The sequence below is a fragment of the Lipophrys pholis genome (genome assembly GCF_963383615.2).
Source record: "Lipophrys pholis genome assembly, chromosome: 6".
Classification (NCBI taxonomy): Eukaryota; Metazoa; Chordata; class Actinopteri; order Blenniiformes; family Blenniidae; genus Lipophrys; species Lipophrys pholis.
In genome coordinates, this window is record NC_137629.1 from 20,755,256 (window position 1) to 20,858,391 (window position 103,136).

Genomic DNA, 103,136 nt, shown 5'->3' on the forward strand with positions numbered 1-103,136 from the left:
AAATCTAGATGCTCAGGTAAGATTTGCTGCCGAAAATCCGACTTTTCTGACCATGCAGTTACCCATATTTTATCACGTGACCCATTTCCGATCAGAAACATTGCAGATGCGGACTTGGAGTGTTTACAAACCTCCGGTTAGTTCTGAGCCAAGCGCTAACTGTGAATCCATGGATGATGACATGTGACTGATGCTGACGTTGCAGTGGCTGAGAAGTTCACCAACCATTGTAAGGATTTTTAGCCAGAGAAGGATGAAATTGGCCACAACTGAATTCCTACTTATCCATATGCTGAACTCATTTCCTCCTCTCTCCAAAGACTGAGGAGTCATGTGACCTCCTCAGCTGACCACTGTGCCAGATTTTCCTCCTGTTGGATAGCCTCCATGCTTCCCATGTATGTAACATTAGAAGCTGGATGGTTGCAGATTTCATGGCATTAGAGATGCAAGGATAAGAAAATCCGATCAGCCTTGTTACGTGGCGGTCACATTGGCACATATCTGATTCATTTCCGGATATGAATGACGCGTGTATCCGATCTCACAATATCGGAATGCATGATCATTTTCCTGCTTGACCCTGAGTGTGTACGTAACAGCCAGAGAGTTCAAAACTGCGACTAATAGTTCAATTTCCACATTGCATGAAGCAGTATTTCATTGAGTCTACAGATTTTGCAGATATTTGGATGTGTAATTATTATTGTACTTGCTCAATGGAATTCAGATCTGAGGCTTACATTTCAAAGTCATTGTACCAAGGTGTGTCATTTCATAACCTCGGTACATGGCTGCACCATTAGATATTAATCTCAAAACTAGGTCAGGCAGCAACCGGTTGACCAGGAGTATAATGCCATCACTCAGTCTCCCTCTGCCTGCTTCCGAACCAGCCAGCTACATTTATAAACGCATCATGTACTCAACTGGTGTGAATCACCACACAGCCGTTTCCATCACTGCTTTAATACTTGTGGCCAGCGCCACACTCTTGGAGCATGTGAGCAGAGAGGAGAGCAGTGGGGAAGAAACTGCAGATGTTTTTCTTCTTCTGCTGGATGAGCTTCCATCCGATTGGGTTGCAAAGGCGTGTTGAACTGAAACGAGGTGCTGTTGGGTAAAGTCTGATGAAGTGTGTTGAGTAGCAAACGAGGTGGTAAAGAGAGATACCCTAACATGTTCGAATGAGTAAATTCACTGATGCACTTGAGTCGCACATGAGTGGGAAATTAATGGGAAAGGAGATTGGGAAAAGAGCAAAACTAAATAATGGTGTAGAAATCAGCTGAAACAGCAGAGTTACATAAGAGAAGAAAGTTTACCTGGAGTGGAAGGACGCATGGCCATGGGAACATCGTATATTTTCTTTACTGCCTTAATTGTAGAGAATGTTAGACAGTTCTGTGGCTCCTAAAATACTTTCATTTTTTTTCTTTCTGCACAACATTCCCATATTTAGCCTATATTCTTTCCTGCTTGCTTAGACTCTGCCGAAATAGTGATTACCTGATGCGTAGAGAGAAAGTCCTGAGAGGTGCTGAACGTCTAATCTACTGTGATTAAGAGTAACTTTTTAAAGTAATGCAAAGAAAAACTAACAAGAGTTCATTAGAATTCAATTACAGATGTTTCATTTATTTTATCATTAGGATTGATACTTGACCATGTCTGTCAGAAATACATTCATGGACTAACAACATGAACATTTTGCCACTCGTCTGTGTGATATGTATGACAGGGTCCTTGCAGATTGATGCTTGCATAAAGCCTAAAGCCTGGCATTGCATGAGTTGTCCTTACAAGCAGAAAACTAAACAAATGGGTCATTGCACGCAGTACATGTTTGTACTATAAATATATATGGTCCACATTCTTTGGCTTGTTCATGTTTTTCCATCAAATACAACAAAAAAGGACCTTCTTTTCTTGCTGGCAGAGGGTCATCATTGTGCATATTTGTGTTATGGTCTCATGTCCCCTCCCATGCCAGAGCCCCGGTGCTTAGTCTTGCCATTCTTCCAGCTCGTACCACTGTGCATATTAACACGAAGTGCTTTTTGTGCTGTGAGTTGTCACTTACCCGACAAAGTGGTGCATGTAAAAATGTTTGATGGAGTTAATCAACAGAGGGACTTTGAGGTGTTTAATCTTAACCCTGGAATTCAGCCTGACAGTTGAACGTGATCCTCAAGCCCCTCCATTTCCTGTTTGTCTTTCTCACACACTTGCCTGAGCTATCCGTCAAGAGAAGAAGGAGAAAACAATGCCATGGCACGACCTTGCCTTTGAAGGCGCTGCCTCATTAGACTTTTGACATTCCACTGGCACGCCATCACAGATCTCTTTCTCCACATATCAGCCTGCACAGCTCAGATAATACAATGTGACCAAACAGAAATAGTCTGTTGGATTGATTGCCGCTGCCCACGGTACCACTAATTAGACATCAGCCTCTTTGATCCCAAATGACACCAGAATGCGTCTCCAAAACGAAGTACAAGCTTCCATCAAACACACAGACAATCTAATACCACCCCCAGACACTCTTTCACGCTTTCTCCATCCGTCTGTCATGCTCTACATACGGTCTCTCCAGCAGGCTGTTCAGCATCACTCAACAGGTCTGACTGACATAAATAACAGAGCAATTCATTGTGGGTCGTCCCAGTGGCTGCCTGCTTATGTAATCAGCCTGTAATCATGAGATATGATAACAGTAAAAGGAGTTCCTGAAAGTAGCCAGATCGTCTCCCTCTTTCTCTCGCCGCACAAACCGTGTACTGTGAGTTTCTGAGAGTTTCACAAGGCTGTGATATGTAATACATTACATTCACAGTCACCTGACATAGTGTAAGGCAAAGCAGTAAGGTCAGAGGTGTCAAACATACTGCCAGGAGGGTTCAAACACACCAAACAACAAAGCAGAGGTTAAATGCAATTATTTAATAAAAATCACAATGTTTTCAGTAAGAGGTCATAACACCACACTAAGACTCAAAGCTTAACAGAAAATGGCAAAAATGCTCCAGGCTGAGAGATCCGTGATGGTGTGCGTGCGTGCGTGCGTGCGTGCGTGCGTGCGTGCGTGCGTGTTCCTTTATTTTATTCCATTTAATTGGTCCTTTCCAATTGAGATCAAATCATGTGCGTGTGAAATTTGTTTGGCACCTCTAAGTTACTTTTCACAAAGTGCTACTGTATTCCATTAATCCATAGTTTCAAGTTTACAGTACCGTACATACTGACTTTTCAAGCCTGTTTTTTTTTTTTTAAAACCATTTTAAATGCAATCATGACATTGTTTTTCCTGTCACCTGGTTCGAAGAATATTTGAAAAAAAATGTTCCCTGAGGAAGGGTTTGTCTATGCAACTGTGACTGAGTGACCTTGTGCACAACAAATTAAAGTTAAAATATCACCAGCATGTATAAGGCTTTTATTCTCTGTAACTGACTTTGGGTCTGAGAGGACATAGATGTGTCTTTGTCAGCTTTTCATTATCAAACTCATTATGCAACAAAATGTTAAGTTGCTGTGGTGAGGTTGCAGAGAGCTGCTCTGTACAAGGCAGTAGGGATCCGCTCATTTTGTCTCAGATTTCCATGGCTCTATTTGAAGAAACTGGAATTAAAAGAATATAAATCTAGGCTGAATGCCAGGATCTCCAAAGAGAGTTCAAACATTTGTCCTATGATGCTATAAGGAAACTAGCACAGGAAGAAATGCATTAAATACAGCAAAAAAGGAAAACACTGTACTCTTGTAGAGCTTGGCACCGTGCCTAACAATTAGAGATAACAGCAAGGCCCAAGGTCGAGTCATTCAAAGCCGGTCCGGCAAGTCCATTTGGACATCTGAAGTTAGATGCTGGAAGTGACGCCCGCAGCGAAGTGATTAGGGAGTTACTTGGCTGTTTGTCCTTGTTGATTTTAAATGTGAGCTTTTTATGCGTACACACTAACGCAGACAGCGGTCACCGACCTCATGAGACGCGCTGATAAAGTTGTCAGACAATAATGACGACGTTTTGTGCATGAACCAGCTCCTAGTGTACCACCCACAGACTGAGGCGAAAAAAAAAAAAAAAGGACGAGTGCTCAATCCCACACACCATGGCTACGTACGGGGGAAAAAAAAGTGCTCTCTTGGGGAAAACAAGGACTTTTAGAGGTTATTTAAATGAGTTTTGATACACAAAAGCTCAGTGTTGGAAATGACGCATAGTCCAATAGTACCGTAACACTGCTACTTTTGGCAGTAAAGTGCAAGTAAATAATTACGGAGATAAACTCATATGCGATCCAAAATCATTTCTAATATAATATTATAATAATAATAAGTTGCACTTACTTGTTTCTGTGAGTTTTTGCTCGTTTGTTGTCGATAAAAACTGTTGTGGTGCTGCCGTCGTTCCACAAAGCCCGAGATGTATTTACAGACTGTAAAAATCAACATTAGCCTACTTTTATAGGAGCTTGTCTGCATGTTGGTAGTTTATCTCAGTTGCTGTTTTTTCTCATCCTTCGCTCGTGATTCGGACCCGAATAATGTGAGCCGCCGCTTGACTGACAACTGATCGATATGACTTGTCCTCAGACTGACTCAAGCCAATCATGTGCTTATCAGTCAAGACCTCCTAAATAGCAGAGCAGTTAAAAGTAACGCAAAAGTAACTTTTTGGAGTAGTAAAGTATTTTTTCAAGTGACAAGAGAGTCGCTCTACTCGTCGTGCCCATTCGAAATATCGCTCATGAACGATAGAATCACAACCAATGAAACCAGCTGTTATGGTTTGGGGCATAAAGAACATTTCATAATCAACTCTCTCTCCCGCCTTCATGACAAAGACGTCAATGTGCATTTTTCCATGATAATATCTTTCTTTGAAAAAACACAATAGGAGAAAAAAAAAAAATCAATCCTCTGAACACTTTGTGGAATTACTGAGTTCTTCAATTGATTGCGCCATTCCAAAAAAAAAATCGTTCTTCAGAATCATAGTGTAAAAGAAAAGCAGCCGCAGTTTCACAGGAAAGGCCTCTCTGTGAAGCCAAACCTTGACGTTTGATTGATACCTCCTTCCTTCACGGGTTTTTTTTTTTTTGGGCGGCGGGGGGGGCCTGAAAGCCACACCGGAACATAAGCAAAGTGCCTCACCTCCAGTGTTTTAGAGAGAAACTTTGCAGGCAGTCTGGTATGAGGTGATATATTGCCAGAGGAAATCCCTCCACCTTCTCCTTCTCCTCAGCAGGCTACCCCTCACTGACCCCGTTCTTCTGAGAGACGGCGATAACCGATGCGGCACCGGCCCACGTCGTCCCTGAGCGACAGCGATAGAGGCTGTGACACAGCGAGGCACCGCTTTCATTAGTAACTCTTCATCTGCAGCAAAAGTGTTGCCTTGAAAGTTATTGAACTCTGTGAACCCTCGTGTTCACTGTGAGAGGAACTTTGGTATTTGTTTTATTGGAACCCAGGCACGATTTTGTTTCGGAATAAAGTTTGAGATATTCTTGACAGTGAAAGGTATTGAATGATTTGCCAGCTGGCAGCATGGTGGCGTGGTGGTTGGGGGACTCGGTACATGGAGTATGCATGTTTTCTCGTTTGACAGTCCAGAAACATTCATTTGAGATTAATTTGTGACTCTAAATACGAAAGATTAATGGATGTTATTTGTGAGACCCTTCATGTACAAAGTTGTGCATCTCTGTTGGAAAATATCTATTTATAGCTTTCAAGTGAGGTACTTAAATAAAGAGGTGAAGGAGGATTTATAGTTCATGAGTACAGGAACTTCACAAATTTCTGTTAATAAAGTGTAATTGAAAACAAATAAACTTTGAATTTATCTTAGGTTTAGGTGCTTTGCTTGTTCGACTTTCCAAATATATATCAAGAAACTACTTATTGTATTACTCTGACTTTTTAACATCAATAAGAAGTACACACTTTGAGCACCAATGCAATTTAAGAAAAATGTCAGTTTGCCTAAAGGCTTGTTTCTGCATTCTGTCATCCTATCATTCAAACTGTTTTTATTCCTCTGTACAGCTCAGAGTCACAGAGTGATGGAGCTGATCCCAGCTTGCTGTGGGTGAAGGCAGGGTTCATCCTGGACATGTCACATGTATGAACAGCTATGAACAGCTTCACCAATTAACTGCAGATGCATGTTTCCACTCCTGCAGGCACAGGGAGAACACGTAAATTCCACAAAAAAAGGACGCCAAGCCCAACCAGGACTCCAACCGAAGACATTTGTGATCATTATTCATTATCATAATGTTGTTTATCTATTTCTATAGGCTATTTCAGGCTGATTAATACTCCAGTAGCCTGTGCAGACTAACATATATAAGCACAGTTCATAAGGTTGAACGCTAAGCTGCTTATCATGCTCAACACTTATCAGATTATGAATTTAATCCGCAGAGCCACCTGTCAGGGGTGCTCGGGCTTTGTAACTAAATGCTACTGATTCATTATTAGATTTAATTCAGTTTAAGTGGCTGGAGAAACAGATTAATCCAGTTATGTCAAAGCAGTGAAAAGCATCATTCAGCACCACAGACTCAATAACGTGGCTGTGAAATGAAGCTTGTTTCATTGGGGGCAGAGATATGATCCGGGATAAAAAAAAGGTGGGCGGGGTAACAGGGTGAGCATGGTTTGTCCATGGCCTTTCCGTCTGAAGTTTCTATGTCTCTCAGTCCCTGTGTGGGTTTTTTTTCTTTTTCTTTTTCTTTGCAGGGACATTAAAATGTTCCCTCCCAAATATTAACCCTTTATAGGGTTAATATTTCTGCTTTTTTTTTTTCTTTCATTACAACAACAATTATGACTTAATGTCAATTGCAAAACACATCACTTTTATGAAAGACATAATTTGGAGAATGTCGTGGTTCGGTTGAGACAATTGATCAAAAGCTTGAATCTAAAATGTGAAACAGTGAGTTTAAGTATAGATATTTAAAGGTATTTGAATAATTGCCTACTAAAGGGTTGAAAACATGGTGGATAAGTTAAATACTTGCTCTAAAATATCTGCGCGTGTGAATGTGCGCTTCAGTTATTGCGTGGTCATCTGTATTGGCCGTCTTTACAGATTGTACTCCACCTTTTGTGTTGATTCCAGCCAACTGTGCCTCCTGCGAAAGAAGCAGGTGTTTAAAAAAAATAGGAACAGAGACTGCAGGGGGAATGCTTTATAATAAAATAAAACCAGCTGATGGTCTTCAATATTCCTCTGCCGCAGTGATATAATGACTTGCTGAAGAATGCTTGACACATTAACTCAAATCTAAAATATGGATGCACTCTCTGTGGTATTGAAAGAACAGTGGGTGGGAGTCAAATAGTCACGTACAGTTAACCTCAGAAATATTTATGTACTTTTAAAGTGATTATACTTCACTTCTCCTCAGTTAAATCTCCTTTGGCTTTTGGGACCAGTTCACAATGTTAAAAAAAAATAAAATAAAATGTCTTCACTTGACAGTTTGACTCCAAAACACAGTAAATCTGTTCTGTAAAAAAATGAGTCATTCTTTGCAAAAGAGGAATGTCAAGTGCAGGAACTACAGTGCAGTGTGTGATGTTTCCAGTCACACAAAGTTCTGAGAACATTTACACGGATTCAATCCTGCTACAAGTAGTATAGAGATCCCAGCGAAAGCTTGCTTTAACACTTCCACCGAACTTCAAAGAGGCTTATCAAAAACAAAGAGATAAACCACTGAGTTCTGCCTGTGCGGAACAACAAGCTGCTCGTAGACACAAAACACTCTGCCAGTCAGCGAAACACAACTCTTTGTCAGACGTGACCTTTCTGTGTCTAGATGTGCGCCATCTCTTATCTGTCCCCTCTGCACACACATGTGCACACACATGTGCACACACATGTGCACACACATGTGCACACACATGTGCACACACATGTGCACACACACACACACATTACATCATGACTGTCTTCTTTCCCCCTCTTTTGTTTCACTACCTTCTATCCATTGCGGATGAGATCACTGCACCGATTCCATTCCAGCTGTTATGGTTCGAGGGCATCTGGGAGACATTCCAGTGCACAGCCACAGATCAAGAGCCCAAGCAGAACATCCTGCCCAGCCGTGTAATTCTCAACAGCTGCAGAACATACAGTTATGACACTCGAGCAGGAACTCCAGCCGTGCACCATTAAGTCTGAATCCGCGTTGAGAAGAGGCTATGAAACGGTATTGGTGATGTAATAACGTTGTTTAAATTGTGGGAGTGTATAAGTGATAGAACCACAAAAATGTAAGAGGCATTTGTGGATAATGTTTCAATTTGTTTGGCAAGAGTTCAACGGGAGACTATGAAGTTATCCTGAACACTGCATCTGTTACCTTGTGGCGACATCTAGTGGCCACGTCGGGCTGGTGCATATATATAGTGTCAATGTTTTTCAACGTTATCCAAATAGAACAATCAACGGCTCGGATAAATGGAGCTGAGGAGGGCACCCTGAAACAGAGGCATTAAGTTTGTAGCATGATCCGTCTGCAAGGCAATCTGTAAGGTTCACTGCTACTGATGATTTTTCAAAATGATTTCTTTTTTAAAAAGATAATGCACAAGAAAGTATACAGAGAGCCACTGGAAAGCTATCAAATCATTCTCATTTTTTTTAGATTAAGAGCAATATTAAGAAGAAGAAAGAAAAAAAAAAAACTCCAGTTAAGCTAAAAAGGCTGTTTGAGGCATCAGTTGGTGTTAATAGTGTTTATCATTCATCAGTCATTCTAGGCTTCTCAGTGGTTTGTTTTATTTTTTTCCATTTTGAGGAATAGCTCTTCGGTGTTATTGTCACCAACTGTCCTGGTTTCAAAAATTTAAAAATTTAAAAAGCATTTATCCAATGATTGAATGAATGATCCAATTGATCCAATATCTCACTATCCAAACAAAACTTGTGTAACACTGTTTTAAAAAAATGTTCTGCCTGTTTACCCAGCAAAGTGAAATCCTCCAGTTTTCTGACCTGCTCACTTTGATTTGGCTTCTCTTATTACGTTATCATTGTTCTGTTGCCCCTTTCATTATCTCACCACTGGCATACCTGTCTCATCTTGCTTCTGTGGTTTCCTGTGACGTTCACTTCTTTCATTTGGTTTTGTAACCGTAACTCGCACGTCATCTATTGACCAAAGTGTGAATAATGTTTTTCTATGTAAAGACCAGCAATTGAACTGGATTGTCAAACCTGTTTGCTGGCTTGATTTCACTAACCTCATAGCTACACACACACACACACACACACACACACACACACACACACACACACACACACACACACCTTACTGAAATATAGCTGACTGCATTATAAATATAGCTTTTTAATTTTATTTATAAAGTAAAACAAATTCAATGAACACAATTTCTTGGAGACGTGTTCAAACACTGAATATTGTGCAGCACTGTGCCTTATCAGGAAATGCTTTACTTTGGTTGTCTTTCGCTTCTTTTTCTGCAAAACAAATCCCACAACAACACGGCATTTCCTAGTCACAATAGGGAAAGTACAACATCATTAGAATGGTATGTAAAAAAAGGTATTTACGTAATCGCATCAGAGCAGTATACTGGAGCCAATCCAGTCACTCGGATCTATCATGTCAAAAAGCATTCGAGTCTCTTTCAGTATGTCATCGCGCCAGCCAGAAGAAGTTTAAAGCTGCTGACAACTCAGAGCGTATAAGGTAATAATTTAGAGCGCAGCAACCTGCCAATGTTGCTCCGGCCCTCTAGTCTATATGGAATTTCCCTCTACTCTGTGAAGACCTTGGGAAATAATTCACCAGTAAAGGTCCTTGTATTTTTGTCACAAGGCAGACTTTTTATCATTTCTGTCACATGGTGGCAGCTTTTAGGATGCAACTCTATCACAGATCAGAAATCCAGTTCCTATAAATTAAAATGACTGTTGACTATTTGAGTTTGATGGAAGGATTAAAGCTTTGGTGTTTGAGTCTTCTTGATTTTAACAGAGGGGGGAGATCACATTTCTCTTTCCTCACAATCATTTTCTATTCATTTATCTCAAGGAATTAGCAAATATAAGAACTCAATATCATAAACCTGATGATTATTCCTCTAAATGCATTAGTTCCAAGATGTACTTTATTACCTTTCCCGGCAATTTTGGATCACAAATGCTGCTGCCTGGATGTTCCAGTTGTGTTTTGTCATCTTGAGGCCTTATTTCTTAATTGGGCATATCTGAAGGTGGTTTGGAGTGCAGCAGCATCCCTGCTTCTGTTGATGAAAAAAAAAAAAAAAAAAATCAACAAACTTCAAATGCCCTTGAAGTCTCTGGAGAGGAGTTTAAGGTGGCTTGAAGAGAAGTGATGGTGTATATGAAGTTGAGTGAGAAAAAGCAGCAAAGCCTGTGAAGCAGAGTAAACACAGTTACTCCAGGGTGTCCTGGTGGGAGCAGTGAACCAAAGAAGAGCTAACCTTAAGATGATCCCGACATCTACAACATGACAAGACCGAGGGGATGAAAAGACAAGAGAAATGAGGAAGGCAGCGCCGGATGAAAAGATCAGAAGAAGCGTGGCTGTGAGCCAGCGGGGCGCCTTGATAATAGTGGGAACAGGCCAGATTTGGAAGCTCTCATGTGGGATGCTCTCTGACAGACAGAATGACAGACCGTCAAGTTCTTTATGGAAGCAGAGGACGTTTAATGTCCTGCCCAGACCCTCGTCCATTCCACTTGGGGTGAGGTAGACCCCTGCCTGGTCTACAGACTGGAGGATCAGCTAACTTCCCACACGCTGCTACAGCTTTACAATGGCCTGAAGTACTAACGATCTCAAACGTCAGCGAGTGGAGCTGACAGTGGCGTGGGAAGATAACATTGTGGAAGTAGGAGAAAGAGAAGGTCAACCATTAAGGAGTGGTCATCGGCTGCCAGGGGCAGGAAGTCATCTAAAACATCCCACACAGCAGAGAGGCCCTTTAAAGATGATTTAGACAAGACAAGCTGATGGGTCACCCAGTGACCGAGGGGCCTGATGTTGAAAGACCCACGCTACCCGACACAAGGTTACATCACTGGCTTAGTGTCTTGGCGCATTTAGGAGCAGCCACTACAGGACACAGTGTTGCCAGGTAACACATAATGTAAAGACTGGAGCCTGAAGCAATCTGTTCCGTGTAAAGGCAGCAACAATCATATCTTAATGGTGACATTCACAGAGGCCAGAAGATGTAACTGTAACATCATCAGATCCATCTGCGTTGGTTAGTAAACATCAGAGTGATGGCCCATGATCAATATCCGAAACAATGATAGTGATCGCGAAGTGTGAAAACACTGCAGTGTGTTTATATTGTTTGTTTAGATATGTGAAGATAAAAGCCTTCTTTTCATGAATGAGATGAAATCATTCTGACACAACTAATGTGGAAGTTTGACTTCCAGTGAATGAGTCTGAAGGAGAAGCTGTTGATTTAATGTCCAATTTAGGACTTACTTATAGAACAAAGCTTCACCTTGAGACTACTTTATTTAAAGTATATATACATATTTCCTTTAATGATATATAGGAAGTAAGGTTATTGGAAGATAAAAGGAAGCACACAATATGTCTGTTTTATAGTTTATGTTATTCTTGTTAGAAATAAACTTATTATTTCAGTGAGGAAGAAGAAAAGAAAAAAGAAAAAAACAACGACCCTATTGTTACCGGGACAGGTCCGACACATTAGAAAGTGCGATGACGATATAAAGGTCTAAAATGAAAATGAAATAGGAAATATCCTGCCAAACTGAAGGTAAGCGTGTAAGGATCCGACAACAACAAGACTTCCGAAACGCTTTTTAAAATCACTTGGTGCGTCGATTAAAACAACATAATTAAGTGAGTGCTTCGTCTGTCAATGAGGCTCATACGAAAACATGTGGCTGAAGTTGAGTATACTTGCAAATGTACGGAAAGCGAAGTTCCTCTGGACTTTTTCTTTGTTGGAGGCGGCCTGGGGAAATCTGTCCCTGAACTGTCAGGAGGGTATTTAAACGCGCAAAGGGCGCGCACAAACCAGACGCAAAAGGTGCGCAATAACCCTGGACACTGACTGCAAGGTAAGAGAACTTCAAACAGTTTTCACTGTTCCCGGTTTAAATGGATGAAACACCTGAGCACCAACGTGCCTCAGGTGTTTCCTCAGGTTAAATTATTATTATTATTATTATTATTATTATTATTATTAGTAGTGGTAGTAGTAGTAGTAGTAGTAGTAGTAGTAGTACTACATGTGAAATAATTATAAAATATTTGATTTAAGTCTGACAGTTTGACTGAAACCATGGGAAAAATTTACTTTCCTGTTATATTCTATTATTTATTTTTTTATGTGCATGTAATCTACAGCTATGTCTAATTACTCAATATTATAAGATATTATCAATATCATGGCTTATTTTGCTTTATTATTGCTTCACATGTTTTTATTGTGGAGATCTTTTTCTTTTTTCTTTTTTTTGCCTTAAGGTGGTTATATGCTGAGGTAATGTCGCAAACAAATTAAATTCCAGCTGTTTTGTAATTCCAAACAGCGTCTCGTGTTTTTTCTAAATACATATTTGCTTTATCACGATAGTCAATGACTTTCTACTTTATGTTGTTTCTTCTCATATATTGTGTCTACATTTGTTCTTTTTGTGCCACTGCCCCATCTCACTCTTTATCTTCTCTTTTAAATTCAGATGAGCTCATTTATTTTCGGCATCATTCTGGCACTCCCGCTAATCAGTTGTGAAAATCCGAGAAGACACTGGACCCTGCTGCCCAACAGTGAGTTTAAATCTTTGTCTTTTTTCAGAGATTACTGTTGTCATGAAACCCCTAATTAACTTCTTATAATCCGCATGTGTGGATTATACTTGTCCACTGCTAGTTCTGGTTATGGATGTGGACGGCACACTGGGCCAGCAGGCTCTGAGCTGCTTGGAGCCAGAAGATGTCATGAAGAGAGACAACCAGAGCCAAGATATCTTCTGGAAGAGGAATGGAGAGGAGCAAGCACAGAGAGGGAATTCATTTCTGGTGACGCTCGAGGAGAGCATGGGAGGGGGCAACTACACCTGCCACAGCAAGAATGGATCACTTCTTAATCACACTGTGGTTCTGATCAATAAGGACGGAACTAAGAGGATCCTTGTAAAAGACGATCAAGGTATCTAATAATTCAAATAATGATGACATTCTCTCAGAGGCAGTGTTGATGTTTCTAAGTAATCCTACCATTTGTGACTTCTCTCTTTAGAGGATTACCTTAAGTGCTCCACTCAGAATTACAGCGGAGAGTTTCGCTGCTCTTGGACTTGGCACAGCAGTCGTGTTGGCAAAGTAGCCTTTATCACAGCTCAACGGTAAGCCCCCGAACTGCTGAAATGTTTTCTGCTTCCAACAAAAACAGTTTTCAGACTCATGACAGAGCCGAGGCAGCTCAGTGCCACACATAAACACCTCCCCAGGAAAGGAAACACAACCATGGACATTTGATGTAATCCAAACATCATGTTCACGACTTGGAATCAGATTTGATGTGAAAATATTGCAGATGGACGTGAATTATATCCTCAACTATTTGTCCATGAGAAACCATCATATCTTCTGTGTGTTGATTTATTTATTTGTTTGTCCCTGTCTTATGCAGCGTTTCAGACTACAGTGACCCCCTCTGTTCTGTGGACACACGTAAGCGCTGGATGTGCTCCACAGGGCAAAGCAATTTCAGCTGTTCGGTCCTTGACAGCGGGAACGGGATCTCCTGCGTGGAGAGGAACCACTGCCCCTACACCGAGGAGAGCCAGCAGATCCACATCACAGTCCACGTGAAGACTGAGCACTTTCTGCTGGAGAACTACTCCAAACACTTCTACTTATCAGAGATCGGTGAGACAACCGCAGGGGAACGGGTTTTTCTTTGTTTGCTTCGCCTCCCTGCCTTTGTTTTCATTTGCACTCTGTTTTACTTTTATATTTCACAGTCAAGCCTGACAAAGTGAGGATTGGTAAAGTCAACACTACGGCGATAGAGTGGTGCTACCCGAGCTCCTGGAGCAGCCCCTACTCTTACTTCCCCCTCACTTTTCAAATTACCCAGCTCAGAGGTCGATGCGGAAGGTGTGACGATCCCTGCGCTCAATCCAAAGCCTTAAAGGTAAGAGAAACGCACACATTGCAGCGCATGTTTACAAAGAAAATAATTAGAATACCAAAGCAGGAAAGTCCAAAGATTTGAAAAGAAAGGCAGAAGAACAGAACTCTTGTTCAACTGGAGTGATGCCATTTGTTTTTCAGACTTCGACCGTCCACTCTGCAGACATCTGTCAGTTTGCAGTGAAGCGCAGAGCCAAGGCCGTGTGTGTCAGAGCGAGGGACGCGTTCTGTAACTCACAGTGGAGCGAATGGAGCCACATGAGGTGAGCGATTCTCCGTGATGAGACGGGTGACATTTGCGCGTGCATCTCAAAAACGTCAATGTGATATGATGTATGATGAAGTTCTCATTATTTTATCTGCAATTTCTGGACTGAAAACTTATGGAAAGGAAAGTATTTGAAGTATGGCATAATCCTTATGGCCTCTGGTATTTAAAAAAACAACAACTCCTATTTATATGAATGTACATTTCCCAGTTTGAATCAGAGAAACTGTGATATGAGGCTGCGCGGTGGAGTAGTGGTTGGCGCTCTCACAAGAATGTCCCTGGTTCAAATCCAGTTTGGAGTTTTTCCGTGCGGAGTTCTTCATAGTACCTTAGTTTACTCTCTTAACTGGTGGCTCTAAGTTCCAGCGTGAACATAGTGAGCTTCGTGTGCGTTTGGCTGTATTTGTACTGTCAACCTGGGTGTACCCTGTCTCTGTACACAGTCAGGTGGAATCAGCCCTACGACTGCTAAAGCAGTTAGGACCTTGGCTGAATCTCTATATGTGCACATGTTGACTGTTACATGACATAAAAAAAAGGTTACACCTCATCCTCCACTCACTTCAGATGAAGCAGGTAAAGGCAGAGACGATGGATGGAAATTAGAAGACGCGCCCATCGAGTGTGTTACAGTCGGCTCCGTAAGTTAGGATCTCAAGTTTATTTTAGAATTAAGGAGAAGAACGATCCTTCTGACTTTTTGGGTTTTAAGCAGGAGGTGTCAGAAAAGTTACCACAGGGATAACTGGTTTGTGGCGGCCAAGCGTTCATAGCGACGTCGCTTTTTGATCCTTCGATGTCGGCTCTTCCTATCATTATGAAGCAGAATTCACCAAGCGTTGGATTGTTCACCCACTAATAGGGAACGTGAGCTGGAATTGGACCGTCGTGAGATATGTTAGTTTTACCCTACTGATGATGTGTTGTTGCAATAGCTCAGTTGGTAGAGCATGTGACTCACAATCTCAGGGTTAGTGGGTTCGTGTCCCACGCCGGGCGTCACCTTCCCGTGGGCTCACCACCTGCAGGAAGGTTCTTAATCGGTGCATTGTGATCTGGGTAGCAGTGCTCAGACTTTCACCCCCGCGACCCGGGAACGGATAAGCGGAAGAAAATGAATGAATGAACTTATAATTGACTCACTTGCTTTAACTACGAAATACAACGATTCAAGTTGAACAGGTTTGAGGATCTTTGAAGGTGGTGGAGTTTGTTGTCTTAAAATCGGTTGGCTTGATCCCCCATTGGTTCCCCCTATTCATGTGTCAAAGTGCAAAGCAAGACTCTGAACCCCAAGTTACTCCAAAGGAGTATTTTGCGTATCGGTACTATTAATGCGTGAACAAATGGGTGAATATGATCATGCAACGTATAAGTAAAGAGCGTGGGCCTGTGGGCCTGATGTTACTGCACTCTGGTAAATAATCATATGATCTTCCAACTTGCAATGTTACGATTAATTGGAAGATGTTTTTTTTTTTTTTTTTTTTTTATCTTGTGGCCCTTAAACCTTTAACATATCGCTGCTTTGACAACCAGGCAGGTCGTCTCTTCGCCTTTCAGGTTTACCTGTCAAAACTAAACAATAGCTTTTCACTTTTGGCTGTGTTTCAAAATGTCACTTCAAGTTATAAATATATAAATATTGTCTTTGTTTTCTCTATCCCTTAACAGACTGAGGGGAAACGGGAGGAAGAACAAAAAGAGCAAACTGCAAAACAAACAACAAGCATAACAGAAGAACGGGAGAAACAACACTGGGTTTTATAGGCTTTTTTTTTTTTTTTTAATATTCCTGCTTGTCTCATCTAATAACATTATGTTTGTACTGTGTGACTTTTCTTACTAATAAGCGAATAAATCAATTTTGCAAACTTTTGTTTACAGCCCTTCCCAATGTGTCCTGAATATTGTATTTACATTTGTTTCACGGTCACAATCAACACTTTTATCTCGTTATAATTAGAGGAAACCTGTCGGGTATGTGAAAGTCAAACCATTCTTTATTCATAGTTTTCTGCTGCGCGCAAATGTTTGTACCACCAATTTGGCTTTTAATATGGCTGAAGAAAAAAAAACAAAAAAAAGAATTAAAAGTGTTCCTTTTGAAGGGATCAGAAACGTTATCAGTTGTTTCTATTCAATCCCCCCAAAAATAAATTTTATCCAACAGGTTTGAAAAGGCAGCAGGAGAGTTTTTTTGTGCTTTACTCGTAGTGGCAGTTTTGTTTGACACTCACCTTTCCGCTCCATGAAAAGTCACAGACGTGATATTTAACTTCTGTCTGTCGTCTCTCAACTGGAAGCCGATTGGACCAATATGGAATTTCCTGAAGACGTACAGAAGTCTTCTACCCTTGGTCACTGTTTTTCTCTGCGATACAGCTCAACAAGTTGCTCATGCCTTCATCCAAATCCCAACTAATGGAACGAGACGTCCCGGATGTGTCGGAGTCGTAGAATGTGCGAGAGTTCTCCCATTTTTCAGCATTCTAGAATGTCTGAAACTAAGACGTGGCAAAGTTCTGGAACATGTGAGAATTCTAGAATGTGGTAGAGGTCCAGCAGATGTAAGAGTTCTAGCGTGGAGTAGAGTTCTAGAATACGTAAGGGGTCTACAATTTGTAGGCATAGAATGTGTGAGAGTCGAATGTACAATGTGACCGTCACAATTTGTAGAACTGGTCCACATTCTAGAATCCTGCCTTGTTGTGAGTATCCTCGAATTGTTTTAAATGTCTTTAAACACAAATTTCCAGTACAAGTGTCAAGTATTTAAATGAGTGTCCAACAAAAGGGGGTAACTCCAGACGTACGCTTTCAGCTCTTGTGTTACAAATAGAAACAAAAAGGTTCTAAATGTCGGCACTATGTACAGTAATATGAAAACTGATCCCTGACAGACTTCCTCTATGTGCTTTGTCTGTGAGGGGAAGCTCTCACACTTCGTATTGATGGCTTAATGTGGCAGCAGGTCATTGACCTTTAAACAACAGAGGAGACTTATGTGTTTGCTGTTCGTTAACATGAGTCCCTGCTGACATCTCCATTGCTCATAGCTCTGGAAGTACCCGCACGCTCATATGCTTTTAGTAGTTTTGTCAGCACGACTCGGCCTACAATGGGAATGATCATTTAGTTGTGCGATGCATTTAACATGTGAAGCATTTACCAACATTATTCCACCTTTGGAACATATAAATACCGTGGTATCAATATATTACACCTCAATTCAGATTACCTTGTTTGTATATATATAGATATAAACACATATTATCTTTTGCAAACCCTACCACAGTTTTTGTTTTTAAACTGTTTCCTTCACCATCAACTTTCGAGTTCTATTTTCCCACAGGCACGGTTATATTTCATTATAGTCCCATTCTGAGTATCTGAAGTAACAGAATCCAACGAAACACAATTAAATCTATTTACATCAACAGTTGTTATTCCTGCTCTTATTTCAAGCACAAGTCACCTTTAAAATGCTAATAGAGCCTAAATAAATGCTGAAGGTTACTGCTTCTTTTTTTTACCCTGAAATGTGTAACAATTATGAGATATCTGCTTGTTTATCTCAAATAAATAATTAATACTGATTCAAATACATTGCATTTAAAAGGCTATGAAAGAAGAAGAAGCACGAGGCAGTGTTTGGGAAAATTAATTGACCTTTAGAGTTTAAAAGAAAAAAAAAAAAGGGTTCTGACCAACCGAAGGTGCAATTGTTAAAAAGCTGGAAACTTTTCTTTTTATGAAACAAAACTTCCATATCACATGCAAGAAAAGCCCAAGCGAGCCTCTTTCCACCTGCAGAATAGTGATCCTCTCTTGCTCACTGTGTGATGTGGTCATCTGTCTGGCAGTTGTGGCGAACACTCTCCTCACTTCCCTCTCGTAAAAAAAAGAAGAAGAGGTCAAGTGGTGCAAGTAGTTTCATGGGAGCGACAAACTAAAGAGTAAATTAGCCTGAGCTGACCTTTAATGCTTCGGTTTCTAAACGCTGCACAGGGGAGATGGGAGATGTTTCCGCTTGTATTGGGGCATCGACTCATAGTTCAGAGTAAAGCTGAGGAACAAAGTGCGATTTCAGTTTCGGGTTGGGTGTCAGGTTACAGTATGGCGACAGTCATTGATAACTATCTTTAGTTTTTTTGAACTTTTTGGCTTTTTTCTCATTTAACAGATTCACATACTGTATAAGTACAAATTGTGGTTGAGCGTGTTTTTTTTTGGGACTGTGAGAGGAAACTCGTACCCAGAGAAAAACAAAACAAAACATATACAGTGAAACCATGAAAAACTACAGCCAGTCGTAGCCAATTCTGCTTTACAACATTTTCAATTAGATGATCTTAGTTTAAAAAAACAAAAAACAAAACTGTTACAAAGACTGTGACCTTAGAACCAGTCTTATGATGCCATGAGTTGGTTTCAGTGTAGCGTTAATCAGTGTGTCATTAATGGAGGTCAAAAGGCTCAGATGAAGTCCTTTTTTTTTAAATTATTATTTATTTGTTCGGTGTCTTTCATTCACTTCATTCTGTTGCTGTCCAAACTAACTCCGCTAAACTGAGCAGAAGCAATCCTAAATATTTTAGGTCGTAAACATGGAGCGGGAGGAAAATGCGGCACCAACTTCAGTGGCCTGTGAGAAATGAGCATCTGAAGTGGCGTTTGATGGCGGAAAACGACGACACTCTGGTCTCATAACCACAGCAGGACTTACAGTCGGAGGTAAAAATAATAGTTCAATGCCTCTCAAAAGACACTTACACACATTTTAATCAATTCAACTTTTTTATTATATCTTAATGGAACAATTGTTTTTAGACGACACAAGCTAATGCTGAAAACGGTTGACTCCTAACATGGATTATTTAATATTACAATAAAACTATAAATACTTTTTTTTTCCATCCACAAGATCACTGTCATTAAAATCAATGACAATAACCGTTGCCAGGAATTCCTTTGTCTGTCTGTTGTGTATATATGATATCAGCTTCCTTCAAGATAGATGTTCTAGAGTACTTCATTGCAGGCGAAACTGCTTTAGGAGTTCTTTTCTACCTGCTTCAATCAGAATCCTAAATGACCACAAGCACGAGAAATAATAATGTTATTGATCACTGTGTGTCTGTGTTTTTGTACATAATGTTGCTTACATATACTTTTAGTCTATTATTTAGGTTCACACACAGGCTGCATTCAATATATATGTGAAGTGTCCTGTACATTTTTGTATTGCTTGAATAACGTGAACACTTTATCTCCAGAAATCAAAAAGAAACAACATGTCTCTGTAAAAATTTTAATTCATTGTCAGCTTAAACTAAAAAAATTACAATAAGGAACAAAAAAGAAAGAATTTTAAGAGGATCTGATGAATCCCCTTTAAAACAGCCACTTAAATTAAGGTGATCTTCTCACGATGCCACTCAGTTGTTTTATGGGATAAATTAAAACTGAATCCAGATTACTTTTGTCGTTTATTCTTCCCTTTTCAATGTTGATTTACAAGACCAATTACTTTCACAACTTGTTCTCATGAATCCACATTCTCTCTGACCTTGTCCCCATTTGCTGTCCATGTTAATTAATCGGGATAGAAGTGGCCATTTGGACAGATGGCATTTATCTGCATGCTACTTACTATGCAAGTGCAACGTTTGGAAGTACAGCTTGACTTCAAGTGAGGGGAAGCTGCTGCTCCGTGCAGTATGTCTTTTGCGCCGCTAGATGGCAACGTTGCACCTAATAAATTGTACGTTTGCGGCGTCCTGACCTGAGGCGAAACGGAACTTGATATCAAAATGCAAAACGGGGTTAAAATAATAAATAGATAAAAAGTAAAACAAAAATAAAGCTTTGGTCAGTCAGTATAGTTCTTTTTTTTTCATTTTAAATCCTTGTGAGAAACTTTCACGTTTCAAGCATAAAGGCCTTTCTTTCTGAGTAGGCTATAGAAGTCTTTCAAATCATTTTAAGCAGATATCAAGGAAGTTCAAGGATTCATATTCAAACGATAAACACCTATATTTGTCTCCTTTTATGTCGACTAGATAGCATATTGTCAGACATAAGGCCCACTCTCATAAGCATATGCTTGATTTTTACAACTAGTGATTTTTATGAGTCCTCAATTCAATCAGGCCATTATTATCATCAACCCAACCTTTTGATTTACGAGAACATCTGGTAGTCGTGCGGGAGGCTGACGGCAGCGCCTACAACTCCTTTCTCATCACTTACTTCAAAATGTCTAATAGAGTTATAACGCCGGGAATTTTAATAGCTCGCCATATGTGGACACTTGAACACGAGTCACATGCGTAGTGGCGCACCTTGACGCCGTTTAAATGGCGTGCGCATTCCGCCCTGTGCGTAATGATCACACAGATACTTTGCGGAACCGTATCGCCTGGCTGCGGCGGAGTTTAGTAAATCGCAGTTTTGACGTGGCTGGATCATCAAGGGCCCCAACTGACATCTCTGTTTTTGGACACTGACACGGTGATATTTGGGCTAACACTGTATGTGTGTGTTGGTGCTCCGGGATATAAATATATATGCCACCCCAGAGGCCTCCAAAGTGTTCGCTCTGGCCCGCATGCCGGCCAAGACAGACAGATCGTGGCGAGAGAGCCGGCCACAATCAAACAAATGTGCTGAAGGATCGCTCTGGACGTGTGCGTCCGTGCGCGTGTGCGTTTAAAAAAAAAAAGGTTGTGTGAGTGTGACAGACATTTTATCTCACGGTGCTTTTATTTATCCCTATTTATTGTATCGTGTACTCACGTGGTGGGGTGCTCACATTTCTCCTCCCACAGCAGGAGATATAAATAAACAGCGATAGACAATGATGAGATGATTGCTGGGGTTTGGTGTCCAACCTTCACCGTTTATGGCATTTATCAGACTCCGGAAACTCAGACTCAGTCTGCTGGCTGGCTGCTGAGTGAAGAGTTTGAATAGTGATGATAATTGCAGGAATATCATTCTATAATACCCCCCCCCCCCCCCCCCCCCCCCCCCCACACACAAAAAAATACATTCTCATTCATAATGATTAACATTTTTCTGAGTCTGTTATCTCCGCCACGTCAACGTGTCAGATTGATTCATACATTTTTTTTTGATAAAATCTTAATTTCAGATAACCCCCTGATAAAATAAAACACTCCCTCATTCTTTTCACTTCATTATAATTACCCAAGCGGTACTTATTGAACAGATGCCCCGCGGACAATTCAATTTGACAATTCAGAAATGACTGTAATGATCCGGGGGGGGGGGGGGGGGGGGGGACCAGGAGTGAAGGAAAGCATGAGCAGAGAAAGCATCACTTTCTGGTTGTACACTCCGCAATGTGTCCGAGCCAGTTTCATGCAGAATGCTGTTACTTTTCTATTTCTGGTGTTGCTCTTGTTGTTTGCGAGCACTTCCTTTTTTTCCTAGTGATTGTACATTCGTTGGACTGCGGGACACGGCACAGTTTATCTGTAATCCTCATATTTATGTTGGATTCAACACTTAGTCCCGCAAGATTTCTGTAATGCATCTAATCAAAGCTAATTTCAAACCACCGGGCTGTAACAGAAAAATGTGCGCAGCGGCTGCCAGGCTTTTTGGTGCGCTAAAACTTTCTTAAGCTCATAATCTTGCAGAGTTGATACTCTGAATGAACACTTGGACCACTTCGCAGATTTAGTTCTGATGAGAAAACACAACGGGGAAAATTATTTTTTAAATGTTTGAACAGGGCAGTTTAATATGTGTGTGTGCGTGTGTTTTCTTAGCACACGCGCGCATAATGTGCACCATTAAAACGTGTCTCTTTGGTTATTGATGCTGAGTTAATATGACGCAAAAACTCATAAGTAAACACAATTAAATCTGCACACAAGTTGTGAAACTCTCCGCTCGCTTGTTTCCCCTCTCCCTGGACTCTTGTACGATTTTGTCACGTAGTAATGAGACGGAATCACTTTTATCATGTTGCGTGTTTGAACATTTGATCGGATTCTGTTTCGGCTTGTTTTCGCAGACAGATGCGTGCATTTTTTTTCTTTCTTTCTTTCTTTTTTTTTTTTTTTGGTGGCTGCAGCTCAAGTGACAACAGACGAAACAACAACCGGGGTCTCCTTCTCGCTCTTCTTCCCTTTAGGACTCAAACTGTTTGGGATGGAAAACAATGAGTTTGATGTCTGTACCTACATTAATTGTCAACTGCGCAAAAAAAAAAAATTAAAAAAAAGATACGGGGTGCGCGCACGCACGCGCGCGCACACACACACACACACACACATACACGCACACACACACACACACACACACACACACACACACACACACACACACACACACACACACACACACACACACTGCACAGCTTGTGGCTAAGTGGCCGGGGCGGGACACTGCGTGGGATGAGGCGGGGACAGCGGGCGGGCGGTGCGGGCAGCGTGCTGGTCGGGTTGGTGGACAGCTGATTGTCCGCCTTATTAACTGTGTTTGAGGGCGTTCCCACTCGCCGAGCAGACCACGCCTCCCTCACCTACTAGTTCTCTGCCGTTTGGCATCCCAGAGATGGTCCAAAGTGATTCCTCAGGGAAGAAAAGAGCGCAAATCACCCGAGCAAAGGCGCAGACGAGGAGGAGAGCCGCCGCTGCCCAGGACTGCCTCCCGATTGCGCGTAATCTTCCATTTCATTCATGTGAGCCGAGGAGAAGACTTTGTAAATAAAGAAGCGGAGCAAAGGAGGGCGAAGTATCTTTCATCTGCCTGATTTTCTCTTTGGCTGTGGACTGTTTGTTGGGGGGAAAAAGAAAAAGAAAAACTGGCATTTTGCTTGTTCTTTCTGTCAGCTGCACCTTGATCCCGGGGACTGTCGCCAACTCAGTGCAGCCTCTCATCCTGCGCTTCCCCTTTCATCGTTCTCACGTCGTTCATCTTCGTAGCTGCCGCTGCTTTCCCCCCGCATCTTTTTTTTTTTTTTTCTTCTTATTCTTCTGGAGTCGCTGACATGAGGTGCAGCTAACCCTGGATGCTGACAGCTCCCCTTTTCCTTCCACATGTCGAATCTTTTGTTTACTTTGAGAAACACGCGCGCAACTAAACGCCAAGTGAAATAGACCACGCCACTTTGCTCCTCTGACAGCGCGATCAAACAGACGCAAGAGGAGGGGAGGCAGGGAAAAGAGGAGAGGAGGAGAGAGAGAGAGAGAGAGAGACGAGAGTGTGTGTGTGTGAGAGAGAGAGAGTGTGTGTGTGTGTGAGAGAGAGAGAGATAGAGACCGTGTGAAGGTGCGTTTTGATGTTTGGCATCCACGAGAGCATCCAGAGGAGTGGGAGTAGTATGAAAGAAGAGCCCATGGTGGCCGGGATGAACGCGGTTCGGACATGGATGCAGGGCGCCGGAGTGCTGGACGCCAACACAGCCGCCCAGAGGTGAGCCCGAGGCGGCCTTGGGGCTGCGCTGACACCCGGGCGCGGGGCGCGGAGCGCGGGGAGAGAGCTCCGGAGCGAGCGGCTGCATCACTCGGGGTAGCTCGAGTCCCCAGAGGACGCAGTTGTAGGATAACCCACCGGTCCCGCTGGCATTACAACTTTAAGTCCGACTTGATGAAATACTTTCATGTGGCTCGTATTATTTCAGATGCCTGGACCTAAAGCTCGCGGTAGACTACTTTTTAAACGTGTATTTAAAAAGCTGCCTTAGAATAACTTTGGAGTGAAAAGTGAGCTGTAAGTTCAGGTTTCGGTTTTCACTCCACTGTCTCTCGTTTCTTGGATGTTGTAAAGTAGAGCAACTTACTTTTTTCAATAACTGCCGAAGATAATTATTTCTTGAACCAGTTTTGTTTTCTCACAGAATAAACGCTGATAAGTTTATAATTGAAATTATTAGTTGTCTAAAGCCTACGGGCCTATTATTAGGAGGGGGAAAAACGCACGTGTTATAATCTATAAATCTATAAATATATAGTTTTATACTTATATCGTGATTTTTGTTTAACTTATCATTGTAATTACAATTGTGTGACGCGGCTGGGTTAATCTTTTATTTAAATTAAATTTCATAAAGTTAAGGACATTGTGATGGACACTTACTGAGACATATCGGTAGCTCTTGGAGACTTTAATTTGAGGGCAGATTAGTCTGATGTCGTACTTGAGTTGAATGAGTGTATTTTCCCGGCCGGGGCTGTGATGCCGCTGCTTGCTGTGTGCTTGTGTCCGCAGCGGAGTGGGGCTCGCCCGGGCACACTTCGAGAAGCAGCCGCCCTCCAACCTCCGAAAATCCAACTTCTTCCACTTCGTCCTGGCTTTATACGACAGACAGGGTCAGCCCGTGGAGATAGAGAGAACCACCTTTGTTGACTTTGTAGAGAAGGAGAAGGTAAGTGTGAATGAAATCGCACAATTACGAAGAGAACAAATCACGTGGCCTTTTGATGAATAAATTTCCTCCAAATGAGCGTTGGTTTTTATGCATTGACTGATGCCTGACACTATTCCACAGACCTGTTAAGTCAAAGTGATGAATTACCAGACATGCGTTAACACAGTGGCCAGACGCACTCAGCAGGGATCATTGCTTCTGAAGCCTTCCCTCGTGTGTGTTTCTTCTTTCTTTTTTTTACATGTGGCTCCTTGAGAGATTTCCACTCTTTTGATTTATAGCATACTCGTTTCTTTACTGCAGAAGTGTAAAATATTTGAATCCAATTGTATGTTCATTTATTATTATTGGCAACTTTTGCACTCAGCTGAAGCAGATAATATTAAGTCCTACTTGATGACAGTTCTGCACAGCAGCCTCTTTCTGCAGGTGCTGTCGGCCAACTTATTTATATTTTCAAGCAAACATCCATATTAGTGTTTGATATGTAGACAAAGTCTTCTATTAATGCGTTTGCATGTTGCATTGAATGTGGGCATTCTAACTCATAAATGTGTTTTATTGACACGCATTTGGTGTCGGCTTGCTTATTCGACTGAAAATAAAATGTAAAAAAAAATCACATATTCAATTATCGCCTTGAGGAAATTCACGTAGAAAATTAGCAAAATTATTCTGAGAAATTGTAAATATCTGTAACAACTTTTAAAGCATTTCTAGCATATTTATCATAAAGTTGTAAGAACAGAAAGATTAATATTCACCAAATATAAACGTCGGCACACTCGGTTTGTTTTGTCAATTAATTAAAACTGTAACTCTGTGAAAGTTTTAGGTATTATTTTCGCCAACTGTGTGTGTGATAGAAACGAAATGATTTCAATGTGCTCCCAGTTGGAGAGACGTAACATGTCAGTAATCTAAAAATATCAAGTTGTGGACGCAGTCCCAGGAGGAGATGGCTTGCTTGCTCTGACCGCCTCTGTTTGGTTTAATTTTCATAGGAAACGACGGGGGAAAAGACCAACAATGGGATCCATTATAGACTCCAGCTCCTCTACAGTAACGGTGAGTTTGGCTTCCATAATTTTTATGGAGCAATAACAAAAGCAGTGAGTGAATGATACGCCAAACCAAAGTGGAAAAAAACTCCGGAAATAAATGGTGGGGTTTTTTTACGCGCAGGAGGTGACATCTTATTCCATGTCTTAGGTTTTTGAATGGTTTTATTTGGTGTATTTATTTAAATTGGTTATGCAGAATAATCTGCGCGTTAACCTATAAGTAAAATGATGTTCCCAACATGTTACTTATTTAAGAAAAAAACATTCCCAATTATAAAACTTGTTATTTTTTCCAAGGTTTTAATTCATTTTGTCGTTGTTGCCAAGCGCACAGATTTCCCTGTAAATATTTTTCCTCGTCGGCCAGCCTATTCAACACTAATAAACAGCTGCAAGCAGAGAAATAAAATACGTTCCTTTTTAACGATTTCTTAAAAGTCTTGTTGCTTCGATTGAATAATTAACTTTTATTGATTATAATTGAGAAAAACGCACGCTTCCCCCCCTGCTGTGCCCATTTTCACGATTAAGTCGATCATAAATGTTTATAAGGATAAAATCAACGTGGTAAAAATAGTTTATTTTATTTAAGTTCCCACCAAACTGACGAAATGCAGCAAAGATTGAAAGTCGTTAGAAACGTTTGGACGCAGAGTTTCCATGAAATGCCTCAGGGGGGATATCAGAACGAATAAAAGCTTGTGATCTGAAACATCCTTCAAATAGGCAAAGCTTTCCCACAGATTTGATGTGAATATACTGTGAAAAAGCCCGAATTTTATTTAACCCCTCCCCTGCCCCACTGTCTGTTTGCAGGGATCAGAACAGAGCAGGACCTGTATGTTCGGCTCATTGACTCTATGACTAAACAGGTAAGAGTTTCTTCATTTAACAAAAGGTTAAAAAACAAGTCTGCATTAGTTTAGTTGGTCAGAATAGGGACTCCCCCCCCTCCCCCCCATCTCCAACAACCAGCCCACTGCTTCTCCACCTCTTCCCTCCACACCCATCCACCCCTCTCCCCCACCCTTACCCTGCTACATGCCTGTGTCTGAGACCCTCAACTTCAGCACAGCACAGCCGGCTTGATAAACGACCTGTCTTACCTGTGGAATACATTTACAGAGGCCCAGAAAAGTAGAGGACATGTGTCCTCATACTGCAGCCAGTAAACGGGGAGTGTGTGTGTGTGTGTGTGTGTGTGTGTGTGCGTGTGTGTGCGTGTGTGTGCGTGCGTGCGTGTGTGTGTGTGTCGGTGAGGTGCAGAAGCGGCTGTGTGTTGGTTGGTGTTTGGGAGAGACAGTGATGCATGCCAGCTCACTCTTTGAGGACCTTGACCCTCATTTCCTCAATGTGAAACAGAACAAACTATCCCAGAGTGTGTTATGGCCAATTCAATCACACAAAGAAATACAGAGCAGCACATGTGGGTTGGCGCACACTGAGGGAATTCTCCGTTAGGGATGAATTAGACAGCGAAGAAAGTATAAGCCCCCTTCAACGCTGTTTTGATATCAGGTCTTTTGTTTTGCCAAATCTGCCTCTAGTGCCATTAGGCTTGAAGAGAGTTTGTCTTAGAATGAAAAGGGTAGGAGGAGATGTTGTTTGTGTGGGCGCGTGTGTATTTGCATGTTTATCGTTTCTGTGTGAGAGAGTGAGTGAGTGAATGTGTGTGCAGGGTGATCACAGCCCTGGAGAGCATGTTGAGTGGGGTTGGAGGGGTAACCAGACTAGATTTTTGGACGCAGTGCTGTATGGACCAGATGGTGCACTATACTCCAGTCTGGCAGTCCAACTGCTCACTGTACACCGCATATAAACATACGTGCATGCACAAACACATATGCACATGCAGTTCTATGCACACATACGCCAATGCACATGCACATATGCACACACACACACACACACACAAACAATTTCCCTTTCACTGTCTCCGTCAGAACAGAGCGTTCCTGTTCAGGAGGACTGGATTCCCACGATGCACGCATTTGCCAAATAGACAAACACTACCCTCAGATGAAAGAGGCACTCATACAAATTTTGGGTTTCCAACATTTGTGGTTTTTTGTTTTGTTTTCCAACACAGCACTCTCCATATTGTATCTACGTGTCATTTTAACTTATCTGTAATTTTGTTTTCTCTCTTTTTTAGGCAATTGTCTATGAAGGGCAGGATAAAAACCCAGAGATGTGCCGGGTCCTGTTGACCCATGAGATCATGTGCAGGTAAGAGAAATCAGACCAATCCGCTCGCATCTTTCCTTTTTTCTCATCTGGCCATGGGTTTATGTCAAGTTTGAGGTGCTTTTTTGTTTTCTGGCTGTGGCGGTGTTTTTCTTCTGTGAAGAAAAGACAGAAGGAGCTCAGCTAAATAACTATAGAAATCTTATCATTTTCTTTAAAGTGGGTTGGGGAGATGGGCCCTGGCCTATTTCTGGTGTGTGTGTGTGTGTGTGTGTGTGTGTGTGTATGTGTGTGTGTGTGTGTGTGTGTGTGTGTGTGTGTGTGTGTGTGTGTGTGTGTGTGTGTGTGTGTGTGTGTGTGTGTGTGTGTGTGTGTGTGTGTGTGTGTGTGCGCATCCCTCTCATGTTCAGCTAATTAGGACAAGGAAAAGCTCATTACTCAAACCCATCCTCCTCAGTCTGTGTAATACATGCAGTTTGCTGTGTCCTGACAGTGAGCTATGTGCAGAGGGGGGCAGACTCGAATTACACATAAAAAAACAGACGCGTGCACACTCACTCAAAAAGTAAGCGGGCAAAACTCTTACAGGCCTGTCATGTTCACGGTCAATAAAAGCGCTGTGAGAGACAATCGCACGCTGTGCCATTGTCTCTCACAAGCCAGCCATCGACATGGAGTGTATGGAGACTTTTGCATGTGGAAAAATGACTAGCGGCAAAGTGTAGCCACTTCCTGGTTATCACGCAAGGCAATTTAGACCACTTGTTTTCATATGCTCCAGGAAACGGTCGAGATCAGAAATCTGATCTGGCTCTCCAAGCCTCTTGTCCTGAGGGACCTGAGAAAGTAGGGGGAGGGTCAAGCTCTCTCTTTCTGTATCCCCCCCCCCCACCCAGTCCCTCGCCCGCTCCGGTGTCTTTCACGCCCTCCTCCCACACACATACAGTAGGTGCACACATGTAGTCAGGTACACACAGACATGCAAACACTGAGACGAGCAGACAGGAGAGTAAAAGGTAGACGCCGTGATACTTTTTTTTTTGGGGGGGGGGGGGGGGGGGGGGGGGTGTTGATGGCACATACAACACACTGGTACATTGTGCTGCAGTCAAATGATTCAGAAAGGACTCGTCACATCAGTATGCAACCCCCTTCTACCCAGCATGCACTACTCCCCAGGTCCAGTGGGACCACTCTGTGACCCACTTCTGAGAGAGAGAAGGAGCGAGAGAGTGAGAGAGAGGCGGGATAGAGGGAGGGGACGAGCAGTGAGGAAAAATAGAGAACATAAGATGTCTGGTTGTGTGATGTCTGACAGAAATGGAGCTAACCTGAGCCCTGGAGGCTAATTCAAGTTTTTATCCAGCCCCATTCAAGCTCCCTTCATCACCCCCCCCCCCCCCCCAAACTTTACCTAAAATCGCTCTGTTGATCCCACCATGACACAGCCTCAGAGCCCCGGTCTTACCTTGACAAGCCAAACAGAAATCCAACTCTGTGCTTGTTCTTGAACTCCATGAAAAGTCTCACGCCCTTTTACACCATTTTCCCGTTTCTCTGTATGCTCATCTGACTTCCTCTGCCTCTTTGAGCTTTCCCGTATCATGCTCTTTCTGTTGTTCACATCTCGGTGACTAACGCTGCCTCCCCTCTTCCTCTCCCGCCCCCCGGTTACAGTCGATGCTGTGATAAGAAGAGCTGCGGCAACAGGAATGAGACCCCATCAGACCCTGTCATCATCGACAGGTAAGCAAACTTTGCCCTCTCACCTCAGCTGACGTGATGCTGCTGCGCGGCCACGAGCGCAGCACACTCGACTGGCTGCGAACAAGAACCGTGTGCCAAATCCACTGGCTGTCAATGTTGCACAAACATATAATAAAATTCCCCAATTATGACGAGATTACACAAAATGTTCTGTGAAGAAATGCGGCTGAAAGTGGTTTTACTGAGAAAGTTCAACCTGCAGACCCAATAAAGCAGGCCACAGGTTGTTTTTCTGCAACCATAATTGAGTGTGTAAGCAAAATGTGCGAACAGCTGTAAATTATATTCCGGGGCGTGTGTGAAGTGGAGGAGCAATCACAGAGAAGTTGAGCCCTCCTTCAAGTGTGGTCAAACAGTGTTTTTGTGGTGGCGCTTGATGACTTTTGCCAACGAGTAGTTTGGGTCGGCGTTTCAGTCTTGTATGTGTGTTTTTGTGGATAAATCTTGGGTCGGGGGTGGTGCTGGAGTTTGTTAGTTGCTCACACACGCATGCATGCACACACGCACGCAAGCACATGCAGACACTTTTCGTTGAGTGTGCGCCTTTCTCCTGCTGTCATAAACTACCTCTGACCAGTGCAGCAGCTCGGGTGATTTACAGGCTATCTGAAAAAAAAAAAGAAAAAAGAAAAGAAAAGCCCTGAAGATTTACTGTGCAGCCTCAGCTGTGTGTATGTTTGTGGCACAGGGTTGGACAATCAGTGTTGGGGAAAGTGTTTGTTTACCCTTACAGATTTAAGGGGAAAACTTAAGTGCTGATGTCGCAAAATATTTTTTTCGGGGGCGTTTAAAGAAAAACTAGCTTACATGTTCACACATCTGCATTATCAGATCAAATGACGTGCATTGCAGGCTATTTTATGTCTGATTTGAATTTGTCACATTTGTGTGAGTGTTAATGAGTCAGTGACCTGTGCTATCTGATGAACACAGCTGTCCTCTCACTGCAGCTCTGTCAAATGCTGCTCTTTACCTGTGTGTGTGTGTGTGTGTGTGTGTGTGTGTGTGTGTGTGTGTGTGTGTGTGTGTGTGTGTGTACATCTAAGCGTGCACAAGTTTGTGTGTGCGTGCGCCACCCTCGTTCCGCTCCAGTGAAGCGGAAGGCCTCACCTCAGCGCTCCCTGAGACAGCTGCACCCCACCACGTGGCCTCAGACAACACGCCTGCCCATCACTCCGTGCCATATTTTTGATTTTTGTTTTCCTGTGTGGATACTTGTTGAATTTCTCGTCTGTGCTCTCTGTGTCGCTGCGCCTCTTCATGGGCGCCATCCCGCCTCGGCACAGTTAAACTTTTCCCTCCGGTTCGCCATACTTTGGAGCACAGCCGCCGCAGAGAAGCAGGCGGATCTCTTGCGAACAGCTTTCCCACACTGAGCATGTGTTGCGGCCGCTCGCTGGCGGTATTCCCCTGACACCCAATGGCTCAGGTGTGAGGGCAGCATTAACGAACAACAAATTAGAACAGGGGGAGGGAAAACAACAGCAATATCTCCGTTTTCCTCTCCAGCGCACACTCTTTCTGGACAGGAAAATAGGTCAGGTGAGAGGAGAGTGGCTGGGGAGGGAGGGGTTGTTAGCTATAGTTTTTAAAGGGGTAGACTGGAGGGGAATAAGGAGAGGTGGGATTGTACGTTTTCTCATTTAGTACCAATATATTCTTGGCAATTGTAATAATCAGGGATTCATAAACAAACAAACAACTGTGAGGCTGAGACTGACTCAATTACCATGAGTTCCCCTCCTTCAAATTCATAAAGAAATACCATCATCAGCCCCTCTCCTCCCTTGAAGTTATTTAGTTCGTTAAATAAGGGCTCGTTAGCCCTCTGCTGTTTCGCAGAGATGATTAGATTTTACAGCCCTAATTAGCTGGGCTAGCTCTAACTCTTCTGGAAGAGTAATGGGTCTGATTGCCTAATTAGCTCTCTCTCGTTAAGACAGGAGAAACAGGCCACTGCAGCAAAACCGCAGGAATGAGGAAAAATAAAGTCAGCTAATGAGAAACTTATTTGATTGTTAGGAGAACAAATCTGGTACAGTGTGGATCGGCAGCGCTCTGGGTACTGTACTCGCTCACCGGGAGAATCTCTCTCACCCCTCTCTTTATCCCCCCCCCCCCCCCCCCCCCCCCCCGGTTGTAAGACAATTTGTTTGAGCTTAAAAGCAACCATGAGGAGCAATATGATTCAGATTTTAATTATGAAGCGTATTTGTTTGGGCTGTGATGATAACAATGTAAAAAAAAACATTTAAACATGTCTGAGATTTTTACTGAAGTTGGGATAAACATTTGCGACATACCATCGAGCTCTGTTTTAGTTTAGGACGTTCGTGGCTGCAACAGCATTCGCTTTTAGAAGTTGTGTTGTCATGTCTGGCTGTCTCTGTTTCTCTGCCATCTGATCTCGAGCAGACAGTAGTGATTACGAAAACGGCCCTGTTATAGGAATCTAACCATCACGGCGGTGAGTTCTTGAAATTGTGAAAAGGCCTTGGCATGACATGTTGTCTCAGTGCTTGACACTGGACAGGGGAAGCAGCTGAAAGGTGAGACACTCCTGTGCGTCTTCTCCCCAGGGACACATGTGTGGTCTACTTTAGCCTCTTACAGAGGCAGGATAATATGAGGGGAGCCCTTAACCCCCCCAACCTCCACTTCCACTTCTCTCCATCGCTCCTGGTTAGCGTGGGGTTAATCATATACAGCCACCGCATGCGATCAGTCTATCGATGTGCCTGGATGGGCCTCAAATCAGAAACACATTTCCCTCCCACCAGTTTGCACCTTTGCCATCTTTCTGCATAGCTTATCTGAAAAGTGGTTCTCACAGAACTACTTTGGTTTGGTACGACCATGTGACTGAGGACAAATCCATCAACCCTAAATCGTGGTCCCTCCAGCACTGTGTGTCCTCTCCTGCCTCTTACCACCTGTGTCCCGTGGCCCTTTTCCCTGCTGGTCCAGCTCCCACAGGCCTGCTGCAGGGTGTCCCCAAGGCAGGGACAGTCTCTCTGGAGGGTGGATAGAAGCGCTCTGTGACCAGAGATAAGAGTCCGCTGGATGGCCCTGCACAGGCCATGATCACCCATTGCTCACAGCGCATGGAGGAGTGTCAAGTTTACATGCACAGACAATGTTATTTCAGGTTTATTGCTGTTTTTGAGTGTACGCTTGCGTGTGTGTGTGTGTCTGTGTTTGTGTGTGTGTGTGTGTTTGCATTTGCACACACTCCTGCAGCCTGCTGTTGATGTGGCCCATTTCCTTGCAAGCGCGTCTGCGTTTGTGTATCCGCATCAGTGTTGGTTATTTCCCCAGGAGTGAGTGTGTGTGTTGATAGAGGCCATTTCCTGACGAGTGTGTGTGTGTCTTGAGTGAAGAATGTCGGGCAGGAAGCGCTCCTCCCGGGGAGGGTGATGTCATGGCCGACGGTTTCCTGTTCCCCGAGCTGATGAAATGGCGTGACTCTCAGCGCCACGGTGGGTAGTTAACACCCCCGGACCAGGTTTTGTTTAACCCTGTTGACTGCCTCGGATCGGTTTTGCCACGCCATTCGCTCACCTATCAGCATCTTCAATGTAGCATCTCCTTGTCTAGTGTACGGCCTGTTTGTCACTGTGCCTATGGAGTGGGGGAACCCCCTCATTGTTTTGGTTGTTATGTTTGGATGCACTTCCTGGGGTGAGAGGTCATGTGTTGCCTTGGCTGGGCTAACGTGCACTAGTGAATAATGTATGTCATTGACTTTATGTCAGCCTTGCCAGCCCCCCAAGCAGAGCCCACCCATGTTTAATTCATCCATCTCATTTGTGTGTGTGTGTGTGTTTGTGTGTGTGTGTGTGTGCACGTGTGCCTGCAAATATGTGTGTGCGTGTGTCATTTAGAGGCCCAGTCTGCACCTGTCCAGCCATTAGCCCCCTTCTCATTTGCATTTGATGCTAATGTGGTTTACTGGCAGCGCCTTCCGTCCCCTTAGCTTAGTTTCATTTTCACATCCATGACTGTGTTGGTGAGAAGGTGAAAGCCCACTTACAGTACAGCGATTCTACATTCCTGCATGCTTCTGAGGGGGGTTTACAGACATCAAATTATTACTCATTATTTTCTTATCTTTTGCTGATCTTGTAGGATAGTCGATCTAATTTCCGGCCCTCTCTAATTTTTTTACTCATAAATGGTGTTCTATTATGTTTCTGACCGCTTATCAGTAATTTGACATTTCCCTCCAAGACAAAGAGATGTTGGAGTCATGAGACCCTGAGGGTGACACTGCTTTTACTTGGAGGATTTCTCTCTACTTTGTACCCTTTTCTTTTTACTTGTATAATCTTCTTTTAGCTTGATTTGGTGCCTTTGGGGGCTGGGTGGGGGGGGGGTGGGGGGTTACATGGTACCCTTCTTTAGAAGATTTTGTTTCCTCGTTGCAGTTGACGTGTTGTTTTTCTTTTTGTGCAGTCTTTTGGGGGACAGCTGCGTTAGATGTTATGGAAGGCTTTGAAAAGGACTGGCCCTGAGCTACTTGTGGTGTTTGTTCAGGGCTCAGGGGCAAAGAGGCAGAGTTGCTGGCTCATCGATATGCAGGAAGAACTCCCCTCCCTCAGGTGTTAGCTACCTCAGAAATCTGCCTCACACACCACGTAAGAACCCCCCCCCCCCCCCACACACACACACACAGACACACACATGCACAAGTGTAGATGCAGTTCTCACCCTGAGATAAACTCGCAGTCAGTACGCACATACATATGCAGACGCACGCATGCCCAGTTACAAGAATCCACAGGCGTGCAGAAATATAGCACACACACATAAACATACGTTGACCTGCAGCTTTCTGCATCTGTTTGGTTCTGTTGGTTTTTTTGTTCCCCCTGCGCCGATGTCTCCACCCCCCTCCCAGCGTTGGAGGAAAGCGTGTCCCCTGGGGAAGGACGGCTGCGCTGATTGACAGCAGGGAGTTTGGAGGTCGAGGAGCCTCTAAAACAGCGCTGCCTCTTTTCTTTCTCATCCGGACCTTCAGCTCCCTCACTTCCCAAACAACTGGCTCGCTTTCATTTGCAAGCACCCCACAAAAAAACCCCAAACAAACAAAAAAAACAACAACACATAATATCTGGGTTTGTTTTGTGCTTGTCAGTTGGAATATCAAATTATTACAAGCAGTCAATCTTTTTGCAGTAAGGTAACAGTTAGGAACGTTTTGCAAAAAGGATTTTTGGGAGAGATTCCTAATAACACTTTATTTTGTGTGTGTGTATGTTGTTTAGTTCTTTCCCCCAATAAACTCAGTATAGCAGTATTTGCACTTTATAGTGTAATTAAAATAATTCTCTCCCGCTAAATGCAGGTAAAAGTGAGTTTATTAGGGCAAATTATCATAATTTACAAATGTAATAACACTGCGAAGTTCTGGGTTTCATGAGGTTTTATTTTTTTTGGCAGAAGCTACTGTAAATAGCTCAACTGTTGCTGCATTTTCTCCGCAAACTGCATTGTCATTATTGCTTGACATTCCCTGCTTGACCTGGCCGCTCTCCTTGGTTGTTCCCTCTGCCTTTGTGTCAGTGTTTGCTCTGTCCCAGAATGAAGGGGTTTGGCTGGCCAGCGCTGACCCAAATGAGTAGCGTCCTACTTCTCAGAGAGCTATTTAAGACTTTTTTGGTGTTGGAAATTGCAGGTTAGAGAGAGCGATAGAGATAGAAGCAGAGTTAAATAGAATGGAGATATATTTACCATGCGAGAGGTCTCACGTGTGACCGTGTGTGGTGCCGCGAGTGAGGAAAGTGTAACGTTTTCCAGGATTTAGTCCGTGACTCGCCCTAGAAGATGCGCTCAATTTGCTTTTCAAATGAGGCGTGAAGAGCACGAGTGTGTGCCTCTCGGTGTGATGCTATACATTTGGACGTGCATGGCTGTGTGTGTGTGTGTGTGTGTGTGTGTGTGTGTGTGTGTGTGTGTGTGTGTGTGTGTGTGTGTGTGTGTGTGTGTGTGTGTGTGTGTGTGTGTGTGTGTGTGTGTGGCGGGTGCGAGGCTTTGTTTTCTCGGTGCTCTGATGTGTGTGGACAGTCTCGCACACGGTCCACTAAGTGCTCTCTCATAGCCAATGTGCTACATGGCTGCCAGTGTTGCCACTCTTAATTGAATAGACACACCAGCCCCTCTCAGTGAAGGATACTCAAGCCTCCTCTCATAGCTGTGCGTGTGTGTGTGTGTGTGTGTGTGTGTGTGTGTGTGTGTGTGTGTGTGTGTGTGTGTGCGCACGCGTGTGTGTGTCATTGAGCAGTGTAGCGTCAAGTTGCCCTGATCTCAGCCCTGACCGATGAGTCATTGTTTAGTGATCGTTTCTGCTAAGCCAGAACACAGACACTATGCTTCATGCCAGCTTCACATCCTTCCCAACCTGGCGCTTCACTTCCCAGCAGCCAGTTTCCATCCCTGACGTAAGCTCGGCCGTTTTACCTCAGCACTGTGGCCCAGGATGTAAGTCCAGGTGTCCAGGATGAGCGCTTGTGACACGCTGTGGCCGAGCAAGATGTATAGTCTGTTGATTGTTTTCCATCAATCTGTCCAGGAAGAATGGATGGCTGACCAGGCGCTGTGCGCGGCGCTCTCAGTTTCACATGTCACAATGGAAGGAAAACCTGCACGGCATGGGGGAGACAGGGAGGGAGAGATATGTAGGTTGATAGTGGTGCTGAAAGTCTGCCACAAAGTTACGCCGTTACAATCCAATTTTATGTATTCTATGTCAGAATTTCGCTTTTTTTTTTTCATTAGGAAATGTCTTCAATAACTTAAAAAGAAACGCGGCTTCACGTTTTTTTGTCACCACGTCATTCTCTCCAGGTTGAACCTTTTCATATCTGCTCTGCAATGTGAGTTTTGTGACATTGAGCATGACTAATTTGAGCGGTGGTGTTAAGAGACAAAAGGGAATCTTCAAGGGAGCATCTGAGCCGTAATTAAACGTAAAGCAGAGACGTCAATGTGCAGAAAACTATGGTCAACAGCATGGTTCGATCAAAGGGACGATATACTTCTATATTCCTAAGATATTCTTTTTACTTTGCATTAATCACCACCAAATGAGACCTAAGCACATGTCACTGTTCCACTTCAAAAAGCAGAGCTGGATTTAAAGGCCTTTGTTTGTGTTTATGTAACTCATGAGGGGAGACAAAGTAAGGCGTAGGCAATCGACTGAGACACTTTGTTGTTTTACACCGCCTCACCCCTTTTATGTGTGCACTGCTCACGTTGTTTGTTTGTTTACCAAGTGGCTTGACCTCGCTGAGAGGAATGTTCACTCGTTTCCTTATTCTTTTGCATCTCCCTCCCTGTCTGTCTCCGATTTTCTCCATCCACGTGTTTTCTCCTCTTCCTCCTCTCTCTTGCTCTACCTATCTGCCCCTCTGTCTATGTCTCTTTTTCTTTGGTCCTCCCACTCAAAAACTCCAGATTTAACTCTGAGGATTTTTTGGTTAATCACACTTGGAATCTTCCCCCGTGTTTGAACGCTCCTCCTCGGCAGCGCGCTCTTCCTCGAGCTCTGCGTGCAGCGCGTGGAGAGAGTCACGCTAATTATCCCAGTTATTGGCTTCTCCGGCGCGGGAGCTGTGATTTACATGAGGTGACATTCAGTTCAAACACACAGACCTTTGCAACCTTTTTCTGGAAAACAATTAACAGCGCTGCTTTCTCCTCTGCCTCTCTCCTGTACTCTCTTTTTCCTCGCACTACATAAGCTCCCTCTTCCTCTGGCTATTGTCTTCGCACAAACAGAAAAGATTTACTGCCAAAAGAATGAGGGGTGTGTGAGGTGTGACAGGCAAAATTGTTGGTGTATTTTCTGTGGCAAGTGATTACTCGCTTGTCAACTTAGTTATTCTTTTGGGTTGCTGCGCAGAGGAAGAGTTTGAAGAAGCTTTTGGGTGAAATGAACATGGATGAAGCATTAACTTGAGTTTTGTTAAACATCTTTCTTACCTTCTCATGACTCGGATGCCTGGATTTATTTTGAATTCTTTAGATCTGTCAAAGAAGTGAGTGCTTGTGCTCCTTTTCTCAAGATAACTTTCAATACCTTCAGTATTACTGTGTTTTTCGAGAAGTTCCCTGGTTTAAGTCCCACGGCTGACAGGCACAGTCCCTGATCAAGGCCCTTCACCCTAATTGCTCAGGTTGTGTCAAGAATTGTGTTTGACATAAAGTTCAAATCAAAAAGGCAGATCACATGATTTGCTGGGGCGACCCTCAAAATGACCAGCAGAGAAGTCAGGCTCTTTTTATAAATGTCTGACACAATGGTACATCTTGTCCACAGTTGAATGGTCATTTTTAGGAAGTCCTGGATGTGCTTGTTATGAATAGTATAACGGCACAAAGCTCTATTTCTTGGCTTTGTGGTATTTTTGGAATTGTCTTGATACCGTACACTGTTTCAGAAACCTCATGATGAAATCATTTGAAGAAATAAGAACCCTCTACACCTCTTTTCGGTTTTCCACTAGTGACCCAAGAAAAATTCAACCTGCTCTTTTTTTTTTATATGCCCCCCCCCCCCCCCCCTCCCCGCCACACACACACACACACACACACACACACACACACACACACACACACACACACACACACACACACACACACACACACACACACACACACAGCCCACACAGGCACATTCAAGCACAAAGACTAACTTACAAGCGTGCCGTTAATGAAGCGCGTCTCTCTTCTGTCATGACGCCCATGTTAGCATGACAAGATGTTTACACACACAATCACGGCGCCGCCTCTGATGTGGGCCAGGATGAAAGAGAGATGAGAGGAGAGGGAAAAAGAGGAGGCAGAGACGTGATAGTGAGCACCGGGTATGGACTGCTTTTCTCTGTTTGACAGGAGGACAGCTGTAACAGTACCCCACTGAGAGCTGAACGTGAGGCAGAGAGATAGACAGACAGACAACAGAGAGGGAGATGTACCTGGAGGAAAATATTATGAAAAGGAAAGACTTCTTTTCCTTTTTTTTTTTTTTTTTTCCTGCAGAGGACTTCTCTGAACTCAACCACATTCTCCAATCTAGAGGAAAACAATTAGATCCACCCGCTTCCCCTTGTCCCGCAGTGTAGATTACAAATGAGCAAACCTGGCATTTATCACATTACTACAAACATTTATTAAAGCCAGTTCCCCTCTAAAGCTGCAGAGATAACAGTGGGTAATTGCAGAGACTGGCTCTATTAGTTAAGTATGCCTAATGTCACTGCCTCAGAGCATTAATGGACGCCGTAGTATTATGTTCCTGCGCTCATTACCACCCCACTCCCCTTCAAACAGATACACACACAAAATCACACACATACGCACGAACACACACACACACACACATTCACACACCATCTCCCCCCTTCATTGACCCTGCAGCAGGAGTCTGTGCCACTCTAATGAGAAATGGAAAACACTACTCCGCAAGCTCCAAGAAACACACACGTGCACGGACACACACACACATACACACACATGCACACACATGCACACACACACACACACACACACACACACACACACACACACACACACACACACACACTGGGAGACATTACAGGGGGACATAGAGGTACAACACTATAATCGCACACGCCCAGGGAAACAATTGTGCTGTTATCAGAGTGATCACATTATAAAAGTTTAATAAACACCAAACGGCCTAATGGTGAATTAGCCCGCATCTGCCCTGTGTTGTGCCAGGCTATAATTAGTGATTTAACGGAGACAAACAAATGTTTTTAGCCAGAGTTTTTCGCAGCTTTTCCATAGTCAACACATTTTTTGTCAGACATAAATTACTGTGTTTGTCCAAAATTAAAGGAACATGAAAGAGGTTTTGTGTTTGTGTGCGTGCGTACGTTGTGCGTGCGTGCGTGTGCAAGCGTGTGTGTGTGATCTTGACTCAGTGACACCAGAAGTCACAGTCGCAGACTGTTGCACAAATGCTGAACCACTGAGAGGAGAGTTTGGCTCAAGCCCCAGTCTGGCTTTCTAAGTGGTACTTGAGATGTGTATGGAGAGAGGCGTACTGGTGCTTGAGATCGTTGAGGACGGGGAGGAGGAGAGAGAGAATGAAGGGGGAGGGACAAAAGAAACAGAAAGAGATGGTAGTGAATGACATGGAATAAGGACATCAGGAGGGGCCAACAACCTCTTCTTTCTCATGGGCAAAAAGCACTGTGTTTCTTGTTTGACGCCACTGGGTGTGTGTGTGTGTGTGTGTGTGTGTGTGTGTGTGTGTGTGTGTGTGTGTGTGTGTGTGTGTGTGTGTGTGTGTGTGTGTGTGTGTGTGTGTGTGTGTGTGTGTGTGTGTGTGTGTGTGTGTGTGTGTGTGTGTATTTGCATGGATGCATACATGATCCGGGTTATTAAATCGATGACAATTCATAATTTGCGATTACAAGGACCTATCAGTTTTTGTAGAGCCTCCATCTTCATTCATCAATATTGCATCAAGACCCAGCCTCTCAGTGTGAGGGAGCAGGGGGGCAAGAGGGAGAATATGGCTTTGCTTCAGTGTGTGTGTGTGTGTGTGTGTGTGTGTGTGTGTGTGTGTGTGTGTGTGTGTGTGTGTGTGTGTGTGTGTGTGTGTGTGTGAGAGTGTGGGGTGGTTGGGTGGGGGGGCTGTCAGAGAAGGCTGGAGGAGGAGGGCATCTGCTGAGGTTGTAGAAAACATTGCTTCCAGCATACACAAATGTGCAAACGCATGCCCACCGCGCATGTGTGTGTGTGTGCATGTGCGTGTGCGTGTGTGCGTGTGTGTGTGTGTGTGTGTGTGTGTGTGTGTGTGTGTGTGTGTGTGTCTGTGCGTGCGTGTGTGCGTGCGTGCGTGCGTACGAGTGCGTACACATGTGTGCCCACATCTGTCCGGCTGCTTTTGTTTGTGCGTACTGTGTGTGCGCGCTTGCCAGCTGAGTGACAGCTTAGTATTGATCTGTGGGAGGCCCCGGTGTCATTAGACCCAGTATGGACCAGCAGGCACACGTGGAGGTCAGGGCACAGAGTTTGTGCATGTGTGAGTGTGATTGAGTGTGTCTTTGCGTACGTGTGTGTGTGTGTGTGTGTGTGTGTGTGTGTGTGTGTGTGTGTGTGTGTGTGTGTGTGTGTGTGTGTGTGTGTGTGTGTGTGTGTGTGTGTGTGTGTCTGTCTGTATGCATGTGTATGTGTGTAGGAGTGTGGGACCAAGTGTTCAGTAGTGACAGGCTCAAGCCTCTGAAAGAAAATCAATCGTGTCATAAGAGGAAGGTTTCCTCCAGCCTCCTATTCCCCCTTTCTTCCCTCCTACTCCTCCTCTTCTTCCTGTCCTTCCTCCTTTCTCCTCTTTTTCCTTTTAACTCCCCTCATCTGGGAGGTCATCCACAGACCCTCCATTTATACATTTACCCTGTTCTCACCCCCTCTCTTTTGGAGCCTCATTCCTTCTCAGCCACACACGGCAGCAGCACCGCTGGGTCAGGATGGGGGGTTGCATGTGTGGCGTGTGGATCAATCCGAGGGGTTATCCTGGCAAAAACGGAGCCATTAGTGACAGAAGTGATCCCGGTTCAGCCCTCATTAACTAAAAGGGCATACGGACTGTTTGTCCAGATAAAGGAAATGACCCCAAACCGGGGCCAATTAACTAAGAGGGCAAGAACTAGTTGGTTCAATGGCATGCATTTTTTATTTTGTGTATTTCAAATTTTTTTTATTTTGTGTCCGTGGTTGTGCGTGTGTGTATATGTGTGTGTGTTAAGCAGAAGTTTGAATCAAATAGACTTTATTTTATTGTGAATATAAGCTGTCCTTCAGTTATTTATCACACACACACACACACACACACACACACACACACACACACACACACACACACACACACACACACACACACACACACACACACACACACACACACACACACACACACACACACACACACACACACACACACACACACACACACACACACACACACACACACACACAGAGGGCAAGCATCCACCTGTTCTCCTCTCCCCTCTCTTGCCTGAGGGGACGAGTATGGTAGATAACAGTTTGAGTGGGCCTGCTGCAAAACACTAATCAGACCTAACACTGCCTAATTAGCACAGAGTCCACTGATTGGCTTACAGCAATAATTAACACAGGTGAGAATAATTAGCTCCCCATAGACCTGTTTGTGTGTGTGTGTGTGTGTGTGTGTGTGTGTGTGTGTGTGTGTGTGTGTGTGTGTGTGTGTGTGTGTGTGTGTGTGTGTGTGTGTGTGTGTGTGTGTGTGTGTGTGTGTGTGTGTGTGTGAGAAGGATGTTATTATGCAGTCTTGGTCCCCAGTGAGACTGAGGAGGCAGAGAGAAGAATCAAACTCATTACTGAAACCAGGCCAACCTGTGTTAGGTGCTCTGCTTTCCCACACCCAGAGAATTAGCCACAGAGAATTCCACCTCCCGTCTCTCCTCCTTTCTCTCCTTCTTTGAGTGTGTGCGTGTGTGCGTGTTAACTTTCTCTCTTTTCTTCTTCACTCTCTCCCTCTTTCTACTCCTTTTTCCCTACAGCTCCCCTTTTTCCTGATGACTGAAGGTGCGTTTGAGGAATCTCACCGCTAGGTGAACCAACCTGCTAAGATAAGATGAAACACAGGCACGGGGCATCTTTCCACCATATATTCGCTCTCTCTGGTGGTCCTCTTCTCTCTTTCATCCCACACCCAACCCTCCTTCACCTTCTTGTCAGAATAGTAAGACCAAAAATGTGGTGGAAAAAGATACCAACAAGGGCTGTTTTACTCTTTAAATACAAATCTTAATCACATAGCAATTTCCTCCCTGCGACATTGTATGTCACACATTCCAAAATCTCCTAGTTTATACAAAACAGTAAGGCGATGCTTCTTAGCTACCTTTCCAAGACAAAAGGAGAAAATCAGAAAGAATTTGAGGGGGGGCAAAGAAAACCGGGGACATTGTTTTGCTGGAAAACTGGCCTTCGTTCATCAGTCTGTATAGCAGCATGGTGTCCTCCATCTCACTCTCCCTGGTTATTTTTACCAAAGTGCTGCTTCTTTGATCAAGCTAACATCACAGAGAAGAAGACGAGCACACAGACATTGAGAGGGGGTTAATATTGGAACACAATTGACGGCTTGTCACTTTTAGCTCCGAGGCACCAACATCGCTGCATAGTTAGTTAGGTAGAGGGAGGTAAGGGGGGGTAACACACACACACACACACATGCACACACACACACACACACACACACACCTCCGAGAGGTTTCTGTGCGCTAAATAAATAACAAGCAACGATGTAAATTGGTGTTTTCCTGGAGTGTGCGGCTGCTCCTGGGATGTATTTTTCATGTCAAGACATTTTAGAGTGGTTTAGGAGCGCAGGATGTACAGATAATGAATTTAACCCTCCAGACTGCGTATAAACACACACAAACATGCAGTTTTGCTCTCATACATACATGCAGCAAGAGGATTCGACTGTTTACCTGACCACAGGTGCGCCACAGCATTAATATGAGGCAAAGTCAAGCTGATTCCCGCCTCCATCTCCCATTCTACACAATCATTCTCCACCCACCAGGACACAGGGAGGTGCCAAGGGCAACATCGGCCTATAACTATAAACTGCGAGAGACACAGTAGGAGAGGAAAGCTCATTGTTGGCTGACTGATCTTCACTCTCTCGCTGACAAGCCGACTGTGTTGGTGAGATTTTTAGATTTTTTTTGTACTCTTCACTTGTGGTAAACACTTGCCTCTCATAACAGGCAGCTACTACCTCTGTCACTGATGCTGTCAACACAACGCACGCCCGCACTGCAACTCCCAGCCACACCAACACACTATGCACACGCAGAAATACGCAACGCGCATATGAGTGAAATGGATGTACTCAGAGGCAGCTTAAATGCAAGTAAGAGCTGTTAATGCAGTGTTTATGGGAGGAATTTGCATAGTATTCATAAGCACTTTCTGTTGCCCTTAACATACAAACGCAAACAAGCGCATTTGTAAACTGCACTTTTCTACCATAGATGCTCCCAATATGCCTTCCTGACGTGAAATAAAAACAAAATGAAAGAAGGTTGATTGAGGAAAAACAAGGAAGGCTGTTTTTTTTTTTTTCTTCATATTTCCTGTTTCAATAATTAATATGCATGAGTTTTATGGCCGCTTAAGATGCGATCAATTATTCATTAACAGCATGTTAATTGCATCCACAGTCGTGAATATTTAACCAAACACTAAATCAATGGGGTCGAATGAGCAGCAATATGGACATTTTATAAGCTGTGCCAAAAATTAGGTTAGGCTTTAATGAAAACAGCGGAAAAGCAGATTGAAAAGGGATGAATGTGAAGAAAGAACCCACTCCACCGGAGAGCAGTTTACACTTAAATGGCACACAAATGCAGTAAATGTGAGGCTGTTGACTCACAATCACCAAGTCCGCGACTCTTAGCCTTTTCTTCTGCTTTGTCCCTTTTTTTCCTAATCCCCTCCTTTTTTAAATGGAGAGGATGTAATCTCTTCATCTCTGCCCACTGTAGCCAGCCTTTTTTTGCTCTCAAAGACTCCAGACTCCTTTGTCCTGGATCTTGTGTGTGTGTGTGTGTGTGTGTGTGTGTGTGTGTGTGTGTGTGTGTGTGTGTGTGTGTGTGTGTGTGTGTGTGTGTGTGTGTGTGTGTGTGTGTGTGTGTGTGTGTCACAGCGGTGTCTGGACAGTGACATTTCTCTGCTTGGATAACCATCGCGCCCTCTGTCCCTCTGTCCCTCCAGCCATGACGCAGGGTAATGTCACCTGTCAGTCTCAAACTCCTACTTACAACCACCACCCCCCACCTCCGCCTCGTCCGCGCCAACCGCCAGTCCACCACTCTTCTCGGTGCAACCCTAACTGCTCCCCCACCTGGACCTCACCTGGGAGACAAAGCCCTCACCATCTTCCCCTTTTCCGTTCTCCTTTTGTCTTCCTCTCCACTACCTCATATGACTCCATATCCCCCTGCTCTTTCGCTGCTTCATATCCAAATGGCAGGGCCAGCACACATTTCCCCCCACGGACTTTCGAGTACAGCGTGGAGGGACAGCACATCGTGAATGGCAAAGTCAGGGGTGGGAAGTTGACTTTTTGCCTGAGCTCTGGTATTCTGTTTTCAATTACTCTCCCTGCACTGGCAGGGTGGAGGTTTATGCATTATATGGGAATGTAATTGACTATAACTGCCCTCTTAACATTAACCAGGTGTACTAGCTGAGTGTGTGAGATTAGGCCCCGGGTCTTGGCTCTTATTCTGCGTGTGTGTGTGTGTGTGTGTGTGTGTGTGTGTGTGTGTGTGTGTGTGTGTGTGTGTGTGTGTGTGTGTGTGTGTGTGTGTGTGTGTGTGTGTGTGTGTGTGTGTGTGTGTGTGTGTGTGTGTGTGTGTGTGTGTGTGTGGACTGTCTATGCAGTCGGGTCGCCGATGATGTATTTATACCCTACTCCTGTGAGGTGCTGCCCATTAGCACCACGTTTAGATATCCCATTTTCCTGTGTGTTTGTGTGCGCACACACTGCAGCTGCTTGCTCCTTTGTGTGGGTTTCATCATGCATCTGCCTGGGTGCATGTAAAGAATGAGAGGGAAAGTAAAGCAATGGGCAGGATACAGATACAGCCCGCTTCAAGGGGGGCCTGACTTTACAAGGACAAAGTCAAAATGGGCCCATTCACAAGGCTGACACGCTGTGATTTGTATGTATAGTAGTGTGCAGCCTGCAGGGCACTAGCCCAGGGGCTATCAAAGACACCCAGACCAAGATGCCAGCAGGAGGAGGTTGTGCAGGGAAAAGCAGAGGGTGTGTGTGTGTGTGTTTGTGTGTGTGTGTGTGTGTGTGTGTGTGTGTGTGTGTGTGTGTGTGTGTGTGTGTGTGTGTGTGTGTGTGTGTGTGTGTGTGTGTGTGTGTGTGTGTGTGTGTGTGTGTCTGTGTGAGAAGAGGGGCATGTGATAGAAAAAAAAAGAAGCATCAACAGGCTGTCAATCAAGCCCTCGCCTCAGCTTGTCACTTCTCGATAGAGCTCATCCGGGGGAGAATGGGGAGTCCCTGGGACCCTACGAGGAGAAAGGTGGAGGAGGCGCTGGAGGCAGCAGGGAGGAGGTGACTGTCTGTCTGTCTCGGAGACTCAAGCTTGATTTGATATTTGATAGCGAGCGTGTGGCATTTGAATGCAAATCTATTTTGATTGTCTCACCGTCTGATAGGGTTAAGGGGAATCTGTAGGGGATATGTGAGCGTGCATCAGAGGAATGCTTGGAGTCAAACACACATACCAAATAAAAAAGAGAATTATTCAGACGGATTATATTACTCACCAATTCACTTGCATCAAGCTTTATTTTCTTCTCAAAGCAATATAACATTATCTAATGAGTATAAATATAGAAGGCAATGGGTCAGATGTCACAAAAATGTGTTGTGCAGCGATCCTTGCATCCTTGACGTTTATGGACCGGCGGTCCAGGTGCTTTTTGAGAGGTAGAAGTTGGCAGTGTATATATAAACATGATGTAGTTACTCGCACGCCTCCCAAAACGTGAGCTTGGGCTGGATAATTATTTTTTCCTGTGTGCATGTGGAGGATAATGTTTAAAAGCGAGCATGCCAAGTAGGTAGACAGACGGACAGATAGATGGACGGATAAAGTCGGTATTACTGCAGTATGGAAATCCGAGGCTCAGTTCCCTCCCAATTAGAGCAGTGACTTCTGAAATGCCATAATACCCATTAATTAGCAGGCTGCTATTTTCTCAGTGATTTGGCTAATTAGTCTGCGAGGCTCTACACTATCTGGACCATTATTATTGGGTTGAAGCCATGCAAACACACTCACGTACACAGACACACGCACACACACACACACACACACACACACACACGCGTGCACACACTCACTTGTATTCGAGTTGCCTCTCAAACACAAATGCAATGCCGCACCTTACAAGTGGAAGAGATACACACTGCGACAATTTCCCACAGTTGAGTGACCCTCGTTTAAGTGACACCATTATATGCTTCAGCGGCGGCATAACACAGTGTACAGGAGTTAAACCTGAACAAGGGGCTGTCAATGAAGAGTCAGACACACACCACCCCCTTCTGTACCTATAAGCTCCACCTAACACGGTAATACATACTGATAAAGCCCAGCAAAGAGCAACACTGCCCTATCCTCCTGTGAGGAACAACAGGGAAGCATCTCAGCCACCCTGTAATGACTTGGCCGGTGTGTATGTGTGTGTATGTGCAGCTCCCTGCTTCTGCTTCGACAGTCCATCAGTGTCTCCCACCGGACAGACAGGCCACTGACACAGCACCATGAGGCCGGGAAACCTCTTCAATCACTCCCTCACTTTTCCCACTCTGTCAGGCAGAAGAAAGGCGTGATTGATCTGTTGTTTCTCCACAGCGGTAAAAGAGAGAAGTTGTGTTGGAGTTAAAACAAACACACACACAAAAAAAAAGGTCTCGTTTGCATGACAACCATTTTCATACGTTTATTAGTCATCGCGATCAAAAATGCAGCTCTTTCTGTTGGACATGCTATAGCTTTTTGTGTGTGTTTGCAAGCATGCTGGTACGTGTGTATTCACACCCCTCCGAGCCCGATGAACTTCATAAGTGTCCCATCACCACTTTAATCAAATTACTTATGAACCAAAATTGACAGTTTTCATTAATTATAAAGGATTATTCTAATTGCAATTCAAATTTATTCATTTAGAACAGACGGCATTCAGTAATGTTTCAGGAAATTTGCATATTAAATGGAGAGGGTAGGCCATTAGCTATGCTAATGTATGCATGATTCCTTATTTTGTGATTGGTGGGCCATATGTAGCAGGCTGGGGGTGTGCAGGTGAGAAATCTAGAAGGAGCTGTAATATGTTTGATAAACACAGAGGGACGCAAGGCCAAAACACGCGCGTGTTAAGGCGCACATCCAAATTCTCTCTCACACTCACACACGCAAGCACACACACACACACATCCGCTGTAGGAAGCCATACATCTCTGTTCAGTATCAATCTCATTCTGTCTTTCCTCTGTCACACACACTCTCTCTGTCTCACATTTTCTCAGTCTCACTCACTCCCTGCTTCCATATTCCTCCCTCAAGACCCATTGGAGGGAGCAACTTTTCACCCGAGAACAAACGTGGCACACTAATTAAGTTTCTGATTTCTGATCCTGCTGCATTTAGAAACATAACCTTGAGCCTGTGTACAGTCACAGTCATAGTTATGATTTAATACGGTGCTTAAATGGAACAAAAAGAAAGAACTTTTGCAAGCGGCACATTCATCCCCACAATGTATGGGGCTGGTCCCAGGTTGACACAATGCTCTTTATCAAGCTATATATAGTCGATGCATTATGCATTAAGTTTAACATGTGCTTAAATCAACACTATTCAATATGAATGCATCAGTCTTCAACTAAACCAGAGGAGAACAGTTAGGGTAAACGAGTGTGCGAGGAGCCGTGCAGGCAGACATAAGCGGTCGGTCACACACACAAACACGCACGCGCGGTCACACACACCCTTTGGCTGTGCGGCGGTGTCTACCGAGGCTGATGACAGGGCCATTATTCACTGGCCAACCCCATGAGGGCAGGGTTTGGGCTGGACAGGGGAGCAGAGTGTCCCAGCATGGCAGGACAGCACTTAGGTGAGAGGGACCAGGACCCTTCATTACCTTTGTGGTCTGGGGGCCTGGGCTCTCTCTCTCTCTCTCTCTTTCTCTTTCCCTCTCTCTCGCACATTGTCTCTGTCTCCATCAGATTAATGGCCTAGGCCCGACAGAGGAAGTGTTTCAATCAGCACTGGCTGCCAAGACTGTCCATCACCCAGACAGCCTCTTATTCATCATGGCTTTGATACCCAGACATGCACACACGCACACACACACACACACACACACACACACACACACACACACACACACACACACACACACACACACACACACACACACACACACACACACACACACACACACACACACACACACACACACACACACACACACACACACACACACACACTCACACACACACACACACACACACACGCACACACATGCACACATGCACACATGTTTATTTGGTTGCATTTTCTTTCTCTCCCCTTTTGCTCCGGTGTGAAGCCACAGGTAGTGATGTTATCAGACTACAAGTTGTTGAATGCAGCACTTCTTCCTCCGACACCAGAAGCAGGAGGGATCTCATTGCCTGTCTTTCGATGCTCGCTGCACGATTTCTCAGTTGAATTTTGAATGATCCTTTTCGGATGAAATGGATGAAACACAATTGGTTAAGTGTCTCTGGGACTTCTGTCCCCAAGCTGGGACTGGAGCTTCGGGCTGCAAGGGAAGTGAGGAGCGATCCCTCCCTAGTGGGGCCTCTCCCTGAGCGGTGAAGGCACAGTGTGGATCCCCCCCTCGTGACCCACTGTCTCCCTCCTCCAGGGTCCATTTGTTCTGAGAAATATTTAACGACAGGGCAAATTCGGCTGACATGACATGCACACACATCAAGGAGTTAAAGAGGAGGATGGGACGATGCACGGAGTGAGCCAGAAATGAATTTTTCAGCGCAGTGAGATGTTCTATTTGAATAAATCATGACACTTAAGATAGACATGAGGGCAATATAGAGGTGCCCACCACTACTTTGAGGAGCAGCATTCCAAAGGTATGGAGTGCAGTTTTTGTGTGTTTGATATAATCTCTTTATGTCCATCACCTCAATGCTTCCCTGTGTTCAACCTGTAATTCTACACATTTTATTGGACTCTCAGCCGCTTTACACTCAGGTATCCATCCATCTGATTGCATGTTATGTTGAACTAGATGTTTCTCTTCCAGTCCACCTAAAGTGGGCCACTGCTGCCTGTTACAGCCTTGTGTCCGAGGCTGAGGGCCAGGCCAAGAGACAGACCAGGTTCTGGATTATTAATGTCCCACCCCCTCCGTGGAGCCAGCTTCCCCACTCTTCCCCCACCCAGTGCCCCCCTACACCCCTGGGGTCAGTCTGCATGGCTCCTGGTGCAAGGCCCCCCTCATAAATCTCCCTAAATTAGCGTGTGTATGTGTGCATGCACGTGTGTGTGCTGCCTTGCTTTAAACGTATACTGCAGCCTCGGAGACAGGTCACCACAAAAACAAGCCAGTCAGGCTCCTGGTTGAAGTGTCAGTGATGCATGGCGGAAAGAGAAAAAGAAAGAGTTGCAGGGAAAAGAAAGAAAATGAGAAATGAAACACAAGAGGAAGAAAAGAAAATATACAAAACAGGAGCTGCGGAAGGTATTTGATTCCGTGAAAGTGCTGGACTTCACTTTTCGTTTCGTCGCCTATTTGTTACTTCTTTTTTTTTTCTTTCTTTTGCTCTGTAACATTATATTTGCTGACAAATATTTACACTTAATTTGAACTTGCCCCTGACTTCATTAGGATCGATTTCCTGAACACATCGTAATGCTTAATTGCTGAAGTGCAGGATCTCCCATCCTTTTACCTGCCTAGATTAGTTCAACATGTCCCACGGTGGTAACAGGCATGGGGAAGTGCTGTTGTGTCACTTAGTTAACCCCCAAGACAAATGGCTCCCCTCCGGAGCACAGTGAATTACACACCTCATGAAGCATATTAGGAGCCAGACACAGTGCTTTTCTTCTTGAGATGATCTGTATGGCAGAAATGGATGGCGGCAGAGAAGAGGGCTGAGTTATGGCATCACCCGCAGCCATTTTCACAGCGCATCGGCATCAGAACAAAACAGGAAGAGGAGGGGTGAAGAATGTGGGAAATGAGGCATGGAGAGGTGCATCGCAGTGTGTAACAAGAGGCTGATAAGTTGAGCAAACTGAAACTACCGAGGAAGATTAAAAAAAAAAAAAACACACAGTTTGGAAGTTATCCATGTTAATTTTGACAAGAAAAACAACTCTTTACCTCATTTGTGGCTAATGTCGGAAAATTATTAGAAAATATAAGAGAGTTGTCCCTCGGAGGCTTCCTTGCTGTTAGCTAATCGCTTAGACAATCTTTATCACCACAGTAATAATATTTAGATGCTACAGGGATTACTTAAAAGTTGTGTTATAATTGCTTTCCTTGTTTTGTTTTTTATGGGCGGAGGGTGATTTTGTGTTTAATTGCTCCAAAGTGACAAATAATGCCCATTATGATATGATGAAAGTGTGAGATCATTAAATTACTACGGCGACCGGCTGCATGTGTTTATTCGTCCATTTTCGCTTTTACAAATTTATGCCACGAGGCTGCAAGAGGCCAAGCAGTTATTTACACAAATTCACTTCCACAGCCATTTCAGGATTTGGGGGTAATTACGTGAGAGCAAAATGGTTTTATTTCATTTAATCCAGCCAGTGCAGCAATTTGCTTTTGTAATATTTGTAGCTGTGGAGTCTGCACAGTAAAACAACTCGAAAACCGGCAATAGTTTCGAATAGAACAGGCTAGAGGAGGCAATAATGAAAATAACAGTCTTCAGCAGGAGATGCTTTTCCGTTTGTTATTTGTAAGAGTTTAACACGTCTTGTTGAGCAGTTTGTGTGGACAATACTTTCTGTGAGTGCTGATTTTCAATATGCCATCACTGGCACCTTTCTCAGCTGTTTCTAATGCCGTTAATGACACCAGCGACAGCTCACTCTGGTTTACGAGCATAACACAAATGACAAGGATGTTTTCATTGAACTCTTTTTGCACATGAAATAGAAATGCACAAATAAATTTCCTGCGGTGGAGTCAAAACACAGTGAAAAAAGGAACTTGCCCGAAAATCTCTGCGCTGTTCAGCATCAATCACTTTGGAGCAGCATGATTTATGTTGGTGGAGGGGAAATGAATGATTGGAGAAATAAGTAATTTATCCATCTTCTATACCGCATTTTTCTAACTTAAAGTCACAGGAGGAACTAATCCAAACTGACTGTGGCCAAACGCAGTGGACTCCCAAGACAACTGACTAGTCCATCACAGGGCAAACACAGAAAGACACACAGTCAAACACACTGGGATAATAACCTTCAAAAAACTTTGAGAATAGTAGCTTAGGTCAAATTCAATACCGGGAATGTTTGTTAATCATTAGAAAGGAAAAGAAATGTTCAGAAATCTTTATTCTTTCTTGTGTTAATGCCATTTGGGCTCCTTGCTGGTCCATGTAATCATCTATAACCAAATCACAGCCAGGTTTATATTCAGCATGATATTGTTCAAATATACAGGACTAATAAGAATTGCAAAAGGCCTTAACAAGAACTAATACACTTTTAACACTGTTTGATCATTTAAAATTGAATTATGTAAATTCTTTTTTTATTATTGTGATGCAGCTTATACAATGTTTGATTGAAAAAACAATCTAAATATTTGTTAGAAAAAAAGCTGAACAATTCTTAAAAAAGTATACATTTTTCTGTTTGTAGGATGTTAAACTGAAAAACACCTCATTGTGTTCAGGCAATTTAGATATTATGCACTGACAGGAGCTGAAAGAAACATACTATTTTAACATAAATATTGTTTCCTTCTTTTCAACATTGCCTGCTTTGACTTCCAAAGTTGGACCTAAGTGAACAGCGTTCCTTTGCGTAATGCAGTGATTTCCATCCGGAGTTTCTTGAGGGGGGGTTGCCTCAGCAATTACCAGGCAAGAGATGACAGTCCAGAGCAACAATTGCTAATCAATACGCCTTTAATGAAAAAGTGAAAATGAAAGCACTATAATATGGAGCTGAACAGAGCAATTGAGAGAATTACAAGCTATCTGTCCATATTTACCAGTCAGCTGTCAATGAGATTATCCATAAATCCTTATGGTAATCTCTTTGCTATTGCATATCAACACACGCTACCCTCCACTCACCCCACCCTGCCCCACCAGTCTAGCCCACCCTCTGTTGATCCATGTAAATGTGTGCAGTGGTGATTCAGTCCCCCGGCTCCCAGGGAGATGAGATAGAGCACCGAGGAATCAACTTGCTGCAGTTTTGTAATGTTTCCATGCGGATGACTCCAGACACCTTAAGTCATGTAAATAATGAATCAGATGAGCCGCACATAGGGGAGATGAAGGGGCCCCACTGACATATAGCAGAGTGAATGAGGCATGGTGGCTTTTTTTTGTTGCCTTGTATGTTTTTGGACTCAGCGTCTCAGAACAGTTTCCGTCTCTTATTCGTCTCCACTCCCAAACTCCACTATTTAACCTCCTGATTTGGTCACCTCTGGCTCCAGTGACCTTAACTTTCCTTCATCCACTTATCCATCTGCCGTCCATCATGAATACCTCAGAGCAGGAGGAGAGGGGGCGTTTGGGGGTCGAAAAGTAGAATCAATGAATTAAACAGGAGGTGCAGCAAGGAAGGTGGAGTATGTTGGACAAGTGGATGTAGTCCACAGCTGTCTGTGAGGCTGCTCCCTGACCCCGAGGAGATAAGAAAGTTGGGAGACCCTCAGTCTGTGGGGTCTAACAGCCACTGTAAAAAAAAAAAAAAAAAAAAAGGAAAACTTCATCTCTCTGCTTCATGAATTATTGAGATATTGGCCTCCAGCTTCTAAAATATACAGGAGGGTGGTCTGTCTCTGCTTTCAGATTTCACATACTGTCTACCTCATCCCTCCGTCTATCTTTCTATCAGTCTCTCCTCTCACACTCTGCCTTTTTATCCCTCTCTCTTTTTTTCCTGTCTTTTCATTCAGACTTGGCCTCTTGCGCCAGAGAGATCGTAAATCAGAGCACAAACAAAGCCAAAGGGGAAAAAAACAAAACACCAGAGCATCAGAGAGAGACAGTTTGTTATTCAGATCATAAGAGGCTTTTTCTTCTTCACTTGAAGAGAAGCATCTACCACTAACCAGCTGTCACGCATTTAAAAGTTGTCAGGGATAAATTCACGAGTTCTTCTGTTACATCAGATGCCTGTAATGCACACAGCAGTAGGCTGGCCCTTGAAATGAGACACAACTCTGGTCTGTCCATTTATCTTCTCTGCTCTATTGTTTTCTCCCTCTCTCTCTGTCTTTTTTTTTTTTCCTGGATGAAGCAATTGTCCAAAGCACGCTGCTGCTTACTGTGTTTCTTTTGACATGCCTGTGTGTGTGTGTGTGTGTGTGTGTGTGTGTGTGTGTGTGTGTGTGTGTGTGTGTGTGTGTGTGTGTGTGTGTGTGTGTGTGTGTGTGTGTGTGTGTGTGTGTGTGATGCGATTGCTCGTGCATGATTATATCTGAGGCAGTTGGCTCCAAACGCGCTGCCCAGTGCAGAATCCTAGCCATAACAAATGAACAGAGGGGAGAAAATAAGACATATGAAAGAAAAGCTGAGCAAAGGAGTGATTCTCTCTCTTGCTGGTGGAGATCTGTATTGTAAGCAGTTTCAGCTGTCAGCACTTCTTTGAGCTACCTCAAAGGGAGGAGGAGGGTCGGAGGAGGGAGGGGAGGCGGGGAATGTTGTAGTTTTATTTTCCCCTTTTTGAGGGTTCCTGTTTATTTGTACACAGCGCTGTTTATTTTTGCGGTTCATTTGATTTTGGTTCCTTTCTCTCAAACTGACAGATAATGCAGATGGGAGAGTGAAGCGATGTACACTACTGTAGTCGCAGCTAAAGAAGAAGTTGTCAGGCTCAGAGCCTCGGGGTGGGGCAAGGGAATAAATTGTCAGCCGTCCCTTTTCTGCTTCTCCAGCCCACCCCCCCAACCCGCCAGACTCTCCCCTTTACTCCTGCGACCCCCCCCCCCCCCCCCCCCCCCCCCGCTCCCTCATTAAGTATTGATGTGGGTAGCCATACTTGCCATCTCAGCCTATTAATAATGCATGGCAGGTGCTGTTGATGTGGTCTCTCACACTGAGATTGAGAGAGGCAGGAATGGCAACACTGTGCTGCAGAGTAGCTACAGCACAACCTCCGTCACACGGCTGGTGCTGCCGGGGAGGGGGGCCCTGCGTCTGCCCCGGTGAGTTTATGGCGAGCCGTGACAGCAGCTCAGAGATGGATATACAAGGTAGCATCTTACTCAATATCCTGGAGCCGTTTTTACATAGAAGACTGCCTTTGTCATAAAGAGCTGATGGATGAGGGTGGGATAGTGTATGATGCGTGTCTGTCACTGCTGTTTTATTTGTTTTATTTGTATTTTTCGTTTTATTGAAGCCTCTCGCGCTATGTATATCCTGTGACACACAGCTGATCCTCTTCTGCTTTCACTCTCTGTGCATTCCAGGTTCTTCCTCAAGTTCTTCCTGAAGTGTAACCAGAACTGCCTGAAGAATGCAGGGAACCCTCGAGACATGAGGCGATTTCAGGTGATACACACAACTTGTCTGGATACATGTAACGAGTCCAACTCTGTCTGCACAGCATCAAATAGCTTCTTTTTTAAACCGCCTTCAAGCCTTTTAAGACACGGCTTCAGACACAACATTATTCTGCCCCTGCCATAATAAAGCAACACAAATATATGATGTTAGTTTGCGCTGAAGTCCACATACACAAAAACTGCAGCATGCACCACCATTATAACCTTGATCATGTTCTCATCATCTGCCTTCACTCACCCTGTGCTTTCCTTCCTCTACGGTTACACCGACCATCTAAATACCCTACTTTACTACATCCATGAATCTTTTCTGACGTCTTACTCGTCTTGTCCTGCCTGGCAGCTCCATTTCCAACATCCTTTACGACCTCTCCTCAACAACATGTCCAAAATCATCTCGACCTGGCCTATCTAGCGTTATCTCTAAACTTCCCAACCTTAGCTGTCCCACACGTCTGCTCATTTTCAGTCCTGTTTATTCAGGTCACTCAAAATGAAAATCTCAGAAACTTGACCTGAGCTCTCCAGCTCAGCCTCTTGTCCTGGCATTATGAAATCAATGCAACTTTACGAAAATCAGTTCATTACAAGATCTTACTGGCGTCATATATTACTGCAATAATAATTGTTATTCTGTGTTGGTAGAGATGTAGAAAAAGCAATGTGAGGATGCAATGTTACAAGCTAAGTTATAAAGTGTCTCATGTTGGCCGTCCTCAATAAAGATTTGAAGGCTTGCAATACACATGATTTGATACATTTTTCTCAAATAACCCCCCCCCCCCCCCCCACCAAAAAATATATTAGTATATTAGTGAACTTTTTATTTACTTCACCACTGTAAAATGGTTTGTAATCCATAATGTTTTACTCTACAAATAGACTCATGACTATAAAAAGTGGAAGTGGAGCATTTTGATGTGATAAACTGAAAATTATCACCAAAGTCTGCATCTGAAAGCATTTTAGCCTCTTTCATTTTATTGTTTTGACAATAATACTGCTTTTGCTAACACAATAAGGTTTGTTTTGTTCTATTTTTTTTTTTTTTTTTTTTTAGCTAACTCTTTCAAGACAAGGGTCTGTAAACACACTCACTGACCCCGAATAATCAACACTCATAGTGAACGAATAGCTGGTGAACTTAATAGGTTATTTAGTTGCTGAAGAGTGACGGGAGGAGACCAAAACTACCAAAAAGGACCGTAATCCCTAAGCTGATTTTTGAGGGGGCAACATGTTACTACTGCTATGTAATATGAATTCGATTTTCCATAAACTCACAGTGTTCGTAGTGGACTCAAAAGGTCCTTTTGGTTTGTTGTTTCCCAGGTGGTTGTGTCGACTACAGTAAGCGTGGAGGGTCACGTGCTGGCCGTGTCCGACAACATGTTTGTTCACAACAACTCCAAACACGGTCGCCGAGCACGAAGACTGGACCCTTCGGAAGGAACACCGTCCTACCTGGAGCATGGTACATAAAGCCAGAACAAAACACTACGGCTCTCACTCTCTCAGCTCTTTGACTCCCACAGTCTCATCCCCTCCCTCGCCCATTCCCTTCCCCCCCGTCTGGCTCCATATATTCAACCCCTCTTCTGTCTCCACTCAGTTCCCCTCAAACCCTCTTTCCTTCTTATCTCTCTCCTGTTTCCTCCTGGATTCTGACTTTTCCGTCTTGTAGGGTTTCTAACTCGAACTAAGAGAGGAGTGAGTGGTAGCTAGTGAGTCTCTTGTCTCTCCCTTGTGGCTTGCTCCCCTCAGGTCTCTGCCTCTGGGCCTTCTACTCTGCCTCGCATAAGCACTATGTGTCTTATGAGGTCTGTTCTGCTTAAAGCCAACACTGGCTTTATTTCCTCGGAGACCTGCTTTTATCCTCCAGCCCTCCATCACTCCCCATCCCTCAGGTTTTCAAACACACCCATAGACACACTAGAAAGTCCACGCGTGTGCACACACACACACCCCCGCATGCACAGTCAAACCCAAACCTTTAATACTTCATAATGACATGTGCACATGATTTAGGAGCCTGCACTGATTCCCAAGTCCCTAATCCAGTTATTTTCTCATTTCGATTTCCCAGACATTGAATAAGAGAAACATATTTTTTTTTCTTTGAGGAAAGTCAACCTCAGGGATGATAATGACAAAAAAACTAAGAAGGGATTTACATGATGGCCTATTGTAGATTGCATTAAGATTGAATGTTATGGTTAAGTCTTTCTAATGACTATTCTCCAGAGGCAAGGTGGACCACTTGTTCCTGCGACTGGTCTCACAGATGATTTGAAAAGTTCACAAAGACGAGACATATTGGAGATGTCAGCGAGACTTGGATCTTACACAAAAAGAAGAGTGCACACAGTACACTAACAGATGTTCCTCATGTCAGAGAGATTTGCTTGGGAATTTTCTCTTCTCTGATTTTTTTTGTCCGCCTGGTGACGTGAGTCAGGAGGAGAGAAAAGAACAAAACAGAGGGGTGGGGGCATGAAGAGACAAAGGTGCGATGAAATGATGGAGCAAATATGTACAACTGCTTAAAGAAGAAATGAAAAGATAAGACAACAGTCTGTTCCTGTTTTCCTTTCTTTCCTTCTCTTTCTTTCCCTTTCTAGTGGGTGTGTGCGTGTGTGTGTGTGTGTGTGTGTGTGTGTGTGTGTGTGTGTGTGTGTGTGTGTGTGTGTGTGTGTGTGTGTGTGTGTGTGTGTGTGTGTGTGTGTGTGTGTGTGTGTGTGTGTGTGTGTGTGTGTGTGTGTGTGTGTGTGTGTGTGTGTGTGTGTGCAGGATACACAACTTTGGGGCCCATTTCAGGCGGTAATAGATGAGCAGTGCATAGAGTTGAACAGATGGCACCGAGGAACACCCCAAAGTATAATCCTATCACATGGATTCACGTTCCACCATCTGGTTAATCCACGCATACACACAGATATAAACGCACGTGCACATTCACACATGCACGTCGAGCGCACATAATATCAGCGGCTGTGAAAAGGAGGCATCTTAGGCCATGATTACGGACACAGATTGCTGCTTGGTGAACGCTGATCTCTGCAGGCGTATCGGGGGGCTAAATATCATTCCAGCTTGTTGGGAAGGATCAACAGAACAGGGAGTCAGGCAAAGAGCAAAGGCTAGGCTGCGGGGGGAAAAAAAACTCAGCCTAGTCTAAAGTGGATTATGCCGCTTTACAGAATTACAACATGTCTGACAAGCTGCATATCTGTTAAGGAGAGAGATTTAGCTTGTATAAACATGCATTTTCCCGATGTTGTTCTTTTCTTCAATCACATCCACTAATCTCCAAGCCCATAACACCAAGAGATAAGGTCAAAGAGCACATTCAATACTAGTTATTGAAAATGTGGTTTATTGTTGTTATTCCATGTACTTTGTCCGTTAAGATGCAGAGAATATGCTTTAAGAGAAAACACTAAAAGCCTACAAAACGCATTAGAAATATGCCAAGCTGGAGCTGAGCCCAAGTGGTCATGTGTTCCCTGGCCAGGCTGGGAGATAGCTGCTACATAGATGTATGAAACAGGCAGCTGAGCAGGCGCTAAGTGTTCGGCTAATGAAGGCTGCGTATTCAGAGGGCAGAGCTGGTGTTGGCTCTCCTCTGTTCCCCGGTCGCATGGCCTTTGATCAGACACTGAGCACACCTGACATTTACACGCCTGCACGCTTTGCCACGTGTCATAAAACAAGCGCACTGCCGCTGCCCTCACACACAGGGCAGGGGTGATGTTTAATAACGGGGTGCGTATAATCACTCTGATTAGTATTCCTCGCTCGGCCCCGACCCCTGGGAGAAAGGCGAGAGGTGATGTATGTGTGTCTGCGTGTGTGAGGGAGAGAGAGCGAGAGAGTGATCGGGGGGGGGGGGGGGGGGACTGTACATAGTGACAATAGCAAAGACCTTTTCAGGGACTGTCATTAGGTTCGTTAGCATCTAATCTATTATGTCTGTAATTTCTTTTCTTTTTTTTCACAGCAACCCCCAGCATTAAAGCCATCAGCCCCAGTGAAGGCTGGACCACAGGGGGAGCGACAGTCATCATCATCGGGGACAACTTCTTTGATGGCCTTCAAGTCATCTTCGGCACCATGCTGGTGTGGAGCGAGGTTAGTCACCATCTATTCATATATGTGTGCCCACCAGCATGCGAGAGCAGCCCGGCTTCATTTTCAAATATCCAACAAAGACATTTCCTTGCTCATGTTGATGGACGATATTTGATTTTTGGTCTTACATGTAGGGAATTTCCAATTTTTTATGCTCTATTGCTGCTGCTGACATTTCTCCACCAGTTTTCCCATTTGTGGATGCAAGATATGACTATCATGACTATTATTGCAATGGCCAACAGACAGATGCACACATAAGAATCAGTCCCTTTTAATATGTAGATTGAGTACATAGATTTTGCTATGTATTTAAATATCAAGCATTTGTTACCAATTAAAACTGAAATTCATCAACCTGCTTTACTTGGCATAAATGCCCACATCAGTATGTCCAAATCTTTATCAGTCGCTATGAATGACGAGAATGAATACAGTTCTGATGATGCAAACACTGTTTGTGTAGAGATTTTAGCCATGGCATTGGCATTAGTGGAGTAAACATTTTTAAGTTTCTCTAATGCTCATGCTTTATTTGTGCTCCCCTCAGACTGGGAACCTCTCGCCTTTGCCTTGCATGTATCCACACAAGCCGGTAACAGTTAGAAAAGAAATTATATTGTACTTCAATTCATTTCAAAGAACTAGTAAACCAAAGGTTCCACCACAGTCTCCTGGACTCTTATAAACCAACAATGTAACCATGTAACCAAGTAATTAAAATTGTAATACATTAATTAAAAGGTAATGAAAGAAAAAAAGAAAAAGAAAAAGCAGCCACCATGTAAATCAGAAATATTTCCCAATATAAAAAGGAGCCTGCCATCTAATTTCTCTGCGTGGCAGCTCGTATTTCTGTCATATCTCTGTTCACCTCCTTCCCTGTCTTTTATTGTGTTAGTATCTGCCTTCATGAAATATGTGCTCATTGTACAGTACGAATTCCTTTGTAAGGAGCATCTGCCACATGACTAAAATGTAAATGCAGTGTATGTGTGAAATTGAAGGTCAGTGAGCAGCTCAGCTAAACAGCTTTCTCTTTAGTAAAGGAATAATTCTATAAAAAGCTCCTATATTATCTCGCTGAGAGGTGAGTGGGGCCAGACAATGGTGGAATGAAAGCCTGGCTAAGTGAGCAATGAAAGGGACAGTTAGAACAACACACGCACGAACACACACACACACGCACACACACACACACACACACACACACACACACACACACACACACACACACACACACACACACACACACACACACACACACACACACACACACACACACACTCTGGCAGCAACATTGATAGCTTTTGAGCACTGCTAGCTTTGAGTGCTAGTTCACAATAGCGTGCAGAAAACAAGCACTTGCTGAGGTCTCATCTGTGTTTTGCCTTGTTACCGTTTTCCTTCAAAGACCCTTCAGCGTGCACACACGTACATGGAGAGTGGGCTCATCAACCGCAATAAGTGAGCCTGTTTAAGACACAGTGGTGCTTTAATGTGGCTAACGGCAGCTAGACAGCTTCAGCTGACAGACACAGAGACGGGGGGGCACCAGAGACAAGCGTATTCTACATTTACTTACACTGTTCAATAGACGTATGCAGAGGAAAGTGTGTTTTATTCATAAACAGATAACTGCTTTTGAACCCCTCTTACAGAGTCCATGTCAGCACTGATAACCATCCTAAGCCTCACAATGACATTGCCTTGGGCTACGAGGCCACCTGAGGGCTTTAGCGCTAACACATCATTTTCAGGCTTATTATACGATGGAAAAAAAAAAAAGAATCATCCAAAGCTGCGAAAGGAAAGGTCTGAGATGAGCTGGGAACAGTCTCCCGAGTGCATGTTTAGATATAAAGTTTCATTGCATTAATCTACCTGCCCTCTCTGCTTCTCCATAGCTGATCACCCCCCATGCCATTCGTGTGCAGACTCCACCCAGACACATCCCCGGGGTGGTGGAAGTCACACTGTCCTACAAATCCAAACAGTTCTGCAAAGGCACGCCTGGACGCTTCATCTACACAGGTACCCTTATGTACTCATCCTTAAACTAATGACAAAGTGCAGTCCAAAGATATATTTTGTCTCCAAGCTGCCAGTCTGTAGGCTTTTTTAATGCAATTGTCTGACTTTCAACATTTTGAATTGCTTACACAGCAAAGAATAAAAAAAACAAAAAAACAATCGCTCTAGGTTTCATTAAGTCTCTTTTGTTCTATATCTGCTAAAACTGTAGCAAACCGTTTACAAGCCGTCACTCTCCTGCACCATTTGCAGAGAACAACATGCATGCTAAACCGTTTGAAATGCAATAACGTGACTCAATAATTCAGTAGTAAAGCCCACTGATCAGAGGAAGGAAAGTATTTGCCCTCTTTTATGAAGCAGGTGAAGGTCAGAGGGAGGTTTAACCTTTTGATTAGTGGGATTATTGAGAATTAACCCTGTCGAAAGCGTGATTCAGGAAGGAAGAGGTCCTTGCAGAGAGTGTGATTTTTGACGGCAAGTGCCGGTCCATGAATGGCTCGAGTGTTACAACAGTGTGCAGAGTTATGGCCGTGCGGTGAAAAGAGCGGTCGAGAGAGTGAATGTGAAGCGGTGATTAACCAGTGCGGGGCCACAGGCCCTCTGGGAGATTGTGAATCACATAAATCTGTCTGTAATCTCAACCACTGATAGACTTAGGCTGTAAGCCCCGGCTGGAATTGCCAACATTTGACAAAATCACAATTGAGAGAGCATGTGTGCGCCACATCACCGCAGCATGCGTTTTCTGCATTTTGTGTCGGTGTGTGTGTGTGTCCTAATTGCAGCGCATGTACACAATCCACGTCCGTGCGCCACAGTCATGACTGTGTTTACTTACTTTTAAGAGTGGCCGCCATAGGATGCTGTTTGTTTGGATGTATGCATGAATGTACTCCAAACAAACACATGCACGATGACAAGTAACTGCATTACTAAGACAGAGGGCAGATGGGTGGGCAGTCTTTGCCATGCCAGAGCTGTCCAACAGCCCACTGTCTGCCAAACTCACAGAGCTGTGTGTCTATAAGTGTGTGTAGGTGTGCGTATGTGTGTATGCAGCCTTTTAATGTGCCAGACATGTGGGAACCGTATGCATAAACACCCTATTGCTTCCCAGCCCTCCACTTTCACCTTGTCACATTCACTTATTCAGAAATTGCTTCTTTGAACGAATTCATCCTTCTCCCTGCCTCTTGGCTTCCATGGAGGCGCATAGAGGAATCTCAACAGGTGAGAGGTAGCAAGAGGTCATCCACTGGGAGCCGAACACATACACCGCCGTGCCGCTTGCCAAGCGCTAGCATCTCCACGGTGACACAGTCAACCGTGTCGGGGGTAGATCCCAGCCCTGCTTTTCGCACACTTCGCTTCAGCCACCGCTATGTACCCTCAGTGGGTATTTGTACTTCTCGCAGAGCTCGTCCATCAGCTGCTTTCGTTTTTTTCTTCTTCTTTTTTTTTTTCAAAATCATTTTACTGTCTCCTCGCGAGGAGGAACCTGCTCACATTTGGATTCTCAAATGAGAAGCACAGAATGACAGCAGAGCTTGAGAAGAACATTTGGAACAAAAAAAAGCAATTTTTGAGAGTGCAGAGAAAGAGAGCAGTTGAGAAAAGAAGAGAAGAGAAAGATGGGAGAGGATGGAGGATTACCAAGGGCCATGTTGCCCTCCTGGGTCTGTTTGGCACCAGTTTGAGCCCAGTTGCCAGTGGGTACTAATCATGGAGGATTGGCAGCGCTGCATGGCAGCTGGCAGCTCGCGCGTACACACGTACACACTCGCAGACATGCATACACTCATATATTACATGTGCATGCGCAATCACACACACACACATGCACACTCTGAATTACATTGGGGACAGCTGGCATTGCTAATCAACTTCTGCTGAGGAGAGGAAAGCGAGCAGCTCACAGACCTAATTAAGTCAACACATACCCAATACTGCTGCTACTGCTGCTTTGCAAACATACCAAATACACACACACACACACACACACACACACACACACACACACACACACACACACACACACACACACACACGCACGCACGCACGCACGCACGCACGTACACACACACACACACACACGCACACACCTATAGGTTTACCCCCAACCCCACCTTTAGTTGCGTGATTATTGATCCATTACAACCAGAAAGAAAGTCAGCTGTAGCTCAGTCAGAGACGGAGGAGACAAGCAGGGGACTTTTGGTGCAAAAGGAGAAGGAGAATCAGAGAAAAGCTATTACAGTAACGTGTCCTCTCTCGTCTCTGAGGACTCCACTGCCATTAGACTTCAGAAAGCTCCAATTAGACTCATCAAAGGCAATTAAGCTATCCACTGATAAGAATAAAAGAATGTTTTTTTTCCCCTTCTCTTCTCTTCCTCTTCCTTTTTTATCCCCTTATCCCTCTTCTGCTCTTCTCTCTGCCCTCTGCCTTACCAACCTCTGGGGCTGGGTGCGCTCCCTAATCTCTCTCTCTCTCTCTCTCTCTCTCTCTCTCTCTCTCTCTCTCTCTCTCTCTCTCTCTTTCTCTCTCTCTCTCTCTCTCTCCCTCTCTCGCTTTTTCTCTCTCTCATTATCAGGTCATCGCCTGCCCTCCTCCCCTCTTGCTCCCCTGTACAAATGCGCCTCCACGTTTGGTTGTGCATCACCTTTTACTGGATTGCTGTCTTTGTGACATTCATCAGAGGGGCTCTCCCTTTTCTTTTCTCCATGCAATATAAAGTGATAATACCCCACCAATAAGGGGTATGTGTGTGTGCGTAGGTGTGTGTGTGCGTATATGTTTGTGTGTGCATGTGACACGTGGATACTGGCCATAGATTGAGGGAGTTGATGTATCACCCATGTCGTTCAAAAGGCAATCCCTCCCTCCTCAGTATGCAGCCTTGTCTGCTTAGTGCTTCCACTACAGCCTCTGCTGATATTAAAAGGCTCTGCTGGCTCACATTAAGGCTGGCACCACGCGCATCCGCACACATGCACGCACAAACATTAGGGGCAGTTTTTCAGCGCTGAGTGCAGATTAGGTGTGTGGGAAACATCACTCAGTGGCGGTGAGGAGGAACAGGAAGAACGAAGGAAGAGACAAAAGTCAGGAACAGAATTTAAACCAGCTGCAGCTGACATCTCTCTCCTTCTCTGTGCGCCTGCCTCTGTGCTCCAAATTAGTTTTAGGAGTGGTTGAAGGGACTGGCAGTTGTCTGTCATTTTATGCAACACAGACATCGGAGTGCGATACAGACGATGTCAAAGTAAGTGCAGCAAGCATGAGCGTTCTCTCTAAAGTTTTATACGCTAGTCTGCTTGTGATTTATATTTACAATTATTGATTTGATGAGACAGTTGCTAAGTACTTAGGTTTCTAATTCAGATCAGTTTGTTATAATGATTTAGTGGAAAGTGTGTGATAATTATTGACGATAACCTTTTTGCATGATATCCGATATAGATAAAGTCAACATATACTTCCAGATGTAATCTATATTCATACACTCATGTGATGCACCTATAGTCATGCATGAGCACATTCAAATATCACAGATGCACCAACGCAGCGTGTAGTCATCTGGCAATAAAAGTGGGGTGCAACCACAGGCTGGTCAATTACTTGTCTTGCTCCTATTTGTGAATGCTGTCTTTTATTGAGCTTGGGTGGATGCCTGATGTTGATTAAAATGGCTGGCCTACAGCTGGAGACAAGGCCAGCTGAGATAGCTGTATACATGGCGCATTTACTACACACAGTCTTAACTACGAGGAAATTCACACCTCTATTTGAGATTGAGATTAATTTTCTGCACCATGTGGCTTGTCTTCCCTCTTTAGCATGCTCCGCTCTTATTACAGGAGCATCTGCTTCCATGATGATGATGTAAATGAATTTCGAATGTAGATTATTTTATACCCCGCTGAAATGAGCAGCGTTCACCAGAGGGAATGATTTCTTATCTTTTCTTATATCTTAATTCTGGCTTGCACTTTTCATCCAGATTTTTTCGAATTTCAATTCTCCCACTGAGGATCCATGCTGTCAGGTATTGTTAACTGTCGACATGCACTTTTTGCAACAGATAATTAGAGCTTAGGTTGTAGTTGCATCCACACCTCCATTGATTTGTAGAATCTCTATACACCCCCACCCTCCTCCCTGCACACACACACCCACCCACCTCCGCTTCTTTGCCTCCCTCTCTGCTACTATCAGGCTCAACCTCTCCCTTCCTTTTGGAGCAAAAAGCTCTACTCATCTGTTTTCTGTGTATGAATTTCCAGCCATGCATTAGTCTCCCTGACATGTTCAAGCGATGCTTTATTTAGCTTGTCGGATTCTGCAAATAAACGCAATCTCAGGGTTTATGGAAAAATGGATAAAAATTAGATTGTAAGGTATTGATCTGGATTGTGAGTAGTTGGTGGGGTGTTGTGTTCGCTTGTGTGCGAGTGTGTGTGTATGTGTGTGTGTTGGTGGTGTAGGGGGTAGGGGGGCAAGCTCTCATCTGTGTGAAGGGAGAGGGGGGGTTGGGGGGTGGGGGGGTGGGGGGGTGGGGGTGGTAGAAATGAAGCCGTAATTCAGGGCTATTGAACCCCCTGCCACTGGCGGCATCGATCGCCAGGCAGCGCTTATGAGATCACACCTGAGCACTGGAGACTGCAGAGGGGAGGGAAGAATGGGGGGAGAGTGAGAGCGGGGAGGGAAAGAGGGATGTAACGAGGCAGAGCGGAGATGAAGGGGTAGAGAGTGAGACAGAGGGAGAAACAGAAGGTTGTGATATGATCAGCTCCTTACCCACCGTCTGAGGGCCTGTTAAGGTGTTAACATCAAGCCTCAGAGCCAATTACCTAACCCTGCAAGTACGCTACCCACTCACCTCCTCACGCACACCATGTTGTGACACTGGAGGAGACGGACGCAGGGCAACTGGACGCCGGCTGCAGTTTCCCCCTCCTCCTTGTCCATCTCCTCCTCCTAACCTTCTGTGTTTCCAGGACAACTCCAGTCTTCTGACCTCTCAATTATCCTTTCTCCCCCTTTTGCCTCCCACTCTTTGCGGCCCAAACATCCATCCCCTTTCCACCCCACCCCTAAAGCTCATACGTCCGACACCCCTGCACCCCGTCCATCCTAGCCTCTTCTCCTCCTTCTCCTACCCCCTCACCCCTTCATACACACTCCCCCTGCGGCTCTGTGGGTTATTATAGTGAAATATGAAGCGATGTGGATTCTAGGCTTCATGAAATTTCCATGAGCATTGATCTGATCTGATGTGGGTGATTGCTAGGTGAATCCCTCCAGTCCAGGGCTGTTGCTCATCTATTCATTTATTTATGGCAGTTATGTTTTACTGGCTTTGATTTGCTCTTCTAGAGAGCGACAGCTAAGGATTATAAATATACCTGTATAGGAGAGTGTGCTTTGAATCCTGGAGTATAGCAGCACACCACTCCTCTTTCGAGGCAGAGGAGTTTGTTTTTTCTTTTTCTTTCAGCACTAATTCCTGGTGTAAAATGTGAGATATTGAGCATCGATATAAGGGCATAAAAAGATAATCCCCAAAGAGACAAAGCCAGGTAGTTAGTGGATTTTTGCGTTGTCCCCCACATACTCCTCTCCTGGTTTATGGTCCTTGAAAACGAGCGGAGACAATATCACTTCCTCTCTCAATTACCAAAATTGTCTCTTTATTTGTAATAGGGGTATCTCAGTATGACTTGGGGTTTTTATGCTATTGTTCACTCGAGGCTCATTTGGCACATTGTGGAGAACTGATAAAAAATTCATCATAAAAACAAAAGCCTTTGAGACGAAAGAGAGGATGTTGTCGGAACAATCCCCTCCTCAGACTGCGGGCCTAATCCAGGGCAAATCCTCCTTAAGGCTTTAGCGAGATCAGAGAATAGGAAAGTAATGTCAAATATTTGTCCTCAGAAATAATTCATACTTTATTTGTTGCATGTGATCATCTCATTGTTTTGGCTTATTTTATCAGCGGACCAGCTGGCCTGTAATGTGTGTCATTCTTCGAGGGCTGAGCCCGCCTCTGGCACCACCACTTCTACTTTTTCCCTCTCTGTATGGTCTTTTGCTTCAAGCTATTCACCTTTCCTTTCATTCACTCTTATGGATTAGTGGAGCAGTCCACAGGGAGAGCTGCCCAAATACGCTTGTGTTGCCAAAACAGAGCATCACCTATTCTCACTCCAACGCCCCCCCCCCCCCCCCCCCACTACCGCTCTCTCTCTTTTTCTCTCTCTCTCTCTTTTTTTGGTCTGTGTTTGAGCGCAGCCGACTCTGGAAGAAGCCATGGTGAAGTCACTAGAGGTCCAGCAGGACAGCTTGTACTCATAGCCTCTAGGGGCCTTTTTCTGGGGGCCGCCTAGTCAGCCTGGCTGTTCAGATGTGAGGCGAGCAGGGCATCAGCCCTCGGGAAACGTCCAAGCTGCGACCCACAGGGGAAACAGACGGACGGCACAAACACATACAGCCAGTTCTCACGCATAACGTCTCCTTTTTCCTTTCCCTGCTCGCGCACATACAAAAGGAACACATGTCTGAGCTACATACATGGCCTGCAAACTTGAGAAGCATCTTATAGGCCCTGGAAAGTGGTAGGATTGTGCAGTGATTCCTCGGGCAGCCCACAAAAGAGGGGAGGTGGGTAAAAGACAGGGGGGAGAGAAGGAGAGACAGAGACAGTACATTAGGAAAGAATTATGTGGAGAGAGCACTTATCCAACAATCCTCCTCTGAAGTGTTTGTACTATAAGCCTCAGATCTTCATTGTATTTATTCTAATGTTTAAATATTCATGGTAAATCTTCTCATATTCAATTACCGTAGTACGACCACAGCATGCAGAGAGAGTGCTTTCTCCCTGCTGCCTGGATGATCTGACTGTGTGTGTGTGTGTGTGTGTGTGTGTGTGTGTGTGTGTGTGTGTGTGTGTGTGTGTGTGTGTGTGTGTGTGTGTGTGTGTGTGTGTGTGTGTGTGTGTGTGTGTGTGTGTGTGTGTGTGTGTGGGTGTGTGTGTGTGTGTGTGTTTAGCTTGTTCCCCGGAGCGATCAAGCCTTTGTTATATTGGAACCAAGCTCTGTAATTGCTTATATTAGTCGCTGATCAACGCAAGACCACAGGACACACAACCACATGCATGCACACAAACACACATTCACTCCGACTCATTCCTGACAGTCTTTTTATTAACCACCAAAGCAGGCGACAGAGAGAGATTCATTACATCACAGGCAAACAAAGACGCACGCTAGACTTAATAGAGAACACCCACATTTTCAGCGTTTTCAACTTCATGTTGAAATATTCATGTAAAAATGTGCTTGTCTCAGTTCTTATCTAACGTCAGTTATTTCTCCTGCTGTATCTTTAACTTGCTGTTAAAACAGTGGGTGTTTTCATCATTAAGAATCAAACTAATTATTGGCTTTTCCTCTCCCTCTCTCTGTTTTTCTGTTTTCCTTGTGCTTAGCACTGAACGAGCCAACCATAGACTACGGCTTCCAGAGGTTACAGAAGGTCATCCCCAGACACCCCGGAGACCAAGAAAGATTACCCAAGGTACAGCGCCTTCGTTCCTCTCATGTATCTGTTCTTGTGCTGCTTGCCAGGTGCAATTATTTCATAGGAATATGTCCTGGTAACACTGGTACAGAGATGTATTGACAACTTCTTGGCTTTCAAGGCATGTGTAGATGGCACAAGGGCAGTACAAGCTCATGCACAGAGGAACAACTGTGCGCTATAGACAGTGGACCATACATGTCACCATGCAGCATGCACAGAAAACATTTAATCATATGTTCATGGTCATTTTCCGCTCAAACACTTTATTTGTGCAACGAATACACAGGCAACTCTATTCATCCTTCCACTGAGGATAAGGTCATTTAGACTGGCAAAGTGAGGAGGAAAGCAATGGATGGAGGGAGGTAAAGAGGGAGAGAGGGAGGAAAAGAGGTTGAGGGGAGAGAGGAAGAGAGAGGCAGAAGCAGGTTAGGTGATCCATCATAGCTGTCCAGTCTTACCTCCTGCTGGGTCAGTGGATCGAAGTCAACCCCGGGTGGACTTTATTACTTCCAGCACACCCACACACACACACGCACACATCCCAAAAGCAGAGCGCGCGCGCGCTTGCGCGCACACACACACACATACACACACACACACCCACACACACACACACACACACACACACACACACATATGCTCCTCTGTGGCTGTGCATGCACACACATTCACATTCAGTGGCGGGAAGTCACCATGAGGCAGAGATGAAGAGCCCAGGTAGAAGCAGGAGAAAGATAGAGAAATCACTTGTCCTCGCTGTGTGTCATGTCTGGTGGATACAAGGCTTGTCCCGGGGAGTTCTGGTCTTTAGCCTATCAACCCCCTGTATCTCTCTAAATATCTTTGTATCCATCCATCTCTTTTCTTCTCCTCCTCTTTCTCCCTCGCTCTGTGGTGTCTCCTTCTCTTTCTAAATGAACAGCGGTAGCTGGCAGGCCTGGTTGTTCATTTCAGCTCTATTGATTTGTGCCTTTATTGAGGTAATAACAGTTTGTTGACCACACTTCTCTCAACTGTTGGCCTCAATCATTAGAGAGGGGCAGGAGAGGGGGCATACACTGGCAACTTCTGGAGCCGTCTGATCGCAGGTACCTTGGCAAAGCGTCTTTGTGGGTGTTCTTCAATTTTTTAACAAGGTTGAACTAGCTGGGGATATGACATGGCAACTTCTTTAAAAGGACTCTTAACAAACTTAGAGACACATACTGAGGAGGGAGCAGGGTATTTACTGATGCCTGTTCTATCTCTGTATGTTGTGATAATGGTGTTCAGCTGAAAACAGCCCCCATACTGCGCTGTGGCTAATAGTCGAAAAGGCAGCGTGAGGAGGGAGCGCTTGGTATCCAGGCTGCAGGGTGTTTAGCAAAGGCTGTGGTGTAGCCAGGGGTCTGGGCCGGGCTAATGAGTGACCGCCCTGCCAGACGAGGCCAGACTCTGCTCTGGATCAGGTTCCCCTTCCTGTTGACGTCTCTGCGGGCCTGACTTTACGGGAAAAGACCCTGCGCCCAGGAAATGGTCTCCCCTTACAGCGGCAGAGCTCGGGAGGCAGCACGGCGGTAACCACATTTATCTGTTTATCAGAATGACTCTGGAGCGGTGCCTAATCGCGTTTAGCTACTGGACAGATCCCTTTGCTAACGAGAGACTGATAGGTACAGACAGGGCACAAGACCACGAGAGAGTGATTAATCGAGAGAAGAAGGAAAATGAAGACAAGAGAAGGAAGTTTGGAGGCACAGGTGGGGAGGAGGGAGGGTGTTAGAAGAAGAGATGCATAGCATAGAGATGCACAACTCTAAGCCCCAAGGAGAAGGTGCTGAAGGCCTGACGCAGACAAAGGCAAAAAATAATGTATATTAAGCGACTGATGTTTCACTCGTCCTCCCAGAACACAGTTACACTCCAGCTGCAGATCTGTTTGTATCCTAATGCCTCACACTTCCCTCATTTCCCTCCCTCACCCTTTCTTCCCCTTCATCCCCTCCTTTCCTTCATCCATCCATCTACCTATCTAGCAATCCCTGGGAGGCATGGGGCATCGAGGAAAAGCAGAGAGAAGGAAGCGAGGAGCGGTGCATACATACTAAAGAACCACTTACCTTCCTAGGGCCTCTGCATCTCTCAATCACCTCAAGCAGGCCTCCTCTCAGGTCTCCCCTCTTTTCCCTCTCCCCTCCTCCTCCCCTTGCCTCCCTCCCTGCCTCCCCCAGATAGTGCTAGTAATGGGAGGTTAACACAGAGGCAGCGCTCCCATTATTGAGTGAATTTAGCACCTCGGACAGCGCTCTACAATCTTTATTGCTTTGCTGACCCTCTCGTCATGTCCTGGGCGTGCTCGACAGCCTCCACATGAGCGCGGCTGCGTGTGTGTGTACGCGTATGCGTGTGTGTGCGATATGAGGTCTGATTGAAAGGCGGTGTGTCACGGAACAGAGAGCACACATGCTCCAGGGCTTGTTCACAGCGAGGGATACACTCAGGAGAGTATAACGCACAGCGTGTGTGTGCGCGAGTGGAAGAGAAAGAGGGAGAGAAAGAAACGAGGAGAAGGTTGGAGGGGAGGGGGCTGCAATTTTCTGGTTGTCGCGCCTCCAGCATATATCCTGGCCCCGGCACATTAACTTTTAAAAAGGGTTTCGTAGGGCTGTAGGTGTCTACATCACACACACATAACGACTGCCTGGAGTCACACACTCATACACTCAGGGAGGGAGAAAGAATAGAGACAGAGCGAGGAGAGAAAGGAGGGTAAGCGGTAGAAAATGAGCGTGGAGAAGCGGCAACACTACGTTAGGATAAATGTTTGATGTGGGAAATTCCGCTCGGCGGTTTTCACCTGAGCAATGATGTTCTACATTTATCACACAAAGTGGATGCGGGGCTATTCACTCGGATCATTACCGGGGTTAATACAGGCCGGGAGACGGGTGTGTCCCCGCTGACGATGGGAGTTGTATAGCCGTCAACCTGATGATATGTTGTGTTAAATGAGATTGATGCGTGATCATGCAGGCCTGATTCATGGTCTGGCAGTGACAAGAGGGAGGGAGAAGATGTAGAAGATGGTTGACTGATAGAGAGATATAGGCTCATGTTTTATTCACAGTTAACAGTATCTTCCCTCTGCTCTCCCCAACTGCCCAGCGAGTAACAAAGTGCTGGGATAGGCCCATTTCTCTTCCTCTCCCTTCCTCCGTCTGCCTCGTTCCTCTCGCACACGCTCTGTTCTGCATTCACAGCATAATGTAAGAAGTGAAATGTAATAAAAGTGACTGAACTCTTTGAGCCGTCACACTCATGATCAATCCCCTTCTTCTTTCTGTGCTTGATTGTAGGAGGTGATTTTAAAGCGAGCAGCAGACCTGGTAGAGGCCTTGTACGGGATGCCTCACAACAACCAGGTAAACACTCGCACGCACGCACAAAAACACAAAGAGCACACACGCATGTGAACACGAACATCAATGTCTCTTCTTAGATAAAGTGTTGTTTGTGGTCTCGTCCACTGGCAACATCAAAGGCGGTGTTCTCCGTTGGCCCTACAGCACCCTGCTGTGTTCTCACAAGATCTGGGACCCGCAAACATACACGTGGGAATATGTTAGTGCTTTTATCAGCTCAGACGCCGAGGAGGTAGGGAAATGAAGTACTGTGAAAGCTAAACGTAGAGGGTGGAGAGGAGAATAGGGAGAGTGTGCAGTGGCAGATGGAGAAGAGGAGGAGAAGTGGGATTAAGGCTCGGCTCTGTAAGAGGAGGAGAGCGGGCAGGGACACGAAGAAGGGAAGAAGAGGCTAAAGATTTGATGAGTCTGTTACGAGCATTTCGGGTTTTTACTAGAAACCAATCATAACACTCCCAGTGACCACTGATAGAAACCCCACAGCTCTGTTTGGTTTACTTGCACAATATCACAAGTGGAGATCTTGTACTCTCGAGAGGCTATAAAGCCTGCATGAATCTCTGTTTTTCCCTTCTCTTTTTTTCCTGACCCACAGTTCTCTTTTTTCCCTCTTTCTCATCATCAGGAAATGATCCTGAAACGAGCGGCGGACATCGCGGAGGCCCTCTACACAACAGTGCCACGAGGGCACAACCAGCTCGCCAGTCTTGGCAGCAGCTCCGTCCATGCTGGCATGATGGCCGTAAACTCATTCAGTGGGTCAGAGGTGGCACAAACAGCCAATCAGGGTGAGCAAACAGGATCCTATTAAAGTTGAATACCATAGGATGATCAGCTTTAGTGATATATTTATGTTTGTTTTTTTCTCAGCCGGTCGATTATAAAAAAAAATTTTTTTTAAAAAGAGCAGTGTTGAAGACACCGCTTTTGCGGGAAATTCAGTGATTTAGGAGCATGAAACAAATAAGAAAGTCTGAAAAAGGAGGATCAGAGGAAGGGTGGCAGGAGGAGACGGGGAAAACTTGAAAGGAGGCAAAGAACGACAGTGAGAGTGAAGAATGGAGGAAAAGAGAGCCACGGATGGAGTACGATGGAGAAATATGAGTGGGTCCTAGGGGTGTGTATATTAGACTGGGGTCAGCCCCTGTCTGACAGAGAGAGATGTGGGTGCAGTCAGTGGTGATTCATCACCTGTACCAGGGGAGCTCCACGAGAGTGGATGGACCGAGGCTCTGGATGTGTCTCAATAATCCCAATGAGCTTCCTCTGCTCTTCGTCTTCATCTGAAAACATCTGCAGATATGAGGGAAACAATAGATATCAGCTGCTTAACCTGCAGCATGTTTTCCATTCATAGGAGATGAGAAAGTGGAACAGATAGGTACTTAAATGTTGAAAGAGTGGTGTAGTGAAACGCGGCGTGAACAGCAGCCCTCCTTATGCTCCAGGGCAAAAATTTCTGATGTTCAATTCCAGCGGGGTTTTTTTTCCTCTGGTGTCAGCATGTTGGATCTGAGATGTATATTTATAGTCTTCCTTCCTATATTGTCCTTCTTCCGCTCACAGCCCCTGTAAAGCATAATAAGAGAAAGGTCCTGTCAGAACTATGAGCTTCATTCTTTATAAATTACAAGAGAGCTGCAGAGGCCTTTTAGTTTTAATTGCCTTATCAATATATCCAATTTTGGAGAGGAGCCAGTAAGGTTAAAGGCCTCTTGTTTCAGTAGTTGGATTGCAGCTAGATCTAGCTCATATCATTCTTCTGCCACTTTGTTCATTGCTTTCTCGCTCTGCCATATGCTGTCTAAGATTTCTCGAAAATTTATTTTGGCTTATAGCGAAACGTCCATTAGTCAGGGTAAGGATAGGAATACTTGGCAGCGCTGAGTGTAGGCTTTCTCGTTTTGTTTTGTCTGCCATCTGCTACACCGCCTAACACCTTGTCTCTCTCCGTCTTCCCTTTCTTTCCCTGTCCATAGGTTTCAGTAGGAGTACAAGCAGTGTGTCCCCTCATGGTTATGTCCCCAGCTCCACTCCCCAGCAGAGTAGCTATAGCTCTGTCTCCACAAGCATGAATGGCTACGCTAACTCTGGCATGGCAACCTTGGGCACCTCCCCCAACTTCCTGAATGGATCTGCAGGCAACTCGCCCTATGCTAGTGAGTAAAAAGCACAACATACTTTATCCTAAACCTTACAGTGGAAGGGGCAGTGACAAAATTGAGGCAACAAAGGGCAAAGACAACCCCCCCCCTCCCTTTTTTTTTATTTGAAAGCCAAATTAAGCGTCGGGCAGGGCCTGAGACACACAAGTGGAAACGAGAATTGACATACGAGAAGAAAGCCTTGCAGTTCAGCTGGCTCATCTGTTTCTTTAAGAACAGAGTCAAACGCAAATCCCCACTTTATTGGCCATGGGAGCAGATCACCTAGCATCCCCCTGACACACACACACACACACACACACACACACACACCCCACCTCTGCGCACACACATTCACCCTCTACATTAAAGACCCTTGATTAAATCAATAAACTAATTGCTAGAGAAGCAATTCCATTTCAGCTCTTTGATTCCTGGGTGTTAACAAGTATTTTAACAGGCTCATCGGCCCCACACAGACACTTTCAATCAATGGCCCCTCGGCCTGCCTTTGTAGGTCCAATTTTCATTAATTGATTAGTTAGGCCCCTTCATAAATGGATTATGACTTTATTGCAAGGATTTGTCAGGAAGAGCCATAAAAGCTAAGTGTTGGATAATAACAACAATAAAGGCAGAAGCAGATATCAGAGGGCAGGTGAAATACGACTCAGTTGATTGTAAAATCACTGAGGGGGAAAATGCTCTTAGCGTATTAGCAGACAAAAGACAAACCCAGGAGGAGTGGATGGATGGGGCGATGAAAGAGGAAGACGGGATTTGGGTTGTAAAGATAACCTTCTGCTCGTTTCAGTCTGTGAATCTTGTGATTGTGATGTACAGTAGCCACAGTGAAACCAGCTTACAGCTGTCTCATTAAAGGCTCACAGTTTGAATGCAAAGGAACCAATTTGTTTCCTTAGACAAAATTCAGTCAGGCTTCTACTTTAAGACATTCCCCCACTGGCTTACACTTGAAAACTTGAAATGATATTAAATCGGGAGCTCCGGGGATAACTAAGGATGAGATGAAGAGTTAAGATTTGATGTCTGGGCACAGATGCGTTTTAAGAAAAAAAATAAAAAAATCAACCTTTTCTACAGACACTGCTGACCACTGCATTCTTGTTAACATACAGCTCCAAAGACTCTTTTTTGTACAATTCTATTCTATGATTAAGGGAGGACCCCCTGAATATCCCTTATATTACCAAAATTCAATATACTTTTATAGTGGTACGGATTAATTAGTCTTTGCCTTCTTCTGTCATTTTGCAAACGACTGATTAAAACCTGTTTAACTCAGGAAAACGTGGAAAAAACAGATTCTATCTGTATCCCTCCTTGAACTGGGTGTGGAAAGTGTTTTTATGATGCTATTATATTTTTAAGAGCATGACCAATGAAATACATCTTTATCTACAGAAATACATGTGGGAAAAAGGAGAAATGACATCACATTCAGCTGTAAAAAGAGGAGCACGCAAATGTTAGTTAAAGACATCATGGTTGCCTCGGGTCACAGCGGTTTAAGGTGGTATTCGATAAAGCCACGTAGAACCCGTCAGGAAATATATAGTTGTCAAGCAGATGTTGTCAGCTCATTTGTTTTAATCTGCTGCAACCACTGGCTCTGGCTGCTGATTGAGATATCCTGTATAATTATCCGTAACGAAGGTAATGAGCGAGTACCTTGTTTGTAAGTTGTCCTGGAAACAAATTGCGGGTGCAGCGCCCCGCCAAGGTGAAGACATGCTTATCAACCTGCTGCGCCCCGTGAACATGAGATGAGTCATCAGAAACAGACTGATCAGGGGAGAGAAGTCAGCTTGAGGCTGTTTTTTGGTGCAAGTTTCCAATGACATACTTTATTTTCTTGGGCTTAGCTATGGAATATCTTACTTGCAGGTATTTGCTGAAAAACAACAGAAAAGTGTGATCCAGTTGATCTGAGTCCAAAATATTATCCCTCCTGCCATCATCCATTGACCAGTCCCTTTCTGTTCGTCCCGTCTGCCCGTCCTCTGCCCTCGGTCCTCTCTCTAACCCCCTCGCTATCATCATCGTTCCTCCTCGCCCTCCTTCCCCGATGCACGCCCCGTGACCCTTAAACGCCCCTTTCCTGACCGTCTCTCCTCAGTCGTCCCGTCCAGCCCAACCATGGCGTCGTCGACCAGCCTGCCCTCCAACTGCAGTAGCTCCTCCGGCATCTTCTCCTTCTCTCCGGCCAACATGGTGTCCGCCGCTGTCAAGCAGAAGAGCGCCTTTGCCCCCGTCGTTCGACCCCAGAACTCCCCCCCTCCCACGTGCACCAGCGGTAATGCTAACAGTCTGCAAGGTGAGCTAAATTTGGGATTTATATGCATAATGGAAGCAGGAAGAAAAGAAAATACTCAAGAATTGCTCATCCTCAAGCTTTAATCTATTTCTCCTTCGCCCCCTTGCAATAACAAGTTTTCACTTTTTTCTTAATCTTTCTTTTTTCTTGCTCCCCACTCCTTTATTTCTTCCTTTACCTTTCTCGAACCCCTCCACTCTCCTACCCTGCTATAGATCAGTCTTTTGTGGACTCTAGCAAGTACTCATCAGCCAGCTCTCTGCAGGGCCTGGCCTTCTCCTGAAGTACGTCACTACTCTATTTCACTTTTTTATTTTTTTTCTTCCTTCGCCTGTTTTCTTTTCACCCTTGCGTTGTCCCTGCGCGGCTCATTTGCACCATCCTGCCCTACCCTTCCTTCTCGTTTCTGTTTTTATTTGTCACTCTTGACTTGTCAGAGAGGCAGCATGTCATACCATATGTGTTCTCTTTCCTGTTTTCACTTCCGGCTTCCTGCCCTCTCGCTCCGGTGGGCGTCTCTGTGTGGGAGGGGGAGGGGAGGTCGTTATGCCACCGCGGGTCATTCTGCTCTCCAGTTTCCATCCAACGTAGTGCTGGGCCCCGTTCGTCTGGGCAGGATGTTGTATGGTGTTGAGATCCTGAGAGAGAAATGATGGATGGGAATCTTTATCAGAGCCCCGAGCTAAGCACTTCCTCACTTCCTCTGTCGGCGTTGATGAGCACTGACCACGGTGACCCGAGGGCCAACGGCCACTGTGCACTGATCATACCGAGGCACACACACACACACACCACATACACACACACTGTTCTGTTAATCCCAACAAGCTGGAGACACTTAGGAAATAACCTGGGAATTAGTGGATTGAGGAGAGAGGGAAATCAATAGGAAACCAATACGTTATATGAAAAATTCCTCCCTGTCATGGCTTATGTGTAGAAAAATGGGAGCGGGGGAAAGGGGGCGATGGGGGAGGTGATGATGTAGGAGCTTCATGATATAAGGAGGTAAAAATGTGAGTCAAGTTGGCAGCGGCGGGTTCATGGATTCCCATTGCCACGTTTGAATATCGAGCCTAATTTCATCACCTCCATCATCCCACGTTACCACATTCTTCCTCTCGTGTTTGAATTGTGCTCCACGATGTACAATTGGTTTTAAAACAGTGTAACTGCAAACAATTAACATTGGAAGCTCTCGCATGACGTCGTTTCACAGCAGCCGTGTGAAAAAGTTGAATGGTGTTGTCGATGAGCGCCAAGTTCGCGTCGCCGCGGAGGGAAATGTTTTGATTCTCTGGGCCTCGGAATGAACAGATAATGAGGGAGAGGCGTCTTTGTTCACCAGATGCCGGAGCACATTTCTGTTATGTGACTGTTGTGATGACAGATGAAACCCAGCAATCATATGACTGACCTCTCTCTCTCTCTGTCTCCCTCTATCTCCCTCTCTATTTTTTTTTACCCCTCAAAACTCCCATTCGCTCCTTCTTCCTCCCCCTCTTTTCCCACAAAGCAGCGATTTCTGGGATGATCGTTCCACCCATGTAGAGGATCTGGAATAGCCGGAGAATTGGGAATGTTGAAAGGAAAAGACACAGTAGCGGGAGTCTGGCGAGTCTCTGTTGTACTCCGGAGCTGAACTGAAGGAAGTCAAGATAAGACGCAGGACTCTGTTAAACTCAGGCCTTTCCATTGGGATTTCATCTGAAGGGAAAACGGGGAGAAGAAAAAAAGGAAGGAGACACCATGAACCTTTGCGACGTTATTTCCCTCTTGGTTGAATTAGTGTAGCTCTGCTGACACCACGTTGGATGGAGTGTATAGAGACTGATAGTTTGCCCACAGTGTGACACTGACCTCATGAAATGAGCTTTTATTTATCTTTATGTTTATGCCTTTAGGGTTTGGATTTGATTACTGGAGGCCCCACGCCGTCTGACTCGTACAAACACCAGTGTTGGATTGACCATAAGGTTTGCGTAACTTCTGTCACAATAGAAGATGCTTTCCTTCGCTTCGCCGGCTCACTGAAACCACATAACAACATGCTAGCCAAAGGGAACTAAAGGTCGACAACCCCAGCACACACACACACACACACACACACACACACACACACACACACACACACACACACACACACACACACACACACACACACACACACACACACACACACACACACACAAAACAAAATCAACCCTTCATTTTGCTGCTAACTTTCCCATAAATCTAAATGTGGTCGATCAAAATAAATTTCACATCTAAGATCATGCATATTTTTTTTTCCCGGTTTTTTTTTTTTTTTCTTTTTCTTTTTTTTTCTCTCTTCTGATTTGGTTTGTTCGTTTGACTTTTAACAAAAACTGTGAGGATTGAGCTGTTTGCAATATGCTTTTCTGCTGGTCAAAGAAAGAGAAAAAAAAAAAAGGGGGGGGGGGGGGGGGGTTTAACGTGAGGCCGACATCGACGTTTCACATGAGATTTCAGTGAAGCCCGAGGACGCGTGCGTCCAGCCAGCACTGTACTGAAGGAGACTAGCGATTATAAAATTAGAACGAAAGCGTGATATATGTGATATATTTTTGTACATAACAAAAAAAGAAGTTGAATTTTTCATTTTACGTTTCTTTTCTTTTTGCGATAGCTATAGTTTCAAATGTAAACAAATGTCTTAAGGCAGCTTCTCAGTACAGAAGATAGAGTTACTGTGTGTGTGTCAATATCTCATCTGCTAAACATGAGAAACATGGGTTTGGATACAAAAAAGGGGATTTCTGTAAAATATCCTATAAATACTGTATTTATCCCTTGTATTTGTACATTGACTCTCACCCTTGTTTAGTTGTGTTGTGTAAGTTTAATACAGTAAGTGAGCATATTTCACAGTGTTTTGTTGCGTTATTTACTGTTGTCTATCACTATTTAAATGTGACTTTTTTTAATCTTTTTTTTTTTCCGTTTTGTATGTTGATTGTTTTCGCGTCGGTATACCATGCTTTAATTTGTCGATTCAAAACATGCCATTGTCTATTTTTGTATTATTTGTAAGTTAATAATAAAAAAAAAAATCTTGTTTTCTTTTCTTTATGAAAATGTTTATTGTATGGCAAAAAAAGTAGCATCTTATTCAGAGTATTTGGTTGAAGTAGATTTTTTAAGAATATAAACACACATTAATATATACTGTAAATCTATATCTTTTTGTTTGAACTCTTCGAGGCTTTTCAGATCGATACTGTTCTTGAATTGATAATATGCATGGGTTCTTCTCTTGAGTGACTCTTTCTTTTGTGTGTGTGTGTGGAAACCAAGAGAACTAAGAAATTGCTCTGTTTTTCTTTCTTTGTGTTCCTCTTTTTTTCCCCTCTGTTCTTTTTTTTCCTATGTTACTTATGCCTGCTTACATACTGTATCTATATACTCTTTTTTTTTTTTTTTCTGCCACTGTAATCTTTACCAGCAGTCTAGATGCCTTAACAATGCAAACCCATTCTTCATTCAATCACGTGTACAGTTTTCTACCCTCACCACAATTGTCTGTTGCCACAGAGGAATTCATGAGAACTTGGGGACAAAGCACAAACCCACTCTGTTTGGTGGTGAAGCCAGACTAGAATACAAAGAGCCATAATTCAACAATCACACACACCCCGATGTACTATAATGCTACAGCAATGGCATGCTTTGAAGGACAGTCAGAGCGGCCCGTCTCAGCCGTGCGTACAGCACAGCAGTGTTCAGAGAAACACTTTTTTTGTAGCGATTATGTAGCTCTTTTTCCCTCCAACAATGGAATAATTTTCGGCAGCATGATGGTTTATTTCTCATTAACCATGAGAACACAACAGTACGATAACTCAGAGCTGTTTGCATTGTAGTACAAAGGGGCGCACAGCGAAGACGAGCACTGTCACAGCACAAGTCTAATCCCACACATGGAGTCAGGGGTTTGGCTCCAGTATTCGACAGCCGATCCCCCTCAGTCCGTCTCTCCCTGTTTTAGCATTTGGACAATACAGCTTCTTTACAAGCTAAACAGGACAGGAACATGTGAGGAAGCCTGAAAAGGGAGCTCCTTTGGCCCATCAGCCATTTCTGTAGTCTTTTCATTGTGTCTGCCGTGTGTCTTCAAGCTGTTGCTGGACAGAGAATAGGGCTTTTCTCTCCGCTTTTTCTTTTCTAGAGCCTGGTTTTGTTAAGTGGGTAGAAAGGACCGTTTTAGCAGAGGCGCCTGCTGACAGACGAGTGTTTTTCAGGCACTTGTGTGCCTGCGCTGGTCTGGGCCGGGGCGGGAGGGGCCGCAACATATCTGTTTCAAATGAACTACAGAGGTCTGTTGTCATACAATGGCATCTTTGTAAGCAAAGTTCCATCCTGAATATAAATATCAGTAATGGGTGACAAAGTTTTGTATTTAGGTAACACAACAAAAAAAAAAAAGATGCAAACCAAATAGCTGGTGTCTATTTTTCCTCTGTTTGTCTTTGACTGCAAATACACTGAACAGCTCTATAATATAAGGGAATAAAAAAAATCTACTGTATAGATTGTTATTGTTTTTGATGAAAACTGAGCTGTAAGATAACTTTTGGACTCTCACAATGTTGAATTAAAGTTACCTCTTGTCTGTGACTTTGTCAGGTGTCGTTTTCTTTTGAAATATGCCTCACTTTGCAAATAAAAATGTGATTCATTCAACCTTTGGTGCACCAAGTCTCTTAGTTTCGAGGTTTGTTTTTTTTTTTCAACTTTTTTGACTGAAAACATTCCTAAAATAGCTGCCAGGCAGTTGATCGAGAATACAGAAGAAGTGGCTCTCACTAATTCCACAGGTCAGAAAGAGGCCTTGCATCCCTTCCCCCGCTAGGCTTCTCTTCTCTAATGAATCTAATTCATTAATGCATTACTGATGGCATGGTGAACATGGTTAGCCTGACAAGTTTCCTCCTAAACATATTAGTTAATGATGATTCCAAGGTTATTAATTGCAAAGGCACCAGCCCACCATAATTGAGTCATCATTTGCATACCCGGTCATCAGCAGAAAATTAATTTATTTTTTATTTTTTGCATATCTAATTTGGAAGGCCACGATTGGATTAGCTGGTGGAAAATAGCGGATCCTGGGATTCTGCTGACCTCAAAGTATTCCAGGGTCTCAGTGGTAAACTGGAGACTTCCGCAACGCCACAGGAGGAGTGAGATAACCTGGAAGTACTGAGAGGAAAAGGACTCGTAAACACTCTGTGTGTGTGTGTGTGTGTGTGTGTGTGTGTGTGTGTGTGTGTGTGTGTGTGTGTGTGTGTGTGTGTGTGTGTGTGTGTGTGTGTGTGTGTGTGTGTGTGTGTGTGTGTGTGTGTGTGTGTGTGTGTATTTGCCTCCATAATATTGCCCAAAGGTTCAGAGTGGTACAGGGTCTTTTTCTCCAGTATATCTAATAGCAGAGTTACTACTTTGCTGACAAACAGTAAAGTGGGTGGGAGTGTGCACGATTTAGCAGTGAGAGGTGAGATATTGAATTATGGAGGTTGCACACTTAGTCCTGAGGAAAATGAGCCTTGCAGCCTAATGTTTTTGATTAACAAGCCGAGCACCAACTCCGTGTTGCACCTTGTGGCTCGTGGGGAATTCAGCTCCCCCTCCGAAATGTGGCTCGCGGTGCAACACGCATGCATGTACACACGTGCACACTCAAGTGCACATGCTCATAAATCATAAATACACATAGACAAAAGGTGAAGCCATTTTGCTCTTTATTTCCCGGAGCTTTTCAGGCCCAGATAGACTGGTCAGTGTGGGAGGAGGACAATAGGAGTGGGAGGCCGAGGGCAGCGCGGAGCTTGCAGACCTCAGCCCTCTGGAGACGTAACATTAAAGACGCTATTCCTGGAGAAGTTCTCCACTGGATACAGCTGGCAGAGCCCTCGCACATCAAGAGAGGTGCTGTTCAGGAGCTTCTGTGCTACTAGTATCCTAATGAAATATATTAATGCACACATTCCTCGTTCTCCTACACCACCTCCCTTCTTTTTTCTCATTCTCCTCCCTGCATGGACACATGAAGGGAGGAAGAGCGGAGAGGCGTATTTGAAAGAAAAACAGGAGTCCCCATGGGGATCCCGGATAAAGAAAGAAAAGAAATGGAAAGGAGAAAGAATAGGAGTAGGTGTGTGTGTGTGTGTGTGTGTGTGTGTGTGTGTGTGTGTGTGTGTGTGTGTGTGTGTGTGTGTGTGTGTGTGTGTGTGTGTGTGTGTGTGTGTGTGTGTGTGTGTGTGTGCGTGTGTGTGTGCGCGCGTGCGCTGGGGGGAGTCGGGGCGGTGGGTGGGGGGGTAATCAGAATGGAAGCAGACCTAGACAGTGAGCAAAACACGAGAAGAGGAGAAATGAATATTAATATTATTCTGTGTTGGAAAAATAGTCACAATGGACATCATAGAGAGACGATGGAAAGAAAGTTCCATTCCAGGAGATGCCTAATGTGTGTGCATCTGCAGGTGCACATGACTCACCTCTCTGCATTTGTGCATGCGTGATCACGGCTGCCAGCAAGACAGAGCATATTTGAGCACAGGCAGGATGAGTGCGCACTCACATTCGGGGGGTTTGCGCTCTCGCTTATGAGGGTGTGTGGTCGTTTCCCACAGTAATTATCCCGGTGACTGTGGGCGTCTGTCTATGATCTGTGTGGTACCTGTCAGAGGGAGCCCAGCAGAGCCCATGCTTTATATTCCCTGTAATTGCTGCTGCTAATTTACTGTGCGTTGGCCTAATGAGTAGGGAGGTGAGGGACTGGGGTATGTAATGGATGTTAGAGAGATAGCGATAGAGAGATGGATTTCACCACTGCCGGCAGAGAGAGAGAGAGAGGGAGAATGAGGGGAGGAGGCCCGCGAACTGTGTGTGTAAAGCAAGCATGTAGAACACTTATCTTTATTGTTCTACTAAAATGAAAAAAAGAGAAAAAAAAACAAAAGATAAGCTATTTGCCCCCCTCCTCCTACCTTTCCTTTCCCTTTTTCTCCCCCGCCGTTCTCCCCTCAGGTGACAGTACAGTGGCGACTGCAGCGAGCACATTAGACAAGCTTTTTGTTATGTTGATTAACGATAAAAGCAAATACATAAATAATATTGATTATTTATTCCATTTATTCACATGCTAATTAGAGCTCGAAACAGATACCTCGGAGAGATGGCCTTTTTTTTTTTTTTGTTCCCTCATCTGTCCTAGTGCAGCCAGATAGACCAACTGACATTCACACAGAAGCAGAGGCAGTCACATATTAATGTCATTCACACTTTGAAGCACCAACGCTATCTTGTGATGGGGACACGTCCACCCTTCATTTCTCCCTAATGAGGTCACGACAGAGGTCAGTGGTTTCGGCACGCACACACACACACACACACACACACACACACACACACACACACACACACACACACACCACACCACACACACACACACACACACACACACACACACACACACACACACACACACACACACACACACACACACACCCCCCCACCCACCCACCCACCCACCCACACACACACACACACACACACACACACACACACGTGCGCAGCGTCCGTTTCTGATTGTGCGTACACCCTCTCGGCACACCCTTGACGAGGGCTGGATTGACGGGGTCGTCTTTGATTGATGCACCGCGGTTCTTCCACATGTTCTACAGCTCAGTCATTTAATTATGTTTCCTAAGCATCATTAAGTACCATTATTTTCTATCATATTCTAATGAGAGAGGTGGCCAGTCACAGGACAAGCTAATTGGTGATTAATGTTGTGTATCAGTGAGAGACAAACGCAAGATTGGCCGTTTAATGACACAACACTGTATTTAAGTGCTGAATATGTAAAAACACAAACAGTTGGGGGGAGAATTAGTGAGACTGCAATTGAAATCGAAACAGATATGGCATCTTAAAGGTCTAATCTATCACTTTTTCCTGCTTTTCCCGCACACGCACGCACACACACTCGCACGCACGCACGCACAACTCTGAATTGTTCAGCTCTTAGCTGCATTACACACACTTACTCAGATAATCCTGGAGTCTGCCTCTCAGACATAACTCACCTGCCTCTCTAGATTAACCACTAACTCAGTATTGATGCACTGCTTCGCAGGTACGTACGCATATGAGAGGGCGCGCACACATACACACAAACAGCACACAGACACAAACATCCTCATCTGGTATTGACATGCCGTGAGCCTGTAGGTGTTTCCATTTAAGGTCAGTCGATTGCCTTAAGTATGTAATGTTAGGAGGGGGGTCCGTAAACATGTCAAATTAGCAGTAATGAATGACCAGGCACTGGCAGGGGGAACTGTCAGGGTGCACGCCCAGGACAATACATTACCCTGAGTTATCCTAGTCTGCCCTCACACACACACACACACACACACACAAACACAAACACAAACACACACACACACACACACACACACACCCACACACACACGGATACACTCTGACTGAGCAGACATGGGGTGTAAACTAGTGGGATCCATTCAGTGGTCACACTCTGCTTTAATGGGCTGTGTGGCTGATTGGTGTCCAGGAAAAAAGAAAAGACTCGAGACGAGACAGACTTTTCGGAAAAGTTCAGAGTAAAACACTCTCAAAACAGAAGGAAAGATTGATGGACAAAGAGATCGAAAAGAAAAAAAAAAGGAGAAAAATAATGTATGAAAATAGATAGAGGGACAGATAGAGGATTGAGCTTGAGGGAGAGAAAACAAACTGTGGTATTTATTTTTTCTTCTCGGTGTTGAAACAGGAAAAGGACCTCTGGTTTAATAAACCATGAATCCTTTCACAGAGGGTTTGTATGTTATTCTTCAGAGAAACAGATATGTGGGTAAAGAAGGGGAGACGGAGAGAAAAAGAAGCAGAGAGCAGCAGGGAGAAGGGAAAAAAAAAAAAGATGCTCTGCAGCCATATGAGTTTTGCCCCCATCTCCCCACCCCCTCCACCAACACACACTTGTACATACACTGCTCAGCCCACTTCCAGGCTGCATGTTAGTTTTGGGTTAGAAGTGTGGGACGATGAGGAGGAGGAGGTGGATGAGGAGGAGGAGGAGGAGGGTTACACATCCTCCTCGGTCCAGCCTGAGAGTCGGAGGAGCCGCAATGAGAAGTGAAAGATACACTTTCCATCTGTAAGCGATTACATTCTCCTCATCTTCCTCTGTGCTTTTGACAGTTTGTGAAAATGACCCTCTAACATATTCACTCCACATAGAAAATCTTCTGTTCACCACATCAACACATGTACATCGCTGTGTGTTGCATACATAAGCAGAGTGAAACCCTCTGCTTGAATTTGTGATCTTTCTCTTGGTGTACGCACTCTACTGTGGATATAGTGATAAATAAACATGTACACAAACATGAACCAACTGTCTTCTTATATTGTCTCCCTGCCTCCCACTCTCCTCCCCCTCTTATTTCTCCCTCTCCTTCCTGTAACAAAGGTTACATTGATCATGTTTCTAAAAGAGTCTCTGTATTTCCACATGGCCCTGCCTCTGATATGTTTTTCTTGGCAGGTCAGACTTCTACTTTTGTCATTCACTCAGCATATTTTAACAAATTAGAAACATTAGAAACCAGGATCGCTGCAATGTTTTGGTTTGGTTTCGAAACTCCTCTACAGTCCCCACAATTATATTTCAAAACACGGCTGGATTGTTTGACAGCCCAGCAGAATAAAACCCTAAAACAACTTTTTCATTTGAAACACATGCGCTCGCAATTAGAACCCGGCATTATGTTAATGTGTGTTTGCGCTGGTTCATTTGTTGCCGTGTGAAAGGTTATGTCGCGAGCGTGCACGCAGGTTTGAGTGTGTGCACAAGTGTGCGTTCTTGGATGTGTGTGTATTTGCCTCTGTGTGTGTGTGTGCGTGTGTTTGTGTGTAAGGGACAAAGGGACACAGTGCTCCACATAACAGCATTACAGATGGCTGTTGTGAGTGGTTGTGACAGTGAAAGCGAGTGAGTTCCCACTCCATACAGATGTACTCTGAGTGACCTTACAAACACAGTGGAACTAAAACAGGCCCCCCTACCTCTCGCTCTCACTCTGGCACACACTGTCAATTCTCACTCAGCCCTTGCGGGGCACTAAAAGTTGTTTCCTGAGCCAGGAATACATCAAGGGCCAAGAATATATAAGCAGGGAGCAGGAGAGATGCATAGCTTGGGTCCAGGAAAGCATAACTTGGACTAAGCAAATACTGGACTGAAGGATTAGTAGCTTTTGCCACCTATAAAAGCAAGGCTGGTATGCCAGCCCAAGTTAATGACCACACGCTCTGACTTTGCCCTGGATTGTTTTACCAAGGAGCTGCTCGGGACAAAGAGGACATTTCAACACGATTGCTTTATGGAGGAAAAGGGGGGAAAACTAGAAATGACTTCAACAACTGCACCCTTTCCTTTTCATGACTTGAGGCTATTAAAAAAAAAAAAAAAATGATTGGCGTGATCCTCATGTTTTACTTTGTGAAATAGCAAATCCCACCCGAGTCGCTACTGCATTTCGCTTTTGGACGCTCTTCTTGAGTTGGAGACAAACAATGGCGGATTATTTCCCCCCAAATCCTCAAAATAATACTAAACTGCTAAATAGTGAAATATTCAAGCTGGTGTAACCCAGTTAATATCTTAATATCTTAGATGGGAACTCCAATGATTTTGCACATCAAAGTGTGCAAAAGGTCCTGGGGTGTACTCCAGCACATGCAAGAGGGAAAAAAGTTGTATAAAGCGTTTTTCACGGCTCCAGAGGGAGTTGCCTGAAATCGGATAAATTCTCAAGTGACATCACTTGAATCGGCGTCAGTCGGAGATAAAGACAAGTCTGCAAAAAACAAAAAAACAAAACAGAGGATGCAGAGATGGAAATGAGAATGCCATATCTCTGTAGCTTCATCTTCTCGTCATCCTCGCCTGAGGCTGCATTAGGCGAATGTACCACACCTGAATCTCAGACTAAACTATTGGTGTTTGACCGGCTTTGTGAATAATGTAGGCAGTTAAAGAAGATTTAAAGTTCTCACCGTTTTATCTCACTGAAGTGGATTTGCCTCAAACACTGGGTTTTCAAAGCGTGCCCAACTCATTGCGTTGTTCAAATTATAAAAATATTCTTAAAGTATTAATAAAAAACAGTTTCGAATTTTTCTTCAACAAATAGTGGCGTTATCTTAACGGTTATGTATCTTCTATTTGTCATCCAAAATTATGCCTGTCTTAGAAACAGTGTTTCAACAACGTTCACAGAGCCATAATGTTTAGTGTTGGTGTCACATATAAGCTGTAAGCACTGTGGGTCATTTTCATGATTCAGTCATTATATTCAGCTAAAGTTACATTGCTCAGCTGGAGGAAGATCCTCTACATTCGGGATAAAATATCAATAATTGAATGAATGAATGACAATTAGAAGAAGCCGCAGCTCTAAAACAGATGAATGAAATACGTACAGCAGTCAGGTCTTACAAAGGCAAGCTAATGTTAATTTAGGTTTGCTGTTGTATGTCAACTCCTCCTCCTGGTGCAATAGGGTGAGTCTTGACCTTGAGTCTCGACCCAAGCTTGAATCACGGTTGCGACAGGAAGGGAATCTGGTAAAACAAGCCAAGTCTGCAGTGCAAGTTCAAATGATTTGCTGGGACGACCATTGTAAAACCGAGCGGGCAAATACTTCATTGTTTTTCAGGTTAATGGGATCCGGGCTGATGCTGATGTTATTAACAGCTGGACAGCTTTCGTGTTTCTTTCAGGAGGAGTGAGTAGGTTGAGCATTAATGAACTACTTCTGCTTCAATAAAGTGAAAGTTTAGAGTGAAATACTAAGAGAATAACATGTTCCGATAATGCTACATCTAAAACTAACAGTTAATCCACTTATAGAGACAGCAGACAAGAGTTTTCATGCCCTAGAAAAAGGAATTGAAATTCCAGAAAACACTTTCTCATTTCATAATAGACTACATCATCTACAACTACAGTGAAAAGTAGTTACAGCACATAAAAGTAACACTGAATTATTTCTAAATCAGTCATTTTGCCATTTTTAAAAGTACAACTTTATTCAGTAATATACTCAGTATACTGAAATACACACACACACACACACACACACACACACACACACACACACACACACACACACACACACACACACACACACACACACACACACACACACACACACACACACACACACACACACACACACACACACACACACACACACACACACACACACACATATATACACACACACACACTTGATTTCACGAGATCTTGATTTGCAACTGGAAAAACACTCAAGGATCAGTTTCACAACATTTAGGACTATTCTTGTGGCTTGAATACTCACTTTCAGAAAGTCTGGCTTTTTTGGCGCAAATGTAGATTTTTCCCATGGAGCTGCCGCAATGCCATCTTTGATATCCCAGAAACCCTCCTGGAAGGTTTCCGAAGATGACGTCAGTTAGTGAAACATAAACAAAGTTTCATGGACACAAATTCTGATTTGTTTGTGAGCATATCGTCTTTGGTGTGATCGATTTAGGCAGCTGCGTGTTGGAGATTAGTGGAAATTAGTGGTGATGGTCTAATGTATGTTTTGATAGAAAAAAAAAAGCAGCACGTCTAGGTTTTCTTGTATGAGCGTGCTGTTTTTAGAAAAAAATCATTTTCAAATTTTGGACTAGATGATCCAAGTCTAGACAACGGCCACCTTGTGCAACTTTTCTAAACTGCGAAATTGTCAAGTGATTTATTATAAGAAATATTACTCTGGCAGAGAAAAACCTTCCATGGTTTACCAGAAAATTATGGCTGTCCTCAGTAGTATAAATAAATGAATAAATAACCCTCCACTTGTCTGACCCCCGTCATTTCTCTCAAGTCCTTTGTTAGGCTCCGAACCCCAAACCCTTATGTTTTGCATACAAATGTATTTGAAAGAGTCTGTCTTCTGTCTTGCAGCATTCCTCTGCTTGCTGTGATGTTGAAGCTGATTTTGATTTTTGTCTTTGCTTGCTCATTCTTTTCTTCTCCCTCTGAGCCAGCTCTTTTCTGGTGGTGGATTGTGAAACAACAAGAATGTTTTTTTATTCTCGTGCGGTCTCACCCACAACATTTGTTTCTAGTTTGACAGATTTTGGAACAGTAGAATACTTGGGAGAGAAACTGATGGTTGCATGATGGCTGAAGAATAAGCTCAATACATAGAAAACAAAAAACAACCTCCACCTAAATCTAAAATTTCTCCTCTCTCCTCCGGCTTTTCTCCCCTCTGCTTCCTTCAGCTCCTCTCCACTTTCCCCTCCTGGATGACGTCCAAGCAGAGTCACCTCATCGTGTATTGTGGGAGAGATTGTAAAGTTTTCATTGAGCCCATGTGGAAGTGATTTGGTTGTAATCTCCAGTAATTGTGACTGTAACACAGAAACAGGCTGGAACACATTGGCCTCGTATTTTTCTTCAGGGTCACTGTGGGCTTATCTCAATATTTAGCGTCTTGCCTCATTGGGTTATCATATCAGATTTGCTGTTAAGAGCCGAGCGATGTCTACAAATGTAACGAGAGAGCACAAAATGGAAATCACAGAAAGGAAGGTTCCTGAAGAAAACACACACATGTCAGTGTCAGCCTGACCTGCGGGAGGCCTGACTTTTTAAAATGCGTGACATTTATGAGAGTTGGTAAAGATGTGAAACAAGAATGCTGTTAAACTCTAACCACTACAATGTGACCTATCCTGGATGTGAACCCAGTGTCCTCCATACACACTCGCTGTGTCTGCCCCTCTCACACACACACAGAAGTCAAATGCACTCTGCTCAGTGGCCGCTGAGGTGCAAATGGTTTGTCTCTATGCATCAGTGACCCAACGCTGCTCCTTCACCTCCTCTCTCCTCTGCCTGCTCCTCCTTGACTCTGTCCATCAATGCGCCACCTCACTCGCCCCTCTCTCGATTGCACTTTTGTCTGTGTTCGCTCCATCCTCCTCTTCCTTTTCCTCCTCCTCCTGCTCATAATTTGTCTTTTTGTCCTCTGTTCATCGAGGTTTTCATCTTTCTGACTCGCAGTTTGTTTTTTCACTCCACTCCGTCAGCCCCACGGCCCTCAGCCACACATCCCGGTGAATGAGTAATCTTGTTGTACTGTACCCAGCCATCCTTGTCCATGTTCGATAATGGCTCATTTGATGCGTTCCCACTAGTGTCGGTTGGACGGCGGAGACTGAAAGCTGGAAGCCATGCAGTTATCATAAAGAGCATGTCAACTGTGAAGCCACAAAGCCTACAAGTGATTAAAACCCTTCAACCCAGGGTTACTTCATCACAATCATTAGTCTTTTCTTGTCCTACCTTCTGGCTGTAAAACCCACGGAGCCTTACCCTCCCCATCCGTTAATAATATTCACTCTGCCTCTGATACATTAGCCAGTGAATGATAGGGCAAAGCCCTGGCCTAATTGCTTTTCTTCTTGTAAAGTCTCAATTCATTTTTGCTGAGGAGACATAGAGATGTGTGCCTACAGCACGCACATACATGAGGCGACACACACATAACCCGACGCACATACTTTCACACACTTGCACTTACACACTACCCCACCTTTCCACTGCTGTTTTATGATGGATGGGGCTGGGGATGCATGGGGGAGGTGGGGAGAGAGAGAGACTATAAGGCTGCTGTGTGTGTGTGTGTGTGTGTGTGTGTGTGTGTGTGTGTGTGTGTGTGTGCACGCGCTGGTTGGAAAGAAAAAGAAAAAGGGAGAGAGAAAGAGAGAGAGAAGCCTGAGCTGAGGAGCTCTGATTAACGACACAGAGAAGGGGTCCCAGAGGAGCTGGGGGAAGAGCAAAACTATCTGGGGCCAGCTGAGAGAGAGAGCGAGGAAGAGAGTGTGTATGTGAGGGAGGCAGAGAGAGAGAGAGAGAGAGAGAGAGGGAGAGGGCACAAAAAACAGGTAGAGAATGGGGGCGCGGAGGGGTGGGGGTGTTTTCTTTATATGCCTTTCACTGCAACAGATTCACAAACACGAGAAACTCTGCATATCCATCATCATCATGTGCAAATAGATGTGTGAGCTTTTATCCATGTTAGCCCTGCTGCTCTACCCAGTACATTTCTGCTTCTTTTACCAACCAGACATAGTCACCCCATTCGGATTAAATTTTCCCACCTTTACCTTCGATACGATCCTGCAGCCCACTGCTCCGGGCTTCTGTCCACAGTGCTGTCAGATGAGGGAACCGGGTGTGTGTTGCCAGAATACAGGCCATCACCTCTCCCTGATTGCACATGAGAGTAGAGGTAATGGGAGTGTAATAGCACCTTAAGTACCCTGCTCTCACTGACACAGGCTGTATAACATTACCCCTTGGTCTGACTGTGTGGCAAAGTGTGTAGATGCGAGAGAGAAAGGGAAGGGGTGTGTGGGGGGGGGTGTATGCATTGGCATATGTGCAAGTTTTTCTGGTGTCAGTCCATTTGTCTGCTGAGGATAAGTGAGGATATGTGTGTGCGTATCCGTTGAAAAGAGGTCTGATCGAGGTTTGAGTGTGCTGTGTTTTCCCAGAGGGTCGTCTGAGCTGCAGCGATCAAAGAGAGAGATGGAGGTTAACTGACCAGACCTGAGAACCTCCACAGAAGGACCTGAGGGACTCCTCTCTGTTAGCCCAGGTACCAATCATCTGACACACGCACATAAACACACACAATCAGTGGAGCGGTGAGTGTGAAAGGGGGCAGTTTGAGTGATCCGGGGGGATTTAAAGATCTGTAAGGCCCAAACTAACTTTGTCACTTCACTCACGTAGCCGTACCCTTTCACACAGTATCCATTACCTCAGATACGTTCGCTACAAAACATCAAATAGCTTTATCCCAACTCGTACCTTCAATGCTCTCACAGAGAGATGCCTTCCACTGATATGGAAGTCCTGTAAAGTGAGTATAAGTTATATAGCAGGAAGTCCCTAGAGGAAAACTCAATGAGTAGTCTTGTACTAGAAAGTTAGACTGTATTCCCGAGTAGCTCAAAGTAACGCCTGGCACTCAAGGACTGAGAGTTGCGCACTTCTGCTGGAAGTTAAGCTGGAAGTTGTGTTCTCAGAACAGAAAGGGGGAGGAAAAAGAACAAGCATGTTCAGGAGCGTGAATGTGTGCGAGTGTGGAAGTGCGCGAGCTGCAGGAGTGGGTGTGCAAACGTGCGTGGGTATGGGCGTGTGTGGGTGTTTGAAAATGAATGAGAGATAACCATCACAGGCAGCTGCCGTGGTGAGGAGAGACGACTTGCACCAGCTCGATGCTGCAGGGAAGTTTTCCTGAAAATAACACTGACTACTTGTTGATTCCACACTGGTTTACATCTAAAACATGTTAGCGTCATAGGTATAGAAATGCATTACATACAAATCATACCATAACATAAAAGTGCACTATTAGATGTTAAAACATAGTAGCCTTTGCAGCAAAATAAACTCGCAATAGACGCGCAGTGTGCTAGTGCAAGACTCGAGGTGCACGTTTATTGGAAACACGTGCGCACAGGTTAAAACCTTCTGTAAAATACGGTAATTACATGTGCCTTTGTTGGCACGGAATTAGTTCTGCAAACCGTTTAAGTGCACTTGTGCTAATCTCGATTTGCTGTGGCAGTCTTGAACGATAGTGTTAAGTAAAGCACCCGCTGCAAAATATCACTTTTTATCAAGTAGTGAGGTTTGTTCTTTCATTGCACGCTCCACATATTTGAAAAAGGGGGCTGCTCCTCTGTTGGGGCGGTGCTCTTCTATTAGGAATTTTACGGTAAGTCTTAAAGCCAACAGATTCATTCGGGCCTGGTTTGTCATATGATAAACTCGTAATGTTTATTTCAATTAAGCTAAAATTAAGGCAAGGTGCCATACTTTTCATTGTAAATGATGAAAAAGAAAAATTTTAAATCTAGTGACAGTTCCTAAACTTTACTCCTGCCATTCATAGACCTTGAAAAGAGATTTATAACATAAGCAGTCATATTGCTGCATTGCATGACCTGTTGCATCATTACGGTATAAGGCATGCTTTCACTGCTTCAAGCAGTCACATTCACTTATTCATGCAAACACACACACACCAGTGGTGACTGCTGCCATGGAAGGTGATCGAACTGCACCTCCATTGGGAGCATTCCTGGGATGAGTGACTTGCCCAAGGACACTTTAACAAATGAACTGAGCAAAATGAGGGTTTGAATCACTAGAGCTGCACAATTTGTACATTTTGCAAAACACTGAGAGAACTGCAATAAATTATATGTTTCTCTATCGGGCATTCATGAATTGAATCTCAACATATTTGGCCAATCTCATTTCGCCTCACTGGCCTAAATGCTCTCCCGCTGGGTAGATGTGAGTGTCTGAGGTTACAAAGTGTGTAAATAAACAAAAGAAAGTCACAGCTGGTGTAAATTAGAGGCAAATTAGAGGCAAGAGAAAGAGCAGTGTTATTTGGAATAACAAGTTTCAGTTCTGATGCCGTGCAGACCTGTGAACAACCGACCTTCAGACTGGAAGACGATCCACATGTATTATCATCACAGTCATTTCACGCCAAAATCTAAGTTTCTGTAAAAACTAGAAATACCACTGAACCATCTGACCAATTTCATCTTACAAATCTTGCTTATTATGATAATATGTGATTGATTTAGAGCTATCATAGAAGAGTGACAGTTGACATTTATTGACTAAATGGAGATAACAATAAATGACACTAGCACTACGCATGACTAAATTTCAAGCAATTGTCAATTTGTTTAGGATCTTCTGTATCTCGACACTACAGAGTGATGCGATGCAAATATAAATGTCCCGGAACACCAGAATTCCCTCACAGGTAACTCCGACACCTGTTGATCATGAGGCCACACAGCCTTTTACTCTGAATTGGGTGGTGGAAATATTTCCATTTGGAGTTGCTTCACTGCCTTGAGGACTGGGCCGCTTATAGTCATTGATTCAGCTTTGAATTTTAGAGCTGCAGCTGGGCCGGAGGCTGACCTTTCCAAAGGAGAATGATCCAGGGTGCATAGAAAATGTCTCAAGCCAGAATGGTTCAAGAATAAACTATGGAGGCTTATGAAAAAAGAAGAAGAAAAAAAAATCACATTGAATCATTTTGATTTTTGGAGAAAATCTTCAAAAATCTTGCAGGTAAAGGAATGTCTTGAATGAGAGTGATCAAAAAAGAAAACATGTCAAAGTACTTTCCGTGATGGCAGACATATGTGTCAAAGGGAAGAATACCAGCTCTTGAGGCTGACGGTGTATTTACTCTATCAGAGAAGATCAATAGTTTTTCTGAATAAATCTCATGCTGTTGGTTAAGTTCAGCCAGGATACCTTTTGCCAATTTGTGCTTTGTTTTCAAGCATTCTGAAGTATCCTTCATCCAAAAGGGGGGCTTGAAATGAGTGAATGAATGAATAAATGGGTTATTTTCATTCCTAACTCACAACAACAAAGTCAATCTCCCTTTCACAATGTTTAAAGCTACATCTCATCTGGATAAAACACATGAAGTAATAATAAAGTACGTTTCATTTTTCTATTCCATTCTATCCCAACGCATAAAATCATTAACCGAGGTCGCAAGTTAGAGTCATTTGCTTTAAAAAGTGAAAGTCGGGTGGTAGTTCATTATATAATGCTTGCAATGGTCTGTTGCCCGCACACATTTTATCATTTTATCATAATTTCATGTGAAAATTCTATTAAATGGGGCATGCTGGGAAATGCCTCATAAAGCTCATAAAGACCGACTGAGAAGTGACAATAGAAAGTCTTCAGAAACAGACAACACTGTTTGATGGGATTTAAGTGAAGAAGGAAACTTAGAAACAGGCCAGGATCAAGAAACTAGTCAAACAATAATGTCTTTTGCAAACACACTTCAAACCAAAACACATGCACCGATTTAAACATTCCTGATTCAAGGACAAATCTTCGTAGATGTATGTACGTATGTATGTTATGATTGTACCAACAGGGTAGTTTTAAATAAATTGAATTGAAAAAACATAAAAATCATAAAAATAAAAACTCAAACCTTAAGGAGTAGAAGTACATTCATTACTGTGATTAAATAGTGTTCAGGCTACAAGTACTTTATTAATATTCTTTACAAGAATGTCATTTTTGTCACACGTAAGTACAATTTAATTAAGTGTCAGGATTGAAAATTTCTTTCTAAAATATAAATCCACAGCAACATATGATTTCATAATGAAAATCATTTAATTTCCTCTTCACAAGATGCAATACGTTTATTCTATTAACTGAAAATATATATATCAGGAAGTAGCTAAAGTTGATGGAACTGGCACACCCTTTCCTAATGTCAGAAGTCCACAGAAATAATAAAATTAATTATCCACCTGGTCAAGATCAAGCAGATTTGAATTTTATATTGTGCAACTTGGTTCACCTTGACATTGCAATCGGTTGAGAGAATTACATGCATGCTGTTGTAATCTTAATTATTAAATGTTTGCATTACATTATATGCAGACAACTATACACAGCAAAAGAGAAACTAAAGATAACTACATCTAATCAACACACAGTGGCGCGTTTTAAATACGTTGTATTGTTGCCCTACACCAAATGCACACTGGATAAGTTTCCTGTATGTGAGGAATGGTCAACTGTCCTTTTCCCGGAATAAACAAAGTATATCCTCTTCTCTCAAGTTAAACATGACCCGAACGATGACATTGAGAGTCAGGCTGTTTGAGTAGGTGATCGTTTGTGTGTGTGTGCGTGCGTGCGTGCGCGCGCACAGGATCCTGCTGCTGGGTAACATCTCTGTCAGGACGGCTTCGCTCCATCACCACCCCACTTCCACGGGCGCACACACACACACCCTCCATCAGCACCCGCTCAGGGTTCATCAGTCGCAGCGGCGCACATGTGGCCAGAGTATTCTAAACAAAGCTTTATAAAGAGCTCAACTAAGACTGCTCGGTGTGACAGTCAGGGTACTAATGACGCCTGGAGACCACTAAATACGCCACTGACAGACCAATGGCCTGCATGCCATACACACAGAAACACACAAACACACCACACACCCACATACACAAGTTTTCATTTTGGCATGCAACAACAAACTCTCCAAATCACTCTGGCCGGATGGAACACATGCTCACTGTGGCGACGCACAAACGCACACACACACACACACACACACACACACACACACACACACACACACACACAGCCCAGACACACCTTGTGCCCAAGGGCATCTGTCCACAGCCTAAGAGCTCCCAACTGTTGAGGAGAAACAGCTCAATTAGCTCAGTGGAGGAACTAACGAAACTCATCTATCCATGCACACAGACACACAGACACACAGACACACAGACACAAACACACACACACACACACGCACACGCACGTATGCACACACCACCCACACACTAGTACACACACACTCAGAATCGCATTGATCCTTTCCCAGTCTGTGGCTCTAATTGGTGTGTTGATGATACTGTGCGAGTGTGGGATCCTTCAGGCAACCATGGAATGACTTCCAGCTCTTTATTTCTCATTTAAAGTTGAAATACACCCACAAACCCTTCCAGTTACACCCTGCAAACTATATCCTACCTGATATTCCTTTTGATTTTTTTTTCTTCTTACTTCTGTACTTAATCTAAATTTCCTGGTATGTGGTAATGCCATACCTGAGATCACTGCAGAACGACACACAAAACAAAAAGCACACACTGCAGCCTTAAAAATCCATCCCGCTGCCATAAATATCTAATAGCTTGATGACTTTGTGGCTCCCGGTAGATTGAACTGTTGTAAAAACCATCTATCCATTATGTGCACGTCCATTAAAATTACGCACGCAAATGCTCAATGAGCACCTTCAATTCGAACATACACAGCCCGCCCCCTCGCAGCTCGCACACACGCATGCACTGTTACAGCAAGTTATTGAGAGCAAATGGGGTAGAGTTATTTCCATAAAGGGTCTCAGTGGGTCTCAAGGATCTCTGCTCCTGCCGACTGGGAGCGATTTAGCGAAGCACACACTGGTATATTAGTAACAGAAGACGTCTGGGGACAAATCTGCTCTCTCTAAAACCCTATCTCTCCACTGTGACCTCCAGAGCATTCACAACTGGGACTGGGAGCCACTCTCCATCTTGTGCCTTCTCTCTTTTGCTGACTATCTCAGTTTGTTCTTTTTTCTTTTTGACTTTTTGGTGTTTTTTCTTTTTTTCTTTTACAATATTCTGTCTTCTTTCAGAAGAGGGTTATCTTTCTTTTTCTTGCCCATATATATTTATATATTACATTTTTTTCACGCTTCTTTCTCCCTTTACATTCCACCCATATTCTACCCTATTTTTCTACATTTCTCTCTTACATCCATCCCCTGTCTTTCCCCTCTCTCTCTCTCTCTCTCTCTGTCTCTCCCCCCCCCCCCCCCCCCTCCTTGGCCCCAGGGACGGACTGCTGATAGACTGTGTACACCAGCTGCCCAGGGGCTATTTTTAAGGAGCATTTGTCCTTCTCCTTCCCTCTGGAGACTGACTCAACCCAACAACATCTCGCCCGTGCACACTCACATGTGCGCACAGACACACACACACACACACACACACACAGACATTAACACATGCACTCATTAGCCCATGAGCATGCATGCCCCACACTTTTTCTCTCGCACACATCCTCCGTCCAAGGGCATTCTGTAAATGTTGGGGCAGCTTGTAGTGCTGCAACCTACTGCTTAACTGCACAGGAGCCCAGGCGCACCCCAGCCAGCCTCAGAGGGCTCATAAAGCTACCCTCCTCCCAGGGCCTGGCTAATAATCTCCCTTGTTCTAACCCTGCCTTACAATAGTTTGTAAAACAATACTGTAAAACACTCTTGCCGAGTATTGCGTCAGGCTGCTTTCATCACTAAACCCACAGCAGCCAATCGCATGCCTTGAATAATGCATACAGGAAGTCGGAAGATTCAAGTTCCGTGGCACCCTGTAAACTGCCGCTTAACACCGCTGTCATCTGTTTTCTTCGACCCAGCTTTACCATGGAGCCAAACAAATAAGAATAGAGTCAAAAATAGACATCTAACACCTGAAAATACTGCAAAAAGAGCACTTGGATTCGCAGGAGCAAGGAAGGAAAATGTCATGAATAATGTAATTAGTCTGCTCACTGCAAACACAGTCCTGAAAAATTCACAAATTATTTCAATTTTCATTTGTAACCTTGGTAATAATTGTAAAGGAATTTGTTAACAAGCTACTAAATTATGTTCAAAGTGCAAAATCTAGGCTGTGAACCTTGCTTTTGTGTTGTGTTCAACCACTGCTGCTCAAAGCGAATGCAAAAGATAAGATGAATCCTCTAACAACTGCTCCAGCAACCTCGTTAAGACATTATTTACTTTCATCGTTAGCCAAGGAAGAGGACACTAAAAATCTGTCAGCAGCCTGAAACGCCTGCTCGAGTGTCTGAGCACTGTTTAATTGTGCCATTTATCAGCCAAAAAAGCCTACACACTCATAAATAAACACAATGCCTGTGCAAAGGAATTATAAAAATGTCACGGCGAACCCACAAGTGAGGCCAGCGTTGATGCATATTAAGCGATTTAGTCGGTGAAGGAGTGGAGTGAAAATATGATGGTTAATTTAAGAGTCATTAAAATTGTATGAATGTGCATTGCGCTTGCTTACAGTGGGATTTTCTCTGATCAGTAACGAAGAGGGAGAAAGAGCAATACAAGCTGCCACACATTGTGGTCTATAAACTCACTGATTGATCATGGGAGAAGGAGGCAAACCTGAGAGAGGGGCCCAATCAATGTTTGTGAAACTGGGAATGTGTGTGTGTGTGTGTGTGTGTGTGTGTGTGTGTGTGTGTGTGTGTGTGTGTGTGTGTGTGTGTGTGTGTGTGTGTGTGTGTGTGTGTGTGTGTGTGTGTGTGTGTGTGTGTGTGTATCTCAGATCATGTGTACTAACATGCAAATGTGTACTGTTTTGTCTGTATATACTTACACCATAGTGTGTTTCATGCATACTGAAGTGTGTGTGTGTGTGTGTGTGTGTGTGTGTGTGTGTGTGTGTGTGTGTGTGTGTGTGTGTGTGTGTGTGTGTGTGTGTGTGTGTGTGTGTGTGTGTGTGTGTGTGTGTGTGTGAGATGGTGTGCTTCCCTCATTTGAGGAAAGACAATGTTCTACATTCCACAGGGGAACAGAGTCATTACCGAAGCAGGAACTCAAGCCTGGAGGCCACGGCTCTGCATGTAGTGTGAATAGATCGAGCTAGTTTCTTACCGAGACGTGCCGTACAACACTCACTCTGCCATTACCAGTGCCCTGCAGTTCAAGTCCCTTATTTCAGCTGGGGGGAAAAATAAGAAAAAGTTGACAAAAACAAACAAGTATCTCACCTCAGCCGCTCTCAGGTGAAGCAACCCTCACTTTATGTATAACTACCTATTTTTTTATTGTCATTTTTTTTTTTTTTTTTTTTACATCAAACACAAAGTAACTGTTGAGTGGACCTTCCTGTGAGTTGGAGAGCTGGGCAGTCTGATTGTCTGTGCATCTGACTCTGAGCTGGGCCTGGCCTCTGAGGGATACTCCAGCTCTGAAGCCCTCTGCTGCCCTCTGTTGGTAGCTGATCTTCCCCCACCGTTGCTTCACAGTGCAGGTATGGACATATGGCATCTGTCTATCACTTAAATAACAGGTGTGTGAATGACTCTTCCCACTCCAACCATCTCTTTGTCAATTTTCCCCTCCTGGCATAAGGCAGACTCGTTGTGGCTTGGGTTAATTTCCCCTGTTGCTGGTACACGCAGGTCGTTAGCATGGCCCACAGGAAACTATTGTTCCATCATAATAGGTGGCAATCAGAGGTGAGGTCTGATAACACCTGCTGTCACCTGATGCTCCGTCTGTTTGTTTCCTATAGCCTCCTTCTCTGGCTTTACGGCTCACTTTCCTTCTCAGCTTTAAGTGTTAACCACAAGTGCAGACGCAGTGATGTGCTTATACTTGCAAATATATTGTACATTTCACAGTAATTTGTAGGTTTTTTTTCTCCCCCTTCTTTCTTGTACTCTTAGCCACTAAATTAAGCATGACATATCTGGGTTGCGATAGCCATATAACACAATAATGAATGCTTCTATACAGCACTGTATCTCTTTTGATAACACAAATGCACACTTATTGTGCAGACACACACTACTATCCCTCAGCCCAAAGCCACACACTTTCTTCCATAACCTCCATCTGTGCATTTTTTTTAAAGAAACATGCCTTTCTTTATGCATGCATGCATTTATCCATGAACTTATTTTATTGACTGACTTTTTTTTTTTAAGACCTTTTTTTTTATTATTATTATTATTCTTGGCCTGCATTTCTTTTTGTGAAATCCTTCTAGTACCAACAATGGGTTTCCAGGACCTGCAGTCTTAAACACTGTTATAGACTTTTGGCATGCTCACAGTATGGCACAATAGTGTTGATTTTGATTGACACCATGGGTGATGTGTAAAAAAATATGAATATTTACAGTATTAGTATTAGTCATGGTAAAAATTCCAGTCACATCACATACATACGCTTAAACCACCCTTGATCTATAAACAGACTGTGAATGAGGGGCCTTGATTGGCTGAGAGAATGACTGACAGTTGAACGAGTGGAACCTTTGAATGTGAAACTCAAAGGAAAGATGGGAAGCGTGTTTGTGCAGGTCCCATGGGGGGAAAAGCCTGGGTTTCACACACACACATGCATGCACGCACGCACACACGCACACACACACACACACACATAGACACAACACACACATTGTGATCTTGCTCTACTTTGGGCTGTGCTCCACATGAAAGCGTCGATGCTTCCTGCTGTTTGAGACGAGCTGTGTGTTGCACAGCAAAAGAACATACAGGTCTGTATATACATGTAGACGGACAGGTCTGTATGGAGACCAGAGCAGGTGAGATTGGATCCATCTTAGCCTTTGTGGCATATCTCTCGTTGTCTACCTCTCAGCCTCATTTTGACTCTATATAAAGTTATCTTTTTTTTTATTCATTATTTATCTTTTTCTTCCTTTCTTTCTTCTTCTTTTTCTTCTTCTTCTTTTTATTTTTCTTATTCGTTGTGTCCCCTGAGAGCAAAGCGAATGAATTTCATTCATATCTTAACATTTGCTCAGATGATACCAAACAGCAAAATAGCATTTTTTTTCTCCATTCAGTTTGCTTGCCTTATCATTCAAACACAACACGACTTTATATGTAAATTTAAAATACATACAAATATGCAAAAAAAATATTTAAAAAAAACCTTCCAATTTAATTACAACCATATTTCTTCATGTCAGTGTGCTACTGACTCATCATTCCCTCAAAATAATATTTAATATAGAAAGTGAATGTATCATCATGTTCTACAAATGGCACTCAACAACTGTGAAGGCTGTGTGCCCTTGACTATCCCCCTGCTGAAAGTAAGTCTTAGCCAATTAACAACGTCTTCCACTAGGTCTACATGCACACACGCAAACACACATGTGCATGCACTCACACACACCCAGAACCTCGCAGCTCATGGGACTAAACCTCATTAACTGCTCTGAGACAGACACTCTCTCTTTAATCAATCCTTTTCTAAGACTGTGCGCACATGGAGGAACGTTGACAATACGACGCAAGCACACACACACACACACACACACACACACACACACACACACATAGAGAGAGAGAGCAAGAGAGGGAGAGAGGCTTAGATACATTCACGCACTGGTCTCCCAGAGAGAAAAACATGGTCATTTGCCAGGGTGATTCAACTCTAAAACACCCTAATTACATCGACAAAGCCACTTTGTTTTGGTGCTGGATAAAATGTGAATGATTTAGCATATTATTATTATGCCTCTGAAATATTAACCAACCCCGAGGGACTTTATCTGCTCTTTTAAATATATGCAAATTATTTTATTTTGGTTTGGTTTGTTTCCAATGACTTTTGTGAATTGTGTTTGGATAATTAAATG

General features: G+C 44.0%; 2 protein-coding genes across 3 annotated transcripts; both read left to right on the top strand.

Annotated features, from left to right (window-relative positions):
* Positions 1–11,937: 11,937 nt before the first annotated feature.
* Positions 11,938–16,610, top strand: il12ba (interleukin 12Ba). Its single transcript, XM_080465153.1, has 8 exons — positions 11,938–12,130; positions 12,755–12,842; positions 12,946–13,224; positions 13,315–13,420; positions 13,708–13,946; positions 14,042–14,214; positions 14,355–14,476; positions 16,159–16,610. The coding sequence occupies exons 2-8, from the start codon at positions 12,755–12,757 to the stop codon at positions 16,217–16,219; spliced, it is 1,068 nt and encodes a 355-aa protein (XP_080321279.1). The 5' UTR covers positions 11,938–12,130; the 3' UTR covers positions 16,220–16,610.
* A 7,075-nt stretch (positions 16,611–23,685) lies between these two features.
* LOC308111158 (transcription factor COE1-like) lies at positions 23,686–78,685 on the top strand. Of its 2 annotated transcripts, XM_080465939.1 has the most exons (16): positions 23,686–23,937; positions 24,733–24,889; positions 25,897–25,960; positions 26,773–26,828; positions 28,112–28,185; positions 29,821–29,889; positions 55,231–55,312; positions 56,659–56,800; positions 59,327–59,457; positions 61,365–61,491; positions 68,990–69,078; positions 72,423–72,488; positions 73,114–73,276; positions 74,468–74,647; positions 76,773–76,970; positions 78,490–78,655. In XM_080465939.1, the coding sequence occupies exons 1-16, from the start codon at positions 23,804–23,806 to the stop codon at positions 78,519–78,521; spliced, it is 1,764 nt and encodes a 587-aa protein (XP_080322065.1). In that variant the 5' UTR covers positions 23,686–23,803; the 3' UTR covers positions 78,522–78,655. The 2 variants fall into 2 exon arrangements, with proteins under 2 accessions (XP_080322065.1, XP_080322066.1); XM_080465940.1 differs by lacking the exon at positions 76,773–76,970 and having other exon boundaries at positions 23,719–23,937; positions 78,490–78,685.
* Positions 78,686–103,136: the final 24,451 nt, after the last annotated feature.

Coding starts and splice junctions, on each gene's coding strand:
- LOC308111158 (XM_080465939.1), top strand. CDS start 23,804: ATGTTTGGCATCCACGAGAGCATCCAGAGGAGTGGGAGTAGTATGAAA. Junction 23,938..24,732: donor GCCAACACAGCCGCCCAGAG/GTGAGCCCGAGG, acceptor TTGTGTCCGCAG/CGGAGTGGGGCTCGCCCGGG. Junction 72,489..73,113: donor GGATGCCTCACAACAACCAG/GTAAACACTCGC, acceptor TCTCATCATCAG/GAAATGATCCTGAAACGAGC.
- il12ba (XM_080465153.1), top strand. CDS start 12,755: ATGAGCTCATTTATTTTCGGCATCATTCTGGCACTCCCGCTAATCAGT. Junction 12,843..12,945: donor CTGGACCCTGCTGCCCAACA/GTGAGTTTAAAT, acceptor GTCCACTGCTAG/TTCTGGTTATGGATGTGGAC. Junction 13,225..13,314: donor CCTTGTAAAAGACGATCAAG/GTATCTAATAAT, acceptor TTCTCTCTTTAG/AGGATTACCTTAAGTGCTCC.